The 129421-nt window shown below is 47.9% G+C and overlaps 9 protein-coding genes and 1 long non-coding RNA gene across 10 annotated transcripts; 4 read left to right on the forward strand and 6 right to left on the reverse strand.

Annotated features, from left to right (window-relative positions):
• Positions 1-11483: 11483 nt before the first annotated feature.
• Positions 11484-13282, reverse strand: LOC100837089 (xyloglucan galactosyltransferase KATAMARI1 homolog). Its single transcript, XM_003571794.4, has one exon. The coding sequence runs from the start codon at positions 13173-13175 to the stop codon at positions 11631-11633; it is 1545 nt and encodes a 514-aa protein (XP_003571842.1). The 5' UTR covers positions 13176-13282; the 3' UTR covers positions 11484-11630.
• Positions 13283-16259: 2977 nt separating this feature from the next.
• Positions 16260-18539, reverse strand: LOC100837394 (xyloglucan galactosyltransferase KATAMARI1 homolog). The gene has a single exon (XM_014900638.2). It carries the CDS (start codon positions 18171-18173, stop codon positions 16608-16610), a length of 1566 nt encoding a protein of 521 aa, XP_014756124.1. The 5' UTR covers positions 18174-18539; the 3' UTR covers positions 16260-16607.
• A 14906-nt stretch (positions 18540-33445) lies between these two features.
• Positions 33446-35226, reverse strand: LOC100837697 (xyloglucan galactosyltransferase KATAMARI1 homolog). Its single transcript, XM_003571796.4, has one exon. The coding sequence runs from the start codon at positions 35086-35088 to the stop codon at positions 33631-33633; it is 1458 nt and encodes a 485-aa protein (XP_003571844.1). The 5' UTR covers positions 35089-35226; the 3' UTR covers positions 33446-33630.
• Positions 35227-39188: 3962 nt separating this feature from the next.
• Positions 39189-40893, reverse strand: LOC100838005 (xyloglucan galactosyltransferase KATAMARI1 homolog). Its single transcript, XM_010238302.2, has one exon. It carries the CDS (start codon positions 40726-40728, stop codon positions 39271-39273), a length of 1458 nt encoding a protein of 485 aa, XP_010236604.1. The 5' UTR covers positions 40729-40893; the 3' UTR covers positions 39189-39270.
• Positions 40894-47313: 6420 nt separating this feature from the next.
• LOC100838304 (xyloglucan galactosyltransferase KATAMARI1 homolog) lies at positions 47314-49614 on the reverse strand. Its single transcript, XM_003571798.4, has one exon. The coding sequence runs from the start codon at positions 49236-49238 to the stop codon at positions 47544-47546; it is 1695 nt and encodes a 564-aa protein (XP_003571846.2). The 5' UTR covers positions 49239-49614; the 3' UTR covers positions 47314-47543.
• A 5712-nt stretch (positions 49615-55326) lies between these two features.
• On the forward strand, positions 55327-58870 carry LOC100825429. The gene is made up of 4 exons (XM_003573963.4): positions 55327-55716; positions 57187-57291; positions 57413-57469; positions 58160-58870. Exons 1-4 carry the CDS (start codon positions 55474-55476, stop codon positions 58487-58489), a joined length of 735 nt encoding a protein of 244 aa, XP_003574011.1. The 5' UTR covers positions 55327-55473; the 3' UTR covers positions 58490-58870.
• Positions 58871-66918: 8048 nt separating this feature from the next.
• LOC100838913 lies at positions 66919-79259 on the forward strand. The gene is made up of 13 exons (XM_003571800.4): positions 66919-67334; positions 67676-67847; positions 67921-68138; positions 68809-68872; positions 69744-69816; positions 70538-70615; positions 70803-70960; positions 71131-71299; positions 75142-75601; positions 75724-76101; positions 76581-76784; positions 78387-78520; positions 78705-79259. Exons 1-13 carry the CDS (start codon positions 66960-66962, stop codon positions 78877-78879), a joined length of 2658 nt encoding a protein of 885 aa, XP_003571848.1. The 5' UTR covers positions 66919-66959; the 3' UTR covers positions 78880-79259.
• Positions 79260-82976: 3717 nt separating this feature from the next.
• LOC100825736 (chaperonin CPN60-1, mitochondrial) lies at positions 82977-88863 on the forward strand. The gene is made up of 18 exons (XM_003573964.4): positions 82977-83184; positions 83286-83310; positions 83906-84037; positions 84151-84310; positions 84543-84718; positions 84796-84891; positions 85322-85426; positions 85513-85599; positions 85688-85777; positions 85849-85929; positions 86008-86076; positions 86299-86376; positions 86472-86567; positions 87583-87682; positions 87864-87967; positions 88044-88149; positions 88246-88324; positions 88522-88863. The coding sequence occupies exons 1-18, from the start codon at positions 83147-83149 to the stop codon at positions 88622-88624; spliced, it is 1725 nt and encodes a 574-aa protein (XP_003574012.1). The 5' UTR covers positions 82977-83146; the 3' UTR covers positions 88625-88863.
• A 927-nt stretch (positions 88864-89790) lies between these two features.
• On the forward strand, positions 89791-94023 carry LOC106866319. Its single transcript, XR_001406691.2, has 6 exons — positions 89791-89983; positions 90224-91876; positions 91963-92264; positions 92356-93016; positions 93092-93183; positions 93263-94023. It is a non-coding gene; the product is annotated as an uncharacterized LOC106866319 (long non-coding RNA).
• A 59-nt stretch (positions 94024-94082) lies between these two features.
• Positions 94083-94833, reverse strand: LOC100826052. The gene is made up of 2 exons (XM_003573965.4): positions 94587-94833; positions 94083-94508 (listed from the first exon to the last, which is right to left on the reverse strand). The coding sequence occupies exons 1-2, from the start codon at positions 94674-94676 to the stop codon at positions 94176-94178; spliced, it is 423 nt and encodes a 140-aa protein (XP_003574013.1). The 5' UTR covers positions 94677-94833; the 3' UTR covers positions 94083-94175.
• Between the last annotated feature and the right edge of the window lie 34588 nt (positions 94834-129421).

The raw sequence follows: 129421 nt of genomic DNA on the forward strand, positions 1-129421 counted from the left end.
CGGAAACCGACCGGTAGGGGTATGTCGTTCCACGACCTTAGCAGTATGATCACGGACAACAGATCATCCATATCCCCGAGTATGATTGATCCAATCAACCTTGTACAAAACCGATCTATCTCATAGACCGACCACCAAAACAGCAACTAGATCCAATCTAATGCCTACTGCATATCACATATGCGCGATCAAGGGCCTAATACCAGAAGCTACCGCTCTGATACCACTGAAGGGGCGCGTAGAGATAAACAAAAACTTTTCCTACGCGAACTCCCAAGATCTAGCCGAGGTAGAAGGCCACGAGGATTACCACTAGACGCGCAGTTGCGGATTATTGATGCGGCGCCTTGATGCAGTGCAGTCCCTCGATCCGATCCAGCCGATCCAATCCCGCGATCGTCGAAGTGCTGAACGTACAGCACCTCTGCCGGTATCCACACGTGCGAGGAGGAGCTCCGGCGACGGACTGCTAGATCCGGTGCGACGGTTGAACTGAATCGGGCTAGGGTTCTCAACGCATGAGAGTGGAAAAAACCGTGCCCTTTAGGCATCCCACGCCCCTGCTTATATATCGAGTGGAAGTGGGCTCCAAGCCTTGTGGCCCATCCACCCTGCGAGTCCAACTCGCATTGTCAGCCCAATTCCAGTTCGGGTCCAACCCGACCAAATACTTGCTCCCGCTCTTAAGTGTGTGACCCCACAGGCTCATGGCGACTTGGACACGATTGGAGTCCGACTCACAATCGATCAATCGGTAGCGGCTCCTAGCAGAACGTGCCGACTCCCAAGTACCATCGAGTCATGACGACGTACCTTCCAATGTGACATACGTCTTAGTCCCTTTTTGCCTCACGATATACCTTGTCGAACTATAAGCGATTAATCGTCATCCCTTTAATAGTTCAACTCTCTTCTCGATCTGTGATATACGATTCATCCGACTAACTCTTAGTCGATCGACCCGGTTAACAATTAACCAAGTCGCGCATGGCCATGCTTCCCGAATCATATCACTCGAGAGGGCCCAGAGAATATCTCTCCAGTCGGAGGGGCAAAATCCCATCTTGGTTATCCACATCACACAGCTTGATTCTCAGTCAACCCGAACTCTGTCTTTATAACTGCCCTGTTACGGAACAACGTTTGACAGAACCTAAGTTGGTGATCCACAACTCGGATTGTGCGATAACCTCAGGTCTAAGGATTACATTGATTGAGACATGCAAATGACGACCTACTCGTTGCATCTCAATATGGGTCAGTCCGACTCGCTAAACTCTTTAGCCGAGTCCGTGTAAGCTGGAATGACATCACCATGCCCATGACAAATGGAACCGAGTCATCAGCCAACTTTCACATTAGTCTAGGTTATGTGTCCAGCACAACCTCAATGACTAAGGACAATTTAGTATGAACAACATGAATACATAGTTCCACAATCAAATCACATATTCAATGATACATATCAGATGTTCAAACAAGGACAACTCAATAATATTTATGAATACATTGGGAATTACATCATACATGATTGCCTCTAGGGCATATTCCCAACATGTCTATGGGAAACTGTTGCAGCCCGACATCTTTCTACGCCGGCATCGCGGAGTGCGACTAACGCTAAGCCGGCATACCCGGTGTATGCCGGTGCGGCTAACTTGCTTATGAGTTTGCAGGACAACGATGAACACGTGGGTCTTGGCAGTAGCCGAGATCCCTCAAAGGTCTTATCCTGGCCATGCGGTGCGGTGTAAAGCGAGGCCATCATCACTCCAAGAAAAGCGGTCAGCGCCTGTACGCCGATGCCAGGCGACCACGCAAAAGAAGCACCGAAAGGGAATCTATGACGGAAGCCGGCAGAGGATAGTTGTACCCGCTGCGGTGCTGCATATACGTTGGTTTCACAGAAAATGTTGTGGACAACTGCATATACGTCAAATTTAAAGTCAGTCGTTTCACAATTTTAGTCCTATATGTGGATGACATATTGTTCTCATGTAGCGATAAGGATATGCTATATGAAACCAAGAATTTTATGTCATCTAATTTCGATATGAAAGATCTCGGTGAAGTCTCGTATGTCCTTGGCATTGAGATTCATCGAGATAGGTCTAAATGCACATTGGGACTATCAAAGAAAGCATACTTTGAGAGGGTACTGAAGAAATACAATATGCACAAGTGCTCCTCCTCACTTGCTCATGTAGTCAAGGGTGATAAGTTTGGGACATTTCCATGGCCCAGAAACCAAATTGAGACTGATCAAATGAAGCATCTTCCTTACGCTTCAGCTGTCGGAAGCATTATGTATGCACAAGTATGTACACGCCCTAACTTATCTTACGTTACCGGGATGCTTGGCAGATACCAATCGAATCCAGGACCAGACCACTGGAAGGCCGCAAAGAAAGTCTTGCATTATATGCAAGGTACTAAAAATTACATGCTAACGTATCGGAAATCTGATAACCTGGAAGTTGTTGGTTATTCAGATGCTGATTTTGCCGGGTGTGTGGATAGTAAGAAATCCACGTCAGGTTATATATTCACACTCGTTGGGGGAGCCATATCGTGGAAAAGCTCCAAACAAACTTTGACTGCTTCATCTACGATGCAAGCAGAATTTGTAGCATGTTATGAGGCCACTGGGCAGGCTGTATGGCTAAAGAATTTTATTTCCGGACTTAAAGTGGTAGACAGCATTTCTAAACCACTAGTGTTGTACTGTGATAATGAACCCGCAGTTTTCTATACGAGTAACAACAAGTCAAGTGCTGCTGCCAAGCACATTGACATAAAATATCATGTTGTGAAAGATAGAATCCAGGATCAAACAATTGATGTCAAGCATATCGGCACTACTCACATGCTTCCGGATCCACTAATCAAGGGGTTACCACCCAGTATTTTTCGTGATCATGTTGCCGGCATGGGACTACTGGAAGCCGAATGATCCTGGAAATTTAAGGGACCAATAAAAGGAACAACTCCCAATAAGAAAAAAGTTATCTTTTAAAACAGGCTGCTATACTATAAGTATTGAGTTTCAAAGACATTTTATGGGTCATTGTAACACCTTACTTTGGTATGATATTCCTGTGGAAAGAGACGAATATAAATAAGCCTAACGATCAAGGGGGGAAATGTTGGTTGATCTTGGCTTAGACTGAGTCAGAAGGGATTAGGATAAGGGTGGGGCCCATGAAACAACGTTCGTGGCCTTATCCCAACGAACGATACGCACCCTGATCGGGGGTGCCAAAACCAATCGATGGTTCTGGTCCCCCGTCGTGCAGTGCTATATATAAGAAAGGGAATCGGCAGCAGACGAGGGTGTGACTCTCGTTCTCGTTTTGCCCACGAAATCCCGAAACCCTAAACCCAAAACCGATCTGGGAAAGCACTGTCTACGACGGGAAGACCCGAGCCTTCTGCTCCCGTTCCAGGGCAGTGCAGGTGGCGGCCGGAAGGAAGGAGAAGCTTCACCAGAACTCCTCCGTCGGCTACTTCCCCTACTTCCTCTATGGCGTCGCCACTGCTCCATCTCTCCACCGACTCCACACAATGGCGTCCTCCTCCATCGCACGTATGAATCACCCTAATCTCTCTACTGTTAGTGCTCTAAATATTTACCAGTGCATGTTTAGACCTAGCCTAATGAATCAAGTTCTAACTGATATGGACATGCTAACCATGGATACGACCTTTGGTACCCTCAATTCTATAATATTTGACAAGATTTATAATCAGGTGAATTCAAATAGTAATTGTTTTCATTGTCATACTTATGAAGAGGCGGAGCTACTACTATCTTGTCTCGTTTTATTACGTACGCATCTTGTCGAGCTTTTCAAGTCCAAGGTCAAGATGAGATACGGTGGAGGCGAACGGGAGGGCTAACAAGAATCAAGCATTCATACAGCTGAGAGGGAAGGATTTCAAGTGTACTTTCCAACAAATCAAACGGCACATGATTCGGAGCTTGCTAGAGAAAGATATCACGAATTAAAGTTGAATCTGATTCGGGTCCGAGCTGCCAGGAGACCCGAATTTGTTTTAATCACCCAGGCCGCATCCGGAGTCCAAATCAAGCAAACAAGTACTTGTTGGAAAGGTAATTACAAGACCTTTCCAACGGATCTGTCCCCATCAAGAGATTCGACTCGTGCTGACCGTGACGGACAAAACAAGCTGACGGATCTGTTTTTCTGTTTCCTAAAGAGTTGTAGTTTGTTAGTAAAGTTAGAGATAGAATTGGATTTCGGACTTCTTATTCAAGGTGAACGAAAATATCTCTCCCTCCTCCTTTATATACCCCATGAGCCCCCCTAAGGAGCCTTGGGTTTTGATTAGATAAAGTTTAGCCATCTTTGCTACTTTCGTGTAATCGCGTGTGTCGGTTAGACCACCTGTTTTACCGTCGTCAAGACTCCAAGTTATCGTCTCGTTGAGACATTGGTTTGATATAGTATACTCGCAATTTTAGATTGCATCCGCTATTTATCTTGTTTTTGCTTGTTCTTCGATTTCTTGCAGGAACAAAGACCTTCGTGGTCAGGTTGATCGTGCCCCCGCGTGATCAATAACCCTCTGGAGTTGGTGTATCGATTGCTAAGGCGCTGCCTCCTAGGCCGTAGTCGGATCGTCAACGTCACCTCCTAACCCAAATCGAGAGGTATCAATTTCATCGAAAGATCGGGCCACCCGCACCCGTATCACTAACACTTTGCGTCTTCGTGGCCTTCTTTAGGGATGGTAAGTCGGTGAGGCAAAAACCACTTGCATTCACGTGGGTGGGCCATGATTTCGAGTTCAGGCTGCCGGGAGTGGGTCGACGATTAATGTTTTGATTGGACGAAGTTGGGGTTAGGTTAGGTTGGCCACAGATTTTAGTTTTTTTTTTTTCGTTGTGCACGTACACTGGTGAACTTGTGATGGTTCCAGAGGAGGCGAAAAGAACTCCACGACCAATGTGCTTTCGATATAAAAGTACTTAAAATACTTCAAAATCTCCTTTAAAAAAATTGCACATACTTTTTTTTTTGAAGGGAATGTCTTTTAAAAAATTAAAGGGAAACATTGCACATATCAATACTCTCATCTTCTATTTGTTGGTTCGTTAATCTCCACGAAAACAGAGCACCGGAATTCATTTTTTTAAGCACTAGACTTGTTTTTTACACAAGACTCAAACAAATTTTTTAAAGAAATTTTAGAAGCAACATTTTTATGTGCACTTTTCAGAATTCATCCTTTTAAATCGAACTACTCCGGCTCCACAATGATACGGATGCTGACTTAAGCAAGCGATGATTGTACAAAAAAAAAAGCGCAGACGACGATTACGACCGTAAAGAGTTGAATCAAACCGCAAACTACATACATCTGCATATGCAACACACCACAGATTGGCATGACTGCATAAGCATCACCTACACCGAGCATTCACAGAAAATGAAACTAGATATGCTGCATATGCAACACACTACAGATTGGCATGAGCATCACCTACACCGAGCATTCACCGAAAATGAAACTAGATATGCGAAGAAAATAAGCACACAAAGTATGTACATGTACTTGTTCAGTACAATTGCATGAGACAACAATTCTGTAGCGGTGAATCTGTGATAGTCATACAGTACAAAGATAATGTACTCCGTCTGTTCCTAATTAATTGACGCTGGAAATTTTGCAAAAAAAACCTTGCTATTTCCCGAAATCAACTTTTGCAAAAAAAACTGTGGTTTTTCAAAATCGATGTGCAGTCCACGTTCAATTGAAGATATGCACTACAAGTTGATTTTGTAAATTAATAGGATTTTTTTTTGCAAAATGGCCAGCACCAATTAATTGGGAACGGAGGAAGTACTTGCTAAGTAGTATCACAAGTGTTGCACATCTGTTTTGCAGCTATATTCAGACACAGATTGCAAATTGCATTATCTTTACACTTATAAAGATCTGAGTTGGTGGTCACGAGTTCGCTCTAACAAGACTACCGCTTAAAGGCTACGGAATCATCTAATTGCCAGTCATTTTATACATATCACGATCATTTGACTATGTTTGATTGGTTTTCATGACTTTCAAGCGTAATTGTATTTTTCAAAAATAATATTTTGACATAATTCTTATTTATCATAAATTTTAAAAACATGAGCGACACATATTTAAACCCATGCATAACACAAATTCTTAATTTCGTAGCAGAGCACGGACATTTAGCTAGTTGCATCAAAGATTTAGCTACCCTAAATTCTACGAGTCTATGGAAGTTCATAAATATTATGATTTTTAACCACACCCCTAGGCCCTGGCCTAAGTTTGACATCAAGTAGGTTGGCGGCTCATTGTAAAAACTATCAAGAAATGGATGATTCTGTTCAAGGATCACATGCTGGCCGGGTAAACTCCTTTTGTGCCTAAAGCGACTTTTTTTACCGGAGCCGGTACCTACCAGATTGAATCGACCATTAATATGCACCAAGATTCACGCCAGCTCTATACAGGTTCTGCGAAGGCACGGAGAGTCTCAGAAGCTTTGGCAGGACAAGGGGCCCAGATGGTTGCTTTTTTAAGGAATGGTCGCTGGTTGGGATTGGGCTGGTCTAGTACTACACTAACATGTTTTGATAATTGCAGAAATTATTAGATGGTCCAAACAAATTCAGAATTTGATTAAAAGAATTTAGGGTTTGTTTAAGATGGCGTTTCCCACCTATAGAAAAAGGTTTCAAAAAAAATTGAACAAGTTCAAAATCTTGCCGATCTCTGCTGATACTAGTACGACACTAGCGCATTTTGATAGTTGTAAAAATTATATGATGGTCCAAACGAATTCAGAATTTGATGAAATTTTGAGGATTTGTTTAAGATGGTGTTACCCACCTACAGAAAAATTTACAAAAATTTTGGGGCAAGTTCCGAATGAAACTTTCATTGAAACATTAGTGTCTCAATGAAACTTTCACATATAATTTCAATGGTTGCGGTTTCAACAGCTGTGGTTGGGGAAACTTTCCTTGAAACGCTAATGTTTCAAACGACAAAAGTTGAACTTATTCCTGTATGATTGAAGTTGTATAAGAAAATTTCATTGAGACACCAATGTTTCAATCGGCAATCCTTGCGATACTAATGTTTCAATGAAAGTTTCATTTCGAACATGCTCCAATTTTTTTGAAACTTTCATTAAAACACCAATATTTCAATCGGTATTCCTATGTGATTGAAATTGTATAAGAAAGTTTCATTGAGACACCGGCAATCCTTGCGACACTAATGTTTCAATGAAAGTTTCATTTCGGACTTGCTCCAATTTTTTTGAAACTTTCCTCGAAACACTAATGTTTCAAACGACATTCCTATGTGATTGAATTTATAAGAAAGTTTCATTGAGACACCATTTGTATCGGCATTCTTATCTGACTGAAACTGTATATGAAAGTTTCATTGAGACACCAATGATTCTATGGGCAATCCTCGGAACACTACTATTTCAATGAAAGTTTCATTTTGAATTTGCTCCAAAAAATTTGAAACTTTTTTTGTAGGTCGGAAACACCATCTTAAACCAAACATCAAATTTTCATCAAATTCTGAATCCGTTTGGACCACCAAATAATTTGTATAACTATCAAAACGTGTTAGTGTAGTACTAGTATCGGTAGAGATCGGCCGAGATTTTGAACATGCTCGAAACTTTTTGAAACTTTTTCTGTAGGTGGGAAATACCATCTTAAACAAACTTCAAATTTTTTTCATCAAATTCTGAGTTCGTTTAGACCATCAAATAATTTGTACAAAAATCAAAATGTGTCAGTGTATCGTTGCCTTCCCAACCAGCAACCACGTCCCATCTAGGGGCATGGGACCCACGTCTCGATAGCTAGCTATAGGCAACAAAAAATCTACGGAACCTGAAAACAAGAAAACGAATCTCGAACGAGAGGATGAACGGTTGGCGGACACGGTAAATTAGAATTTTCGCTTTTGTGCCCAGGTCTGACCAATGCTGGCGGCACCCTTTCTCCTGCCGGCTTGAAGAATGATGCCCTTCATCTGGTGGCAGACCCTCCAGAGCTCTTCTCCGTTGATGGCTTGGCTTGAAGCTATTCCAAGCTATACATCTCCAAGAGTGTTGAATGTGTGTCCGGGGAGACTCCAGGTGATATCGTGTGGGCAAAGCTGTGTAAAAGTTGTTGGCAAGTTCTCTAATGCTTTAGCTGCTTCTGATGCTGCCCGTGGCTTTGCGCTAGTTTAGTTCCGGACTTCCTCTACTGTTTTAGCTTTCAGAACTGTAATTACCATCGAAGACTCATGTATTTTTGGCTTCAATAGTAAAGTCTATTTTGAACCTTTTTCTTGTAGAGATCGTCTGCATCAAACCCTCACCTCCAAATTCCTGAACTTGGCACCCTGTACTCTTGCATCCGGTCAATAAACGCTGAAACAGGTTTCTAGGCTGGGATTGCTGATGTGGCATGGTCAAAGCCGGGATCTTTGACTAAACAGTCCCCTTCACCTTAAATTCTTATCGCTAGCCATACATCGTGGTAATTAAAGCTATCTTCTGATTTGGAATTGGATTCGGTTTGACCAGAGAGCGCCATGCAGTGGGTTTGATTGTTTGCTAGTGAGAGGAGCTGCCTGCGTCCACGGAGAAGCTCGGCCCGATGGCCTGAATTGTCTAACGCGCCACCGCCGAATGGACTGCTGGAGCCGAGAAGCTCGTCCGGCGTAAGCGAAGTTGAGGAGCGCCCCGATGGCCCTCCTCCATGCCGTCGCCCGTACTGCGGCCATGCGTGCGCTAGCACGTGCGCAGCGATCTCGCCTCCCGTGCACAGTCCTGCTCGCGCAGAAGAGAAGCGGTGAGCACGAGCGCGTGGGTGGCAAGCGGCACGGAAAATCCGGCGCGCTGACAGCAGCGATGTTCATCTTCCTAGGCGCACCAGCGGCACGGCAACTCCGGCTCTGTCGTGGCATCGATGCATGAGCAGCAGCTCGAGCAGCCGCCTAGACAAGCAGAAGAGCGCGTCGTCGTGGCTTGGATGTGCGCACCCGTTGGCAGAGGTTGGAGTGCTGCGCCTTGACGGTCCATCGCGGCATCGATCTGCGCATTCACTCGCCGAGGCCGGACCGAGGCTGGAGAGCTGCGCCTCGACGGCAACCTCCGCGGCGTCGATCTACGCATCAGGTGGCCGGAACGGCGGAGTTAATTTTGGTGTGTGCTGCAAAGAAACTTTTCAGCTAGACGTCTGGAATTTCGGGGTAGCCGGCGGCTAGCCATCTGCGGACAACCAGATAGATGGTACTGGAGCCGCCATGGCCCAGCATGCCGCCTCGCTCAGTCGCTCGTTGAAGCCGCCCGTCAGCGCCTCCGATTCCCGCGACGTACGCCAGCCTCCACAGAACCATGGAGTTCACCACATGCTCCTTCAATGTCGGAGGTGGCATGTAGGCGGTGCTCACCTATATTAGACCCATGGCCATGTCGGAGACATGAGACCGGGAGAGAAAGGAAGAAAGGAGAAGGAAAAACCGGTGGAAGGAAGTAAACTCGGGGTGGACCCACTCAGCCCACGCGCGTGGCGCAACACGTCATCAATCCCCGTTTGGAAACACTAAGGGTGCGTTTGGTTTAGACGTCGGGGCCGACCAACGCGGGTTCAAACGGTCCAAAACAATTTTTCCAACTATTTGGTTCATGGGCGTGGCTCAACCCGACCGAAAACAGGACCCAAAAAACAGTTCGCGTGAGCCGGCCAAATCGGTCGACTCACGCGGCTCACGCTTCATCCGTCTCTCTCGTCCTTCCGGCCTTCCCGTCTCTCTCTCGCTCGATCAGCAGCGCTAATCCCCATCGCTGCCCCTAGCTGCGCGCTCGCCGCCGAGGACCAGTCTGCCGGAGCTTGTCCCCATCGCCGCTGCGCTCGTCCTCGGAGTTCGTCCCCCTTGCCGCCGCGCTCGTCCCTGGAGCTTTTCGCCGGCGTGCTCGTCCCCTCGATACCGGAGATCTCTGCCACCTGGTCGTCCACCTCACCGCCGGAGCTAGCCGCCGCCGCGCTTGTCCCCATTGCCGCTGCTAGCTGCACCTGTGCTCGCCGCCGAGGACACGTCCTCGGCCGGAGCTCGTCCCAATCGCCGCCGCTAGCTGCACCTGCGCTCGCCGCCGAGGACCCGTCCTCCGCCCGAGCTCGTCCCCATCGCCGCCGCTAGCTGCGCCTGCGCTCGCCGCCGAGGACCCGTCCTCCGCCCGAGCTCGTCCCCAGCGCCGCCGTTGGCTGCGCCTGCGCTCGCCGCAGAAGACACGTCCTCCGCCGGAGCTCGCCACCGCCGCTTGCCCACCTCCATGCCCTGGCCGCCATCTCTCTCATCTCCTCGATCGTGGCCGTCGACGGCGCAGCGGGCCTGGAGTGGGAGCGAGAGCGTGAGGCGGGGAGTGGGAGCAGGAGATCGGCGCGGGAGCTGGAGGTGGATGGGCCGCATGGGGAGATGCCGCGCCGTGCGCTGGACGGCTCGCCGAGGACCAGCCCAACCAGTCCATGGTGGCGGAAGGGGAAGATGGAGAAGACAATTTTTCTTTTTCTTTTTTTCTAACTGAAATTGACCTCCTAGCCAAACATGAAACTGGTTGGTCCCGCCCTCTTCAACCAAACATGAAAACTGAGTGGCTCCACCCCTAAAATCTGGTTGGGGCCAACCCACCCACGCCACTCGCCAACCAAACACATCCTAATTCAATGCCTAATGGCCGGGATTAAGGAGTACAGGGTGCTGAATTCAGATATTTTGAGGTGAGGGTTTGATGTAGACGGTCTCTACAAGCACCAATACCCCAGTTGGTCCTATACATATGACTTGCAATTAGGAAAAGAATAGCAATAACTAAGTGATGGTGCGCAATATCGGTCAGCCATAGACCACCGGTTACTAGATCTAGTCCTCCGCGAAAAGTAAGAAATTCTGCGTATTTGGACCAATTTAAGGTGAAAAAAGGGGTTGCTCCTTCGGCAAAACTAGGATAAAGTTGAGCCAAAAGGTCGCGATTCAAGATAAATTCATGAGGAAGTGGTATCTCTTTAGGATCAACCCCCGCGTCAAGAAATTGGTTAATTGGTAAAGCGAAATAGACTTTACTCATTATTAAACCGGCAGAGGTATTTTTCGAAAAGGGAAAAACGCCCCAGCCTCTGCATCAATCGAGGCACACCGACATATTTTAGAACATACCAAGCCGCTCCGTATGATTTGGGATATTGGATTGAATGGAAAAAATTGAAGAAGATGTGCCGTAAAAATTGTGGAGATGTCAGCGTAGCAGAGCACTGGATTTTAAGACATGTCTAGTAAAATTGCAAACAAAAGTGCATAAATGCCACGTATAAGTTAAGTGAAATAGCACTCCAATTTTTTTGTGTTTTGCAAAATGCGCTGAAAAAGATGTATTTTCCCCATATCTTGCTTGCTACTGTAGGTCATTAAACACAAAGATTTCTCAGTAAACTTAGAAGAAATATATGCTTCTAAAAAACTAAATTAAGTGCATAAATGCCGCGTATAAGTTAAGTGAGAAAACACTTAACCAATACACTCGTTTGTTGGACAAACTAAATCTGTAGCTGGTTTCACATATACGGATCGAACTCGTGCGGACCTACATGGTTCTGCCCATCCTCTAGCAAGTCGTACTTCCAGCTGTCATTCCCGTCGACGCTGTCCACGTACTCCCGGCCCTCCGCCGCGGCACGCCGACGCTTGGCCACCCGGTGGACGACGGCGTCGACGGCCACGTCGAAGGCGTCCTTGAACGACGTATCCTTGGCCGTCGGATCCCTGTACATGACCCTGGGTATGAGCCGGATGACCTCCTCCCGCATCCGCGCCACCTGGGCGGGCGGTATCTTCCTCAGGACATCCTCGATGCTCACGTTCCGCCGTGCCACGTCGGCCTGCGGGATGAACACGGAGTAGCTCCTGTAGTCCCTGGGCAGGTGCCACGTGTACTGGACGTAGGCCGAGAGCGGGTGGAAGTAGACCGGGATGCAGCCGGCGAGGATGGCGTCGAAGGTGGACTTGCGCGTGAAGGAGTCCCCGCACGGCTGGAGGCAGAACCGGGCGCTCTCCAGCAGCGCCATGATCCGGCCCGGCGAGTTGTGGTGCCCCGTGGCGCTGGCGAACGTGGCGCACGTGCTGGAGTCGCTGCACTGCTGGATGATCTGGGCGCGCACGGTCTTCTTGCTCCCCGGGCGCGGCCCGCCGGCGAAGGCCCAGAGCCACTTACGGCCCGCCTGCCGCATGCGGCCCTGCCAGGCGGCCACGTCGGCGTCGGAGGCAGGGTGGAAGTGCGACGGGTACGGGACCCCGAAGTCGTGGCCGACCCACGGGCTGGCCTCGATGCTGAGCACCGTCGTGTTGCGGATGGCTGGGAAGGTGAGGAAGGTAGTGCCCCAGCCGTTGTCGTCCTTGCCGCGGAGGAAGTCCCACGCGACACGCCCGGCCACGAGGAAGTGGTCGCGGCCGCCCATGGCGCGCCACTCGGGCCGGCGAGTGAGCCACTCCACCAGGTCCCGTGCCAGGGCGTCCCGCTCCGGGAGGTCGGTCTTCCAGAGCCGCATCGACGCGTCGAACCCGGCGTAGAACGGGACGAACACGGCGGCCGCGGCGGCCGGGTCGTGTGTTAGGCACTCGTATCGCTTCATCCGGGCGTGGAAGATCATCCCCAGCACGTGCTGGTCCGTGTCGTAGGCTCCCTTCTCCGGCAGGAAGCCGGCGCCGTCCTGGTCTGGCGTGATCGGCGAGCCGAGCCCGTCGTTGGACATGTCGGTGATGGGGGAGTGCTTCTGGTAGGCCGGGACGAGGTCGGCGTTGAACCGGGCCGGCAGGTCGTACATGTAGATGTACCGGCCGGCGCACCGGTCCCGGACGAAGCGGAAGGACGACGGCAGGGAGAAAGCCGACCGCTTGAACAGGACGGTCGACGCCACGTTGCCTTGCGCGGTGGAGTTGAAGTAGAATACCAGGGTCCAGAAGGCGGTGGAGAGCACGGTGAGGTAGAATAGCCGGGACGGCCGGATCAGCAACCCCGCACCGTCGCCCTTATTAGGGTGCTTGCTGTCGCCGTTGTCGCCGGCGGCATACCTCTCGATTGTCGGCACGCTGCAGGGCTTCATCGTCGGTGGTGTTTTGTCACTTCGAGTGTGTGTGCGTGAGCGTGAGCTGACGGATGGAGCCTACGGTACGAGCCAGCTCGTTTTCATAAGAATCAACGGCAATTACGTTAGCGTGTATGATCGCATCCGAGGGTTTAGTACCACTATATGCTAATCTTTCTTTGTCAGGTTGACTTCGACATCCGCCGCCCTTATTAATCTTTTTGCTGTCAAGTTGACTTCATTAATTAGGGTACTCTTCTTGTCAGCAAGTCTTGCGCAGTGACCATTTTAGGATACTTTCTCGTAGATCGATCCTGAGCTGCTTTGGATTCGCGCGTGCATGTGTCCCCGCCTGCCACGATCATTAAATGCCTGTCCTGAAAGTCGTTGAAGACGACTTGACTTGGCGTTTAGATTCGAGCGCAGTAAACGTGCTGTCATCGATTGAACTTGCGCTTACCTGCTGAATCGTGTTGTCTGAATTTATTCTAACATACTATAGAAAAAACACTGAAAAAACGTTGCAATTTTGGTGGCCCAAAACACAGCAACAATATATCCTAGAAAAATCTCAAAGCCCTGATAGCTGGTGGAGAAAAGTATATTTTGCATCAACTTATGGAAAAGTACGGAAATGGTATTTCAAAAAATTTCGGTATACTTTTCATCTCTCAACTATCAAGCCCAGACACCAAAGATCACTCATCTTGTTTGGTGCCAAGGTGGCATGATTTTTCCTCTCGATTTGGCATGTTGGCATTAGATTACTCCCTCTGTCCATGTATATGGGGTGCGAATAGTGTTTTCTCCCGTACCAATGCATGCATTCATTTAGTAATTTTACTGAGATGGGAAGAGTGAAATGCGCTAGGACGAGAGCTGATAGGACTCTGGTCGTTGCTTGTGCGGACAATTCCGGTAAGTTTAGCTTTTGGAAGAGAATGCGCCCGGTACTTCGGAACAGAAGGGAAAAGAATTCACGCCTCCTATATACGGATGGAGGGAGTACTTATTAGTTTCGAGTCCATTTTTGTTTTCCCCTCAAAAACCAAGAAAAGATTCGAGTAGAACCACTTCGGCAGGAGGAAATGAAATAGCGTCTCTTCAACACCTTCTGTCGGCTGTCTAGAGTCAGGTCCAATAAGATAGTTAACCAAACGCCAACATGGCATGCTAATAGGGCAAATCCGGGTGCAAAACCATGACACGTTGGTGCCGAAACCGATTGAAACACACCGCCTCAAACAGTTGAGGGATGAAATATGGAAAAAAGTTCAGTGACCATTTTGCGTACTTTCTGACGAGTTGATGTTTGAACTCCTTATTAGAGAAGGTAGCCCACACTCCCTTGAGGTAATAAAAAGAGAGGCTATTTTCACACGTGCTCAGTCACTTGAGTCGTCACATTTCACGAGCGGGGCTGAATCAAGTTTGAGTTGGTTGGCTCTGTTTGGTTAGTTTCGTCACATACTCGTACTTGAGATCTAATTATTGTGTGAGGCATCCGGGAGAGCAACCTTCGAGTTCTTGCAACGGGATATTGATATAGAAGGAATCCTAATTCCGAGAGAACGAGCCTCTGAAAACACGGCCTTCGAGAGCTTAGAATATGGAGGATTCTAGCACTTCCTCGATCATATCTTCGATTAGTTCCCATGTGTGTATTTTGGATTAAATTAATACTAAAGTTGTCTAATTATACAACAATCCAAAGAGCTAATATGCGTAGGCATATTTCGGTATCTCAACGTTTTGTTGCTCTAAAACAGTTGCACGTTAGGAGGTGGCAACCTAAAACTTTACTCCCTCCGTCCCATCCCTCCGTCCCATGTTAAGTGATTTTCTATTACATGTATCTAAATATTTTTTAGGCATAGATATATTTATATTTAGACAAATTTGAGTCACTTAATATCAGACGGAGGAAGTAGTATTTGGCTTGCTGCTATGGACGTCATGTGCACTGCGGGAGGCAAACCTGATGGTATAACAATCTGTATTCCATGATGCGTTGTTTTCCTGGACGACAAATAAGCGTGCCTGGGGATACGCACACTTTCAGATTCAACACAAGATCGCCTTCATGTGCACGACATCACAATTTTGACTACCTGATTGTCCTCATCGATGCCCTTTAAGTATGTCGACGCTGCAGTGGGCTCCAACTGCCAGTCGGTGGTGTTGTACTTCTTGTTGGGCTTCGGCTTCCTGTTGCCGCCTGCAGCAGTTAGGGTTTCAGAGCCCAGGCTCTCCTCCGCTGAAGCAGAGTCATCCTCTGGCTCTGCTTCAGGCTTCTCCTTTGTCGCGTCCAGGGGCGTGACACTGATCTCGATCAGGAATCCCCAAACCAATCAATCAACCACAACTACGGAGTACAACAAAAGGATCATTTTGAAAACAAATGTAAAAATTGATAATTTAGAACCGAAAAGAAGAGAGGTAAATGCCCATATCAGACATGCTCGTAATTTCCGGTCACCTTGGATCACACTGGTTGCTTCCGGTGATCCCCTGTTTCCATTGCTCGTAATGCGGAGAATGTCTTGAACGGCGGAGAAAGGAAATTAGCAACAAACGAAGCGTGTCGATGTCGACTAATTAAGTACTCCAGCCACAGGACCAGAAATGTGCATGTCCTGCAATGAAAAATTCACAATTATGGCATTGCCAGGTTGAGTGTCACTAAGGAATACTTTCTCCGTCTCATATTAAGTGACTCCAATTTGCTTAAATATGAATGTATCTATTTTCAAAAGACGTCTAGATATTTGTAATATTGCGTCACTTAGGACGTGTACAATAGGGTGACGTCAGCCTTCTCTTAACGATGCATATGATAAAATCTAATGTGTAAGAGAGAGAAACGAAGAAAAGACACAAGCCTTATCTTAATTAAGAGATGATCTCTTCACAAGAATGATAAGGCAAAAATAAGACAAATTTATCATTGTATTAGATTTCACATTTTCTTAGCATTTATTTAGTTAATTTTATTCATCTAAACATTAATTCTAAGATAGAACATTAAGAGATAACTCATTATACAACATGTTTTATTGTTTTTTTTAATTGACGTGGAATGCCTAAGATAAGACAATCTTGTCAATCATTGTACGGCCTTAGTATGAAAGGGTGGGAGTATTCCGTACGAGTATTGTGTCAGAGACCTCTGTTCTTTTTCACAATACATACGCATCATTTTTACCTGGAATCTCACAATTCACGCTTTCCAGGGATCCCACGGTGCACATGTATGCACATCCTATTTGCCGTATGCTCGACACGCACACGGTCGACTCTTGTTTTCGGGAACACACGCGGTACAGATCCGGAACTCGAGCGGCGAAACCAGAAAAGCCGCTCCACTCGCGCGCACATCCAGGAACAGTTGTTTGACTGGATTCGGCCCGGCCCAGCAGGGCGCGGACCTGCCGACGGCAACAATTGCAACTACTCCGTGGTTCCGGCCGTCACCTCGTCCTCGCCGCACCGCCGCTTCGCGACCCGATCGATGATGGCCTCCACGGCGACATCGAAAGCATCATTGAACCCCGCGCGCCCCGCCCTGGGGTCCGCGTACACCACCCTCGGGATGAGCCGGATCACGGCCTCCCGCATCCTCCTCACCTCCTCCGCCGGAATCCTTCCCAACCTCTCCTCGATGCTCACCCTCCCCGCGGCCACGCCAGCGTGCGGGATGAGCACGGAGTACCTCGCGTGGTCCCTCGGGAAGTGCAGCGCGTACTGGGTGTAGGCCGAGTCGCGGTGGAAGAAGACCGGGACGCAGCCGGCGAGCAAGGCGTCGAACGTCGACCGCCGCGTCGCAGTGTCCCCGCGCGGCTGCAGGCAGAAATCCGAGCCCTCGAACACGCGCATCACGCCGCCTGGCGAGTTGCAGTCGGCCGCGCCGTCGCCGTCTTTGCCGCCGCAGTGGAAGAGATTGCAGAGGCTCGACGCGCCGCACTGCCGGATGAGCTCGGCACGGACGGTCTTGTTGCTTCCCGGGCGCGGGGCGCCGGCGAAGGAGAAGAGCCAGCGGCGAGGAATCTCGCGCACCTTCTGCTGCCAGGCGACCACGTCGGCGGCGGCCTCCGGGTGGAAGTAGGTTGGGTAGGGGATCGCGAAATTGTTACGGCTCGACGGGGATTTCTCGAGCACGAAGGCCGTCATGTTCTTGACGGCAGGGTGGGTGAGCAGCTTGGTGCCCCACAGCGCGTCGACATCCGCCTCCCGCCGGAAGTCCCATGTTGTCCGGCCGGCCACCAGGAAGTGGTCGCGGCCACCCATGGCGCGCCACTCGGGCCGATTCACCAGCCAGTCTATGAATTCCAGCTGGAGCTTGTCTCGAATGGAGGTGCTGTGGTTGTAGAGGAACCTCCCGGCGTCGAGGCCGGCGTAGAATGGGACGAAGACGGCTGCGGCGAGGGTGGTGTCGTTGGTCAGGCACTCGTAGCTGCGCTTCATCCGGCTGTGGAAGATGAGATCGAGAGTGAACTGGTCGGTGGCGTACCAGCCGTGGCCGGGGAAGACGCCCCCTTCGTCGCCCAGCGGCTCGCCCATGCCGTCGTTGGCAACGTACGGGCACATGTCCAGCCACGGATGTAGTTCGCCCTTGCCGCAGTGACGGACTAGGTCGTCGTTGAAGCGCGGCGGCATGTCGTACATGTAGATGTACCGCCCGTCGCAGTGGTCCGATTCCGATGCCGGCGCCGCCGCGCTACGGTTGGTCGCCGGCTTCTCGGGTTGAAGGCTTGGGTCGATGGTGCTGGTGCTTGACAGCAAGGGAAGGGACGATGATGATATGGTGACGGGCGGCTTGAACAAGGCGGACGCCATGTTCCCCCGTATGGCGTAGTGCGCGTAGAAGACCAGTGCGCAGAAGGCTGTGGCGAGAACGGTGAGATGGCATACCCGAAACGGCCGGAGCACGGCGCCGCTGCCGTCGGGCTTGTTGGCGGCGTCCACGGGATCGGGATCTTCATGGATCTTAGTCGCGAAGGTGGCGGTCATCTTCATCGGCAGCAATTCGGTGCTCACAGCTTCAAGTCCAGTAGCTCGCAGAGCTGCAGACTTTGCACAAGAAAGAAGGCATTTATGCGGAGTAGTACAGGCCCCTTCTTTTCGACTTTCAGGATGGGCTTTTCGGAGAAGCTGCTCTTCCCCGGTTTTCGGGAGAAGAGAAGCCGGACTAAATTTTTTGCTAGGTTTCCAAATTAGGTTAGGCTAACTAATTTGGAAGCCTAACAAAAATTCACATGCGGCTTCTTCGGAAAGCTGTGTGAGAGCAGCTTCTCGGAGAAACCCATCCTAGAAACTGAAAAAGGGGGCCATACACCTTGGACTGCCCCGGCAACCCAAGCCATTGATTGGCTCGAGGAAATCACATGCGATAATTCAGTAATACTCCCCTGGCTCTATTCCAAATTATAAACGGAATGCTTTCCCAGATACAGGATGTAGAACTCCGTATTAGTTTTGTCCTAAATTAAATCTTCTAAAATTTATAGACAAATCTAACAACATCTACAACATTAAATTAAATTATTTATGTTAAATCTTTCGTGATATATATCGTCATAGTATACATATTTTATATGGTAGGTATTACATGCTTCCTCCTTCTCATTTTAAATATCGTCATAGTATACATATTTTATATGGTAGGTATTACATGCTTCCTCCTTCCCATTTTAAATGTCGTCTTAGAAAAATCTCTAATACCAAGAAAAAGCTAAGAGCATCACTAGGAGACTACTCAAATTTAAGCCCCCAAATCTTCATATAGGGATTCCCTATAAAAGATTCCCTCCTCAAATTTGCATTATTTCCAGCAGACTACCCAAATCTCACCTCTTATAATTCATTCATCCATATTTTATTCATATCTTCCAACCGTTTCTCTCTGTCTCTATTTATATTTCTTCTTCAGTCTTTCTTCTTCATCCATCCTTCTCATACAAGGCACGAAGCTGCTGCTGCTCTTGCCCCGCCGCCGAACATCCCACCCGAGCGCCTCCCATCCCCACAATCACTACTACAAAAAACTCCATCCGTGATCTCCCTCCAGTGGCGGTTAAAACGGACCAAAAAACACACCGTCACTGGAGGCCTCTCGAGGCATCCACGAGCGCCACCAGTGGTGGTGAATATTGTCCCGAAACAAGTCACCGCCACTGGTGGTCCATCACCAGTGGCCGTGTTTGTCACCGCCACTGAAAATGGCCATGGAAACCCTAACAACCACCAGTGGCGGCCGTAAAAAAGACCCGCCACTGGTAGGCCACCCGATACATGATGGTACTACTCAGTCTCAGTGACCTTCCGTGAACCCCTTAAGCACCGCCCGATCGTTCGTTTAGTACTCAATCGGAACGGGGAACGCACTAAGCACTGAGTAGTAACCACCGGTAAGTAGGGCGGCGGAATCCTTTTTATGTTGGTCGGAACTCATGTAAACTAGCGAGGTGGGACTAAAGAGGGGAAACTGGTGGGAAAGCACCAGTGGCGGGCCTCAGGTTACCCGCCACTGCTGAGGCCTCCAGTGGTGGTTTATTTTTCCGCCCGTCGCTGGAGGTCACCAGTGGCCTTTACTATATAAAGTACTGTGCGAGTCCGGAGATGTTCGAGCTCGCGTGTCTGTCTTGGACCAGCTGCGTCTCTGCTCCTCACCGGTGGCGAAGCCCTACCAAAATTGATGGCGGCGGCTCGAAGGTAGCTCTCCCCCCCCCCCATCTCCTTCTTCTTTCTCTCCCTTCTTCCTCCGCTTCTTCTTCTTCAATTTGGCCAAAAAGTCATTAATGGCGCGGTGACCGGTGGTGGCAAATCCGGCCCCGATCTCTCTCTGGCGGCTCTCCCGGGCTGCCCCCGCTGTCTCTGGAGCTCCCCCTCACCCTAGTGAGGGCCCTCCCTCCCGGATCCCTCTCTCTCTCGCTTTAATTTTGCTCCGATGAGCTCCCTCTCTCTGTAGCTCTCTCTCTCTCTGCAGCTCTCTCTCTGGAGTCCATGGCCGTTGCTGCTTATGGGGGAGCTTAGCCCCTGGGGGTTAGCCGTAGGGTTAAGCTTAACCTTAGGACCGGTGTACGTGCATGTTAAGCATATTAAATGTGTGTTGACACCGGCCTTCGTGCCGTGTATTTCTTACGTGATGTGATACCGGCTATCGTGCCGATGTGGGTGGGGGTAATTTGTTTTTGATGCAGGCATCGAATTTCGTAGTGCAAAATGCTATTTAGCAAAGGTCATGCCGAAATTTTCCATTTTTGTCGATCAAGCTGATTCGTTTATTTTTAAAAAAAATTGTGTTGTAGCTCGATGGGCCGTGCTTGGATGTACGAGGACAGGTTACGTGTTGAGTGGATAGAGCGGCTGAAGACTTTTGTCGATGCCGGCGTGGAAGATATGCATAGGAAAGGGGGTGATCAGATGTGTTGTCCCTGTGTGAGATGTCGGAACAGCAAGTTGTACGAGCCAGAGGATGTCGAGATGCACTTGCTCATGCAGGAATTTGTGTCTGGTTATTCAAGGTGGACTTCTCCCGGGGAGGATGGCATTGAAGTCGATGACGGCATTGAGATGGAACACATGGAGTCTGACGACCAGCCTGGTGAAGAAGCATACCGTGACGAGGATCCAGTACAGGACGTTCCAATCGGTAGGATGGTTGAAATGTTCGACGATCAGCATCTGCAGAATCAGTTGGATGACCCCGAGGATGAGAGGGTGTCCCGTAAGTTCGAGAAGCTGAGGAAGGATGCCGAGACACCGTTATATGAAAATGACGGCGTGGATAACAGTGTGGTAGAAGTAACGCTCGAGCTTTTGTGTACAAAGGCAAAATACAACATCGTGGACTCGGGATTCACGGAGATTCTGAGTTACCTACGTACGGTACTTCCTCCGGGCAACAAGTTGCCTAAGAGCACGTACGAGGCGAAGAAAGTTACATGCCCCCTCGAGTTAGAGGTCATCAGATACCATGCTTGTCCGCTGCACTGCATCATATATAAGGGTGACTACAAAGACATGCACAACTGTCCAGTATGCAAAACATCCCGATACAGGAAGAAAGACCCCAATCCTGACGGCGGCGAGGAGGAAGAATTGAAACATGGTGCGCCGGCAAAGACGGTCTGGTATCTCCCATGTGGCACCCGGCTGGAGCGTTGGTTCCAGAATGAGAAGGAGGCCAGGTGGTTCATCTACCACGACGCGACTCAGGCGGATATCGAGGGCGTGTACCGCAACGATGATGGAGTCCTCAAACACCCCGCACATGCGGCTCAATGGAGGACTCTGGGCGACGAATTCCCCGAGTTCGGCGCAGATCCCAGGAACATCAGGTTCGGGATGAGTACGGACAAGATCAATCCGTTCGGAAACTTGAGCAGCAAACACAGCACATGGCCGGTGATCCTGTTCATATACAACCTCCCCCCTGGCTTGTCATGAAGAGGAAGTACATCCACCTATCAATACTCATACAGGGCCCTAAGTAGCCTGGAGCTGATCTGAACGTGTATCTGGAGCTGCTGAAGGATGATCTCAAGGAGCTTTGGGAGAAGGGTCGAAAGGTTTGGGACGCTCATAAGAAGGAGGAGTTCACCCTTCGAGCAGCTCTCCACATGCGTGCATGACTACCCGGCAAACGGGAACTCATCGTGCCAGTCAACACATGGGTACAAAGCATGCACAAAGTGCGGGGACGAGACAGAAGGATTGTTCCTGCCAGAATCAAAAAAGATTTTCTACCTGGGACACCGTAAGTGGCTAGAGATGAAGGACCCGTGGAGGGAGGATAAGAAAAACTTCAACAGGAGGGCAGAGAGGCGGCACAAACCGAGGGAACTGACTGGACACGAAGTATACGAAATTGTCAGGGACCTCGAAGTCGTGGCCGGGAAAGCACAGCCGGCTGCTGGTCCAGATGGCAGCCTTACGTACAAGAGGAGGTCCGTGTTCTGGGACCTGCCTTACTGGAGGTTCTTACAGAGCCGTCACACCATAGACGTCATGCATGTCGAGAAGAACGTGTGCGACAGCCTGTTGGGCTTGATGATGCACCACGCAGACAAGTCAAAAGATGGACCAACGGCACGGAAGGACCTACAGTGGATGTGGATAAGGGAGAAGCTGTGACCGATAGAGGAAGAGGTGTCGCAGGAAAACAAGGATGGTGAACACACGATATATACGCGATGCAAACCTGCGTGTTACAGTCTGAGCAAAGCTGAGCTGCATAGAATGTGCGAGTGTCTCCATGGCATCACAGTTCCATCGAACTACTGATCCAGCATCAAGAAACTTGTTGACATAAAGAGCCACAAGCTGGTTGGCATGAACTCTCATGATTGCCACGTGATTCTCACGCAGCTACTTCCGGTTGCAATAAGAGGCTGCATGGAGCCATGGGTGAGAGAGAAGGTCATGAAGCTCTATGACTTCTTCGACACGATCGGCCAGAAGTCCATCACGGTGGACCGTTGCCTGCAACTGAGGGACGCAATGAAACAGATATTGTGCGAATGTAAGATGTTCTTTCCCCCAACGTTCTTCAACATTATGGTCCATCTGATGGTCCACGTCGCCGATGAGTTCTTGTTGTTAGGGCCATCATTCCTGCACAGCATGTTTGGGCCCGAACTATACAACGGGGTGCTGAAGCGATATGTTCATAACAGAGAGCGTCCCGAAGGAAGCATCATGAAAGGCTATCATGCAGAAGAGTGCGTTGAGTTCTGCACTGATTGGTTGGCGGATCGCAAATCCATAGGGGTCCCCGAATCACGACATAAGGGGAAGCTAGAGGGTGAAGGTGGGCTTGGCCGGAAAGATTTTGATGTGCATTCCCGCCAAAGAATGGACAACTTTATAAGAGCACACACAATGGTGCTGCAACTCACGCCAGAGGTCGAGCCGTTCATCGACATGCACATCGAAGAACTTCGAAATCTCAACCCTAACAGGAATGATGATTGGATCCAGCAAAAAGACAATTCTAAATTCGCCATGTGGCTCAAGGATCTTTGGTATCCGAGGGCTGCGACGAATGAAGATAAGAAGATTGTCGCAGGCAGATGGCGAAAGAGTAAGGTTCCCGGAAACGCAGAAGGGCGTCCAGCAAAGAACAGAGCTCAGAGGAATTAGATGAGAAGATCCGGGTGTTGGCGAGGGAGGAGCTCAAGAAGCTCATGCGGCATGCAAGGGACCAGCGTGACATTGACAACTTCATTGATCACGGTGTTTTCCCGCTGGCGCCCATCCAACCAACCCCACCCACACCGGATCCGTCCCCGCTACCCAATAAGAGCACCTCATGCTCCGGCACCGAGTGCCAGCTTGACCCGCTTGGGCCACCCGACGAGAACCTCACGGTAAGCGTCTTCCCGCGCTACGAAAAATAGTGAAATACCACTATCATGCTCCAATCTATTAATGATGTTGCCATGTTTGTCATGCGCAGAAGGGCGTCAAATGCCGGCTACACATGCCGACGGTGGGGAATCCTCTGGGCGCACGCGGGTTGCTGATGCCGCGTACGGCCGTGGTGCACCACGTGACCCTGCGAGACGACATGGTCAGGTTACAGGTGGACTCCGTGCTCAAGGGCTTCGAGGACGAACCGGCCCCTTATCCTCCGCACGAAGAGGAGACGACCCTAAGGGATTGCGTCAACTCCTACCGCATCTGGCCTAGGAGGTTGGTGGTCCCCACTACGGAGCCTTCTCCGTCTCCATCTCCATCGCCCCTCCTCGGTCCGTCTCCACCCGCCCGGCGCCTGACGTCTCCGTCGCCACTTGGCACCTCACCCGGTCCTTTGGACTACGAGCCCGCGGAACGAGACTTCTCACCTGCGGCAGAGTGCAGCGACGACAATGCAGGCCAAAATCCTCCGCCGCTGCCCAAACCCGAAGCCCTGAAGCCATCCGCACCAAGACCCGTCCCTCGGAGAGCCGCAGCACAATCGGCCTTGTTGGAGCCCCGTCGAAGTGCCCCATCTGGGATGCAGGTCCCCCATAAACCGGACAGTTCCGATTTCCTGAGACGCGGGAAAAACAAGAGGGGGACACACGGCAAGGCAAGCAAGGGCTCCTCCAAGGAGGGGAAAGAGTCGTCTTCTACGGGAAGAAAACCAAAGACCGCGATGCCGATAGAAGGGATTTGGGAAGAGCGACCAAACATTCTAAAGATGCCCACCCACCTCCGTGTTGGAGATAGATTGCCTAATGGATCTTATTTCGTGGACAGACGATTCTCCCAATTTTTGTTGTTCCACCCCGGACAATCGATGGTGTCCCAGGATGACCTGTATCGCCTGCCACGGGAGATGCAAGAGCTTCATGAAAAATACATGAATGTGGCATCATCAGGCGCAGACCTAACAAATTTGGAAATTAGGATTCGAGTGCCAAAGCATTATGGCTTCTTCGACTCCAATACGGGGGAAATCCAGAGGAAAAACGACGTTACCTTCGGCATTGACTTCCTCGACTTGTTTCACCTCTTCAACTGCAAGTGCCTTGACAACGCCATATTAAGACTGTGGTGTGTACACTACACGAGGGAGGCCTATAGGGTGAAGCAATATGGGATGGCCGTTGCCGACCCCTTTCTCTTCAACGCCACTTTACATGGTCCAGACCCATTGTTGGCCGAAAGTAGAAGGTTGGCCATTGAATACCTCACTCAATTCATGTTGAAGCACCAAGACCGCCGTTTTGTATTGATATTGTACCATCTACAGTAAGTTGTTTTCAATTCGCGTGAATACATACATCTTTTTCCGTCGGAAGACTTGCTTGTTATATTATTTGGCTAATACAATGTGCGTCCTTTTGTGAAACAGCGGCCATTGGGTGACAATCGCCATCTGCCTCGATCTTGGAGGGGTCACATATTTTGATCCACTACGACACAAGGAGAATGAACCACAACACGACTTTGAGCCGATCAAATATGTCATCGACGCAGCCTATCGTGACACGGTGAAATGGTACGCGATGCCTAGCTTCAGCCGCAATCGTGACGCTCCCCTCAGGCACACTTTCAGGTTCCTCTGCGAGCAACAGCCTGAAGGATCCGTCTACTATGATTACTACTGTGCGCACACTATTCGGCAGTTCATCAAAGACTTCCAGCTGAAGGGGAAGAAGACCTACGAAGAAGTGAGGAATTGGTTTCTGGCCAACGCTGAGTTAGGGCACAACTCAAAAATTCTCGTGTACGAGATCTAGAAGGACATCGGCGAAATCCTCAACAAGGAGGTCCTCAAATCGAGCGGGGATTACTACGGCGAGGGGATTGTCGCCAAAAGTGGCTAAATTGTGTGGAACACTTCTATTTGTGGCTCATTCTTTGAAACACTTTGTATACATGCATGTGACTTGAATGTTTAACTCGTGTGGAACTTTGTAATATATTTGCTGCTATTCTGTTTCTTTGGTGCTGTATACTGTGCTACTGTATTCCTGCTATGTGTTGTATTCCAGCTATTTTTGTGCTACAGGAATATTTATTTTTATAAATAATTCATTAAATTTTTTTCAGGAAAAAACAGTACCAGTGGCGGTTATACACCACCGCCACTGGAAAAGGTTTCAGTGGCGGTGGCCAAAGACCACCACTGATGTACTCCACGCACTTCTCGGGTGGTGCCGGAGGGATTTACAGTGACGGTTTGTAGGTCCTCGGTGCCGGGTATTTTACCCGCCATTGGTGCTAAAACCTCCAGTGACGCAGAGTTTGTGGCGGGCGTGATCACCGCCACCAACCCCATTTTTTGACCGCCACTGGAGGGCTTTTCTGGAGTAGTGAATCCCCACCGCTGCCGCCCACCCTACCACCCCCAGCGCCGCCTCCCATCCCCACAACCCCCACTGCCGCTGCCAAGCCCCAACGGCCTCACAAGCCCAACCCCAGCGCCGCGGCCACTCTCCCCACCGCAAACCGCGACCCCTCCCACCCCCAACGCCAACCAGAGGAGAGGGGGAAGGGAAGGGACGTACATTGGCGGGAGGGAGCCGATTCCGTTGAGGTTGTTGGATGGGGGCTCCCGATCCGGCGGACGAGTTTGGGGAGCTCCGATGGCGTTTTGGGGAGCGGCTCAGTTTGGGGGCTTCCACGAGGAGGTTGCTGGACCAGTTTTTTCAGCCAGAACACTCAAATATGAGGATAGGGAGTTGGATAGGGTGTCTCCTGGTAATGCTAAAAGCGCTGGAAAATAGGGCTGGAAACTCTTCGGTTCAAGCGTGCAGGCCACAGTTCAACACACGGACACATAGCAAATCAGTTAACGCATGCATGCCATAATTACCCCTCCATATATATAATTATTATTTGCCTTGTATGCAACGAAACACCGGCTGCTTGCGTGTCGTAATTAGCTCACATTTTGTCGCACCAGTGGCACCCGAGGTACAACCGCTGCATGACGCGTGGGCCACCTCGCTTGCTCCCCGGAAGGATCACACCCCGGGCAGCACCGCACAAGCTGCCCGGCAAGTCACCAGCCTGGCAGAGCTAGCCGGGCTGCGGGGGTTGCTTTGGAGGGCAGCAAGAGAAATCCTGCCTGGGTGCTTCCCGGGAAGGTTACTTGCCGGGAAGGGCGTTCCCGGGCGCAGGCACCCGCAACAGGAGCGGGACCAAGTGGGCAGGACAGCTACGCCACGTGGCCACACGGCGGGCTTCCCGTGCGCAGGATTCGTCAGGACAAGGAGTGAAGCACACTCAAGCATTAAATGCCCTGACAGAAAGAAGATTCCCCGTCCAGTCAGCCTACAGTGACTGGCCTGGTGTAGATTTTAGGCACCTAGAGCCCTAGTTGCCGGGCTACCCAACTTGCATGCAAGCCAGCGCAGCGAGGCCGAGCTGCCCTAGCTCTTTGTTTGCCATTTGTCACCCATGCACTGAGGCACCTGTGGTATCCCCTTCGGTATAAAAGGAGGACCCCCGCCAACGGTCAAAGGGTTGGGTCCGGTTCGGTTGTAGAATCGGGTCTTCAGTTCACTACTAGTAATAGCCAGAAGTGGCAAGTAGCACTTAGCCAGAAAGAGAGAGCACCCGGGGACTCCCCCCGGCAACCTGTAAACCCTAGTTCACTGGCTAATAACAAACTCAGAAGCAGGACGTAGGGTTTTACACCTCAGGGTGGCCCGAACCTGGGTAAAAGCGTTCTCGTGTTCATCGTGTCCCTACGCTTTACATCGGCCCCGCCGGCGATCGCCGGAGCGATCCCCGTCGCCCACTGCCGAACCTAAAAGAGGGTGCTCATGCATCCCCGGTGTCTGAGCCCCGTGCTACGACACAATTAATTACTACTCCAGCATGTGGTGAACCAAATCTTCGCCAACGCTAAGACGACACTTAATTTGGGAAAAAAATAAAACCTAAGACGATGTTTAAATTGGGACGGAGGGAGTATTTTTTAGAATTTGTTCAATTTTTTTGAAAAATGACTTGAAGAAAAACTAGAATACATAATAACTTTAAATTTGAGAAAATACTTGCTAAATACATGTATGTCCGTGTGTTGCTATGATGAAGAAAAAACTTAAGATCATTGTTGATATCGAGCCAATTAGAGACAACAAAATGGGACGGACTCTGAGCGTTCTCAGGCCATCACCCCTCTCAGCCGTCCGATCGGTTCGTTTTGCCATCTCCGGCCGTCCAAACGCACTTGGGCCTCGCGGCTGGGCTTCTCCGGTTGGGCTGGACGCTGCTCCGCCAGGAAAATCGATTGCCGCTGGTTAACTGGGCCAGTAAACGGCCCATTTCTCGCGTCGCCTGGCTCCTCGGTCCCTCCTTCGCTTCTCCTCCCGTTATGCCCAAATCTTTGGGCACCGGCACGCGGCCGACGCAGCCCGGCGGCCTCGGTGCCCCAGTCCCCAACGGCCCAACCCCAACCCTCATGCGATGCTGTCACGGAGACGGATAGGCGCACCGCGACGCCGCAAGAGGTGAGCAGGCACTCCCGTACAGAAACTATCGCCTTCAAGATGGTTTTCAATGCTATAGTAAGATGGTTTTCAATGCTATAGTATTGGTACCCCTCGACCTCCAGTTGCCTACGATTTTTTGGTCTCCCGTCTATTTATACTTCTTTTCCATCTTTGCTAATCCCTGCCTTTCCACTTCCCTGCCGGCAGCCATGATTGTTGCCTAGGTAGGATTTTTTTTTTCTATGGATGTCAGCTTAATTTTGTCTTAGTACGGTATCCATTTGTATGCTTATATCTTTCAGATTTTCATACAAGTTATACATCATGTTTAGGCAGGAAAATTACTCTCTGATGCAAGAGGTTTTGTTTTGTCATGTATTGATAAATACAATCCAGCTTTGATGTTATTTTTCTTCTGGAACATGCTAATTCACCTGCTTTGCTGCTGTGTTCCCACAGGGGTCGTTGGGGGAGGGTTCCAGCTGGTTTGGTTGATTGCAGGGAATTAGCTTTATGTCTTGCTTCGATATTACCACAGCGGAGACTGTACAGACGGCTGTGATTCCCTCTTCAGGCGATGGCAAGGCAGGCGGCAGAGGTGTTCTCTCCAAGCATAGACAGAAGCTCAAAAGTTTATTGCCAAATGACCGTAATCGTAAAAGAAAAGCAGATAAGGCATTGCCGCAAAAACTGAGTGAACTTCTTGAAGAGTGGCCATTTTTTTAACAAACTAATTTAATCATCCTTTTGTATGCATCTACTTTTCATTCATATTCTGATTTACATGATGTTTTAGCAGAATCAAGAGAAGGGACTGATCTTAGAAGAAATTCAACAGGCGATGATAAACATATATTGAGTGAAATAGATTCATTCACTCACCAAACCCTTGAGTGTATTCAAGATCAAGAGTGGACTGATTCTAGAAGAAATTCAGCGGACGATGATAAGCACATGTTGAGTGAAACAGATTCATTCACTCACAAAACCTTGAGTGAAACAGACGATGATAAACACATATTGAGTTTTGTAGTTTATTTTCTGCTCCCTCCTTAAAAGGTGCCAATTTTCTACTTATAAGATCCATTTACCCAAGATATTGGCCATGTATTTTTACTGATTTTCAGGTCGACCTGATTCCCCTTCAGGTGTTAAAACTTTGCCATCTTGTGATATCCTGCCTAAGATTGTCCATACTTATTGGTGGAAGATAGTTGAAGGTATGCTTATGAGAATTGTCAGTTGCAGAGAATGCACCTCTCTGTTGTCGATCAGTAAGGAATAATTTTCCTAATAGCAAACTTATGAATTTTTTTTGTTAATCACTGCTTCTTCGTAGAATTACTTCCGTCAAGAATTATGTAATTATGTGAGTCATTGTCCAACCTTATTAAAGGTGGTTCAAAAATCAAGTATATTTCTTTAAAAAAATATAATAATGTACTATTGCACCATATATCAATTTTATGTCACTTGGTAAGTGCTTCTCTATGCATACTACGTCTATGTTTGCTCTTCAGTTGATACTACAAACAGGTTATGAATCCCTCATGATACTATTCCCCATTGTCAACTTTCATGAAATGTAAGTCAGTCAAGGTGGATAATTGATGATGAAGAGGGGAGCATCAGTTGAGGTAAAACACACTGCCTCCCTATCTCTGTCTCAAGAGTCAAGTACCAACTCAAGAAGAGAGACAGTTGAAAACTGCTACACCCTTTTGTAGGACATTATTGGAGATGTACGTACCATCTGCAGATGTGATGGCTTCAAGTTTCATGCTTTTGGAAGAGAAGATATCAATGTAAAATGTTGTAGTTTGGAACTGCATTTGTTTTTGACCGAATTGGAACTGCATTTGTTGGTATTCGCTATGCTGAATGTCTCATATCCACAGGTACGGATGCTTAACTTGGATCTGGTCAGTGGTCACCCATTTCTAATTGAAGTATTGATTGCACGATCTATTCCATATGCAAGTGAAGTTGAACAAAGTGCCGAGAAGATTAAAATAGCTCCGAAAAGAAATATGTAAGGAATCAAATTGACACTGGAATGCCATTGCAGCGGTTTAGTTGCACACATATTGCATATGATGTGCTTATGATACAGTATTTTGTAGATCAGAGTTAGAAATCTGAAGTTACTTGACAGTGAAATATGGTCCATGATACACGAAGGAGAAGCGAAACCGTTTTAATTTGATGTCAATATACTTATGCTGAACAAAACAATATAATTTGGTTCTTATTTTAACATTGTTTTGTCGCATCACATTATTGGCTTCTGTTGGTTCTTATTTTTAACATTGTTTTGTCGCATCACAACAAAAAATAGACTGCTCATCCAATACTTGAGCTCATCTACCATGGGAACACTATATGTCTGCCAAAAGAATGCAATGCTTCCTTTCTTTACCTTAATTTCCATGCCAAACAAGATAAATACTCCGTAGGTATTTTCATGGTCCCTATGCTACTTTCAAAGTCATGTATAGTCGCCTATATACTTCCTCCGTCCCATATTAAGTGTTGTGATGTTGCATGTATCTAAAACTATTTTAGTATATAGATATGTCCATATTTAAACAAATTTGAATCACTTAATATGGGATAGAGGGAGTATTGATCCAAAAAAAAAAATTATTCTCATTTCAAGTGCTTTATCGATCGCTTCAACTTTTATTACATCCAAACTTATCTTTCTCAACTATTCTTAACCAAGGGGACAGCGCGGCAACGCGCGCTACCATGGTCTAGTATGACCCAAATCTGTTTTTTGCCACACCTTTTGTCCGGCTCTATAAAAAAACTCGCTATAATAATGGCGTATTGTTTGGTTGTAGAGCAAAGTGGAATGGAATATAATAGATCCATTCTTATAGGGATGGAATGGATTGGAACCGTTTTACTTCATATTCTAGAAACTTGAACAACGAACCATTGGTTCCACATAGAACAAGTGATACCTACTTTTTTGAAAAATGAGATGGTTAGTCGTTTTGGGAGAATATTCCTTTTTAAGGAACCCTATAGTTCCATTCCACTTCCATATATTCTAGGAACCAAGTACAAGAATCGTGTTTAAATCTGGAACAGTTCATCACATTCGGTCACGTTTTGGCAAGCAAACACTATGTTGCCATTAGATATCATCCTGAGCCATCCCCGCTGAAGGCGACTTTTAAGAAAAAAAATATATGATAAAATGCTCAGTTACAATAAAAAGCACTCCTGCGTGGGGCGAATTCTAGAGGCGAGGTGTTAGGTCTTAGGTGGTGCTATTCCCCCTACGTGGGGCGAATTCTTGAGTTGGAGTGTAATAACTGTGGCGGTTGATTAATATATTTCCATCTTTCAAAAAAACAAAAGGCACTCCTAAAGAAAATGCGCATTGATAAGCAGATGAGCCATATCTGCTCTTTCAACCCATACATTGCTGCGAGACCATAGCAAGAAATTCTTTGGAACAAGTTCATACAAAAAAAATTATATCGCAATGTTCATGTTGTGTGCAATAGATCGAGGAAATTGCAGAAACCGCCTATCATTGAGAGGGTTCTTGCGCAAAACACTCACTATTCGTCTTTTTGCGCAAAAACCTATTACCGTCTAATCCGTTGCACATAAGTCCTAACCCGAGTTTCAGCGCTTTAACGACATTTCTGCCAACATGGCAGCCTAGGCTTACCAACATGGATCGGGTCGGTTTTGTAGACGTGGTTGGCGCCGGCGTGGCAGAGGCGTCAAAGCACGTAGACAATGAACTTCGTTGCCATGTAGGACACGCGGAACATCTTCTTCACCAGCATCGACACGACCTGCGTGCGCGCGCGTGAACTTGAGCCCGGCGTCGGCGCACAGGATGCCATTGAGCGCGGCCAGGGCCTTCTCGCTGGTGCCTTGCCGGCGTCCACTATCAGAAACGTCGTTAACACGCTGAAATTCGGTTAGGACTTATGTGCAATGAACTAGACGAATAGTATGTGTTCTGCGCTAAAAATACGAATAGTGAGTGTTTTGCGCAATGATGCGCAATGATGTGCAATGAACTAGACCAATGATGAACTGTTTCTGCAATTTCCTCTCAATAAGATTTGCAGTACAATGGGGACGAACCATCCTCCATCCTCAAGCAGCAAGTACCCTTTTGGAACTCATCCTCAAGCAGAACGAAAATCTAAGGTACTGCTTCATATAAATGCATACGAGTCTGATGAACATTTTAATGTCAGTGACACCCGACAGACTCATAAAACATTTTAATCAGTTTTTTGTCTGCAACTAGCTAAATACCCATGCAACTAGCTAAATACCCATACGTTGCTATGGATGAAAAATTAGACTACTCGTTAAATTAATTAAAATCACTATTACATGTTAGCGGCACTGTCCATCTTATTCCAATCTTATTGACAAACATTATTCGCATGTCAATCTTTTGCATGTTTGCATTAGAAAGAGATTGGCAGTTGTTTTTTTCACAATATGAGGTTATTTCTTTGCAGGAGGTGACGGACCACCGCCACCAATTAACTTTTTTATAAGAGTAAAGATAAGCCACGTACGAACAACGTTTACGGAGACTAGAATGTTCGGTAGTTCCAAATTCTGAAACTAGAGTCAATATAGTTTAGTTTTTTTAACTGAAACTCTAGTACACGTCAGTACTTGCACATTCGTTACTTCCAAGGAACGCAAGTACGCGAATACTAAAGTTATCTAAAGAATCTGCACCGACAAAGGCCAGTTCCACCCCCGCAAAGCCATCGGAGACATGAGATTCCAGTAGGACCAGGACCATCCAAAGCGAACCAAAAACCGAACCCAAATTAACCAACTAAATTAACCGATAATAATTTCGGTGGCTAAGCCTGATTAACCGAATTTAATTCGGCGATTTCGGTTATTAATCTCGGTTAACCGAATAACCGAATTAGTGATAAATAATCTAAAACATGCGTCGTTACGCACTTATATCTATTTTATTATATATTTTTGTATGAAGTGTTTCTGAACTTTCATGTAACCGAAACAGATCTTCGGTTATGTCAAAGTTTCTTTGTTTGAGACTTCGAGCCATATATGTTGTTCTTTAGGGCCTAATCCGGGATGAGACGGATAGTTTCCGCAGGGTTTTTACCACGTAGCCTAATTTTTGTCCAGCCGAGTTACATGTTGTAACTTCGGATCCTTTTTCTTTTGTGTGGTGTTTTCCCTTGTATTTTGTAAATACTCTTTCCCTCTACTTAATGCCCGTCAAAAAATTGCTGAACACCGAACCATCTTCCATGAGGCATGCCACAGCACACCCCGAGCGTGTCCACCGTAGCGTCGTCATCATCAACAACAGTCCCCTCAGCCGAAGTTTATTTATTTGATATCTTAAATATTAGGACATTTTCCCGTAAACAAACCTGAGATTATGCGGGGGGATAGACAAAGCTAAGACTTCTTGGGTTTGGGTTTAGAAACAATCTGCGCAGAAGTGCCAAAAGCCCGTACCACAAAATTTCACTTCACGCCGGCCAGACCCGTTAATTCGACCAAATCTTGTGCAGCCAGCTCGACCAGCGGACTTCACCGCCCTCCGATTCGCCCGTGCGTGTCTCCGCCACCTTGTCGACGACAGCATCCACGGCGACGTCGAAGGCGTCCTTCACCGTCTCCATCGTGTACCTCGGGTCGGCGTACACCAGCCTAGGCACGAGCCTGACGACCTCCTCCTGCATCCTCCGCACGGCCGCCGGCGGTATCCTCTTGAGCGTCTCCTCGATGCTCACGGTCCCCGCGCGCACGTCGTCCTCCGGTATGTACACCGAGTATCGGGCGTGATCTCTCGGCAGGTGCCACGTGTACTGGAGGTACGCGGACGCCGGGTGGAAGAACACCGGCACGCACCCGGCAACCATGGCATCGAACGCCGACCGCCGCGTGTACGAGTCCCCCGGCGGCTGGAGGCAGAAAACGGAACTCTCGAACAGCCGCATGATGGCGGCAGGGGTATGGCACTGGCTGGCCCCGAAGGCGCAGCCCAGCTGCTGGCACGCGGATGACGCGGCGCCGCACTGGGCGATGATCTGCGACCGGATGGACCGAGGGTCCCCCGGCCGCGGGGCGCCAACGAAGGACATCAGCCAGGGCCGGTCGGCGTTCCTGATCCTGTTCTGCCAGTCCAGGACGTCAGCTGCTGCCCGCGGGTGGAAGTAGGTCGGGTAAGGCACCGCCGCGTCGTTGCCGTGGCCGGGAGCGGACGACTCGACAACGAGGACGGTCATGTTCTTGGTGGCCTCGAGGAGGAGGAGGTTAGTGCCCCAGTTGGAGTTGAGGTTGGTGTCGCGCCGGAAGTCCCACGCCGTCCGCCCGGCCACGAGGAAATGGTCGCGGCCGCCTGCCCTGCGCCACTCAGGCCTGCGCACGAGCCAGCGCGCCAGGTCCCTGGACGCGGCGTCCCGCGTCGCGTCGTCGTAGCCCCAGTGGTGCCGCACGAAGTCGAAACCGGCGTAGAACGGGACGAACACGGCGGCCGCCTTGGAGGAGTCGTTGGTGAGGCACCTGTGCCGCCGCATGCGGCCGTGGAAGATGGCGTCCAGCGCGAACTGGTGGGTGGCGTACCAGCCGCCCGCGGCCGTGAGCCCGACATAATCCCCCTTCGTCTGGCCGGCGCCGATCTCGTCGCCCAGCGGCTGCCCGAGGCCGGCGTTGCTCAGCTGCTCGCACATGTCGGGCCAGCGGCCATCCGTGCTGCCGCAGCCACGGAGGATTTCGGCGTTGAACCGCGGCGGGAGCTCGTGCATGTACACATAACGTCCCCGGCATGGATCGGCGTCGTCGCCACCGCGCCGGTTGTCGTAGCCCGGTGCATACGACACCGTGTGCTCCACTGCCACGCCTGTGAGCACCAGGGACATGCGGAAATAGAGTATGCAGACCCAGAACGCCGCGGCGACGAGGAGGAGGAACCGCCACCGGGGAACGGCGCCGGACTTCTCCATCGATCACCTTGGCGGGGAATGGCACGATGGTGCGTCGATCACTGCTGCGCGTGCTATTTGTGTAAGGTGGCGTCTGGTACTGATCGACGTACGTACGGGGCGTCTACAAGTGGAGGTCTCTCGAGCTGGCTGACTTTCCACATCGAGCTTCTATTAATCGTTTTGCTTTCAAGTTGACTTCATTAGGGGACTGATCTTGTCAGCAAGTATTGCGCAGATCGATCATTAAAGCCTCTCTTGAAAGTCGTAAGACGACTATACATTCGAGCAGAATAAACATGCCATGATCCATTATTAAACATAGAATTTGGCCGGCCACCGATCGGTAGCTTCTGCAAGGGCGGGTGCCGCATTAGCGCCGGTTGAGGGGCAGTTCATGAGGGGGAATCTTGGTCCCGAATGGGTTAGAGGAGGCGGCAGCAGGTTTGGCGGTCGAGCGAGCTATCTTACTGTACTGTGGCGACCCAGCGTCCCAGTACCGGAGGCGCGGCTCCGGCGGCAACGTCGTGTCTCGCAGCCGACGAGGAGACGCCTGATCGCCCGTGCCGTCATCGTCAAGGCGGCAACAAAGAGTCAGGAGAGGCGAAACAGTTAGCAAGGAAAGAGAAGAGAAATGTGCCGGATGGTTCTTTTTTTTGAAAAACTATCTTTGTTGTGTGGTCTGGACCTTCCTGTTAATGGCTTATATTCGGGGGCCTTTTTGCTAAAAGTACAAGTTCGTCAAACGGACGATCGAGATAAAGCCATGTCTCCATTCGGATTAGATTGGACTTTTTTTGCTCTCACCTCTCAACTTTTAGGACTAGTCCACCCTAATTTTCAAGAATTTAGACTAATTAAATTGCTCCCACCTCTCAACTTTTAGAACTAGTTCATCCCAATTTTCAAGAATTTAGACTAATTAAATTGCTCCCACCTCTTACAGTTACATGATGATTCAGTCCTCATCTAAGTGTAACAGCAATGAACTACTTCTTCAATCTTCAGTTATCTCTACATACACCTAGGTAACTGGGTATATTGTATAGTCTTGTCCTATTCATGTTCTTGAATTTTGCATTGGCAGTTGATATAGTTTAATCACGAGGGGCTGAATCACAAGATAGTTTGAAAATAAGTTACAGCTCTGCTAATTAGCATTAGAGCTTTCTCATTCATGGCTTGAAGGAAAAAAGGAAACATGATAACTTTTATTTGGCTAGCGATGTCTACTGACAACAGAATGAAGTTTTGGTGTTAGCTCTCGGTTCGGTATTATGCCTATCTACTATCGTGGTGCCACATTAATTTGAGTAATCCCACGTGGTAGGTACTCTTTTGGTGTATATTTGACTATAAAATATCTGCTTGTTTTATTTCTTAGTTCAAAGGAGTGTTGTTTTATTTCGAGGTAATTGCACCACTAGTCCTAGAACTAGAGTGGTGGGAGCATTTTAGTCACACAACTTGAAAAATGAGCAAATCTAGTCCCTAAACTTGATATGCGGATTGGTTAGAGGTTCAGGCCAATCATACGGTGCCACGTGGTTGTTTTACCCGGTTATGAGTTTTCGCAATAACCCCCTGAGAAGATTGCATCTTACTCCTCGATCCAGCTATCAGGGACATCAGAAAAGAGTCTTTTCTTTTAAAAAAAAAACTTGTTCCACACCCTTTCCTCTTCCGCCCGACTCTGTCGTAACCCTAGAATCGCCGGCGTGCCGAGCTTGTGCGAGAGACGGAGGACTGAGCTTGGGCGAGAGACCAAGCACTTGATGCGTGCACCCGAGCGGCATGATTCGCGGCAGATGAGTGGCGGCCACGATCGAGGCGGAGACGGAGGAGGATTGGGAGGCGGCGGCGACAACAACAGGTGGAGTACAGCGGGTGGCGGCGGTTGGGCCAAGATGACCGGTGAGGCTTACTTCTGGATTGAAAGCTTTGAATTTGTACTTTAAGCTCTCCTCCATTTCTTTGCTGAAATCCATGTCATCTAATGCTGCATCATCTTCTATCTCAATTTTCTCATCTTTCTCATTGTGATCATTGATCTCTTTGTCAACATTGTCAGTAAACAAGTCATCATCTCCACTCATAGCATCAAAATCACTGTCAGAAAAGGTTGAATCAAACTAGGATTTAGTTGCTCATCATCTTCTTCTTCTACTAACTGATCATCTCCTGGCACCTCAACTGACTTGTGAGCTTCTTCAACCAAATTCTGAGGTTCTTCAGCAGCACGATGAGTCTCTTGTTCACCACATTGCTCTTTCCTAGGGTTATCCTGTGGGATCATAACAGCAGGCAACTCTGGTCCTCCTCCACTATAAATCACATCATCTCTGAATCTATTTACCAAATTCTGAGGTTCTTCAGCAGCATTATGAGACTCTTGATCACCACATTGGTCTTCAGTAGCATGATGAGTCTCTTGTCCACCACATTGGTCTTTCCTAGGGTTATCCTGTGGGATCATAACAGCAGGCAACTCTGGTCCTCCTCCACTATAAATCACATCATCTCTGAATCTCTTTATGAAATTCCTGTCATCAATCAAGAGGTTAAGTGACTTCTCATGCTCAGTTGCATTAATCATGTCCACAATATCACAATCTGATTCAATGCATTGCATTGCTCTCTCTTCATGAATATCCATCCCAGGCCTGCACCAATACACATGAAGTGTGCCATCCATTTCATACCCTAGCTGCGTCAAAATTTCCTCAATCCAAAGCAAAGACCATGTTTCTCTGTTGCAGTTGTCGATGAATGCAAATTGAGGGTGCTCATATGTTAGTGTCGACCTAATCTCACAGAATATTCCATCATGCTCAACAATACAGCAGAAAATGTCACCAAATTGATCTACATTAACAAATTACAGAGCAGCAGTTCAATTTTCACAAAAACATCTGAAATCTAAACATTACGGAAGCAACATGTCTTACACGCCATAATCTACCGAACATATGGGCTAAATCAACCATCAAATCGGCACAGCATCTAATCTGAGACATTATATGCAGCGGCTTACCCAAGATCATCAAAGCCGAAAACCCTATCACAAACCCCACCTAAACCACCCCAATAGACAGAGACAGGGCATGAAATCGAAGAACGTACCGTACTCGGCCGATCAACGCCGACGACATCGATGCGGCCCAAGCCGCGGCTCCGGTACGGGCGGAAGAAGGAAGATGAAACGCTCTGTTCGATGGTGGGTGGGTGGAAATGAAAAGACCTAGGTTTTCGGTTTTTTTTTGCAAAAATCACATTGATCAGAACCGGTTTCCCGAGCCGTGAAATGTCTAATCACGAGGGACTTTTTCAGAAAAATGCCGGTCAACCAGCTGGAACCCTCCCGAGCACGCCACGTGTCCAATTCGGACTAATCCGGATTAATGTGCACCCCTAATCAAGTTTAGGGACCAGCTTTACTCATTTTTCAAGTTGTGTGGCTAAAATGCTCCCACCACTCAAGTTTTGGGACTAGCGGTGCAATTACCTCTTTTATTTCACAGTTCGGAGGAGTGCTTGATTCTTTCGGTTCAGGTTGTAGTATCATAAAATGCCAATTTTAGCTTTGTACATTTGATACAGAGGTAATAACATCCGAGGTCCGTATTCAAGAAAAACACTTGAGGTCCAAGTCCAACTACTCGACAGGTCGAAGCATTTTAGTACAACTACTCGTGGATTGGAGTCGGCTAGTCCTAAAACTTGAAATGGTGTGCAAAGTAGTCCAATTTAGTTCAAATTGAACACGTGGCAGCTACGGGAAGTCCCCTCAAGTGTGGAAAATTTCAAAAAAAAAACACTCGTGCTGAAACAATTTTCACGTAGCCACGTAGGTCCACAGTAACGCAGGGACGAGCGCTCGATCTCCTTCTTTGACAAAAAAAACTTATGATCTTTTCGATTTCCCTCAAAAGACCATACATGTTCTGTCTCTCAGAGACAAGTTCTTCGCTCCTCGAAGACGCTGCGGCCGATCACCGCAGACGACGTCGGCGGTGATTTCGTGAGGATGCCGCCCGAGAGCAATGCCTCCGTCAAATGGCATACCCGAGACAACTAAAACTTCTTGGGTTCAGTAACGGACACAGATGCTACGAATAATCTACGCAAAAGTGTCAAAATCCCGTACCATAAAATTTCACTTCACTTCCGTCAAAAAACAAAATTCACTTCACGCCAAACCCATTAATTCGACCAAATCTTGTGTACCCAGCTAGACCAGCGGATTTCACCGCCCTCCGATTGGCCTGTGCGTTCCTCCGCCACCTTGTCGACGACAGCATCCACGGCGACGTCGAAGGCGTCCTTCACCGTCTCCATCGTGTACCTCGGGTCGGCGTACACCAGCCTAGGCACGAGCCTGACGACCTCCTCCTGCATCCTCCGCACGGCCGCCGGTGGAATCCTCTTGAGCGTCTCCTCGATGCTCACAGTCCCCGCGCGTACCTCGTCCTCAGGTATGTACACCGAGTACCGGGTGTGGTCTCTCGGCAGGTGCCACGTGTACTGGAGGTACGCGGACGCCGGGTGGAAGAACACCGGCACGCACCCGGCGACCATGGCGTCGAACGCCGACCGCCGCGTGTACGAGTCCCCCGGCGGCTGGAGGCAGAAAACGGAACTCTCGAACAGCCGCATGATGGCGGCAGGGGTATGGCACTGGCTGGCCCCGAAGGCGCAGCCCAGCTGCTGGCACGCGGATGACGCGGCGCCGCACTGGGCGATGATCTGCGACCGGATAGACCGCTGGTCGCCCGGCCGCGGCGCGCCGACGAAGGACATGAGCCAGGGGCGGTCGGCGTTCCTTAACTTGTGCTGCCAGTCCAGGACGTCGGCGTCTGCCCGCGGGTGGAAGTAGGTCGGGTAAGGCACCGCGATGTCGTTGCCGTGGCCGGGAGCGGACGACTCGACAACGAGGACGGTCATGTTCTTGGCGGCCTCGAGGAGCAGGAGGTTGGTGCCCCAGTTCGTGTTGAGGTTGGTGTCGCGCCGGAAGTCCCACGCCGTCCGCCCGGCCACGAGGAAATGGTCGCGGCCGCCCGCCCTGCGCCACTCGGGCCTGCGCACGAGCCAGCGCGCCAGGTCCCTGGACGCGGCGTCCCGCGCCGCGTCGTCGTAGCCCCAGTGGTGCCGCACGAAGTCGAAGCCGGCGTAGAACGGGACGAACACGGCGGCCGCCTTGGAGGAGTCGTTGGTGAGGCACCTGTGCCGCCGCATGCGGCCGTGGAAGATGGCGTCCAGCGCGAACTGGTGGGTGGCGTACCAGCCGCCCGCGGCCGTGAGCCCGACATCATCCCCCTTCTTCTGGCTCTCGGTGGCGGCGCCCAGCGGCTGCCCGAGGCCGGCGTTGCTCAGCTGCTCGCACATGTCGGGCCAGCGTCCATCCGTGTTGCCGCAGCCACGGAGCATTTCGGCGTTGAACCGCGGCGGGAGCTCGTGCATATACACGTAACGTCCCCGGCAGGGAACGTCGTCGTCGCCACCGGGGCTCTGGTAGCCGTAGCCCGGTGCAGACGACACCGCGTGCTCCATTGCCACGCCTGTAAGCACCAGGGACGTGCGGAAGTAGAGTATCCAGACCCAGAACGCCGCGGCGACGAGGAGGAGGAACCGCGGCCGGCGAATGGCGCCGGACTTCTCCATCGATCACCTTGGCGCGCGGGTAATGTCCTCGCGCTAGCTAGTGCTTAATTCGATCACAGCCGCGGGTGCTCTGTGCGTAGTTGGCGTTTAGTGGTACTGATCGACGCACGGGGCGTCTCCAAGTGGAGCGCTCTGGAGACTGGATCTGGCTGACTTTGGGGCGGCATTACACAACTTTTTTTTTTTTTTTGCATAACGTTGTTGAGTCGCACGTCGTCTTCGCCGTTTGCTTGATTGAATACTAAACCTTGTCAGGCCACCCGCAGAATAGGTGAATAACTAACTCTGCATGTCAGCGCGAAGTGCTCTAGCTTATATGCTCCATCTAGCTCTGCGACGGTAAAATGGGCGGCACGTCGTTAGAATTCAAATCCCGTGAATAATCTTGACCGACACAACATGTTCCCGTGTTCGGTCCAGAGGCGGAGCCACGATTGAAGGGGGAAGCAAACATAGGCAGGAGCAATTGTATAACTGTGATACACCCTCCGTTCGGAATAAGTAATATGGATTTGTATAAGATCTACTGTTTCTGGCACGTAGTTGATTTAAATTTCAGTGCAGAAACCAGTAGTTGATTTAAATTTCCACTCTACGTGCTCTGTACTCTAGATTCACTTGCACCCCGTTTGGATGTAAGAGTTGGGCTTAGAACTGAGGAAGAGGAATCATTATGATTCCAATCAAAGGTTGTTTGGCTGTTTCGGAATTCAATTTTAGAATTCGAAGAGTTATTATGAAGCCTAAGTGGGTTTCCGACGAGTAATGCCTCTTTCGGCTGACATGAAATCTAGAATCCAGATGTATTCGGGGGGATCGGGAGAACTGAGAGGAAAATTGAACTACAATCTCTCCTAATCTCTTCCATTCATCCTTAGATTAGAGACTGGATTCAAACGAACAAGGCCTAAAGCGTCCCGGGCTCAAACCGTAGAAGCTTTGCATTAGTTTTAATACATCTCATGAGCTTAAATGTTTCAACTCTAGCATGAATACAACATTTCATTGCGAGTTGCTATCGACTGCCGCCGGTGAGCTCCTCGCGGCGACTGCCGCCACCGAGCTCCTTCCGGTGACATTGCCGATGAGCTCCCGCTGGCTTAAAAAAATCCCTTAAAAGAAACAAGTCGAGCCAAAGGAAGTAACGTTGTTGTGGCCAATGAGCAGCATGTCCCATAAGCAGGACTGCTAGCATGTGGCCTGCCACGTTAATGTTAGACCAGTTTTACGGTACCCCTATACTGCTTGCAAGGAAAGAGCAGTACATAAATCTCCACCGTTCATTTGTTGAGGTTTCCATTTAAAAAGTTGACAGTAATTTTTTTTTCCTTTTTGTAGATTGTAAATTGAATCGTGAATTCGTGATGGGCTTCAGGCTTCAGCCCATTTGGGGTGACCGATCCCCTATGTGTACCGATCCCCTATGTGTATGCTGGTCGCCCTGGCCGCCGGCCGCAACCGTCGTTGAACTCGTAGGCGGACCTAGCATTCGTGCACCTCGACGGCGAGCACCTTGCCAGCGGCCCCAGCACTCGTGGACCTCGACAGCACACCCGGTCTTCCCAAGCCCTTGTGGATCTCGCCGGCAATCCATCACCGCTGGCCGAATTCATCGTCGACCTTGCTGGAAAGCCCTTGCCGAAGTTGCCTCCGGCCATCTCATTCATGGCCGTCGACAGCTCAGCAGGTTTCAGGCCTGGGCCGTTCGGCCCGTGTGGACATGGGCTAACAAAATTATGGTGTCCCAAAACTACCCTCTGTACTGCTTTACCCGACGCAGCGGTGCACATATACCGTTCGCTTGGTTCAGACAGTATACTGTGACATGGACCGTTGGATCGTGGACAATGGACGGATTGTACTCAATCCAGGGTACCATAGAACAGCTCTAATGTTAGCACATTCTATGTTGTCTCTTGCGTACTCAGTGCTAGGCAGGAGGTAGCGTCCAGTACTTATCAATAGAAAAAAAAAGGATTTGCTACTATTCAGTCGCCTGAGAAATTGATATTTCTCAGTCGATGTCCTGGACCGTCGGATCATACACTGAGATTCGTGCGGGCGTTTATGCAAAATAGACCGAATACATATAGAGCAACAGCTGCATGTATACAGGTAGAGATGACTGGTGCAATGGCAAACACTAGTGCGCTTGGTTGGTCTGGACGTTGGGAGGTGCTAAGTTCAAATCCCACTACTCCTATTTTTTTCAGTTTTTTTCTTCCTTTCGTTTCTTTTTTCTTCCTTTCGTTTTATGTTTCTCTTTCTTATTTATACTTCGCTTCTTCTTTTTTTATCTTTTGATTCTTTTCTTTTCATTATCCCTTGTTTCTATATGGAACACTAATATGTACTTTTTTGTTCCTTTTTCTTCGTTTGCTTCATTTTTTTGTTTCCCTTGAAAATATTAGAGTGACTAGTTAGGGTTAGTTGCAAGCCCATAATTCTATGCGGGTTGCAGCTGTAATTCTCGAGTTGGGCGGATGTTGCGATTGGAAATTTTCCGGTTGGAAAATAGTTTCGACTATAATTTTTCCGGCAACTTTAAAATCACACTTGTAATTTTTTTCATGGGGTTTCAACTGTAATTTTTTTCTTTTATGTTGCACCTGTGAGTTTCCCCCCGAATGAGGTTTTTCAACCGTAACTTTGTAAAAAATTTAGTTGCACAATGATTGCAACTATACTTTTCCCATTTGTATGAAAATTTAAATTGTAATTTTTTGAACTATAAAATAGTTGCAGCTATAATTTTTCAAGTATCATGAAATTCGCACTGTAATTTTCCTAGTTTAAATCGGAATACGCATCGTGAATGAGTTTTGGATTTTGGGGGCCAAATCCAAGCAACGTACCAACACAATAACCGCTTGCATGCAATAGAATTGTTCGGTATTGATTTGGTTGACCGAGAATCTCTCGGGATTGATCTCATCGACTGAGAAATTAAATTTCTCAGTCGACTGAGCATTAGACATTCCCAAAAAAAAGTATATTTTTTGTCTCGTCGAAAAGTACGCAAATGGTCTCGAAATACCACGCTAGATTAGATTATTTCTGTTTCTTTTGGCGGAAACAAATTGACTCGAGGTATAAAACGATAAATGATGTCAACTTGACAGGCTAACATGAAAATTCTTGTTTCAGAACCATGATATGATGGCACTAATACCGCTTTGGATGAGACGAGGGAGCATTGGTGTACGGTTTCAACAATTAGAGGATGAAAAGTATACAAAAAAAAGTTGAGGGACGAAAAATATACTCCCTCCGTCCTGAAATAAGTGACGCGGGGTTCCTAAAAGGGAAAACCGTATGTAAGCTATATTGTGAAATCAGAAATGGGGTAGTTTAGTATTTCCCTCGGTCTTGTTAGCGTGTTTATACAGGTGGGTGCTTATGCTAGGGACCATATAGGTCGAAACTCTGCGTGTAGTTCTCTATTAAGCCTCGCGTAAGATGTGTGAATGAGAACCTTGTAACTGTAGAGAAGTGTTTCTTTCGAGTGGAACTGTCTGGGAAGACGATAAGAAATCACCCATATAAACCTGACTATGCACACTTAGGGAAATAAACTTAGCTACTCCTGAAGCAATATAGTGAAAAAATACGGTGAGCAGTGAGTAGGATTATTACACCACTGCACAAACTGTCGGTAGCCCGGTTGGCCTCACCAACCTTAAAAAAGATCCTGTAAAAGAAAATCAATATATTAATATTTAAATAACCTAACCTTTAAATATTAGTCGAAATAATTTGAATATTAAGTAGCTAATATTTATTTTAGGTATTTGTGGCAAATATAAATCCACGTCACTTATTTCAGGACGGAAGAAGTACTTTTTCTGTTATCAATTTAATTTATTAAGGGCAAACAGCTGTGACGACCCGTGCCATTTAGTGTTTAGTTAATGACACTGGTCCGTGGATTATTGCTTGCCAAAATCAGATTTTGTTAAATAATAAGCCACTTCAGAGATTTGCAGCAGAGAATAGCTAGAGAAGGTCATCATTATTACAATACCATGCCATGCAGGGCTACAAGTTTGAAATAGGTTTCATAGTTCCGACTAAATATTACATCTCTTCACAAGGAGCACTACTAGTCTTATTACGATTGTTGCACTTCTGTTGTGAATAACTTTGAATAAAAGGGATGGATAATATCTACGTGCCTCCACATTCATACATGGAACTTTCTGGATCAACATTCTGCCATCAGCATGATAGAAGTCACCATCACCATGGCGTCTTTCTCTTGACTCATTAGCATTCTCATGCATGCTTTGCTCTAAGAAAGGGGATTTAATAGCAAGAGTGAGTACAAAGTACCCAGCAAGCAATAATAGCAGAATGCAACACCCATGACTATATGTCTCTAATCACCTGAGTATGTAGCCTCAATCAACAAGTTCTACATCAACTCACGCCTTTTCAAAATGTACATTTGTTGTAGAAAAAGTCCAAGTTAATTTAGAAAGCTACTAATCACTCGTATTGTGAGATAGAACCACCAATAGGTTCCCGTAGCCTCCAGTCCAGGAGACAGGCATGATCATGATTTAGTTTAGCACTGCCCAGACTGCATCATTTTACCCACATTAACTTTGATATATTGTCCTCGCGATGACTAGTATACGAGACCAAATAAATCAGAGTTCAAAGCTTTCTTCCCATGGCCGTACATAATACATCCACCTGGTGTATCGCTGAGGCACCCATCCGGCATTAGCGTGAGACTTCCTCAACCAATCCTAATCCTAGATACCCTGGTGGATCATAAAATGACTTGATAGGGTAGTGTTGTTGTTCTCGACAACAATTAGAGTAAGTGGTGCCAATGCTCGATGGCACAAGTGCGTATAAAAGTAGGGTGTGTACGCCGGCCTTATAGCGAAGGTCGACGTACATTTGGACAAGTTGACACATAGATATATTTTGTATAGGTTCGGTCGACCCTGTGGGTACGACTTAGTCCTATGTTAGGAAAGTTTTGAGAGTGTTGTTAACCAAGTGCTTGGGCCGAACGGATCTTCCCAAGACACCTTTAGCGAGAGATTCGTCGGGGCCGTCTCGTAGTTGGACCGAACGCGTCTTTCCAAGTATCGAGATTAGGATACCCTCTGAACTCTAACCAATTCCTTCTCTTTCGAGGCCTCGCTAACCAAAGTTAGCATGGAGCCTCGAAACTAAAGTCCCTTAAAAGGTTTCTTCGAGGCCGGTCGACTTTTAGTTGAAAGCGGATCTCGAGAGCGAACCTTAGAAGAAGCACTCTAGCTCTCTCCCCTTGAATTTATTCAAGTTGAGAGTGAATGATATATGCCCTCATGGGGGTATTTATAGAATCAACACACAAATGAAATGGTGATCCAATTCCATTGACCCAATTCAATTCTAACTTCCTTTGGCCCATTAGGTCTGCTTTGGCTGCTCCATTCTATGGAGGGATCCTGGCCTTTTCCATGCCCGGAAAGCCCACATGGAAACACTCTCGCGGGAAACATAGGGTCTGTTTGGTTTTAGAAATCAAAATTTGGCGAACCAAATAATTGGTCATGATACAGGAAACCCTAGCAGTCGCCGCCATCTTCGAAGAAGTTTAAATCTCCAGCGGTTCCCCTCGTCTCTCATGGCCGATCTGGCGTTGAGAGACGAGGGGAACTATGGATCAACGTCTGGCATCCAGTTTGATACCTTCTTTTGTTAGGTTTTTGTGTTCTTCTTGGTGGCGTGTTGGCGAAGGAGACGTCGTCGTCTAGAAGATTATTGTCATGGCTCCTTCCTCCTCCGAGTGTAGGCATTGCAACCTATGTCATGGAGTCACAGTGATTCTCTCGATACGTCTTTTCATGTGTTTGGTCCTTGTTGATTCATCGAGGGAGAAGCAGTTTTACAACTTGTCGTGCAAGAGGTATAACCTGGCCAAGATGCGTTCAATGATATTAGGTTTTCACCGTTTGAGGTGGGCGGCTCAAGCGACTTTTCAAAACCTCTAGGTTGGTTCAGCTTTTACAAACATGGTATTTTGCAATTTTGTCAACGAATACGTGGAGAAGCATCAAGATGCAAATGGTGGATCAAGAGAAGTTTACTTGAAGAGACTACAATGAAGCTTTTAGTTTTGTTAAATAACTTCGTTATTCGTGTCCGTTCGTGTATCAATCTTTTGTACTTTGTCTCATGAATCAATAAAGCCAGATCGTTGCTCTCAAAAAAAAAATTGGTTTTAGAAACTTGGCAGGTCTTTTTTTTTTTAGAGGAGGCAGGTTTTTTTTTTAGGGAATTTAGAGGAGGCAGGTAAATGAATTAATCGAGGTTTTCAAGTTGACGTTGATCGGCCCGTTATTACCATGCCAACGGGCTGAAATCTGAAGAAGCATCCTAACGGGTCAGGTACTAAAACAAATTGCAGCCCAATAGCTCCAAAAAGAAACAAGCGTTCAAATGCAGTGGGAACTCGGAAGGCAAGAAATCGACTGAAAACTTGACAAATGTTCAGGCTACACGGATGGTTGGCTGTTAACTAAAACAGTGACATTTAGGAACGGAGGGAGTATTCAACATGTGACCGAAATCTAAGAAAGCTTCAGGTAAGTAGGGAAACTTTGTTAATCTCGACGACTCTGATTTTCGATAGACATTGCGTGGATGCTTCTGTGTCTACATCATATTTGATGTTTCAGCCACTTGAAAGACATACAAGATGCTGGAGTACACAAACTAATTCAAAAAGAAAAACAATGAAAATTATCCGAAAATTGCCGCACAAATCTTCAAAAGACACATACTACTCCGAGTACAGCCACGTAGGAGACTTAGTTGTATGCAAACAATGAATCCCATTCATGGGGGTCCTCAACCTTGTGCCCTTCTCCCAACAATGGATACTTCCAGCCAAACTTGCCTAGTTTCTCGTCCTCCGCGCGGCCCTCGACGAGGTCTTTCCTCAACTTGGTCACCTTCTTAATGACGGCCTCGACCGCCACGTCGAACGCGTCCGGCACCGACGATGCCTCGAGCCTGGACGACGTGTCCGCGTAGATCACCGTCGGGATGAGCTCCACGACGGCCGCCCTCATCCTCTCGACGGCGTCCGGCGGGATCTTCCTCAGCGTCTCCTCCACGCTGCTGCTGCTGCTGGCGTTGTTGTTCCCCGCGCCCGCACGCAGCACGTCCTCCTCGGGGATGTACACGGAGTAACGGGCGTGGTCCCTGGGCAGGTGCCACGTGTACTGCACGTACGCCGTGCCCGGGTGGAAGAAGACCGGGATGCAGCCCGCGAGGATGGCGTCGAAGATCGACCTGCGCGTGTACGCGTCGCCGGCGCCGCCCCGCGGGTGGAGGCAGAACGTCGAGCTCTGGTACAGCTTCATGATTCCCGCCGCTGCCGGGGAGGAGTCTTCGTCTCGTACCAGCGAGCAGGCGGAGGACGCCGCGCACTGCTTCACGAGGTGGCTTGATACGGACTTGGGGTCCTCTTCGGTGCCTTGGGGCGCGCCGGAGACGAAGAAGGCGAAGAGGGACTGGCGCTTGAGTTCTCGCAGGCGGTGCTGCCAGAGGAAGACGTGCTCGTCGGTGGTCGGGTGGAAGCCGGTCGGGTACGGGACGGCGGCGTCGTTGAGGTGCCACGGGCTGGCCTCCACGACGAGCGCCGTCATGTTCCGGACGGCGGGCAGGAGGAAGAGCTTGTTCCCCCACCCGCCTCCATCGTCCTGGCTCCGCCGGAAGTCCCACGTGCCGCGGCCGGCCACGAAGAAGTGGTCGCGTCCCCCAAGGGCGCGCCACTCGGGCCGCGCCGTCACGAACTCCACCATGGCCAGCGCCATCTCGTCCCGCGTGGCCACGTGGTAGCGTCCCTTCCCCGGGAGGTGCCGCGCCACGTCGAGGCCGGCGTAGAACGGGACGAAGACGGCGGAGGCGAGGGAGGAGTCGGCGGTCAGGCACTCGTACCGTTTGACCCGGTCGTGGAAGATGATGTCCAGGGCGTGCTCCTCGGTGTCGTACCACCCGCCTGTCTCCTGGCCCTGGAAGAGAACCGTCTCCTCGACGCCGCTGCTCGGCTGCGGCGGGCCGAAGCCGCCGTTGGCCGTGTGCTTGCACTTGCCGGCCTCCGTCCACTCGGACAGCGCCTCGCAGTCCCGGGCCATGTCCGAGTTGAAGTGGGGAGGCAGCTCCTGCACGTACACGTACCGCCCGGCGCACAGGTCTCCCCTGATCCGATCGCCGTTATTGGCAGGCTTCGCCGAGATGGAGGACATCTTGCGAATGCCGTGCAGCGGCGAGGACGAAGACGAACGGCCGTGCTCGACGCCGGTATCGGCATGGCCGTAGTCGTAGCAGTGGATCACCAGCATGGAGACGGTGGTGCACAGGACGAGGAGGCAACAGAGGCGGGGGCAGCTGCTAGTGCTACGGCCCTTGTCAAGCTTGCACGCTGCCTTGCCCGTCCCCGCGTGCATCTCGCCGCCCGACGACGCCGGCAAATCGGCCGCGTGGTGCCTCTTCATCATGCTGTACCGCTTAATTTGGACGCTGGATCGTGATCGAGGCGCGGGCCGGCATGAAAAGAAGAGCCTTTCGCCGGACAAAGCGAAGCTGCTACTAGTAGCAGCTGTGTGTCTCTGCTCGGAGCTCAGTGAGTCAGTCAGTCACTGACAGTGGCACGAAAACGATGGGGATCTCGAGCTAATCTGAGCACACTTCTGCCCATGGGTATTAATTAAATCATGGTTTACTCGCTAATTGAGACTGGGGAAGCAAACCAGAGTGCTTTAACTGAAGGAGCACAAAGCACGTGCACGGGGTTAATTAAATCGGAAGTCAGCTTGGGGCCGTACTGATGGAAATTAGTCTCTGACAAGACAAGTTGATCGCGCCATTTAAACTAACGGATTGGCGAATCGGGACCGGTGATACTCCTCCAGTCATGCATCCAAGAGAGCTACTAGGACGTGAGTGCTGAGATTCTTTCTCTGACTGAACCTTCTTATCATCTTCGTCGCAGACTCACGGTCCTAATTTTGTAATAAGTATTAAGACACCTTAGTTATGCGTGTGATCCGTGTTTATGTTTAGAATAGAACGGATGTGGTCCAGAAGCTGAATGATGCTGTGCCGCGAGCTTAAGATGAATCAAGTCAGACTGACACAGTATTTTCTTGAAACAGAAAAAAAATGATGTCAGACATCTTTAATAAATAGATCAAGTCAGACACAGCGTTACCAGTAACCGGCACGACCACGCATTAATTTGGCCAATGAAACCAAGATATAGATTCTTCGATAATGTTCACTTGATATATAGAGTACATACTAGTAGCAGCAATTTGAATTGTCAAAAAAACAAAAAAGAGAGATACTACTAGCAATTTGTACAGTGGGCTTGTTGTATTTCCAAGCTTTCATCCGGGAGATGGGTTCAAGCGGGCTGAGAAATGGTATGAATATCAAATGAGCTTATTAGGTTTGGTGTCGTAGAAGTAGGCGAGTTGGGAAATGGGTTCGGTTGGGTTGGAAACTTGGAGTTGGGCTGGTTTAGTTGAAATGGGTTGTTCTTTTACCTGTTACCAGCCCTGTGGCGAACCATTCCCCTAAAAAAAATTGGCGTACCCGCTCCCAGATGTCGTGGAGGTCACCTGTAAACGAAGTATTCTCATGATCTCATCTCCTGATTCACACACCAGATCGATCGATTAAGCCCTAGCGTAACTCTAGCCGCCGGAGAAAAACCCACCGTTTTCATCGCCGTTCCCCTTGTCTCTGATAGTCTTTTAGCCATCAGGAGGTGACGCAAACCATGGATTAACATCTGATCATAGTCTTAGTACATTCTGTGAAAAGTTTTGTGTGTCCTTTGCAACGACGGCCTAACGGTGGAGACGACAACATGCGGATTAAAAGACTCCCGTCAACATCCTCGTTCCGGCGTGGCTATCATGGTCTACTTCATGGAGTTTGTGAATTTCACTTCTCGTAATTCGTGAGTTTGGTCATCTTCCTTATCGGTTCGTTTATGATTCAACAGTTTGACAACCTGTCTTGCAAGGGGTGTGTCCCTTGGCCACCACGCACTCAGCGATCTTAAGTCCTCGCCTGTTGGAGCAGGCAGCTCATGTGCCTCAGTAAAACCTACAAGGTTGGTCCATGTTATACAGGTTTGGTCTTCTAATATTTCGTCACCGGAGATTTGGAGAAATATAAAGATGCAAATGTCGCAACTAGAGAATTTGGCTTCAAAGATTATTTATGTAAATTTCGGATGCCCACCCCCCCCCCCCCTAGTCCCTTCGATCTATATTAAGTGTCAGGGATTTACTACAAAGTTAGTACAAGTTTATACTAAATCCCCGACACTTATTGTGAAATGTAGAAAGTAGATAGATAGATAGATAGATAGATAGATAGATAGATGTATTAATTTTCTATTGGTCTAAGGTGTAGCAACAAAACGCCTAAAATTGATTAGACAGACGAGATTAGCATGTGCCACCAAAATGTTAGTGACGTAAACTAACAGCTTATTATTAGGGATGCAACTAGGATCCCATTCAAATGACTTGTTAATATAACATGTATTGAGTTAAATTTACTATACGAGTTTAGAGATTAATTTAGAAGTGAGATAATACGGAGCGTTCGGAAACAGTCCAGCTTCCGGCTTCTCCGAAATTCAATGTGGAGCAATGCCGAACATGCCAACTCCAGGAAGCTACATCCACGAAGCTGGGCCAGGCCTCCTTCGTTGTACAAAAATCGAAGCGAGCATTTTGGCGATTCCCGGATCGGACAAACTAGGGAGCAGTGCAAAATTACGGCCTATTTGCCATTGCTGAGTGGAAAATGTTTCGTTGGGTCTCTTCCTCGTCCTATCGATCAAGTTGACCGGCAGGAGGAACGCCGTTCACCTCCATCTTTGATTCCGTCACCGGGAGGGGCTCCAGGCCACTGTCTCCATCCTCAACTCCGTTTGCCACCCGGACTCCGGTCCGCGGGCAACCATGGCTGCCGCTGCTCCGCACCCCTACCAGCTACACAGATCGACGCTAGCCCCGCCACCAGGCCCGGCCTTGGGGGGTGCAGGCGGTGCCCCCGCATCCCGCCCCAAATCCCAACTGCCCCCTACCCCTAGATATGTATACGACACCTGTCGATTATTCATCGCAAAGCAACACTTGATTCTATCGCTCTTTAAACTTTATGTTGGTCCTCTTCCTAAGATGGCATTCATGGACTCAAGGTTATATATGTTTGGACTTGTATCCAATTATTTAATAATTATTTTTTTTATCTTTAGATCCGAGCCATTAAATCTGGACACCCAGTGATTGACGGTGAAGATTATTTAGCCTACTCGTAGCCCCCCCTCTCGACTCCTCGTGTATATTTCATTATTTCCTGACATTCACGAATACATGAATTTTAATAGTATATCTTGTATTTTAATCTTATGAGTATTGCCCTAATCTGTCCCCACCTTCTTTTTGGTTGTATTGCACTAATGTTTTCTGTTGAAGAATTGCAGGCCTACAAAGGACTCACACCATTGCATTTTATCATAGAATTGTGCGACATGCAAATAACTATTGGTTGTATTTAGAACAGTTACCTAATTAATTTTCATGCTGAGATCATCAATGACGTCATGGCTACAATACGCAACGGGGATCGGACCGTTTTTGTTTTCCTTCACGAATCCTAACTGGGCTGCTTTTCTTTTGGTAACCGATTAGAATTAGAATTGATCTTTATCGCGTCTGCGCGAAGCCGGAAGAGGAAGTTTTTTTTTTCCCTTTTACCTGTCCATCGTGTCTGCGTGAAGCCGTGATTTTACCTGGTCAATTGGGTTTCATCTATTCTCAGCCGTATGATAACTTTGAAACAATGTACATCATAGAATTTCTGTTATTTTAATTAAATATTAGATTAGAAGATTCAGAAGCTTCAGCTGACTTTTATTTTTCTGATTGCTGAGGTTTCCGTTCAAGTCAAGAAAAGGCAAGCGATTACGAGAATCGCATCATCGGAAGTACTCCTACTACCATCCGCCGCATGTTTTACCGGTCCGTGATTAGTTCAGTTCTTTCTTGTCCGGACGGGCGTGATGAGCAGAGCATGAGCTATTGAGCTGGGTAGTACAAGTAGTTGGTAGGAATAGTTTGTGCCCAACGAGAAAATCTTATATTGTGCATCCAAGGGTCGAAGCGCGTTGTTTCCCCACGAAAATATGTGCATGACTAGCTTTGGAGAATCGGAGTTGTAGGCTGTAATTGGCGCCGGCTGGCCATTGCCCATTGGATCGTGGGAGAAGCTGGGGCTGGGACGTTCGACAAGAAAACGAAATCCCTGCGGGAAGGAGCCCTTGCGCACGTGCTTGGGACGCGGGTGGGCGCATGGGCGTTGGGCGCGGGCTGGCGGCCGGGGCATGGGGCCATGGGCGCACTTTACGGCGGGGACGCCGCTCGTTGTCGTCGTTCGATCGGCAACGAGAAAGCCGCCGTTGTCGCGTCGCTGGCATAGCGCCGCCGCCGTAGCTGGCCTGCCATTGTGTGCGACACAGAGCAGGGAGTGCGATACGAGCGTGATGGGCAAGTGCGACTCGAGAGAAATGCTCGGGAATTTGGGAATGCCCGCGCGCGTACTCGCATGCCGGCCCCTCGTCTGCCGTAGGCGAGGCCACCGGGTCGACGCACCACGGGCATCGCCCATGCATGTCACACACCTCACCGTCTCCACCACTCCACGAGTCTAGGGACTTCCTCGCGTTTCCTTCGTGAAATACTGAAATGCCACGCGAGAAACAAAATGATGTCAATACTGGTTTTTACCTATGGGGATGGGTCAAGTTTAATCCCGCGGATTTGTCCATGGGTCAAACAGGCACCCAGCAGGTTTCACGGCTCAAACTCGTTCCAACGCTTCCCCAAAATCTCGTATCCGATTAAACTCCGCGAAAATTTAATAAATAGGCAATATGCCCATATATATAGCCAAATTTAAGCTCATCACACTCAAACCCTATCTATACGGTATATTTCCCCAGTCCCAAACCCAAAGTCTCGTACCCGTCAGCACTTTCCTCATCTCTGTCGAGTTTTTTCTGTCATGATGGTATTGTTTTGTTGTCATGATGATGTCGTTTTTCAAGTAAATTTCACAAAACCATATTTTTTGGGTTAAGATTTCACCGTACCACAATTATCACTAATAGTTTCACTGAACCACTGTTTTTGGGGAAGGTTTCATAGAACCCAAATTTGAAAGATTGGGGCGTCTGACTTTACTATTGTTGATGCCCTAAGAGTTAGGGTCAATTTGGGGTTGCTAAATATTGTTGTGCTAAACTTATTTAATAAACTATTATGAAAAAACACTCTTGATAATAGAAAAAGTTTGCTAGGCAAAAAATTAAAATACAAAAGCTATTTAAAAAGCAGGATATCATAATCCGCTTTAATACCAAACTCAGTCTAAATATCTAACACATGTAATGATGCAACTACGCGTGTACCTACGCAAAACGTTACGCACAAGGAGAGGAAGGTGATTTGCACATGGACCAGCGGTTTCCAAGCCCTCCGCTGGCCCGTCCCACCTCCGATAGCCTTCCTTGGCCTCAGAGGTGCGGAAGATTCCCGCTGCCCGCTGGCGGAAGGACCTCATGTCTATAGTGCTTTGTTTTTTCAGAGTCTTCTTCGAGATGGCGAGGCAGCGATGACATCTTGCAGTCAGAATACGGTCATCCCCACCCTATTCTTGCTCCAGTGTTGCGCCTTGCACCGGCGGAGGGCTTGTGGAGCAGTGTGTCCGGGGAATCCCTGGGGATGCGGCTGCCTTTTCGGATTTCTAACGAATCCCTTGGGTTTCGGTAGGCTTTTGTGTTTGTTTGTGTGGTTTCAGGTCTCGCTCTTCCAATCTACGGTTCTGATGGTTGCTGTTCTGGTGCGCTTGTTCTTTGGGCCTCAGCAGCTTAGCACAATGACTACCCCATCGTGCACTATATCACGGGTTCTCTTTTGGCGAGCTCTGCTCGACTCCGGTGATAGAGAAACAATGAGAAGGGTGCTGTGTTCTGGTATTTGTTACCGTCGCTAGGTTGTACAAGAACCTATTTGCAAATTTTAGGATTTTTTTTACTGCTGCAGATGATTACTAATAAATCGGTCACCCTCTTGAGAAAAAAATGCAACAATGCATCAAGTCATCAACCATCTGACCAAAGCGATGGTTAGCTATCACAGACTTGCGACTTAAGCCCGCTCTGCGGAAGAGCCCAAGAGCCATCCCATCCTGACTTGCGAGTTAAGCTTGTGCCCCAAAAAGATCCATCGCACATCCGCACAGATCGACAACGCCGCACCATGCAAATCCACCGCACATCAGCACAGATCGACAACGCCGCACCATGCAGGTCCTCCACGTGTGCCATTTGACACGCTAGCCGCCACATCGGCGCAGCCGCAGCCCGACGACTCCCAGGGGCTCAGGGTGAGCTGGGCCTGGGCTGCCACTGTTACCATCGAAGCCTCGGTGCGAAAAAAGGGAAAGAAAATTTCGGCCTTATCCGTCCGTCCATCCGTAATAAAGCCCGGACGCGGTCGCTTCCCGACGACGACCTTCCTAAAAGAGCAAAATACTAGACGCCACGGCACGGCGCGGCCCCACGGAGAGCTGAGTAGATCACCACCTCGGCGGCCTCATCGTTCACCACTGTCACTTCCCCGGCAAGAGCCGATCGAGGGACGAGGAATGGCGGAGCGGAAGCGGGCGCGCGTGGAGGCGGAGGCGGAGGAGTGGCAGAGGCGGAAGAGGGGGAGGAGAAGACAGAGGCGGGGCAGGAGGAAGAAGAGGGGCGACCCGGTGGAAGTGCTGGGGGAGGAGGTGATGGGGCTGGTGATGGAGCTCCTGGACGCGCGCAGCGTGGCACGATGCACGGCGGTCTCCCGCGCCTGGTACGGGGTCGCCGCTGACAACCGCCTCTGGGCACCCAAGGTCCGGCCGATTTCCGCCTCTCGCTTTATCTCCCTCTCTTGCCCAGTTGCCCTCCTTCCGTATCTACCGCAGCTTCAATGGCATGCGTGATTCTTTGATCATCTGGGCGCAAGAGAGTTCTGTGTGGTGTGAGCCGCACCTGTTCGACGAATTTCTCGCAAGCGGGTCAGGGACTTCTCCTTGGTTTAGGCTTGTCGCTCGCATGTTCCGATTTCTAAAAGCTCCCAAATCATGTTTCAAGTATTCGTTAGAGATGATCTCGGAGGGAAAAAAAGAAGTCTCGTATGGTACTCCCAAAACGTGGTAGTCTTTTCTGCCCGTGCGGGTGACTGATAACTGATAAGACGGCAGTCTGACGTGTCACGAACACGACAAGCTTTTTTTTAGATCAAATATACGACAAACTTCCTTTGACGTTGATGTTTTTTAAGAGAAACATCGATGGTTGCTGAAAAAAGACCATCACTTGCCTGGATTTTTTTAATCTCAATCACCTAAAATTTAACAGTAATAAGCCGAATATGTTTATATTTGAATGCGTGCAACTTCAGTAAAATGTTTAGATGTTAGCACAATATTTAGTGTTCGCTTAGTTATGTATGGAGTGAATTGGAGATGAGTATGGTCTGACATGTATCCAAATGCCTGAAAACGTGGCTGAAGTTTAAGAAAAAAGTTAAGTAATTCATGAATATACCAGCTCAAATAAATAATGTTCTACCAAGGGCAGCCATGTTCCCCTAATTTTCAAAAATAAATTTTTGAAACAACAATAATAATTAGAAACAATATAAATTTTGGGGAAAAAATTTCATCTTAATTTTGCTTCTGTATTTCAGTGTAACAAATTTATTTATTTTTAATTGGTTTAGATGTTTATGGAATTTTCAGTTTTGATACTAAATACTCCCTCCGTCCCAAAGTAAGTGACGTGGATTTGTATAAGAACCTATACAAATCCAGGACGGAGGGAGTACTTAACTTTAAGTCTCAGAGTTTTGGGAGAATTTTCTGCACTATATGGGTACTGCAAGTTTTAGTTCTTTTTCTTGAATGCTATTCATTTCAGCCTTAGTTATATCGATCGTTCTAAACTCCAAAATATTAAAAGTGTAAACTTTCACAATTTTGTGTTATTTCTAGGTTGCAGTCAATGTTTTCTCTCTAATTGTTCAATATTGCCAATGACAACAAAGGTCACTCAAGTCAACATGTTTACATCACCATGTACCTAAATAACGGATAAATAGATTTGCAAACCTACTTTTGGCACAAGTGACCAAATCTCCACATTAAAATTTGAATTGTGTCTCCTTGCAAAACTGTGGAATGCAATTTCTGAAATGTAAACTAGGTAGACTTCAATGAAGAAGGAGGTCTGAAAAAAAGTGTGGGAAAAAGTACTCTTTTATGTGTAAGCCTTCTTTGGTTGCTGAACACAGCAGGTCATGGCCGTGACTTCTTTTGCAGTGTGCTGAGTTGATGGCGGGAAAGGCACACATTCCTCGTTTGACAACGATCCGCACTGCATCGAAGTTGTCTACCTATTCAATGGCCATCACGGATGGCAAACGGGTGAGTGCCAGCAATTTCTTCTGTTGAGTTGAAGAATCTTTAGACAGAGAGTAAAGGGTATATTCACTTCTTCCTTGTCCTCAAGGCATAATATGTTGTTGTGAATTATTTCCTTGTGCAGAGTCGGATCACAAAAGAGGATCTCTGTGATCATGCTTGGGAATATTCCTTCACTACAGTAAGTTTTTGCTAACTTATCCTTCATGTGCATGTTTTGAGCTATGAGCTTATACGAGTCTGCAAATCTTAATGCTAGTAGCTGCTGCCCCTACCGTACAACTGACTTGCTAGTTTTGAGTTCGACTGGTTGTAGTCAACCACGCTGGGCTGGATGCATGGGATCATGGCAACTTTCAGCGTCTCTAGCTTCTTCAGATGTCTTAGCTTCCAAATGCACTGAGGAAGAGTCGATGCATATATCTCCATGGTTAAAGTTAAGTATATGAAATATGACAAAGTGGTTCATGTATTTTGGCGCGCTGCCATTATGGGACTGTCTGGGGATCTGATGAGTGCATTTGTCTGTAGTTGAAGATCCATAACATATCGTGCTCATGTATTCAAATTTTTACTGCTGTGCACATATCTGACTTGAACTATGTAAATCTGATTGTATATCACTAGATTTTTACTCTTGTATAGCTAGGCTGCTTCTTTTATATATTCAATTCATGTATCATCCTGGAAACGGTTTAACCTTAGGATGATGATGTACTGTTTTTACTTTTTAGTAAGAATTTACAGCGCATTTTACAAATGAAATATATGGAATATGTTGCTTGATTGACAGAGAAAAGTGAGAGCCGTTGCACAATTGATCTTTCCATTCCACACCTAATCATGATCTGTTCTTCTTTTAATCTTGCAGGCAGCACCAGAATACTGGAGGAACCTTGATCCTTCATGGAAGCGTACTGGTCCACCAATGCGGCGGTACTTCCACCATGATGGTTACCACAGCGCAGACCCTCATGATGCGGTTTGGGGTGGCCATGAGTGCGAGTACACGGTCATTACAAGCTTTGTTGGTGATGGACAAATCAGGGATCATTATGTGAGGATCAACCGATGGCCACCAATGAAAGTGTCAAGGAAGGAGGATTGGAGCTGGGAGCTATCCAATAACCTATATCGCTACAACAGCATCCCTGATGCTGACGATAAAGGATGTACAGGTCCTCTGTTCCCAGTCTGGTGAGTTCACTTCGAGGTAGATCAGTGTCTGTGCGCGTGGAATATATGAAGAGGCTGTGTCTAGTAGACTGGTAGCCATGAGCTATGAACGCTTGTGAACGTACCTAATTAACCTTAGGTTTGTGCGCTATATGCACAATATAGTGGTTGCATCGAACCTATGGCGATGATATGTGCCCAGTGCTCTTCCTGGTAATTTGATATATTTTATTAAGTACGTGATCTGTAAAATACCCTAGACTATTGCATATGGTATGATGTATGGACCTCCTGTGATGTAACATATGTAGTGTGCAGTGAATCCGTTAGCTGCTGTTTATCTCTGCTGATATATATGTGTGGTCATATCTTTGTCCCTGTAATTTGTAAATGAGATAACAGAGAATTACTCGGGGCTCTTTGGTTTGCTGTGTTCTGGGAACGCATGAATATGATAGAAATGGTGTGCAGAAGACATGACTGAAGAACGTAGATTTTCCCTCTCGAGTGCGTGCCATTTTCATTAGAGGAAGCGCTAAAAAAAAAAGCGAAAACAAGCCTAAAAGCCAAAAGAAAGATAAAAAAGCAAAGGCCAAAATAGGAAAGACCAAGGTTATATTTGGTACATGCCAATTCTTATTTGGCTGGCGAAAAAAATGGTTAGATGTTACTTGGCCCAAGTTGGCCAAAATTTGGCAGAGTTGATCGTGGGATAGGTGGACAATGGGATAGGTGGACAATATTTCATAGGCTACCAATTTTTCGGTAACAAAAAGGGACGGTTTGGTTTTGAGCCCACAAATGTTCCGTGCGTTTAGTTTGTTATCAAAGCATAACAAGCCAACTTTTTTGTCATTGATCAAAATTTGGTATTTGTTTGGACGCTGACCAACTATTTTACAAGCCAATGTCTCATGGCCAAATTTAGTTTTTTTTTTTGGTCAAAATTGGCCAACTCACGGGATAGCAAAACTATAACTTGGTAGGACAACTTTGGGTTCAAACCAAACATATCCATCATGCCAAAAATTTGGTTGCCAAAATATTGGTTGATATTTTGCTTGCCCATAAGTTGACCAACTTTGGCTAAACAAATGAAGTAGAATTTGTAGTGAGACGTTGGCTTGCCAAAAAATTGGCTTTCATCCAAACAAGAATCAAATTTTGGGCAATGACAAAATAACCGGTAGGCCAGAGTTTGATCACCATCCAAACATACCCTAAATGTAGACCAGATTTGCATTGGCTGCCAAAATTTTGACGGAGCAAATTTGGACACCAACCAAACACGCCTCAAGACAAAACAAAAAGTCTTTTGCCACGACCCAAGGAAGCCAATAAAAAGAAAGCCAGAAACTGAAAAGTTGTACACTAGCCTACGCCAGTGGACAAACTGAAAAGCCAAAGAACGTAGATTTAAGCATTCTATTCTTCTAGGCTGTGTTTGGTTCTAGAACCAGCTAGAATGGAATCGAACGGTTTCATTCTAGTAGGAACGAAATGTAATGGAACGGTTCTATCTTGTTGTTTGGTTAGATTGGAACGGAATGGTTCTGTCCTGTGGGTTTGGGAGATGGAATAAGATGGCACCGATTTAATCACCTGATGGTAAGGTTACCTTTAGGACTAATAAGTATGGGCAATTCTTTACATGAAAATCAACACCATTTTCTAATAAGCATGGACAATTCTTTACATGAAAATTGACAGCATTTCAATTGTATTTTTGCGTGTCAGTTGTATTTTTTCCGTATCACAGTTTCTTTGCACATATACGAATGAGATGGCAATCACAAGTTTACCACTAGAGGAAGCATCATGGCTGGTTGGAGAGGGAAGCTCCTCTCCTATGCTGGCAAGTTTACCCTTATTAAATCTTGCCTAGCCAGCATTTCTGTCTATTTTTTATCTTTCTTTAAATTCCCAAAATGGGCTTTAGCCTTAATAAACACCCAAATGGCCCGCTGCCTTTGGAGTGATGCTGAAGGAGGCAGGAAGCTACACTTAGCAAACTGGTCTATGATGTGCATGAAGGAGTTTGGGGGGCTAGGAATACCTTGCCTCCAGGATGTAAATATGTGCTTGCTCGGTGCCTGGATTAAGAGGTATGTTCAGCAAGATGAGAAGCCGTGGAAAACCATAGTTGACCGCAAGTATTGCACCACCTCACCTAATATCTTCTATAGCAAAGCCATTGGGGGTTCCAGATTCTGGAAAGGGGTCCTCTGGGCTGCTTCTGCTATTAAGGTAGGCTGTAGGTGGGCTGTGGGCAATGGTACCAAAATCCAATTCTGGGAGGGTTTGGTTCCACCCCTTTAGCTGTCCAATTTTAGAAGATTTATGTCATTTGCAATGAAAAACTAGTCAGCCTCAGTGATGTCTGAGATGGCTACACTGTCAAGCTTTCTTTAGGAGAATTTTAGAACAGTGGTATGAATTAGAACAGATTGTTATGAGTACTGCTCTCTCTGAAGAATAAGATACTCTAGTCTGGCAATACAACAGTTCGGGGGTTTACTCTACTAAATCTCTATACTCCATTATCAACTTCAGGGGGATCATGCCGCTTTACATTCCTGCCCTTTGGTCTTTAGTTGTACCCCCAGAATCCATATCTTTATTTGGCTGCTATCACATAACAGAACCATGACGCGCGACAACCTAAAAAAAAGACACATTGAAAAACCTGAAGATTGTGTCTTCTGTACCGAAAAAGAATCAGTTAATCATCTATTTTTTGATTGTGTTGTGGCCAGAGCTCTCTGGCGTGAAGTCTCCATGTTCTTTAATAAAGATTTAGGTTCATCTTATGAATCTATTGCTCGTTACAGGATAGCTAACTCACGGCTTGCAGCTATGAATACTATTTGGATTGCTATTATGTGGTGTCTCTGGACATTTCGTAATGAACTGATTTTTAATCACCGTATCTGGCTCGACTTGAAACAGATTTGGTACCTTATTCTGAGCACGCTTCACAAGTGGTCACTCCTATTCAAGGAGTCGATGCTGGTGGAGACGAACAGGTTCTGCAGTTACCTTTCTAGGCAACTCCGAGAACCAGTCCGGCTGCCGTGGAAATGAACTCGCACTCATTCATCCCTACTACGTCTGAGCTCAGAGCCCTGCTCGAAGATGCTGTTGCTGACGGGTACTCCTCGCGGCCACCCCTAACTGCATTTGTGTGTAGCTAGGCCCCTTTTGGCTCTGTCTTTTCCCCAACTTTGATGTGTTTTTTTTTTGTTTGCGTTGAACTTGGAACTAGACTTTTCTGTACCGAACATCTGGTTTCATTATGCTTAATGGCGTCGAGCCTCCTGTTGTTCTAAAAAAAATGCATCAAATAGAGCAAGTGTTCCAGTAAATTCCATCAACGATTCAAGCACAAGACGTCCCAAAAGAAAAGAAAAAAAATCAAGCACGGGGCACATCCAAAAGCTTCTGCCATCGTCCATGGCGAATCCTGTGGGCGAAGCACTGCTGCCCACCGGCGGCTTCCTCTCCAGCCCCTGCCGCAGCTTGCTGTTCAGGTCCCCGCTGCCGCCCTGCTGGTCTCCTCTCCCTACCGCCAGGGCCGACGCCCCCTGCTCGCCGAAGCACATCGCGACCAGCACCAACAACCACCCACGCGTCGCTGCCAACCACGCTGCCGGCCTACCCTGCCACCGGGTGGATCTCCATCGGTTGTCGCCGGCCTGCTTTGCCTACCTCGCCGGCCTCCTCTCCCCTTGAGGTCCCTCGCTGGCCTCCTCCGTCTTCACGACGGTCGCCCGACGCCGCCGGCCTCCGCTGCTTCGCCATGTTGGCACCCTCCGCCCTATGCCGTTCGTCGCTGGCAGGGACGGGATCTGGATGAGAGGAAGTTCAAGATGTGGGGGCCGGCCGAGATCTGTGGGGATGGACCAGGAGGAGCCTCCATGGATTCGGAGGAGAGAAAATACGAGAGAGGAGGCCGGGGAGGTGAGAATAGAACGAGAGAGAGAGAGCGGCGAGTGAGAGGTAGAGGTGGAACGAGGCCATTCCTACTTTTCTAAGGAACCGGTTGGTTCCGAATATGGAGGGAATATTCCTCTGAGGGAACCACTTCCGTTCCACTTTGGTGTATTTCCTCAACCATTCTACTTTGGTGTATTTTCTCCACCAAACGCAGGAATCCATCCCAAAAATAGAACCATTTCATTATATTGCACTTCATTCTCCGAACCAAACACTACCCTAATCTCCTACTGCCACGAAGAGAGAACTTAAATCACAAGGGCATCACACAAGTGGTTATTTAACTATTACTAACCGAACTTATCAAATAACATTTTCAAATAATATTCCGCAAGTGGTTATTTAACTACTACTAAGAGAACTTATTTACTAGTACTAACATTTTCAAACAGTGGATCGACACTAAGGGTTTTTTTAGCAGGAAGATCCATAGAGAGGTGGTACGGAGAAAAGAAAAACCAGGGATTCATGTGCGATGGTGAGCCCACAGCCTAAGTGCAAGAGGCATTCCAACAAGTGTTTTATTGTTACTTGTGTCTGGTACATTAGGCGCGATGTTTTGTAACTGCATTTCTCATTGTCTCTTCCAACCACATCATTAAAAAAGTCTACATGCGGCCTCAAAAAAAAAGTCTACATGCTACGGTTTAAGTACCAACTGATATGTATTGTTGGAGATGCGTTCGTGATAAGGACATTAGATTGAAGAACACAACACATTGTTTGTGCAAATATTCTTGAAAAAATATCATATTTATTGGCATCTACGATAAAACAGAGATCTAGGGTCACTCTTTTCCCAACTTATATCTATCATTTCTTTTGAAGAAAACGCAAAAGCCTTGTAGCTCGATAATTTCTAGAAGGACAGTTTATTACAAGCCCTATAGAGGACGAACACCCATATTAATAACAGCAGCACCTGACTAAGTATTACTAAACACTGCATGCCGCAACGCTCTAACAGGGACGGAGACAGGGGTGCGAGGGGCTTTAACCCCCTAAGAAATTTCATTTTACTTAATACTCTCTCCGTTCCATAAATATTGGCACGACTTTGAACTAGAACTAGTTCAAAACCATGCCAACCTTTATGGAATGGAGAGAGTAGTTACTAATTAGCTCATTAATAAATTCTTTAAAATAATTGAGGTCACTAATTTAGCCCCTCCTAAGCCCAATTCGCCCCCCTCATGTCGAACTCCTGGCACCGTTTCTAGCTCATAATCCCACCATCCTAGCCCTCATCTGCATCGAGGCCTCGTCTCACGGCGAGAAGGTCATTGATGTCAGGTCACAACAAGCTCATTGATGTCAGGTCACACCAGGGGCGGAGCCAGCTGGGTGGCCAGGTGACGCATTCCCCACACTAACAAGTTGGTCTCATGCACACTAAATACAGAAAATGCCCAAAAAAGCCTATAAAAAAAGCCCAAAGGTCCAGTTGTCCCACCCTAAACAAAAAATCCAACTCCACCACTGGATGACACTCCGTCTTAAGTAGTCTCATTTCACTACTTGTAGATCCACCATGTCACGATAATGATTAACGACGAGGTGCCCTTTCACGAAGCGGGATGAGTGGGTTGATAGCCAATTGCCACCAGTCTACGGAGTTCTTATAACAGGTGAGTGCATGGTCACTTGGATGCACAAAAGTGTGTGGCATAACATATCGGAGAAGGGGTGATCAACAAGAAGTCGGTTCATGGTCTCAGTCGATATGTTGCAAAGGTCAGGGTACGCAACTCGCGTCATGCTGCAGCCTATGCCGCACGTGACGTCTGCCCTTCCATCAACGGTCTTCGCATGTGGGAGTTAGATGAAAAAACTTCACCGGAGGAGGAGACCACAACCTCCATGGATATTTGCCATCTCTTTTGAAATGAAGGGATGACCAATCATTTTTGTTCGCATTTCAGCGTTCCGCACTAATCAAATCAATCAATATTTTTTTCCGCCGGCTGAACGACGCGTTGTTACTAATGAGTACTGACTTAGACTTAGTTTACAATAACTGCGGCACGCTACTTATTGTACTGTTTCTGAAAAAGTAGTTATCTCTTTGGAAGATCCTGACAAAAAATGCATTATCCACACTTGGTTCGTTTGTTTCTTTCTAAGTTTCATAAGTACTGATTTTTAAATATATGTATATTGGTTTATGTTTATGTGAATCAGTATATTTTGGTAAATGAAAAAATACATGTCCATGTGTACTTTGCACAAAAAGTAGGAATAATGTTTATTCATAATTATTTTAGATCATAAAATTCATATTCCGTATCTTAGAGCAACTCTAGCAGATCCCGCTTATCCTGAACCACAAAAACATGGTTTCGGTTAGCTGAATCCGTGTTTTGGGAACAAATCCCTCAAATCAGACCAGAAAACTAGTTCCAAGAGGTTTGCGGGATCTGTTCTGTCCGCGGCCCGCAAAACCGAAAATACGCCTACCGGAAATAGAAATCGACACTTCGTCAGTTCGGTCATTCGACAGTTCACAAAATATTTGCGCGTACGTAGCGCATCGCATGACGGTTGAAATGAAACAATCAAATGGTGTTGCCTTCCGATGGAGCAGAGGTAGTAGCGGCACCAGTAGCGACGGCAGCTGCGGCTTCAGCCACGACAGCTCTAGCTTGGCGGCGACGCCGCATGATGTCCTTCCTCTTCATCTGCCACCACTCTGGGCCGAGTTCATCAAGGCCGCTAGGATTCATCGTCATGACTTTCTTCTCATCCTCCTCCAATTCTTTCGCCGCTTTGGCCTCCTCAATTGCATTCCTCCGGGCATCGATCTTCGTCCTCTCTTGCTCCACTTCTTTCACCGATTGCCACTTCTCCAATTTGTGTGTATGCCTCTTGTCGGCCAATGCAAGTTTGACCTTCAATTTCTTAGCCGCGACATTCTCTTTCGATTTTATCAATTCATCGAATTTGGCTGTCAAACTTGAGGTTTCTCCTTGCTTCTTCAACCTCTCCTTCTCTTTCTTCCTTCCATCCGGCCTACGTGGGTCTCTTCCACCATTCGGTGCATCACTATCATCATCATCCAACTCAATGAAGGCCCCTTTCTTGGGGGGTGTTTTTTCATCCCTCAATCTCCACTTCTCGCTATGCTCTAAAATCTTCCAACAGTGCTGGAGTACGAAAGGCCTCCCCTTTGATGCCGGCATCTGCTTGTACCCCTCTAATGCAATCTGGTCCTGCAAATGCAAATAACAATAAAAAATGTCCAATGCCAAGAATAAAACAACATAGTCATCAATTATGCACCCACTTGGCGGCACATTTCGCACTTGCTCCAAACAACCACTTCATCATATGATGATACTTGTCCTCGATCCTTTGCCAATACTTCTTGACGGTTTGATCATTTCCGGCCACGGCATCAACTCTCTCACCCATGTCACGTCTTCGACATCCGAGTAATTGCTCGCCCGAGCGCATTTTGGTTGGGATCTGTCGAAAACCCCATCTTCTATCTCCTCAACATCATTCTCCTCTCCTCCCTCGGCTCCTCGTCACCCCGGCTCCCTCACCCTCAGCACCCAATCCGGTCTCATAGCCCTCTAAAGCCGCCGAATCGATGTTCACGGCATTCTCATCCAACTAATCGACATACGAAGAATCAAAATCGAAGCTACGAATGGAACGAAGATCGTTTCAGTGATCAAGGAAACACGAATCGGCTACCGAAATCCGCAAGGATGAAAAGGTTTTACCTTGTAGGCGTTGGAGTATACACCGGAGGGGCGTACGATTGCTGTGTCGACGGGTCCTCTTCTCGACGTTGTCTTCTTCCGTTTCTGTGTTTTCGCCGCCAGTGCGGCCGTCGGCGTCGCCGCCGTGCAAGGAACTGAGAGGAGCCGCCGAGACAACCCTCGGGATGACCACCTAGCCCTGCCGCTTCTGTTTGGCCACCGTCAACACCGGATTCGGCAAAGCGGTGGGGAAGGCGCCGGCAGGAGGAAGGCGATGAGGAGGAGCAAATTGGGCATGGGGTGCCACCGGGAATCGGTGTGGGACGGCGCAAGACCCCATCACGAGATCTGGCAGAGGGCAGGGACCGGTGGCGCGGCAGGAAATAGATCTGCGGTGGCGGAAGGGAAGCAGTGGGCGCGAGCTGAAATTTCCCTCCCGCCAAGGTAGCCTGTGCGATGCGGTATGTCCGCGAATCCTATCTCCATCCTGCCTATATGGTGATTTTTGGCTCGCCGATTTGGAATCCGAAAACATTTTTCTGATCAGGGAGTTTTGCGGAACTTATCGGGTCGTTTATTCCTCCACGAACCCACGAACTGGCGGTTTTTATTCGGATTCGGGCTGTTTAGGGTGGTCTTACATCTAAATTACATGAGTGCACGAATTTTTGGACGGAAAGTGTGTACGTGCATGGAATTGCCCCCGTCTCCCTCTGAAACTTGAAAAACCGCCTACCTTATCCAAAACCCTCACTCCAGTCTTCTCCACTAAACGTCTAAACCCCGGCCACGATGGCCACCCCCTCCACCTCCGCCTCCGCCTCCGGGGCCACCACCTCCTCCGTCTTCCCCCTCACAACCACCGTCCGCTTCCACCGCGCCTCCAATTCCCATACGCGCACCTCCGCCCTCGCGGAGCGGCGCCGCTCGCGGCGGAGGCGACTGCCCGAGGGGAGCGGCGGCGACCGCTCGTCGGCCGCCGGGGCGGTGGAGAAGGGCCTGCGCCTGGCCTTCCTGGAGCAGCTCGTGGAGCGCGCGCGCGCCGCCGATGCCGCCGGCGTCGCGGACACCATATACGACATGGTCGCAGCTGGCCTCTCTCCCGGGCCCCGTTCCTTCCACGGGCTCGTCGCCGCACACGCCCTCTCCGGCGATGCCGAAGGCGCTGTAAGTGCACTCCGCTCTTAAATTTTGGTTGGGCACTGCATGCACTGGTCGGAGACTAGAGAAGCCTGCCCGAGTGAGGTGTTTGATGAAATGCGCGCGCCCATTTAGGGTCTATGTGCTTGGTCGGTGTTATTTACCAATTTGTGATCCTATTGGTGTTTGCTTTGGTACGTTTGTTCTGTAGTAAGCACGCAATTGCCAAGTGGACAGGAGGTGCTTTGGTAGTGTTTGCTTTGGCCTCGGTTATGCTGAACTTTCTTGCATTTGTTGGATACATTATATTTTAAATTATATGCATTGATCTTTTCTTTTTTAAATGTAATGTTACATTTTTCATGCAGATGCAATCTCTTAGAAGGGAGCTAAGTTCTGGTGTCCGTCCTTTGCATGAAACTTTTGTGGCTCTGGTTCGTGTCTTTGCCAAGAAAGGTCTTTCTACGAGGGCCATGGAGATTCTTGCTGCTATGGAGAGATATAAGTATGATATTCGCAAGGCTTGGCTAATTCTTGTAGGTACGGAAATTGACTCGTGTTACATGTTCAATCTTTTAATTGAATGGTAATGGTAGTTTCTTTCTGTGAACAGAGGAGCTAGTTAGGAACCATTATTTGGAGGATGCCAATACTGTATTTCTGAAAGGAGCAAAAGGTGGTTTACAAGGAACTGATGAACTTTACGATCTTTTGATTGAAGAAGATTGTAAAGCTGGAGACCACTCCAATGCTCTAACAGTTGCATACCAAATGGAGGCTGCTGGAAGAATGGCAACCACATTCCACTTTAATTGCCTTCTTAGTGTGCAGGTGAAACTATGAACTTGATTTACTCCATGGGTTATTTTCTTCCTTTTATTTGTTTAGTTGACCTGGTAGAGGAATTTATGAAGATATTATTTTCTATCAATATTCCATCCAAGAAAATAAATAAACATACAAACATATCCTAATTAATTTATAGGAATAATATGATTTCTGCACTCACAGTACATCAAGCTTTAATGCTTTATACAGCCTGGTAACATGATTCATGAACATATGGGGTGCAAACTGCCTATGCTTGGACATTCTCTAAATTCTGACACTGAGTTTTACTTACACCATTATCCTGTATACAACTGCTAGACACTGTCAGCCTGTGACATTATCAGCCAATTCAGTTTTAGTATTTCATGGATATTTAGTGCTGGACTATGAACTATCTACAGCTTAGTTGATTCTAGTTGGATTTGGTTTACATGGACATATCTCACATATTTGAGTAAGTTTAAGACTGGGTTTGGTTAGTCTTTTAGTATTATATACTGCTATGCCTGGTGAACTAATCCTTCTGAGTGCTGCTGACATCAGCTTTATAAGCTGCCATTTGATTAGGAATTCTTCAGACAAGATATCGTCAGCTCACGATTGTTTATGTTCATCTTTAGAATCTTTACAAATATAATAAATTTTGTAAACAGAAGTTCACTTTATTCAGGCTACGTGTGGAATCCCTGAAATTGCCTTTTCAACATATGAAAATATGGAATATGGAGGTGAAGGTATGGCCATCATTCACACCAGTTTTGTGCTGTGTTTTTGTTTTTGCATTTTATTCTTTGTGCTTTACTCCTCATTACACTTAACATGCTAAAATATTGCTTTCATGTGTAGTTTGTAGCGGTCCACTTGTATGCATGTGGGTGTGGTACTGATAAGTGAACTAGCTGTTGTTTCTGAAACTATTTTGCGATGGAACTATTGAATGTAATCTATCGATACTTTGAATAGTCAGTACTTACTGAAATGGATTTTAAAGTTGTAGATTATAAGACCGATCTGGGCTTAGTTGTGGTGGAGATTCCTCTGGTGGTTCACCTGTAGCTGCCTAGCTGGGCCATCGATGTTGTGCTGATTCTGTTTGAGAAGTTGTAGAAAAGTTACCAGGTTGGTGAGAGAAACCAAATGTGGTCGAAATACAGAACGACTTGACTCCTAACACAAGGACTCCTCATTAAATACTAACTCGATTCTTAATTCCCTCCAACACTAAACAAAACACAATCCTCCAACTGCGTGTTTTCTCCTGTACCCACGCCATCTGTGAGCCTACCTGTTTCACGTCTCATATGATACCCCAATACAAGTCCACAACGGACGCACAATTATATAATGTGTCATGAAGGTTTGAGTGTTCAATCTTGTTGTAAACTTAGACTGATGAAAGTGCTTGGCCTTTTTCACTGTTCTCTCGAAATGCGTCATCTCCCTGCTACTTACAGTATTCGATGTATCTCAGAGTAGTGAACTTGCTCTTCTCATACAAGGGAAACAGAAATATCCGACTAACTTATGTCATGTGTGCCATCTTAATATTTCTTGATTTGCTCAAACTTAATTAATTTTGATACCGATTTCCCCCTCCCATTGTAGATTACATGAAACCTGATACCGAGTCTTATAATTGGGTTATACAGGCATTTACTAGAGCTTCAGCCCATGACAGGTATTCCTAATATTTACTTCCACATTATTTTTCTGCCATGTGTGTTGCATTTTCTGTTTGTCCTGTTTAAACCTAGTCAGCTTGTCAACATAAATCATGTCTATTTGTATCAAATCCAAAAGTTTGAAACAGATGAGTCCATATAAAAGAAACAAATGGATAGTTATCTCCATGGCACATAATGGTATAAATATCCAAAAGAAACGTGCCATGTTGGCTGGAGCTGAGGGAACATCTAACTTCTCTGCTGTTGATTGTAGTACTATAATTATAGGGTCCACAACAAGTTCCAAGACAGGTCACTAAGTATCTGTGTTAAGACAGGTCCTGTATCTAGGCTTTTGGCTCCCTATTTCGTTTCCCTGCTGCTGTTGTATAGCGCTGAAAGGTGGCAACTGCAACATTTTTATTTTTATTTTGAATGAAAATATGCAAGTCTCATTTGTATTCTCAAAGAAATAGATGTTTTTGTAGCTTTTGCTTCTTCTGTTTTTACTGCCACTATTTTCTTCTCTTTAGCCCCCCTCACCCAGTCCCCACAAAAGAAACACTAGCTATTGGTTGATCTTTAAACTTGGAAATAATCATGATACTCGCAAGTATATTTTTGTGAAAACATGTTACGTTCTGATCCATGTTTGAGTTCTTTTCATGATTTGGCTGCTATTAAGCATTACTCTTTCCTTTGATGTCTTTATTTTATGGTGTGTTTTGTCTGCAGGGCACCCGATGTGGCAGAACTACTCGGGATGATGGTTGAAGATTACAAACGCATTCAGCCTAATGCAAGAACTTACGCGTAAGAACATGCTTTGTAGTTTGTAGCAATACTCACCATTTGAAGTGCTTATGAGTCTCAAAGGATGCAAGTATGCTGTGTCCACATTTGATTTCTGAATACAATGAATCACATTTTTTTCTAGTTTCTAGTTTGCTGACGTGTGTTTTCTTAAAGCAATGAATTGACGATCAGATACTGTTATCAGGTTGCTAGTGGAATGCTTTACAAAGTACTGTATGGTTAATGAAGCAATCAGGCATTTCCGCGCTTTACGAAGAATTCCTGGAGGAACAACAGTTCTGTACAATGAAGGGAATTGTGGTGATCCACTTTCTCTCTATCTACGATCTTTGTGCCTTGACGGTGAGTTTTGAGTTTTCACCTTTCTATGCATTAATTTGAAGCAACGTAGTTCAGCCCTCTGTATTCTGTGGTCAAAGTATTAACAATGTGCATTTTATACTTTTAGGAGCTTTTTCATTATTGTGAACATTTAGTACTTTTCTGAGCAGGTAACTTATTTTTATAACCAGGAAGAGCTGATGAGTTGCTTGATGCATTAGAAGCGATGGCTGATGATAACCAGACTATTGCACCGAGAGCAATGATTTTAAACCGGAAGTACCGCACATTGGTGAGCTCCTGGATAGAACCATTACAAGAAGAAGCTGATGTTGGCTTTGAAATTGATTATGTAGCCAGGTATGACTTCAACGGTTCTTTCTGTAGGGAGACTTTGAGAGGTTTATGTCTTTGCTGTTCAGGATGATCAATTAGTTTTAGTCAATCACTTGTTATGCCAAGTTATCAACTATCTTGATTTTTCTGGTGATGGGACTTGGACATAGTTTTTCTAAAAGCATTTTGTGCATATAGTGCAGGTATTGCTGCCTTATCCCTTAACATGCAACCTTAATTTATTTATGCATGTGCCAAACTCGAATGCTAGTTATTTTGTTCTTCACTTATCCTCAGCCTAACCTCCTTTCCTGTATCATGTCTGCTGTGTTAGCTGGTTAAACTACATCTAAACTACTAGATTTATCATGGATGGTAATGTATCTGTGTCGCCCACTTTCCACCTTGATGACGATATCTTGCTTCTTTGGCTAGATGTTCCTTATACTAAACATCCCTTTCGTGCCTATTGCATTTGTGTTCACTTGCAATATATAGAGTTAAAACTTAAAGCTGCAAATGCAGATGAATGGCGGTATTATGGCAATAAACAGAGCATAGCTTGGAGCTGCTTGATAGAGCTACATACAAACCTGTAGTCTGCCAACCCATGTTCCTTCTACAACCCTCTAGCTACAACTAGCATGGTGTCCCACAAAATTGCGCATGAAACCTGTAGTCGTTTTCACTGAGCTCATAGATTGTTTATACGTGATATTAGATGAGTACATGCAACAACAGTCCAGATCATGAGCTCGCTGCTTGCTTCTACATGATATGATCAGTATGGAGAGTTGAGGTTCGGATCACCAGTCATTGATATTTGATAATTATGCAAAAATAGAGCTCGGTTAGCTTTGTATGAGGTCTGGAGTTTTGACTATATGTCATTGTGAGTCACTAATAATTAGTGTCCACCAGATGAATGCACGGATGATGCACTTATTAAGATCTATTGGTTATGAACTTGTGGTTCATTAATAACAACTAGCAAAAAGCCCCGTGCGTTGCTACGGAAGAACAATTTTTTTTTTTGAAAAAGTCGCTAGCTTAATTTTTCAAAAGTGGTGTCTTTTACATAGCGCGGTCCTAGCACTATGCAACCAATTTTCACCTAAAACCGTTGATGCAAGATATTAATCATCCTCGCCCACACACCATCCTCACCAATACACCAAAATTGACTGGAAGCAATGGTGACACCAAATTATCTACTCCCTCCGTCCAAAGTGCCGAAATATTATACTCCCTCCGTCCCATAACTCAAATTTGTCCAAACATGAACGTATTTATGCCTAAAAAACGTCTAGATACATGCAATAGAAAGTCATTTAATATGGGACGGAGGGAGTATTTATCTAGACTCATTTTAGTACAAAGATACGTCCATTTTTAGACAAATTTGAGTCACTTAATATGGGACGGAGGGAGTATAACATGATATTGAACACCTTAACGATAGTTTAGCTGCTGCATCTCACATGTCACACATACCCATTGCGAACCAATTTAGACATGAAGCAAATCACACATATCTAGACTGCTAGTTGAGGAAGAGTGAGACTGTTGCCGGCATACTCACTCTAGGAGGAATTGCAAAAACGTGTGTGGCGCTTTCCCATCATCCCCTGATCCCGTCGAACTGATCAGCATCTATCAAGAAAAGGAGGTCCAGCGATCCTATTTGGCGACCATGTATGGTTCGGAGAACACAACTTGCTCTGTGGGCCTACACATCTCGACTTTACCACAGTACTCCTTTTACAAGCCCGAAGATTGGGCATCAAGTTCACATCCTTTTACAAGTAGACAACCACTTGATTTGAACGCTCTCTCAAATAAAAAACACCTGATTCGAACAAGCAACCCGCCGCAGGAGATCACGACTACCCAATCCCGGCCCGTCCTGGCCGTGCCCAGCACCATCCTGCCGCTTCCCGTGCTGGCCCCGTCTAGCCTCGCGCCGCCAAGCAGGTAATGCCCGTGTCCGTTACTGCGGGAGGAGCGCCGCCGCGGGACGTCGCCGGTGCGGCTATGAGGGACGCCGTGGGGAGGTCGCTGGCGCGGCTGGGAAGGGTGCCGCCGTGCAAGGGAGTGTCACAGCTTGGAGGTAGCCGACGCGGTGGATAGGAGGAGATGCTGCGGAGGAGGCCAGACGGCGGCGACTACAAGGCGGATGCGGCATGCGGGGGATGGAGGCTACACGGAAGATAGGGCAGCAGATGCAAGGGAAGAGGATTGAGGGGATAGGCGGGAGAGACGACGTACGAAACAAACACGGATGGCTTCAGGATCGGGGCCTCATGGGTACGCGGTGGCATATTAGACGTAATTTCGTTAAAGTGACGTGGTGCGACCGTACCATCACCACCAACTCCAATTTAATATATTGGTATAGATAAGGGTCCACTGGATCAGCGGCCAAATCATCTTTAAGTACAATTATAAAGATTTATCGGTTGTGGTCCATCAATTATAAACGGGTTCACCGGATTAATTGCCGGATGTTTTACCTTTTCTGTGAAGTTTCCCATGTTTCTCTTTTTTGTGTTTGACTGCCATGTGCTTTTAATATATATAATATAATAGACATACCATCTACTCCCTCCGTCCCATAATATGAGGCATGCACGCATATCTAGATTCTCAATTTGATTAATTAAATATGTATATTTTTTAACAAAAAGTACACCATTAGATTTTTTATCGAAATACCTTTCTAATGATATAATTATTTAATTATTTAATTTATATTTAGTTAGCTAAATTGACGATCCAGGGATGCGTGCGTGCCTCATATTATGGGACGGAGGGAGTACTGTGGTCACAGATTAGTGTGGAACTATAAATTTCCCCATATTGCTCCTGCTTGTTTTGTTACACCTTATACCCACTTAGGCCCCGCTTGGGAGCTATGAAAAATTCTCCACCTGTAACTATTTGCAGGTGTATTTTAGTGTGTACCAAAATTACAGGTGAATCAAAACACCTCTGTGTGATCAGTGTTTGGGTGAACACCGTGAGATGCAATACAAGCGGATTGTTCAGCTAGGCCGGGCCGCCGGATCCCCTCGTCCGCCGCCGCCGGCTGCAGTAGACCGCGTGTCGTCGTTCCATTCTCCAGAGCCACCGGATCCCCTCGTCGCCGTAGCAGCCGCCATGTCGATGGATCCCGTCACCGTGGCCGCCGCCGCCGCGCGGTTGATCCCATCACGGCCGCTGGGCCGATCCCGTTACTGCCGCTGCCGCGGATCCCGTCGCCGCCCTCTCCTCAACGCATCGCCTGCTATTGCTGCTCCCTCGTTCCGGTTCCCGTCAACACCCCGATGGATTTCGTCGGAAGGATACTCGGGCCTGAGGTGGTCTGTCATATTTTACCGGTGTAATGGGCTGGAGACGGGTGGAAAATAATACAAAAACGACCATCCAAGCAGGCTTTTCGGTTTGGGTTGTAAAAAAAATAGGCTCCGTAATTTAAACCGGTAAACGAGCCGAAAACCGCCGTCCAAGCGGGGCCTTAGTAATAATTACGTAACGGTCTAGTCCTTTTGTGGGCCAGCATGTTCAGCCCAAGTGTGCCCATGGATTGCACTGTACCTTCGTGTCAGTAGAGTTCACTCTGCATCAGTAACATGAGCATAGCAATGTGAAGTTATGGTTCATGGTACCAATGAGAAATGACAATGAGTGGGAACACAAGCTGTTGGAGTAAAGGTTTAGAACTTCTATAACAAGTATACGTGTTGCTAGTGGAAATCCTTGTGGCTGCAACTCTTCTGTGAGATCTGATACCTGCAACTGCAAGTTTTGTTGGTTTACTTCTTTACCACTGTAATTTGACAATATCTGTTCCATCCTTGTTGCAGATATATTGAAGAAGGTGGTCTTACAGGTGAGCGCAAACGTTGGGTACCTCGCAGAGGGAAAACTCCCTTAGATCCAGATGAATTTGGATTTGCCTATTCAAATCCAATAGAGACATCTTTTAAACTGCGATGTTTTGAGGAATTGAAGTTATATCACCGTAGACTCTTAATTACATTGCGGAATGAAGGCCCTGGTATTTTAGGTGATGTATCTGAAGATGATGTACGAAGAGTTGTCGAAAGATTAAAGAAATTAGTTGTAGGACCAAAAAAGAATGTTGTTAAGCCCAAGGCAGCGAGCAAAATGGTAGTATCTGAGTTGAAAATTGAACTGGAAGCACAAGGGTTGCCTACAGATGGAAATAGACAGGTACTTTACCAACGAGTTCAAAAGGCCAGGAGAATTAATCGTTCGCGTGGTATACCACTTTGGGTTCCTCCTGTGGAAGATGATGAAGAGGTATGAAATGTGGCAGTACTTATGATAATTATTTTGTTTAGCATTATCATGTGGCAGACTAACAATGTTAGCCAATTGTGTTAAATTTCCTATAGAGTTCTTTAATACCACACTCTTGATAGGTAGATGAAGAGTTAGATGAAATGATCTCACGTATCAAGCTAGAAGATGGAAATACAGAGTTCTGGAAACGACGTTTTCTGGGAGAAACTCGAAACCATCTTTGTGAAGAAGATAGCAAAGAAGAAGATCCAGATTTAGATGATGAGTTGGATGATGACGATGACGATGACGACGATGATTCTGCCAAAGAAGCAGATGAGGATGAGATATACGATGAGGAGGTCGCTGAACGAACACAAAATCAAGCTGGTGACGATGAGACTAAGGACAAACCAGCAAAAGGACCCAATCAGCATCTTCAAATGATAGGAGTCCAGCTATTGAAGGATCTAGAGAAGACATCTGTTTCAACAAAGAAACTAAAAAAAATACCTGAGGTATGGAACTAATGTGTCAGTATGTTTTAAAGAATGTACAACTTGTCCTTACATTAAATCCGTAATCTTTTGGTATTTTTGTTTATAACCATCACCTTTAAATCTAGGAAATTTGAGGCTCTCCTGATTGACCTGGTAGCACAGTTCTTTTTATTGTCTATGGGTTTGAAATTTTCCAGTCATCTCAATGATGTTTTCTTTTTTATTTTCAATCCAAATCTGAACAAAAGTAAGTGTGCATCCTTTTTTTTAAATTTGTATTCTCATTTAACTTACTGAGAAAATAAAATAAGGTTTTGGAAGACATACCTGAGTAATCCATAGGCCTTTGTCAATAAATCATAGCAAAACTATGTTTTCTGTTTCCCTCTAATTTTAAAGTTCATGTTAGTAGCCATTGTTAGAAACAAGTTGTGTCCAGTTACGCTGTATATCGATACAAACCAAGATTTATCGTTAAGTATTTTTCCTGTCTGTAGATTGATGATGACGAAGATTGGTTTCCTGAAGATCCAATTGAAGCTTTTAAGGTTATGCGGGAGACAAGAATGTTTGATGTATCGGATATGTATACTACCGCAGATGCCTGGGGATGGACATGGGAGAGAGAGATAAAGAAAAAGATGCCGCGCAAATGGTCCCAAGAATGGGAGGTTGAGTTAGCTATCAAGATAATGAATAAGGTATTCGTAGTTCTCTAGCAGAATTTGTAGAGTTATTTGCCTGGTATGATGTCATGCCCTTGACTCTAACGCTTTCTTTGGTTAAGAATCTTCTGGCCTACAGCGATTTCTTCCCCGTTTTTCTCTCTCCTGCTTTTCCTAGGTGCTCTCGCGTTGCCCAGCTTGCCCACTGCCTCCTCTCCCTCTCTCTCCTCTGTACATCCATTTAGGTCTAGGGTAGTTGCTTTTGAAGCTTTCGGCATGTTTCTGTCAGATGTCCGTTCGCCATCGGTTAGGAGCGCTCGCTGGAGATCCTGGAGAGAGCATCAAAGTCTTGCCTTCCCCACCGGTCGTTCTGTCATGGAATCCATGGGTCTCGCAATCTTAGGTGGACTCCAATCAAGTGTTGCAAGGGCACTTATAATGGTAGCTAAGACAGCTTTGTCTTATAGTATGTTCCACGTCATTTAGAGAAGACGATAAATCATGTTACTAGTATATAATAGGTTATTTCCAAGTGTCATATCTTGCAATTTATGTTTAAGTGAATAAAATTAATAAAATAAATGTGAAGAAAAGGTGAAATCAAGTACAATGGGAGAAAATGTCTTATCCTTCTTGTGAGGAGATCACCCCTTAGTTAAGAGAAGGCTCAAGTCTTTTTCTCATTTCTCTCTCTTCCTCATCAGCAATCATCCTATGTGGCACTGTTAAGAAGGTTGACATCAACCCATTGTACACGCCCTAATTTCTTCTCATCTGTTATCCAAACGGTTTTTTAGGGACCGTTTTCCAAGCAGGTTGGTCAGCATTTCCTTCTTTTGGCGTTGCCCTCTTTCTTTCCTGGCGATCAGTTTCAAAATCGTTTTCATGTGTCGGGAAGGAGCTTCCTCTAGCCAATAGCACCGTCAAGATTCGTCGCTTGCCCTCCTCCACCTTGGAGGCTCACTCAATAGTCTTTGGGGGCACCCTCCTCTTGGCGGCACTGGAGTAGTCAGCCCAGTTCATGGGTGTTCTGATGCTGCTGAAGCAAGTGGTCCTCTGGATCGAATGGCTTTGTCAGCTTCTTATACCTCCGGCGTTCCCCATCAGGGATCAAGCGGAAGCCTCTCGTCCGATGGTTTCCTTTGTCTGCCGGTGGTGGTGGGCGTCAGAGATCACCAACGGCGAGATTGATGTTGGTTGGCAACAAAGCGTGACTTCAGACGCGTATTCATATGTGTGGCATACCATGCTGAGTGGTCGGGCGCATGGAGTTTACTTTGTCTTTCCGGTGTACATGTGTGTAACAAAGGCATGCAAGTGTGGCGTATTTCTGTGGTCGCCTTATCTGTCATGGGATGTAAGTTTCAGTTCATAAGTTTTACTGTGTCGTAATACGAAAGCAGGGTTCTTAAAAAAACATCTACTTTCACGAAGCTTGGGGATCTCTGAAGTTTTGCAGACTACTGGATGATGAACACATGCTCTTTGGGTTACTTGAGTTATCTTAAAATTATGTTCATTGCTTTTTGTTGGTTTTCTAGGTTAGACTGACATGGCATTTTCTTGTTGTTTTGAGCTGGCAAAAGATAAAGATGTCCGTCATTTGAACTGTCGTATGATTGCTTTGTTGACTTTCAGGTAATACAGCTTGGCGGTACTCCAACAATTGGAGATTGTGCCATTATATTGCGCGCTGCAATGAAAGCTCCAGTGCCCTCTACGTTTATGACAATATTGCAAACGACACATAACCTTGGCCATAAGTTTGGGAGGTAAAATGTTAAATGTGTACTCATATTTCTTGTAGATCATTTCATGATAGTGATAGTATTACTGCATTAAATAAGTTAAAATCCACACAACCCATCAAACTGCAGTTCTTGGATAATTTTGTACATGTGGCACTGTGTAAATCTGTATGACTTACCTTCCCTTTTTCTTCTGCACTGTAATCAGCCCGTTGTACGACGAGGTAATCTTGCTTTGCCTCGATCTGGAGGAGATCGATGCAGCCATTGCCGTAGTTGCAGAAATGGAGACAAATGGAATCAAGGTCCTGGACGAGACCTTGGACAGGGTGCTTTCCGCCAAACAGTCCGGGAACTCTGTGCTCCAACCACCAACGGAATAGCAGCCCGTTTGGGCTTTTTTGTACTCAGGAGCTCTATTACACGAAAATGATCCACCTACAAACAATTGATAGGCCTGAGCTTGTCGGTCAATGTTTTGAGGAATTGACGACGATATCGAAGTTGCTGTGTGTGCGGATGGAAGGAAGATCAGCTTACACTTTGGCCTTTCGATCCTATCGATGGCAAATTCGGTTTGGTGACTGTTGCACAGTGTACTTAGAGATGAGAGTCAGTTTTGGTGGACGAAATATGCTCATTTTTGTAACAGGTTCTCGTTGATACTTACTGCTTTATTTACTTGGCATGTTTGGAGCTTAGGAATTTCTCCTAGTTCTACACTTTTACTGCCTTTGTTCCAGAATATAAGATGTTTTAGGTTTGTCCTAAGTCTTCTTAAATTTTGACCAAATTTATAAAACGTACTAATATTTACGATATCAAAATAACTATACACATGAGTTGTAGATGTTGGCAGACTTTAAAAGTTTAACTTAGAACAAAACTAAAACATCTGATGTTAGGTATGGAGGAACTAGAAGTACTAGTATCTAGGATGTGTGAATTCCAGCTGTCAAAAAGAAAAGGATGTATGAATTTCACCATGAACATTTCAATGCATCGCATTTGGTCTGTGGGAATTCCGTGGAAACTTTATGAGGAATAAAAGTTCAGGATTCCTTTGATTCAAAGTATTTTAAAATCATATTTAAAAATTTGGGTTTGTTCAGTCTTGTTTCTTTGGTATGGAGGGCCGAAGCTCATGGAATTTTCATATCAGATAATTTACATTAACTCTTTGAATCGTGAAACTAAAAAATGTCCGACAACTTCCACGAGGTTGATTTCGATGGCAACCTTCTTGCATTGTTGTATGCCTCTTGTGCCTTTTTTTAAAAAAAAATCCTGGACTTTGAACAGCATCAACTTAATTACTTGAACAATTTAACAACGGTCGACTAAAATGTTGTGAACTTTTAGAAAGGGAACTTTTTGAATTTGTGCACCAACATTAGGAAAATTGTAGAAACAAGTTCACTCGAACTTTTAGAAATTTACACCAACTTTCATAACTTAGTAACAAAATTTACAACGACGTCCAACATTTCTAGATAAACTTTCAAAATTTTGAGATGAATTTCTAAATTTTCTATACAAACTTCCAAAAAAAATGGGATTTAAGGTTGGTTCTTTCTCAGCACTGGTTGTGACCTTGTACTCTACTTCTTTATTTAAGAAAACACGTAGGTAGTCCAGGGGAACTAAGAACAACGGTCCAAGAGCAAAGCCCTGATACTCTGAACCCGAAGGTCTTCCTTGAAATGCAGAAACCAAACAACCCACTAGGGAACCAAAATGAACTCATTTCTTTGCTTCTAGATCTGCCAATCCACAATGGTGAAGATTTCCATGAAACAGGGATTGTTGGAGTTCGACCAAGCCTAGGCAAGGCAATGCATGGAAGATTATGATGGATCCCAGGAGAACCCAACGGGGCCCAACATTTCATGCTAAAGGGACTCCCCCAATCCATATTACTTGTCTCAAATTTGCCCAAATATGAATGTATCTATGTTTAAAAAGTGTCTAGATATTAATATTTCGACAAGTAATATGTGTCGTAGGGAGTACATGATCGTTAGGGTCACTAGCTAGAACCCGTATGTCAAAGAATGCAGGATGTGCCACCATCTCTGTTGAAATGCTTCCTATCAATCAAGTCCTTGGTGTTGATGAGATGATCAAGGGACAATAGTCGGCAAAAGCCTTTGAGCTTGGGGACGCACATATTGCTGTACTCCCTCCGATCCATATTAATTGTCGAAATATTACATGTATCTTGATGTTTTTTAGGCATAAATATATCCATATTTTGTCAAATTTGAGACAATTAATACGGTTTTGCTATTTCTTAGGCAACTATTTCTTAGTCGATGATCACAACCTTTTGATTCAATCGTTGAGATTCGTGTAAAATTAATGTAGGTTCGATGGATGAGAAAATCTTCATTGGATGGCTAGGATTGTCGACTGAGAAATAATTATTTCTTAGACGACTGATAAATAGACACTCCCCAATTAATATGGATCGGAGGGAGTACAAGTTTTTTACTATTTGCACCAGGAAAACTTATGAAGAAGCCCTGAAGCTTGATAAATAGCGTTGATGCTTTTCCATATGAACTGCATGCACATTCACGCTATTTACCTTAGTTTCCCGAGTTGGGATTGGGAATGAAACATGATCATGCAGCCATCCAGTGCAAGGATCCCGACGTCTTGACGGGTGCAGTGTTTTTTTTATCGGGTTTGACGTGTGCAGTGTTAATTCAGGGTACATTTCTCCTCTCGTATGGACCTTCACACATTCGCGATGATGGGACGTATATTTCTGTCTCGTAACAGGTAATTGCGCACCCCCTGCCAAGTACCTAGTGGTACTCCAATGGATTTCGTTTTTGAGAGGTACCCTGGTGGAATTGTACTTTCTGTGTGTTGGTTGAAATGTATTACTCCTTCTGTTTCATAATTCTGGTCTTGAATTTGACCAAAAGTGGATGTATCTATTCCTCAAAAGTGTCTAGATACATGTAATATTTCGCATTGTCTTTGAGAGTTTTGAGATTTTTTTTCAAATAATGGATCAATAAACTCTAGGTCTATCAGGGGGATACACACAATCAACGAGAGTCTAGAGTGTATGTGTCAGTTCCTGATGAATTGTTGATGTAAGTAACTTTTCAAATTTGTTTTTTATGTTATTGGTCGACATGGTCGATATGTTTAAATGGTAAAATGAGAAATTGTTACGACTCTTTCCACTTGCAAAAGAAGAACTTGGATAAATTACGATAAAATGCATGCGCTCGTTCAAATATCATCCTTTGTCCAAAAAATTAAGAAAATGATTTTGTCGAGCTCTCAACGGGCGAGGGGTGAGGAGGATAGAGGAGGAAGGAGAGGCACCGGCCTCTGCATCGTGACAACGAGCGGACCACCCGACGGTGAGAGAAGACGAAGGAGCGAAGACTGGAGGCGGGGTCAGGGTTGGGCCGTGACGGCTTTGCTGCTGCGTGACCGCCGGCCGCTCGTCGTGTCCAGCGAGGGGGAATGTCAGCCCGTGCTCGGCCTTAGCGGCGGGAAGGCGGAGCCACTCCACCTTCTACCACGGAGCCTCGTGGCGAGACGAGAGGGAGCGGATCGAGGCGCTCAACGGTAGGCTGGGCGGCCGTGGATCGGGGGCCACCACCACCTCCCACGAGCCAGGCCGGCGGCGGATCAGACCGCCGCCACCTCTCACGGTCCTTATCCATCTCGATGGTGGCGGCGCGCGAGGCAGGGTCGGGGATGGGGGAGCCTGGCGATGGTAGAGATGGTGGTGCGCCGGCCGCGAGGGGGGAGGAAGGAGGCGTGTGGGTGTGGGGGCGCGCCGGCGGTAGGGTTGCAAGTGGGATCCCACTTAAGTCCCACTTTCTAGTGCAATTCTTCAATTTTAGTTCAAATTTTGAGTCAAGATTTTGAACTAGCAAATTCGAAATGAACTAGAAGTGGCGGGGAGGAAGGAGGCGTGCGAATCGGAGAAGACACGGGAGGGAGAGAGAGAAAGAGAGAGAGGAGGGGGGGTGAATGAGTGGCTGTGGACTGCCTGTGGTCTTTTGGATAAGGCTTAGAGGAGGGGAGAGTGAGCACCGGGTGTGAGTAAAAAGTGCGCACCTACGAAACATGTTAGGCGATGTAAAAAAAAAGTCTATACATGTAAAAGATGTTCACTTTATAAATAAAGATTTTCACATTTATTCATAGACTTAAAAATGTCAAAAAAACGATTAACTAAAATAAATAAATAAACAAGTACGTATATAAAACTAAAAAAGGAGCTAAATCTATGCTACTGGGCGGCTCATGGGGTAAATCTCAGTGGGGTGAAAGTTGTGAAATCCTCTGGGCTCTTAGCCCATGTCTACTGACGAACGTCCAAACGCCTAGCCCACTTCAACGCCTACCATCCCTTGCGTCGTCGTGCAAGTGCAACCGCTGCGCCGCGCGGCCCGCGCCCACCAACGGGTAAAACCCTAAACCCTAGTGGATGCTTCTGGAGCCTCCTCGCCTCCTCTCTTCCTCTCCGCTCCCCTCCCTCTAAAATCCGTCCGCCTCTCCCTTCCCCATTCCTTTCCCCCTCCGCAAGAAACATCCCAAGCTCGCCTCATCTCACCTCGCCTACTAAGCTCCGAAGCACCTCGGCCCCGCGAGTCGTCTCGACGCCTCGCCATGTACCGCGCGGCCGTCAGCCTCGCCTCCAAGGCTCGGTTAGTGCTCCCCCCTCCCCGCGCTGCGGCTGTGATCTTGCATCTCTCCTGTTGTTGTTTTGTCGTGTTGCTGCTAACTAGTGGACATGATTTTCCTGCAGGCAAGCCGGGAGCAGCGCTCGTCAGGTGAGCGGATTCTTCGTGCTGGAATTTGTGTTTGCGTGGTAGTTGTAGGTCGATTAGTGCGGGTTGGCGCTCGAGGGCGCGGTTTGGTGGAGATCCATGCGTGTTCGTTGGCCGATTAGTGCGAGATTTGCTGGTGTTCTGTGCAGTGCTCAGTTGAATCCAATCTATGCAGGTTATAATTGCTACGGATCCCGCAGATTTGTTCGTGAACCTAGCTTGATACGGTCCATTTTGATACCTATAGATAATACTAATAAATTAGAAAATGTACTTGGTTGATGATCTACCTGAACTCTGTTGTTTGCTAGTGAAAGATCTACGCTTCCTCGTGGCCACAGTTGCACTTTTGTGTTCGTGGCTGGTTTTGTTTTTTCTGGCGTGTGATTTTGTAGTTTCTGTAGTCTGTATACATGGAAGCCTCAAGTTGCAATGCAGGTTGATTGACATTGTTGTCTTGCCTCTACGGGATCTCTTTTAGTTTTACTTCATTTTTGTAGAACTTCTGGTCTGCATGTAATGGCAGGTGTAGTGACTCACTGGCTCTCAATTTGGTGCTTTCTTCTTGAATTGTTGCCTTGTATGTGATGCTGTGTAGGTTGGAAGCAGGCTTGCCTGGAGCAGGAATTATGCCGCCAAGGACATCAAGTTTGGTGTTGAGGCCCGTGCTTTGATGCTGAGGGGTGTTGAGGAGTTGGCTGATGCAGTCAAAGTCACAATGGGTCCTAAGGTACAGCTATGTCCATTCAAATGCTCAAAATAATTATCTATTTATGGGATTTCTTTTCTTATTCTTTTAAGAATTGTGATATCTCATATTGTCAACTTGTTTGAATTCTACAGGGGCGCACTGTGATTATTGAGCAGAGCTTTGGTGCACCAAAAGTCACAAAGGATGGTGTGACTGTTGCCAAGAGCATTGAATTCAAGGATAGAGTCAAGAATGTCGGTGCAAGCCTTGTGAAGCAGGTTGCTAATGCAACGAATGATACTGCTGGAGATGGTATATCATACTTGTCCTGCTGGATTATTGCGTAGAACCAATCTTTTTTAGACCTGTCTGTTTAATATATCATATTCCTATTTTCAGTAATGCTGCATTTGGTATATAATTCTGCTTGGCCTGATTAGTGTATGTTGGTTCTTTTGTGGTGTCATAATTGTTTCAGTTGCCAGCAATTGTTTGTTTGTTCTATTTCATTGTCAACACTTGTAAATGTTCAACGCAATTTCAGGTACCACATGTGCTACTGTTTTGACAAAAGCAATATTTAGTGAGGGTTGCAAGTCTGTAGCAGCTGGAATGAATGCAATGGATCTGAGGCGTGGAATCTCAATGGCGGTTGATGATGTTGTGACTAACCTGAAGGGCATGGCTAGAATGATCAGCACACCAGAGGAAATAGCGCAGGTAACACTTGAAATGATTAATTTCAAAATTCTTGTTATCCTATCATATAACTAACCTTATTTTATTCTCTTACAAAGGTGGGTACAATATCAGCAAATGGAGAGAGGGAAATTGGTGAGCTTATCGCTAAGGCTATGGAGAAGGTTGGGAAAGAAGGTGTAATTACAATTGCGGTAAGATTTTCTTGACTTATAATTATCAAAGCTAGCTATGCTCGCTTGCCACAAGGTTTGCTTGGCCTATCTATCAAACACTTTTTTTCCAATGGGTAAAACAACTGTCAAACTTTTTTGGTCCATTGCATACAAGCACTAGTTATGTCACCTAATATCACTCACGCAATAATGGATGTGCCCTCAAATCCTCTGCTTAGAGGGAAATAGGAAAAACAAAATGGTCCTGCGGCAATGTGCAAGTTAATTATTCACCTTGGGTTGTGACATGAGAGAAAAAGAAATGTATTGATGGACATTTGTTCTGGTTTATTAGAAAGCACAATTAGTTAACTTTTTATGGTGGTCTGCTTGCTCCACCATGGTGTCTTTTTTCTTTGTGAAAATACCATCGGCTTGTGATATCTTGGGTTGAATTGTTCAAATGCAGGATGGTAACACACTTTATAATGAGCTTGAAGTTGTGGAAGGCATGAAAATTGACAGAGGTTACATCTCTCCTTACTTTATTACCAACCCGAAGACCCAGAAATGTGTAAGTATTGTTTACTTCTGTTGCTACTTATTAGTTTCTAAATTTGATTGTGTTGGTTTTAAGTTATATATGGTTTCATCTTACAGGAAATGGAAGACCCAATGATCTTGATACATGAAAAGAAGATCTCAAACTTGCCTGCATTTGTTAAAGTGTTAGAGTTGGCTCATGCGGTACTTGCCTGTGTTCATCAAACTTCGTCCAGTATTGTTGTCATAGTGGTCTTTGCTGCTCTAATGACCAATGTGCTGCCTTGAACAGAAGCAAAGACCTCTACTGGTCGTTGCAGAAGATCTAGAAAGTGAAGCATTGGGTACGCTGATTCTTAACAAGCTTCGTGTGGGCCTTAAGGTCTGTAAATTCCATCTGTTTTTTATTTGAATTTTGTATGGTCTGTCATCCTCATTGGATATTGTATTCAGCTCTGTGCTATTAAAGCTCCTGGTTTTGGGGAGAACAGGAAAGCAAATCTACAGGACCTTGCTATCCTTACTGGGGGAGAAGTAAGTTTAGAAGTTTCAGAATATTCCACTTCTTGTGAAATTCAGAATTGATGTTGAAATCTGCATCTCATTTTTCAGGTCATAAGTGAAGAGCTTGGAATGAGCCTTGAGAACTTTGATCCTCAGATGTTAGGTACATGCAAGAAGGTACGATCACCAGAAGGCTGAGCTTTTTATCCTTGCAAGTTTTTTGTTAGAACTGTCCAGAAGGTTGAGATTTTTTTATCCTTGCAAGTTTTTAATCAGAACTGTAATTTTCTGTCCTCAAAGCTTTAACAACACCTTACGGAATAGTTCTTATCCTGAGATTTTATCTTGCTGTTTTAATCAAAATCAGTTTTTCATTAATTGAATATCTTTCCAATTCAGGTTACTGTTTCTAAGGATGACACTGTTATTCTTGATGGAGCTGGAGACAAGAAAAACATGGAAGAGAGAGCAGAACAGGTTCATGCAATATCAATTTAATGTCCTGTAACTTGTGAACTACTTTGCACATTTTTATTGTGAATTATGAAACTTGCATGAATATTATGTTACAGATTAGGTCTGCAATTGAGGAAAGCACTTCCGATTATGACAAGGAAAAACTACAGGAGCGGTTGGCAAAGCTTTCTGGAGGCATTGCTGTTCTAAAGGTCAGGTTCATGTTCCCTATGTAGTACTCCCTCCGTCCCATATTAAGTGTCGAAATATTGCATGTATCTAGACGCCTTTTAGGTATAGATACATCCATATTTCGGCAAATTTCAGACGCTTAATATGGGACGGTGGGAGTACTTGTTTTATTTCACAATTACATCTTTTAATAAATGTACTCACCTATTTAATAATATGCTATGCACTAAAAGTGCTAATGTTGTCTGTGGCCTAAGATTTCGCATACTATGTTTATTAAAAACAAGTGAGATGTCTACTGTATGTACTAACGCCTTGCACACCCTATTAGAGTATTAGGGTATGTTTCTGAGCCCAACCTTTCCATGCCAAATATTTGGCTAGCCAAAATAAAATACTTTTTCTTGGGTAAAGGAACAGTTGACTCGATCGATTTCTGTATCTATCTGGTGAAGGTTTTGGTTGCCCATGAGTTGGCAAGAAAAATGAAATAGAGTTGGTAAAATGAATTTGCTTTATGAAAATTTTGGCTATCATCCAAACAAAGACCAGAATTTTGGTTGGCCACCATCCAAAAAACCTGAAAAAATCAATTTGTGTTTCTAAGCTGTGCTAGTTTGTAAATGTCACATCCTATGTTAAAAAGCGACAGAAAACAAGGAAAAATCTGACTTCGAATTTCTTTTTTATGTGAAAGCGTAGCATACAATGAGTTTGACCTTGAAATTACCTACTCCATGCATTGGTAGAGTAGAGCTACATGTAAAGGCAACATAAATAAGATTGCATGAAAAAGTACAATATGCCCCACCTCCCAAAGGAATAAGAGACTGCCTTACCTATATGTGAATGCAAATGCAACAGTATTGCTGTTTATGTTATTTGTTGTCTCTCTGCTTGTTAGTCTAGTAACAATAGGTGATTTCTTTTATTTAGAAACATTTTTTCTCTTGTTAGGACCGGTTTTTCTCAATAGCTTCCTGAAGTTGCTATTGGTGTTCTGACCTTTGTGTTATACTGTGATGTATCCTACAGATTGGAGGAGCCAGCGAAGCTGAAGTTAGTGAGAAGAAAGACAGAGTCACAGATGCACTGAATGCCACGAAAGCTGCTGTCGAAGAGGGTATTGTGCCAGGTATGATAACATGTAAAGTTCTTAGATGGTTCCTTCTGAAGTTTTTTGGCTCTAATTATCCCTATCAAATTCATTTTATATTTTGTTACTTTTGGAATTAGTTCTCCCAGCTTGCTGGTATCTTATCCATTACTTATTTACTATGCATGATAATATGGTCTGCCTTTAATGTTGTATGCAGGAGGTGGTGTTGCACTTCTATATGCGTCAAAGGCTCTGGATAAATTGCAGACTGCAAATTTTGATCAGAAGATTGGTGTGCAAATCATTCAGAATGCTTTGAAGGTTTGGAAGAAAATAATGACGTCCGTCTTTTCCTGATTTCTTTCCCCTGTGTGCTTATTTCCGAAGTACCTTGCAGACACCAGTGTACACGATTGCCTCCAATGCTGGCGTTGAAGGGGCAGTGGTCGTTGGTAAGCTTTTGGAGCAGGATAACACTGATCTTGGATATGATGCAGCTAAGGGTATGATCTCCTTAACCATTTTCTCGCTTGTTACCTTAATAACCAGTCCGAGTCATGTTACTGATTCTGTAAATGTGAAATATTCTTTCTATCTAGGTGAATATGTGGACATGGTGAAGGTTGGCATCATTGATCCACTGAAAGTGATCAGAACTGCCTTGGTAGATGCTGCAAGGTACTAATTTCATTCGGCCATGATATTTTCTTTCGAAATTGTATCCATGATTAAAAATAATCGATGCCATGCACACTGTTTGGTCTATTGGCATAATCTAGAACTCATATCACTCCAGCCAGCCCCATTACCCTCTTTATGTTCTTTTGGCTTTTAATCGTTGTGTTGACAAGCTGGTTTTTTTGTCCTTGTTGCAGTGTTTCATCTCTGATGACCACCACAGAATCCATCATCGTAGAGATCCCGAAAGAGGAGAAAGAGGCACCTGCAATGGGCGGCATGGGTGGAATGGATTACTGAGGAGGCATCAGACCTACGAATCTGGGACATACGGAGTGCTTAGCAATTTTTTTGCGGTGTAGGATCTTATCTTGTCGGACAGTTTTGGTACTGTGAACTTAGTATATCTCTCGGAACTACTGTTTGGGCGAATAAAAAGTTGTTCTGCAAGTAGTTCTTGAGAGCTGAAATTGCTGTCAATCGGAATTGATACTGATGCTGACACATTCAATGTGGTGAAAGATAGCTACATCGCCAAATCTAACTTGTCTGGGCACGAAAACATCTTATGCTCGCATTTCACACAGACCGATCACCACCGACGCACCGTCACAACTGGCTGCATCCCACTCTGCACTCCAGTAATTTTCATCTCGCTGCCTCCTCCAACTCCAGTGTGTCCACCGCCACCGGTGATGCATTCCCTTCTTGGGCCTAAGAGGGCCTAAGAGCATCTCCAGTCGTCCCCCAAATCCCAAAGAGGAAAATACATTGGTGGTCACTGAACCTAGCACAACTAATCACTTTGGTCCTCCAACTTCTGGCACCGCTAATCATTTTGGTCCTCCAACTTGAAAAAACGTCACGGAGAACACTAAACTTGGCTCCGGTTGATCACCCGTGATCATTTGCTCGTACCTCAACAAGGGAAACACGAGACTCCTCTTTTTCTTCTTGTTCCCAATTCACTACTAAGCAAGTTCGAACAAATTGACTAGTCGTGTGATAAATTCTTTGAGTTAACTTGCTATTTTCATGAGAAATCAAATTGACAAGTCGAAGTTGGAGATTATCTTCCTCTTGCAAGACATCTCGCGTGAAAAGTGATGCTAAATTTATCCCTTCGCCCATTTGATATGCGACTGCAGGTCGAACCGAAACAAAATATTTTTCCTTGCTCTTAAGAATGTTTTTCCGTTGAACATAGACCCAATTTTTCCTTTTTTTTATTCCTTAGAAGCTTTTTTTTCTCTTTCTGGTGGTATCAAACTGCCACCCAATATCTTATCTGCCTCTTCAGGAAAATGAATATGTCCGGAAAAGATTTTAAGCTCCGTATGGCCTTTTAGGTCGACACGTGGCGCTGACGTGTCAATCCGGAGGGGGCAAAACGAAAGAATGAGTTTAAGACATTTGTGAAAAACCCCTCGCATTCTTTTTCTCCAACTCGTCGCGGCCCTGCTCTCTATTTGCCCCGCGCGACCCAAAAGCTCTCGGCCCAGTCCAGCACACTCGTCCTCTTCCTCTGTCGCTCCGTCTACCGGCGAACTCGAGGCGAAAGTGGCGGCAAAAGGAGGCAGTCCCGGCGGCCAGAGAGGTGACTGCCGATGGTCATGGAGGCACGACGACGTAAACCCGGCAACCCTCCTCCTTTATATGGTAATTGTCGACCCTTTATCTGGTTCTCTGCTCGGCGGGTTGATGGGGAGGAGTTGGGGTTTTCAAGGGTTTTCAGTTCGATTGAGCCCGGATGATCCGATGAACAAAAATTGGGTTTTCTTTCATGTGGTAGGTTCATTAGGTTAGAATTTCGTTCGGGTTGGTGTACAATGCAGTAGAACTCGATTTTAGGGTTTTGAAAAGGCGGATTTTTCATGTGTTGTGCGTGTTCAAATGCAGGGTCGTGTGATGAACTTTTCAGTGTAGAGATACATCATGATGGAGTTTTCTGTGGTGTTGGAAAGAATCGGATCTATATTGATGACAAGGTGGACTGGTTTGATTTCTGTGAGAGTGACACTCATTGTTATGGGTGCAAGATTTTCTGCAGCAGCTAGGCTATGATGAAGCAGCATAGAGCAAGTTGAGAGCTTATTGGTGTGTGCCAGGGAAAACTGTAGCTGATGGATTAAGAAGTTTGAAAGGAGATTCTGATATGGTAGACATGATAGCTGCTAGTACTGTGGAGAAGAACCTGGTTTTGTTCATTGATCATGTCAATTTCTTAGAGACCAATAGGCATGATGATGTACTGGTAGATGGCATGAGAGATTTGACTGCTGTCATTATTAGTCCAGTAAAGAGGAGCAGAGACAATTTAGATGATGATGATGAGGTCAGGGTTATCAGTCCTGTTAAGAAAAGGAAGCAAAGATATGAAAGCAAAAGCAATGAAGATGAAGAGGAGGTTGAAGCAGGGGAATATGATGACTATGACAGCGAGCTGGATTCAGACTTTGTGGATAGTGACTATGAAATTGGCAAGGATGATGATGATTTGTATGCAGATAATGTAGATGAAGAAGTAGAGGAGTCATACAAGGGAAAGCTGAAGGAGAAGGATAAGGGGAAAGAGAAGGAGAAGGGTAAGGAAAGAGATGTTGACAACTGTGTTAAATCTGAGGATGATGATTTGGAGTTACCTAGAAAAGAGAATGGCAAGGAAAGAGCTGATGCCAAGAATCTTAAGTACAACTTCAGGACATTCAGGGCAGAAACTGACATGGATGCTCCTCAGTTCAAGTTAGGCATGATTTTTTCAGATGTGAAAGAGCTGAGAAAAGCACTTGCTGCCTACACTGTGAGAGAAAGAGTCAAGATCTTGAAACTGAAGAATGACAAGAAGAGGCTAGAAGCAATGTGTGAAGATGATGAGTATCCTTGGTACTTGAAGGCTTCTTTTGATAACATGACATGATGTTTCCTCATCAAGATCTATGATGGTGTCCACACTTGTACAAAAGGATGGAACAACAAAGAATTGACAGCACCTTTCCTTGCAAGGAAGTATTTGGATAGTATAAGAGATGATGAGAAGATGACATTGAAGACATTTGCAAGAAAAGTGACAAGGGAGTACAGCATGTGCCCAAGTAGGATAAAGCTGCAAAGGGCTAGAAGAATTGCACTTGGCATAATATATGGTGATGAACTAGCTCAGTACTTAAAGCTTTGGGACTACGCACAAGAATTGAGGTTTACAAACCCTGGTAGCTGTTTATTTCTTAGTGTAGAAGAGATCACAACACCACCAAGTTTGGTCCCACTTCAGCACTTCAGCACACTATATTTCAATTTAGATGCTTGCAAGAGGGGCTTCTTGAGAGGATGTAGGCCCTTAATCTGTATTGATGGCTGCCATTTGAAAACTAAATTTGGAGGGATATTGTTTACTGCAGTTGGAATTGATCCCAACGACTGTATATTCCCCATTGCAATGGGTGTTGTGGAGGTTGAAGCAACTGCATCTTGGAGATGGTTCCTTGACACATTGAAGAATGATTTGAATATTGTGACACTACTCCATGGACTATTATGAGTGACAAGCAAAAGGTGAGCTCCCTGTTTACTTAGTTCCATTAGTCTAATTGCATAAGCTTAATCAGATTGGTAATGAAATGATTACCTGCTTGTTGTAGGGGTTGATTAATGCTGTCAAAGAGGTGTTTCCAGATTCAGAACACATATTCTGTGTTCGACATCTTTATCAAAATTTCCAACAGCTTCACAAGGGTGAGAAATTAAAGAAAAATCTATGGGCAATTGCAAGATCCACCAACATTCTAGCTTGGGAAAGGAACATGCATCAGCTATATCTAGATAGCACAGAGGCTCATGCTTGGGTTGATGAGCTAGCCCCCAACACTTGGGTGAAAGCATTTTTCTCTGAATACCCAAAGTGTGACATCCTTTTGAACAATACATCTGAAGTTTTCAATAGGTAATTGCATTAGCTATTTCTATGTTTTTTGTTAAATATGTGTACGTTATTCAGTTAACATGTGGTTAAATTAAATTGTCTAATTGTGCAGCTATATCTTGGAAGCAAGAGAGATGCCAATTCTTAGCATGTTGGAGAAAATCAGATCTCAGTTGATGCATAGGATCCAAAGTAAGCAATAAGAGGCTATGAATAAGTGGACAGGGCATATCTGTTCAAAGATCAAGAAAAAATTGGAAAAGAACTTTCAGTTTGCAAGTAATTGCTTTGCCTTGGCAGCAGGAGAAGGGGTTTACCAAGTCACACACAGGGAAAACACTTACGTTGTTGAGCTGAAGTTTGATAGATGTGATTGTAGAAGATGGCAGTTGACTGGCATCCCATGTGGCCATGCAATTGCTTGTTTTAGGGAGGAGAGGATCAAGCCAGAAGATAAACTAGAGAAGATATACTCACTAGAGACTTACATGAGAGCATATGGACATAACATCAAGCCTGTGAGGGATCAGTCACATTGGCAGAAGATGAATGGAGTGACAGTTGCTCCACCATATAAGAAGCATGTTGGCAGGCCACGGAGGTGCAGGAGAAAGGAGCCAAAGGAATTAGAGAAGAGAAAGCTCAGCAAGCATGGTGTGGTAATGCATTGCAGCATATGCCACTCCAGTACCCATAACAAAAAAGGTCACAATAGAGCCATGGGGTTGCCTGCATCTGCACCTGAGGCAGAACCTGAACCTAACATTGGTGATGTAAGTGTTTGTTGTCTCCATTGTCATACAATTAACATTCCACACTTTGTAACACATAATGTGCATATGTTGTAGGATACATAGTTTGAACACTTCGAAGAATATCAAGAGGGTAGAGTGGCTCCTGAAACATGGCTGACTCCATTGTCTACAATTTAAATCAGAGAGTAAGTTATCCGTGTTCAGTAAGAGGTGAAAATATCCCTGTTGCATTTAAATACTAAGTGTTCTACCATTTCTGAACAGATCCCTGTTGTACATGACAACAACCCTGGCCCACTGCCAGAAGAGAGCCAATTTGTTGTTGATCACAGGGAGATGATAGCACCTCCAAGAATGACCACATCAATGACAAGAGGCAGATCCAGAGGAAGAGGAAAGGGAAAGGGCAGGGGCAGGGCAACGGAAGCAAACAATGCTGAAGATCCACCAGCATCAAGTGATACAACAGAAGGTGCAAGGGGGAGAGGAAGAGGAAGAGGAAAGGGAAAGGGCAGGGGCAGGGGCAGGGGCAGGGAAGAAAACAATGCTGAAGATCCACCAGCATCAAATGATACAACAGAAGGTGCAAGGGGGAGAGGAAGAGGAGCAGGAAAGGGAAGGGGAAGATCAGCAGGAGTTCCCCCAACATCAAGTGATACAACAAAAGGTGCAAGGGGGAGAGGAAGAGGAGCAGGAAAGGGAAGGGGCAGATCAGCAGGAAGAAGATCATTTGGCAGGCTGCACAATTTGTTGTTTGGACCTGATCAACCTGAACAAGCTGATGTGATCAACAACACTCAAGGAGCTCCTTTAGAATGAGCATGACCATGCACTTCTCATATTTTGCTTTCATATGTTCACATATGCACTGGGTATGGACCATATATTTTGTGATGTAAGCCCTTTATGCATTGTAAGCTCATATGGTTGGTACTGTCTATTTTGGTACTATTTTCTGTCAGTATGATCTATTTAGATTATGAACATGTTCTATGTTGCTGTCAATATAATCTGTGACTTTGTCAGTATGGTCCATTTTGTGTTGTTGTCAGTATGCTCTATTTAGTTGAGGAAAAGCACTGCATAGATTTCAAAATTGAACAACTAGCTCAGTCAAAATACAACATTAAAATTTGACATTCTTTCCTCATCTGGTTCAGGCCATACATACTTAAGCCTATGCAAACACCATCACAGATATGAATGCAATGACAACAGAGATTACAAGTAGCCTATTCTTCTCATCTAATTCTTCCTTAAGCACTTCAATCTTCTTCTTCAACTCTGCAACTTGTTCATCCATCACTTCAAGCTGAACATCTTGGCCTGCTAGGTCTATCTCAAGTTGCATCTTCTCAGCAGCCATCTTCTCGCAGCAGAAGCAAATAACTTCATCTTCTTGCAATCTATTCACCAAGTACTGGTACTCCAAATCCAAATACTCCATGTGCTCCTTGTTGTCCTGATCAATGCTCTCCTCTTCATACTCATCCAAATCACTTGGGATCCTCTGCGAGCAACCAAACAAAGCCGCATCAAAACCAAACGCAAAATCTACATGCAATACTTCACATAGGATGAACCAAACCTGGGAACTGGCATAGCTTGCTTCGTCATCTCGAAGCCAGGACATCATCGACGCGCCGCCATCGTCGGTGTAGCCACTCCGACCAGACATCGAAGATGGCGGCGGCGGCAGGGTAATAGCGCAGGTGGCTGCTTGGAGTTGCGAAAGATCTCGTCGCCGGCGAAGGTGGGCGCCCACGACCCGCCTGGAGGTAGAGCTAGGGATTTGGAAGAGGAATTGGGGAATTTGACAGGGAAGTGGGCTGCGCGGAGGGGAAAAAGGCCAGCTGGACTGTGGATGAGTGAAAAAAGAATGCGAGGGTTTTTTCGCAAATGTCTTAAACTCATTCTTCCGTTTTGCCCCCTCCGGATTGACATGTCAGCGTCACGTGTCGACCTAACCCGGGGTTAACGACCCGAAATCAGTTTTGGACTGCGGGTGATCAACCAGAGCCAAGTTTAGTGTTCTCCGTGATGTTTTTTCAAGTTGGAGGACCAAAGTGATCAGCGGTGCCAAGTTCAGTGACCGCCAATGTATTTTCCTCAATCCCAAATGGGGCTCCGGAAAACTCACTCTCCTAAATCCAAAACGTAGCCCGCGCGACTCAAGAATTAAGTTGGTGTCCTTAGGCCACACGGCTAAATTTTCCTCCAAAGTTTCGCCGACCTCCCTTTTCCCCCCTTCTTTGGACGCCCTCTCCCTCATTTCTCCAAAGATGCCGCCGCCGCCCCAAAGCCATGGCGCCAAAGAAGTACCTAGCCCCTCGTTACGCGGTGGCCAGCGAGGCAGCCCGAAGAGATCAAGGCTGGAGTGTCCACCTGGGATGAGCGCCGCAGACTGGGCCGCGGATTGCACTCGTCGCCAAGTCGAGAACGCCACCCGCGAAATATGGAGAAGAAGGCCAAGGAGAGGAATGCCGCTTTGGCCCGGCAGAGAGATGTGCAGAGGGCCGCGGTCGCGGCGCAGATGGCCGCGACCATGGCCGGCAGGGCGGCGCCACTACCTTCCTTCGGCCAGTACTGGAGCGGCAGCAGCCAAGAAAGTTCTTCGTCGTCGCTGTCGAGCATGTCACCGGCGTCTCCCCATATGTCCCATGAAAATTATGGGAATGTCACACTGTCGCTCTCGCGATTCGACGATTTTACCTGAATACCTTCGCCGCGTATCCTCTCGGCAGTTTCAACACCAACAGCTTCGCCTCGCCTCCTCTGAGCCGTGGGCCTCTTTCCTACGCTAGCTCTTCGCTGTCGGCCGGCTTCCAGCAGTTCCCCGGCAGCTACAGCCAGGCTGCGCCGAACCCGTTCGACGCAATGTCGCAGGGCGAGTCCATCATGGCCGGCCTAATCAATAACGGCTCCCAGCACGCCCACTACACCTACACCCAAGAAGAAGACGCCTACGCAGGCGAGGAGGCCGATGAGGTCGCCGGCGAGGAAACCTGCGATGGCTGGGCAGCGGAGACCGAGGAGCTCGCCATGGCCGACCCGAAGGGGAAGAACAAGGCGGCAACCGAGGGGAAGAACAAGGCCGGTGGCGGAGGCCGAGGACCCAAGTGGACCTCCAAAGATGACGAGTGCCTCGCCGAAGCTTGGAAGACCGTCAGCATGGATCCCTTCATCGGCGCGAATCAAAACGTCGACACTTAGTGGAAGCAGGTGAAGGCGGCGTATGATGAGCGCCAGCTTATCGATCCGGTGAAAGGGAAACCTTGCCCCTATATGGGTTTTGATGAATGATTACAACATGGTTGATGAACTAATAAGTTACACAGAGTGTTTCAGGTTTTAGTTCCTCAGAAGAGTTGGTTTAACCAGCATCGACAACCCCTAAAAATTGAAGTACATGTACTGGCTTGAAAGTATGAAAAACTCAGTGAAGAACGGTGAAGAACATGAAGCGTAGCTTTCTTCATAGGTCCTTCCGTAGATTTTTCTTCACTTGAGCATAGGAACGCCGTACTATTAATGGGGGTTTGAAGTGTGGAGCTGGTTCAGGTGAAACCTAATCTTCATGTTCAACTTAGGCGAAAACCATTTTCTGTGTGAGTGTTTTTCATCGGAGTGAAGAATGAAGCATTTCAGGCTTCACAGAAACTTCCGCGTGAAGTCTTCACTCTGATTTCAAATGTGTTTGAAAATCTTTGTCGCTTTACGTTTTGACCACATAATCTAACCGTTGTGAGACAAAGAGATAAAGTGTGAGTTGGAGTCTCAGGGATCACTTTATCCAACGGGTCACAACGGCTAGATCGGCCGTGGCCAAGGCTATATAAGATGACCCACCCCGAATGGGTTCGGTGGTGTTCCCCCAGTGAGTTGTTTTGAAGAACACCCGATGAAACCCTTAGAGCTGAACTGAGCGTGAAGAATGGGATCCCCTCTCTAGCCGAGTACTTGAAGCTTGTTACTCTTGGTGATTGGCATCACCTAGACGGCTAGGAGTAAGTGTTGAAGAGCAATCGAAGCTTGTGATTCGCCATCAACCAGTCTGTGAACGTCCGGAGATCACCTCAAGATCTACCACGAGTAACTGGGTGAGACTTAGGTCTTAGCTCAGGAGGATTGGGTGGACTTGTGTGTCCGCGAGTCTTGTGTGACTCAGCCCCCTCAACGGAGACGTAGGATTGTGCCAACAATCCGAACTTCGGAAAATAAATCCCCGTGTCTTCGTGTTCTGGTGATATCGTTCCTCAATCTCATTGTTGAAGTATAATTGTTCTTACTGTTCTTGTCTTCACTGCTATTGCTTTACTTGTTCATCTTTCTTCATTCCGTTGCTACTCTAAAATTGCTAAGTAAAATATCTGTTGTTGAAGCACCGTGACTGTCTTCAGTCTCTAGTCTTCATTATTGAAGAAAGAATTAAAACTGGTCACATTCACCCCCCCCCAGTGACGTACTCGATCTTTCACTTGGTATCAGAGCAAGGTTTCCTTGTTTTGGTTTAACCACCTTAGGAAGAAGTATGTCTAAGGAAGGAAAGTTACCTGTTCTTAGCATTACCAATTATGCCTTTTGGAAAAATTGAATTAAGACTCACATCATATCTACTGACCCTTGTGCTTGGGAAGCAGTCGCACACGGTTTTGTTGTTCCTCAGGGAACCATCTCTGGATATGATGCTATTTCTCTGAAGTATCAAGCGAACGCCAAAGCTTGTGATATCATCTTCTCAACTATCAGTGATGCTGAGTTTAACAAGATCAGTAACCTTGTTGATGCCAAGAAGATTTGGGATGTTCTCGCTGAAGTCCATGAAGGGACAACCACTGTCAAAGATTCTAGAGTCACTCGCCTCATCAGTCAGTTTGACGGACTTGTGCTTGAGCCCAATGAGACTGTTTCTTCACTCTATGATCGCATAAGCACCATTGTGAATGAGCTGAATACTCTTGATGATCGCAATATCACTGACTTGATGCAAAACAGAAGATTTCTTCGAGCTCTTCCCATGGAGTACACCACTGTCTGTGAGTTGATCAAGCATAGGCCAGACTTTAAGGAGTTAACTCCTACCTGGGTGCTTGGAAAAATTGTGTCCTATGAGCTTGATCAAGAAGAAAAGAAGATGATCCATGGTGTTGGATCCAGTTCGAAGAAGAACAACATTGCACTCAAGGCCAATAAATCATCCAAGAAGATGGTCAGCTCCAGTGAAGAATCTGAAGACTCATCTTCTTCTGATGAAGAATCCAACTTCAGTGACGAGCTTGCTCTGTTTGTGAAGAGGTTCAATAAGAAGTTTGGAAACAAACCGAAGCACCAAGGTGAATCCGGCTCCTCCAAGTATCGAAAATCTGCTCATATGACGAAATCTGATATGGCCAAAAGTGCTTGCTTCAACTGTGGCAAGAAATGTCACTTCATTGCTGAATGTCCCGAGAAAGCTGATGAAAACAAGGAGAAGAAGGGATTCAAGAAACATCCTCACAAGAAGAGTCAGGACCATCACAAGAAGAAGGATTGGAATAAGGACTCTGCTCACAAGAAAAAGGGGAAGTATTACTCTAGAGCACATGTTGGTGAATGGAAATCAGATTCTTCATCGTCTGAAGAATCATCTGACTCTGAGTCTGAAGGTGGCGTTGCCGGATTGGCCATAGCTATTTTCATCTGCCAGAAAAAAGACTTCACTGTTTGACTCTGCAGATTCATCTGATGATGCCTCCGGAGACTATCGCAACTCACCATCATGCTTCATGGCAAAATCCTCTAAGGTATCATCTCCTAGTGAAGTTGAAGTGAATTATAGTGATAATGAAGAATCTGAACCCATGACATATGAAAGACATGCTTATCACTGAGATCAAGAAAAACACTAACATGGCTAATGAACTAAAAAGACTCAAGCCTAAGTTTCGGACCATGGAAGAGTCTCATAAGGATCTGAAGAAAGTTCATGCTGAGACTAATCTTAACAATGTTTCGATTAAACTCGAGCATGATAATCTTTAGAAATTTTATGAGGATCTCAAATCTGAGAATCTCGATCTCAATGCTAAGTTAGTCAATTTACCTCAAAACGATGATTCCTCTGAAGTATGTTCTAAATGCAATTTTTCATTGAACAACATTCCTCAAATCACTGCTTCAAATGCTGTGACTCAAACTGATTTCCCTGCTTCAATTGATTCACCTTATCTTGCTTCTAGTTTTACTGCTATTGGTGAATCTTGCACTGCTGTTACTAACCCTTCACCTAGTGACCTTTCACTGGTTGAAGAAAATGCTAAGTTGAAGAAGCAGATTGAGCCTGGTATCCTCAAGTGTCACCAAGGGACTGAAACCTTGAACCAGATTCTTGATCTTCAAAATCCTCGCCGACGCAAGGATGGTATCGGTTTTGAGAGGAAGTACAATGTCAACGGTGATGCTTGGCTCCCTGAGCAATATCCCCCTACAAAATTTGTCCAGGGAAGAGTGAAGTATACTGAGGTTCCTCCATTTGTGGTAAATCTGAATCCCCGCAAGGATGCTTCAAAGCGTCCCAATACTTCACGTGCTTACCCGATATTCCATGTTAATGAATCTTACATTCTGAAGATGGGTAAGGATAATAAAGTGAGAGCTAATTTCACTGGTACCATAATGCGTGGAGAACATGCAAAACCTAAAATTTGGGTGCCAAAATTTGTCATTGCATTTTTCCGTGATGCCTTGTGTTCTTCAAGTTCTACTAACATGCAGGAACCCATAAAGACATGGGTGCCTAAACGAGCCTAACTTTCTTCGTAGGCATATGCATCCGGAGGAAAGGAGTGGGTCATGGACTCCGGATGTACGAATCACATGACCGGTGAGAAGAAAATGTTTAGCTCTTTAGAACTTGGTCCTCAACATCATGAGAACATCACTTTTGGTAACAATGGTAAGGGAAAGGTAATTGGTCTCGGCAAAGTTGCTATTTCTAAGTAAAAAGACATGTCTATCAGTGAAGTACTTCTTGTTGAATCACTTGGATATAATTTTCTATCTGTTGCTCAACATGTGATCATGGACTAATCGTTTGCTTCACAAGACCATATGTGTATGTTACTTCAGAAAAGAATAACTCTTTTGTCTTCAGAGGGCGAAGAAAGGGTAATCTCTATCTTGTAAATTTTGAAGACTCCTCATACACACCCCCTACGTGTCTAATTGAAAAATCTTCACTAGGGTGGCTGTGGGATAGAAGACTCGGTCATGTGGGCATGAAGAATTTGAACAAACTTGTCAAAGGCGACCACATCTGAGGCTTGAAGAAAATTTCTTTTGAAAAAGATCGTTTATGCAGTGCGTGCCAAGCTGGGAAGCAAATCGGAACGTCTCATCCCTTGAAGAACGTCATGTCTATTTCAAGACCTCTCGAGCTGCTTCACATGGGTCTTTTTGGTACTACAACTTACATGAGTATAAGAGGTAACTCATATGGATTTGTGATTGTTAATGATTATTCACGTTTCACTTGGGTGTTCTTTTTGGATGATAAAAGCACAGTAGTTGAGTTCTTCAAGAAGTTTGCACAAAGAGCCTTGTCGTCGCACGGGGCTCCGACACCGGGGGCGTGATGGCACACCCCCTTTTAGGTTCGGCAGGGGCGTCGGGGATCGCTCCGGCGATCGCCGACGTGGCCGATGGCGTACGCAAACTGCAAAGTGATCCACCCAGAATGCATGCAAGCTAGGAACACATGCACACACGTTTTTACCCAGATTTGGGCCACCCGGAGGTGTAAAACCCTACGTCCTGCTTGTCTGAGCTCGTATTATTGCAAAACCGAGTGTTTATAGGTGGCCGAGTGAGTTCCCGGGTACTCTCTCCTTTCTGGCCAAGTGTTCCTTACCCTGTTCTGCTAAAGCTAGAAGCTAACTGTGAGCTAATCGAGCTGAACCCAAAGAACAGCCTATTGGAACCAACTGGGATTCGAACCCTTTGACCGTCGGCGGCGGTCCTCCTTTTATAGCCAAGGGGATACCACAGGTGTCACGGTGCATGCATTACAAGTGGCGAGCAGGGAGACATGGCAAATCCCCCTCGGTGCGCTGGTGAGCGTGCGTGAGCGCCAACTCTGCTGCTAGGGGTCTAGAGCCCTATAAGTAGGTTTGGACAGCCACTTTTACCTGATTAGACGGGTAAATTTCCTCCTGTCGGCTCATTTAATGTGCCGTGCGGCTCACTGCTCGCCCTGGTGAGACTGCACTTTGCGCGCCCAGCACGCACCCACATGGCGCCGTTGCTCCGCCCGCTGGGCCCCACCCTTGTGGCGGGAGTCTATGCCCGGGAACCCATCCTCCCGGCAAGTGGCTTCCCAGGAGGCGCCCAGGCCTGACCGCACCCGGGAACCCCCCTCCCGGCAAGTGGCCTCCCGGGAGGTGTCCAGGCGGGAATATTCCCCGAAGCCCCGCTAGCCCCTCCAGACTGGTAGCTTGCCGAGCTGCTGTTAGCTGCTGCCCGGGATGAGATCCTCCCGGGAACTCGGAGACGAAGCCCACGCGTCGTTCAACGGTGGTACTCCGGGTGCCACTGGTGCGATAGTAGCCCCCGGGCATGGGCCGGCAACACCTGTTCCTGGACGAGCTTTCCCCAGGTCAGTTGCCGGGCTACGCCCCTGACCGACGCGTGGGCCCCGATCCGCCTCGGGCCCGCGTCCCTTCGCTGCCCCTAGTACGACGCCGTTACAGACGGAGTGGTGGGTGCGTGATTTCCGCCCTAACCTCCCCCTTAAACAGGGAAGTTAAGGCCACTCCCCGCATTACTCCTTTTGATTAGGAGTTATCCCCGCGCACCCGTAGGGAACGGAACCGGCCGTTACCAAACGGCCGGGCGCTACAAAGTTTTTACTGTTGCCAAAAGGGGAAAACACTCTGCTCCCCACAGCCTTCGCCTTCAACCTCCTTCACATCTTGCGCCCAAGTGTTCTTGCTAGCTTCCACCCCCGTTCCCCATGGCGCCCCCCACCACCAGGAAGGGAAAAGAGGCGCAGGTCCCGAAGAGAGCGGCGGCCAGCAGGAGCGAGGCGGCAACCAAGGCAACCGCCAACAAAGACCAGAGGAAGCGGGAGATGCGGGCCACACTCGCCTTCTACCGGCCTGGCTACAATAGCGAGGCGCTGGACAAGATCCGGCACGCCGTCGCCTCCAAGTTCAACGAGCACGGGGAGACCCAGATCTTCCCCGCGGGCGCCGAGCAGCAGGACAAGGACTTCCGGGTGTTCGAGCGCTTCATCCTCACCGGGCTGGTGCCGCCGTTCTCGCTGTTCCTCCACGCGCTGATGGAGTCGTACCAGCTGCGGGTGGCGCAGCTCCATCCCACATTGCTCTTCCTCCTCGCCACCTTCCAGTTCCTCTACGAAGCATTTGTAGGGGTGATGCCGTCGGTGGCGCTCTTCAGCCACTACTTCTACCCCCAGATCGATAACGTGAAGGCGATGTCGTTGGGGGTGGTGTTCCGCGCCCGCGACCAGATGAAGTCCGAGTTCATCGTTCGGTCGGGGAAGAAGATCGAGAAGGAGTGGAGGGGAGACTGGTGCTGGGTCCGGGTGGAGGACCCCCAGGAGTTCATCCTCTCGCCCACGGAGTTGCCGGAACCCCACAGCGGCTGGCAGGACAGGTACCACCGTGATGTCGATCTCCTCCCCATCATGGAGAAGATCAAGGCACTGCGGCTGGCAGGGCTCTCCGACGTGGACGTGGCCCGCTCCTTAATCACCCGGTGTATCGCGCCACTCCAACTGCGCTCCCGGCCTCCGTGGATGTACACGGGCGCCGAGGACAGGACACGCCTCTGCCGCGAAGGCGTGGACTTGGAATCCCTCAAGGTGTGGGTGAGAGGGGTCTCCGGCGAGAACCTCCCCGCAACGGGGTTCCTGCCGAGGGTCATCTCCCTCCACACCGGCGTCGCGGGGCTCAACGACATCATTGCCGCCTTCCCACCCTGCAACGAGTGGGGGTTGATGGACGATAACCCCACTCGGGCCCCGCGCGTTCCCCTGCCAGCACCTCGCAAGAAGCAGGTGCTCGAGGAGAGCGGGGGCGAGTCTGAGACTAGCTGGCCCTCCCTCCAGTCCCTGGACGACGAGGCGGGCCAGCCTGCGGCGTCCCAGGAAGTCATCCCTGTGGACGACGATGACGACAGTGATGACGCGCCCCTGATCGTGCGGAGATCAAGGGCGTACGCAGCGGCCGCGGCTGCCTCCACGGGAGTTGCGGCGATTCGCTCCAGCAGCGGTATCCGCTGCTCCGGCGGCGGTATCTTCTCCGGTGTTAAAGTCCGCCCCAGCGGCGGCGGCTAGCCCTGCGGTGGCAGCCGTGCGAGGGACGTCCGCCGGCAGCTCAGTGGTGACCACAGCCGCTGTGGTTTTCGGGGCCATGGCGGCAACCACCCCAGTGGCGGCTCCCAGCCCTGCGATGGAAGCCGCCTCTGGGGTGTCCGTCGGTACCTAGGCGGTGACCACACTCGTGGGGGTTGCCGGAGCCATGGCGGCGACCACCCCGGTGATGGCCGCCAGCGGCCCGGCGACGGCTGCTCCCGCAGCAGCTGCCGGGGCCGCGGCAGCACCCACGCCAGGGGCAACCCCCAGCGCCGCGGTAGCCTCGCCGACCACTCCCGCGACGCCCCGGGTCACGGCAACCCCACGGGCACCCACGGCGCCGCCCGCTCGAGGGGTCTTCCGGGGTTTTGCGCTCCGACGTAACCCCCCTAAGACCGATTCGCCGGCGAGCGCCAGCAAGAGGGGCAGTGGCGACTCCCCGCCCACCGCGCCGAGCAAGAAGGCGCGTGTGGACGCTCGCAGTGCTGCCGACCCCGGGGCCGCTGGGGCTAGTAGCGCCGCCACCGCACCCGCCGGCGACCCAACTCCAACGGAGGTGGCGCCGGCAATAGGTACGGCTCCATCTTGTCTCATTTGCTGCACCTTTCAATTGTTAGTTAATCACACAACTATACCTTTTCCTTCCACAGACTGCACTTCACCCACGGCAAACCTCTCGGAGGCTCCCGTCGGGACGGATGAGGTGGGGGAGGCTTCCCCCGCAAGTCCAACGGCCTTGCCGAGTAACCACCCTGGTCCCCATCCTCTTGTTTCTGGTTATCCTTTTGCTCGCCGATTCTTACACTCTTTGTTGCTGCAGGCCCAAACGCGCCCGCATCGGGAGCGGACGCAACCATGGTTGACCTTGACCCCGATGTCGAGATCATGGGGGCGGCAGAGGAGCCAGCATCGGCTCCCGTACCAAGACCCACCCGGCCGGCCACGGCGGCAGCGGTGACCATCGCTCCCGTCGGGGCGGCGCCTGGCAACGCGCCAGCAGCCGCGGGCGTAGCGGGCGTGGATTCGCCTACCGCCCAGCAGGAGACAGCTCCTACCGGGGGCGCGGCAGCCTCACCAGCCCTGCACTCCCAGGCGCGGGCGCGGGGGAGGTTGCCGGGGAAGGGCGACAGGACGCCCCAGCATGCGCAGACAACCCCCCGCTCAGCCCTACAGTAGCGGCGGGAGCTTCGTCACCATTGGCTGCTTCCCTCGACGCCAACCTCAGCACCCTCGCTGGGGTGGCTTGGAATCCCATCACCTGGGATTCGAGCGTCTTCGAGCGAGGGCACCGGTTCCTGGACGCCGTCAGGGATCAGCAGCAAGCCTTCGTCACCTCTTTCAACGAGGTGAGGGAGCACCATGCCCTTGCTAAAAGTCAACTTGGCGAGGTGCAGGATGCTGTGGAGAAGGAGCGGCAAGAGCTCTCCCGGCTGTGCGAGGAGACGCGCCTCGCCAAAGAGGAGGCGCGCCTTGCCCGAGAGGCCTTGGAGAACGCCGAGGAACCAGTCGTCCCGGAGGCTGAGCTCCACCGGCGACTGGAGGCTCAGCGCGCCGAACTTCAAGGAGCGCTGGACTCGCTGGCGGCGACCCTCGGGGAAGCCAAGAAGGAGCATGTCGGGGTGCTCGCGGCAGGCCAAGCCCGGCTTGACGAGAAGAGCGACCTGATCGCCAACTACCGCGGCGAGATCCAGGGGCTACAGGTCAAGCTGCACAGGTGCAGGTCAAGGCTACCGAGAGCGCGGTGGAGGCAGCGGCCCGGCACGAGATCCAGCTCGGCTCCGCCAAGGACAGGGCGGCCAGGCTGGAGACCGAACTGGCCACCGTTCGGGAGGGACTCGCCAAGGCCGGCAACGACATCGCAGTCAAGACCGCGGAGCTTGCGGCGCTGGAGGGCAATCTCTGCAAGGCCAAGAAGGCCGCGCATGACGCCCGACTCCACCATGGCACGCTGATCGGGCAGCGGCAACTAGAAACCGAGAAGCTGCTCAAGATCGCCCAGGCGCTGCGCGACCTGCTGCCCCGGTTCGAGCTGCAGGCCGCAGCAGTGGACGGCACAGACATCTCCATGCTGATTCTCTTCTTCTCCGACCTGGTGGGGAAGCTTGGGGCGTTAGACGTTTGGATCGCCCAGTATGGCGCCAACGAGGTTGCCAACTGCGCCCGGGAGGTTGTCGGGACAATTCTCTCGAGGATACACCTCCGGGACCTGGAGTTCCCCTTCGAGGCCTTGCTGGACGCCTGGTCAGACAGCGAGGACGAGCCCACCCATATCCAAGCGGTGCGCGAGTTTGTCGACGAGGTGGTCGAGCGGATGCAGCGGAAGCCGGACCCCGAGCCGATCCCGTAGCCCGCGGAGGAGGATGCCGGCAACTAGTTGCCGCAGCCCCCTGCCCGCCCCTGCTGCCTTCCAATGTATCTTCTTTTGTTTGTTTTTTCATGCAAGTGTGGCGCTTGGCGCCATTTAAACAATCACACTCCCATTAGTTCATGTAATCGTCCAGCATTTAGTTAATCAAGCTCTTTAATTTCCTCAATTCTTGTTCTTTGTTCCCGGGGCTGCCTCGCGGGGCAGCTTCCTTAGCCTTTGCGTGTTGTCGGGGACTCGTGTGCCTCACCCTTGACCGGACCAGGGACCCGGGACGGACCCGCGGTGCCGACCTGGGGCCAAGCGGTAGCGGCGAGCCACTCCACTTGCGGGGTAACTACTCCAAGCCATGCCCTCGCGGGACAGACCCGGGCGCCACACGGGGAGCGCACTCCCCCCGCAAGCGTCCTTCTAAAACCCCAGCCACGCGCAGGTTCCGGGGCCACACTTGGCGAAGCAGCGTTCAATTACGTTCAGTTCTTAGCGGGTTTGCCATTTAGGTGTCAGCACTTAGCTTTTCGTTCAATCTTATGCTCGGAGCGTTCGTCGGAGGTGCACTCTTTGCAGACGCCTGATAGAGGGATGGCATGCACTACCACCGTGTCTCTGCGATGCCCCTCGGAGTAGGCTCGATGGGGTGATGCGGCAAGAGCGCGATGGCAGTGCACCCGTCGGCGCTAAGCGCTGATGGTATGCACCACCATCGCGCCTCCGCGGCACCGCCCGCCTTAACAACCCCTTTCTTGGCTTCGCTCTGAGCCGTTCCATGGCCGGGGCGCGCTTTTTATAGGTGCGGGGGAAGGGCTTGCCACCGTGCGCGACGGATCAGCGCAGCACTCGTGGCACCCCTCCCCTTGAAGTGTCTTGCAGTCTTCGCCACTTTGCATGCCAAGTTGTTGTGGCACACGTGGCGGCCCCCTCCTGAGTCAAGAGCCTCGGAGTGCGGTGAGTCCCTCGTGGTGCGGTCATTCTGCACCACCAGGCACTGCTACATGCCGCGACCCGTGGGCAGCCCACGGGTATTACAGTGCGCAAGATTCCACTTTTCCCTGTAGATTAGATTCTTACCAGGCCCGAGGTGCTGCAATTTTTTTTCAAAATTCACGAAAATACAGAAAGCAACACGGGTAATCTCCTGCCTCTCAGCCCCCGGGCACGGAAGGGTTGACGCCAAACTTGGATGTGAGCATTTTATTTCCCAGACGCAGCGCCTGCGCCTGCGTGGTGCACGTTGCGGGGAGCCCGGCAACTACACGCCCTGGGATGCACGTTGCGGGAAACCCGGCAACGGCATGTCCCGCGATGCACGCTGCGGGAAACCCGGCAATGGCATGTCCCACGCCGGAGCGATCCGGCAACGGGTTTTCGTCTTCGAGGCTCCTGCAGCCCCCTGCTCACAACCAAGTATGAAAAGACACTTCCGTGCACCAAAAGCAGGAGACAGAAGAAGGGAGAACACACAAATAAACGAGGCAACTTTGAAATTCAGGAAAGAAACACTTATCTTTATTCACAATAACTAGTGGTTTACACACGGGGGCTGCGCGACTACACTAGTTCGAGAGGTATGCATCGGCGGCATCACCTGAGGGTCGGGCTCCGCCGCTTCACGGGTAGAACTTGCACAAGTGCTCAATATTCCAGCTATTTGGCACCGGCAAGCCATCTTCGGTTTCCAGCTGGACAGCCCCCGGTCTGGTCACCTGCACTACCCGGAAGGGCCCCTCCCATTTCGGAGTCAACTTGTTCCCGGCCTTCGTTCCTTGTATCTGGCGCAGGACAAGGTTTCCGTTCTCGAGCCCCCAGGGAGATCCGTGCTTGAGCTCGAGGGGCTGCACCGCTTCTGCCCTGTAGACAAGGGGAAAGGAGTTTCGCCTGTTGCTCGACTAGGTGTGGTCCTGATTGATTACAACACGGGCTGGAGTTCTTCAACCCAGTGTTTCCCGTGGCCTTTGAGCTTGTCAAAGGTTCTCGTCTTGAGCCCCCGCAGCACTTCTGCGTTGGCTCGCTCCGCCTGTCCGTTACTCCTCGGATGAGCAACGGACGCGAAGTGCAACTTGGTGCCCATACCCTCGCAGTAGGCCTGGAACACTCCGCGTCGGCCAGGGCCGTGGGCCAGTAAAAACCGTGCCGAAACGCCTTGCCAGGCAGCGTCCGGGAGGCCACATGGTGGGAGCATGTGCCTCAGTGTATCTCATGCAGCAGCGCGCGCCCTTTGTCTTGCGGCACGCAGATGAGCTTGACTCCATTTGCACGCCTGCGGTAGAGGTTCCCGTCCACCACGTCGTAGATCTTGGCTTGCCGGGCCACTCGTTCTGCGGCGGCGGCATCTTCCGGGAGGGCCCCCTGCCTACGCATGCCGCTATGTCAGCGGCATGGACCCCTGCTGTTGCGAGGGTTCCTTCGGTCGCCAGAGGGGCGTCCCCAGCGACCGGCTCGGGGGCGACTGAAGGAGCCGCTTGCTTCTGGCAGAACACCCACGCCGGGGGCTTCCGGCGCTCTGCTGCCATCATGGCCAGCTCTTCAGCAGCGAAGTTGTCCTTTCGCTTGACGTGCTCGAACCGCAAACCCTTGAACTTCCGTTCTAGCTTGCGGACTTCCTCCACGTACGGCGCCATCTGCGGGCAGTCGTAGTCCTTGTTCACCTGGTTGATCACGAGCTGGGAGTCCCCGCAAACAATCAGGCGCTTGATGTCGAGGGCGATTGCCGCCCGTAACCCGACGAGCAAGCCCTCGTACTCCGCCGTGTTGTTGGTGGAGTTCAGGAAATCGAGTTGGACAGCGAACCTCAACTAGTCCCCTGTCGGTGACTCGATGACGACCCCGGCGCCAGCTCCTTGGAGACTGACCGTGCCGTCGAAGTAGTTTTCCGGGCAGGCTGGTCTTCGGCTCCTCCTACTCTGCGTTAGTCGACGTCCACTCGGCGACGAAATCAGCCAGAGCCGCACTCTTGATGCTCTTGGAGTTGGTGAAGTGGAGGTCAAACTCCGACAGCTCCATCCTCCATTCGGCCACCCTCCCGGTAGCTTCACGGTTGGTGAGGGCTCGCTCAAGGCAAAACCCCGACACCACCGTGACGCGGTGCGCCTGGAAGTAATGGCGCAGCTTGCGGGACGCAAGGAGAATCCCCAAGAGGAGCTTCTGCACTTGCGGGTACCTCGTGCGCGCGTCGCGTAGCACTGTGCTGACGAAGTACACCGGGTGCTGCACTAATCGCTTACGCGGTGCAGGAGCTGCCGGCTCGGGGGTGGTCCCTGGGTCCGAGGCGGTTGCTGGGGGCCGCTCAACCCCCTGCCCCGCAGCCTTAGTCCCTGGTACATCTTCCTCCCTCTCGGCAACCAACACTGAGCTGACCACCTGGTCAGTCACTGCTAGGTAGAGTAGCAGCGGCTCGCCCGACTTGGGGGCGACGAGGAGGGGCGACGACCTCAGGTATTGTTTGAGTTCCGGAACGCCGCTTCGGCCTCGGGAGTCCAGTCAACCGGACCCTTCTTCTTCATCACCTTGAAGAAAGGCAGGGCGCGTTCGCCCAGCCTTGAGATGAAGCGGCCCAACGCGACAACGCAGCCGTTGAGGCGCTGGACATCCTTCACCTTGCGGGGAGCCTCCATCTTCTCGATGGCTTCTATCTTGCTTGGGTTGGCTTGTATCCCCCTGTGTGAAACCAAGAAACCCGGAAGCTAGCCCGAGTCCACACAGAAGGTGCACTTCTCGGGGTTCAGCTTGAGCTTGATCCCGCGGAGGTTATCAAATGTTTCCCGCAGGTCATCAATCAGCGAGTCCCCGCGCTTCGATTTGATGACGATGTCGTCCATGTAGGCCTCCACGTTGCGGCCTAGCTAGAGTCCCAAACATTCGCGCAGCGTGCGCTTAAGTGTTGAGCCCGTGTTCTCAACCCAAAGAACATGCATGTATAACAATAGCAGCCAACCGGGGTGATGAACACTGTTTTTTCCTCATCTTCGACCACCATCTTAATTTGATGGTAGCCGGAAAAGGCATCTAGAAAACTCAGCAAGTCACAGCCAGCGGTAGAATCAACTATTTGATCGATACGGGGTACAGGGAAGAGATCCTTGAGACATGCACGGTTTAGATCAGAAAAATTTACGCACATGCGAAGCTTATTCCCTGCTTTAGGCACTACTACAGGGTTAGCTAACCAAGTGGGGTACAGAACTTACCTGATAGCCCCGGCAGCCTTGAGCTTGTCCACCTCTTGCTTGATGAAATCTTTGTGCTCTTGTGCTTGCCGCCGAATTTTCTGCTTGACGGGGCGGGCGTCCGAACGCACCGCGAGCTGATGCTCAATCACCTCCCTAGGAACCCCGAGAAGATCCGACGGCTCCCAAGCGAACACGTCGGCATTCTCCCGGAGGAAAGTGAGGACGGCGCTTTCCTATTCGGCGGAAAGGTTCGCACCGACGGTGACGGTGCGTTCCTTGTTGCCGGCTTGGAGGGGCAGCTTCTTCACCTTGGCGGCCTCCTCCCGGAGCTTCTGGCCCTTGCCGGGGCATGAGCTCGAGCCTGCACTTCTCCCGGAAAGCTCTTGCGGGGTAGCGCGGGCCTTCTTCATCGCCGGGCCGTCGCCCGGCGAGCCTTCGTTTCCGGCAACGTCTTCATCGCTGGCATCGGTTGCGGTGGCGGCCCTGACGACCTCGCCGACGCACCAGGCCGCGTCCTTGAGGTCGCACCTGAAGGAGAGAACCCCATACAAGGATGGCATCTTCATCACGCTGTAGGCGCAATGCGTAGCCGCCATGAACTTGATCAGCGCCGGCCGACCAAGGATCCCGTTGTAGGGTAACGGGGTGTGAGCCACGTCGAACACTATGTGCTCAGTACGAAAAGCTTCCCGGGACCCAAAGGTCACCGGCAGCATGATGCGCCCCAGGGGGCGCACGACCCCGGGGTTTACTCCCCGGAACGACTCGGTGGGCTTCAGCTGTTCCACCGGCAGCTGGAGTTTCTCCACCCGCCTGGCGGACAGGAGGTTGAGCCCCACTCCGTTGTCCACCAGCACCTTGGTCACCGTCATGTTGCTGATGATCGGTGAGACGACAAAGGGTATTACCCCTGAACCCAGCTGCCGTGCTGGGTGATCGTCACCGTTGAAGGTGATCGGCACGTGCGACCACCTGAGCGGCTGCTGCGGCTCCATGTCCGGCAACAGCGCGCACACATCCCGGGTTAGGCGCTTTACCGCGGCATGGGATGGGAGAGCATAGGCTCCCCATGGATGCAGGCGACGCCGCGAGGCTCCTGGAAGCCCGGCTCGTCGCCGCCAGTGCAGTCGGACTCGCCCTGCTCCTCAGCGCGAGCCCTGCCGCGCCCTCGGAGAGGGCGTTCCCTGCCCGCGCGGGCCTGGTCGCGTCCCCCTTGGGGTTCGTCCCTGCCAGCGCCGCCGCCGGCAGGCCTCGGCCCCGCTCTGGGGTCGTTCGGGCAATCTCTGGAGAGATGTCCGATGTCGCCGCAGTTGAAGCAGGCACCAGCAGCGCGGCGCTCCTCATGGCGCTGTTTGCGCCACTGCTTGATTTCCTGCAGGATGCGGCAGTCCTGCGCGTCGTGGGTGGAGTTGCTGTGGATGGGGCAGCGGGGCGCGTCGCCCTGCTTGCCATCAGGCCCGCCACCCGGCGAGGCCTTCTTCGCAGGCCTCGCGGCAACAGCCCCCGACTCCGCAGCGTGGTCCTGCTTCCTGCTGCGCTTGTGGGAACCCCTCTTCTGCGAACCCTTGCCAGGGCTCACGGCAGCTTTGGCTGCTAGCTCGGGCGCCAAGCGCCCTTCCTCGACCATGGCACACTTGTGCGCCAGGGCGTACAGATCCTGTGTCGTCTGGATCCGATGCGTGCTTAGTTTCTCGCGCATCTTGGGGTCGCGGACGTTGATGGCGAAGGTGTTGACGATGGCAGCCGCCTCCACCTCCGGGATAGAGTAGGAGAGGTTGCAGAAGCGGTTGACGAAACTCCGCAACGTCTCTCCCGGTTTCTACACAATGGTGTGCAGCTCCGCCATGGTTCCTGGGTGCTTATAACCGCCCTGGAACGCGCTCACAAACTGCTCGCGCAGGTCCGCCCAAGTGGCGATGGGCCCGGCGGGCAGGTTGAGCAGCCATGTTCTTGCCGATCCTTTCAGGACCATCAGGAACTAGTTGGCCCTAACCTTGTCATCGGCGCCGATGGCATGCATCCCTAACGTGTAGGTCAGGAAGAAATCCTTGGGGTTCGCGGTCCCGTCGTATGTGCCGAGCGCTGGCGCTCGGAACTTGCGGGACCACGTCACCCGGCGCAGCTCATGCGTGAACGCGGTGCAGCCGTCCTCGAGGTCCATGGGAGCATCTTCCTGCTCCTGCGGGCATTGGCGCTCTACCTCGCGCCGGCGCCGGCGCTCTAAGTGCGGGCGTAGATCTTCTTGTTCGCGGGCATTCAAGATGCCGCGCGCGTCACCCTGCGTGACCGTGGGTGACGAGTCCGAGGACCCCTCCGGGTCCCCGTCTCCCTGGCCTCCCTGCGGGGGAGGGTTCTCCCCATGTCGTGAGGCGCGGGGCGCGTCTCCGCGCTTCGGGTTCTGCCCGCGGCCGGAGCCTGCCGGGACGCCCTCGCCTTGCGGCCGTTGGGCGGCTAGCGCGAGGAGCGCGTCCAACTCCTCGCCCCATGTCTTGTGCGCCAGCGTGCCCTGCTGCGGTTCGTACCGCACCATGACCCGCGCGGCGATGATGGCTTCCGCCGGGGTTCGTGCGGGAGGCAACCGGTTTCCTGAGGGGCTGCCATCCGCCCTACCACCGGACACACCCGGGTGAGCAGGGTGCGAGCCCCCGGGCGTCGCTCGCGACGCGGTATGCTCCTGGCGTGGCTAACGCTGCGTGTCCTCGGCCTGCGACTCGACTCGCTGGCCGGTGCGGGCAGCACCATGTCCGCTTGCGTGGCTGGCCCCGGCGCTGGGGGCCACCGGCCCCCTCAGCCGGTTGTCAACTGACGGCCGAGGAGGTGGGGGAGGCAGCTCTGATTGCTGCACTCATGAGGGCTCTGGGTTCTCCTGAGCCCCCGACGCGGGTCGTGCGTCGTGCGCCCGCATGTGCGCCGCTGGGGCCCTACGCGGGTCGATCCGAGGGTCACCCGCCCGCTTGGGGGCCATGGCGGCCGGCTCTGTCGGCGTAGAATGCGAAGCCGACGTCGATGCAGACACTGCCGCCGGCGGTCACCGGCGAGCTCTCCTCTCGTGCCCCCTACCTGGCGCGCCAGATGTCGTCGCACGGGGCTCCGACATCGGGGGCGTGTTGGCACACCCCCTTTTAGGTTTGGCAGGGGCGTCGGGGATCGCTCCGGCGATCGCCGGCGTGGCCGATGGCGTACGCAAACTGCAAAGTGATCCACCCAGAATGCATGCAAGCTAGGAACACATGCACACACGTTTTTACCCAGGTTCGGGCCACCCGGTGGTGTAAAACCCTACGTCCTGGTTGTCTGAGCTCGTATTATTGCAAAACCGAGTGTTTACAGGTGGCCGGGTGAGTTCCCGAGTACTCTCTCCTTTCTGGCCAAGTGTTCCTTACCCTGCTCTGCTAAAGCTAGAAGCTAACGGTGAGCTGATCGAGTTGAACCCAAAGAACAGCTTACTGGAACCAACTGGGATTCGAACCATTTGACCGTCGGCGGGGGTTCTCCTTTTATAGCCAAGGGGATACCACAGGTGCCACGGTGCATGCATTACAAGTGGCGAGGAGGGAGACATGGCAACTCCCCCTCAGTGCGCTGGTGAGCGTGCATGAGCGCCAACTCCGCTGCTAGGGGTCTAGAGCCCTATAAGTAGGTTTGGACAGCCACTGTTTACCTGATTAGACAGGTAACTTCCCTCCTGTTGGCTCATTTAATGCGCCGTGCGGCTCACTCCTCGCCCTGGTGAGACTGCACTTTACGCGCCCAGCACGCGCCCACGTGGTGCCGTTGCTCCGCCCGCTGGGCCCCTGTTGGGGAACGCGGTATGCTACGCTAGCACAAAATAAAATTTTCTACCGCTTCCGCCCGGATCAATGCTGTAGATAATGGATCATGAGATTACCACTAGATGCGCAGACCCGTAGCGGAAGTAGAGTCGATGTAGCGCGTCGATGCCGAGTAGTCGAACAGCCTGCTCCTCTTCGCCGATCCCACGAACAGTTCGTCCAAGCGCCGCAGGTGCAGCGCCTCCGAGGTATCCACACGTACAGGGAGGAACTCCGTGCGGCGGACTGCTAGATCCGATCGCAAGGCTTTGGGCGTGGAGGTGCGACGGCCGAGTCTAACTCGCGTCTGAACTGGGGTTCCCCCTAGACGGGTTGGTCTCCTCCACTTATATAGACGTCCCTAGTGGGCTCAACACTTGAGGCCCATTAGGAGTCCAAGCCCGATACGAGTTGGATCCGATCCAACTCGGTTCCCACCCCTTAAGCGTGTGACCCTTCAGGTTCGCGGTCAGTCGGCCATGACTACGAGCTCGGACTGCGGGCCCGAGTAACACCTTACTCGTCCACTGGCACCGACTCAAGTCGATAGTTGGTAGCGGCGCCTAGCAGCACGTGCCAACTCCCGAGTAACCACAAGGTATATTGACGAACCATACAATGTGTCATATGCAACATTCCTTTTGCCTCGCGATATGTGTGTCGAGCTCAAGGCGAGTGCGTGTCATCCTTGTGGATAGCTCGAGTCTCTTCTCGTTCCTGTGATACAGATTCCCGAACAGGTTAACACTTAACCCAAGTCGCATGGCCATGCATTCCGAATCTGATCACTCGAGAGGGCCCAGAGATATCTCTCCGAACAGGAGGGGCAAATCCCATCTTGATCAACCATGACTCGCAGCATGCTTCTCAGCAAACCCGAAAGCTACCTTTATAACCACCCAGTTACGGAGTAGCATTTGGCAACCCCTAAGTAGGCCGATTCACATCCCAAGCTCATACGATGACCTCAGGTCTAGGACTGGCATATACATCGTACTTGAGACTAACAAATGACAATCATCTCGTTGTGTCTCAGTGCGGGTCTGTCCGACTCAACAATCTCATTGTCGAGTCCATGCTATCAGTCGGCAACACCTTGCCCTATGACTTGTGAAACATAGTCATCATACTGATTCACATTGCTAGTCTAGATTATGTGTCCGCATAACCTCAATGACTAGGGACCATTAGAACAACATCATAGAATACATAGTCTCACAAACAAATCACGTATTTATTGATACATATCAGTGATGATGTTCAAGGACAATAACAATAACTCATGAATACATAGGAAATAACATCATCACATGATTGCCTCTAGGGCATATCTCCAACAGTCTCCCACTTGCACTAGAGTCGATCATCCAAGTATCGCATACCCATGGCTCGTGTGTGCGCCTCATGCTTTGGCTGCGGGAGAGGCTTTGTCAACGGATCGGCAATATTGAGATCCGTGTGTACCTTGCATATCTTAACGTCACCTCTCTCCACGAATTCCCGTATGAGATGGTAACGCCTGAGTATGTGTTTGGATTTTTGGTGATGTCGTGGTTCTTTGGCTTGTGCAATAGCACCACTGTTGTCACAGTAGAGGTCCATGGGATTGGACGCGCCCTGAACCACTCCAAGCTCAGAAACAAACTTTTTGATCCAAACGCCTTCTTTCGCGGCTTCCAAAGCCGCGATATACTCAGCTTCTGTTGTAGAGTCGGCCACCGTTTCTTGCTTAGAGCTCTTCCAGCTCACCGCACCTCCGTTCAAGACGAACACGTATCCAGATTGTGATCGATAATCGTCCTTGTCGTTTTGGAAACTAGCATCGGTGTAACCCTTTACAACGAGCTCATCCTCACCACCATAAACCAAAAACATATCCTTAGTCCTTCTCAAGTACTTAAGGATATTCTTCACCGCTGTCCAGTGACTCTCACCGGGTCAGCCTGATACCTGCTCGTAACACTTAGAGCATAGGAAACATCCGGTCGAGTACATAACATGGCGTACATGATGGATCCGACCGCCGAAGCATACGGAATCGCACTCATCCGACTTCGCTCATCAGAAGTCGAAGGACTCTGAGTCTTGCTTAGACTTATACCATGTGACATGGGCAAGAACCCTTTCTTTGCGTCATTCATGTTGAACCTCTTCAACACTTTGTCAACATATGTACTCTGGCTTAAACCAATAAGCCTCCTTGATCTATCTCTATAGATCCTGATTCCCAAAATATAAGCCGCTTCTCCCAAGTCCTTCATTGAAAAACTTTTCTTCAATGAGTCCTTGGCGGCTTCTAGCATCGGAATGTCATTTCCAATCAATAATATGTCATCCACATATAAGATTAGAAATACGACTGAGTTTGCACTAAACTTCTTGTATACACAAGGTTCTTCTTCATTTTTGATGAAGCCAAACCCTTTGACTACTTCATCAAAACGAATGTTCCAGCTCCGAGATGCTTGCTTCAATCCATAGATGGATTTCTGAAGTTTGCATATTTTTCCAGCATTCTTTGGATCGACAAAACCCTCGGGCTGTATCATATACACGTCCTCGGTTAAATTTCCGTTAAGGAAAGCCATTTTGACATCCATTTGCCATATCTCGTAATCGAAATATGCAGCAATAGCTAGAATGATCCGAACTGATTTAAGCATCGCTACCGGCGAGAAAGTCTCGTCGTAGTCAACTCCTTGAACTTGTCGAAAACCCTTTGCGACAAGTCGAGCTTTATGGATTTGAACATTTCCATCCATATCAGTTTTTCTTTTAAATATCCATTTGCACTCGATGGTTTTTACACCCTCTGGCGGATCTACCAAGTTCCAAACTCGGTTTTCATCCATGGACTTTAATTCGGATCTCATGGCCTCAAGCCATAACTCGGACTCAGGACCCACCATCGCTTCTGCATAATTAGTCGGCTCGTCATTATCTAGCAACAACACATTGCGTATATTACGTAGTCTTTCCGACCTTCGTGGATATGGTGCTGTATTGGCCGTGGGTACGACGACTGGCTCAGTCACACGGACATCACCTGTCAAGTTATCCCCTACTGGCTCATCTCGAACTTCTTCGAGTTGCATTGACCTCCCACTTGCCTCTCGACTGAGAAACTCTTTCTCAAGGAAGACACCGTTTCGAGCGACAAACACTTTGCCCTCTGCCCGGTTGTAGAAGTAATATCCTAAGGTTTCCCTTGGATATCCCACGAATATGCACTTGTCTGATTTGGGAGTGAGCTTGTCCGACTGAAGTCGTTTGACAAATGCATCACAGCCCCAAATCTTTAGAAAAGACAAACTGGGACGCTTTCCAGTCCATATCTCATATGGTGTCTTATCTACGGACTTGGATGGTACTCTGTTTAGTGTGAACGCTGCGGTTTCTAGAGCATAACCCCAAAATGACAAGGGAAGATCTGACTGACTCATCATCGACCGAACCATGTCCAACAAGGTCCGGTTCCGCCTTTCCGACACACCATTTCTTTGTGGTGTACCCGGCGGTGTGAGCTGTGGAACAATTCCACAACTCTTCAGATGATCGTCGAACTCGTGACTCAAGTACTCCCCTCCACGATCAGATCGTAGAAGCTTTATTTTCTTGCCACGTTGGTTCTCTACTTCATTCTGGAACTCCTTGAACTTTTCAAAGGTTTCCGACTTATGTTTCATTAAGTAGACATATCCATATCTACTCAAATCATCAGTGAATGTTATGAAGTATTGATAACCTCCTCTAACTGTCGTGCTCATTGGTCCACACACATCAGTATGTATGAGTTCCAACAAGTCGGTTGCCCTCTCGCAACTCTTTGCAAAAGGCGACTTGGTCATCTTGCCTAGTAGACAAGACTCGCATGTCTCGAATGATTCATAATCAAACGAAGTTAAAAGTCCATCTCCATGGAGCATCTTCATGCGTTTGTCACTTATGTGACCCAAACGACAATGCCAAAAATAGGTCTGATTCAGATCGTTGGGCTTGCGCCTCTTGACATTAATGTTATAGACAGATTCTCCTTCAAGATTAAGGATGAATAACCCGTTCGCAACAGGTGCAAAGCCGTAAAACATATCCTTCAAATAAAAAGAACAACCATTGCCCTTAATATTGAATTCATAACCATGACTCAACAACTTTGAGACAGATATAATGTTTCGACTTAAAGCAGGAACATAATAACAATTATCTAATTCCATAATCCAGAAGGTAAATGAAGTTGCATAGTCCCGGCGGCCAACGCTGCAACTCTTGCTTTATTGCCAACCCTTATGTCAACCTCTCCACTTGCGACGCTCCTAGTCCTTGCCAACCCCTGCATCGAGTTGCAAATGTGAACAACCGATCCGGTATCCAATACCCAAGAGCTGTTAGGTGCATCAGCAAGATAAATGTCTATAACACATACAACAACCGTACCTGAAGTAGAAGTCACACTTCCACCCTTCTTTGCCACGTGGGCCTGGTACTTGCTGCAGTTCCTCTTCCAATGACCGGTGCCTTTGCAGAAAAAGCATACGGTCTCTGAGTCCGGTCCAGCCTTAGGCGCAGCAGGGGCAGGGGTCGGGATCACATCCTTAGCCTTTCCCTTCTTTGCCTTCTTCTTAGCCCAAGAATTCTTCTTGAACTTTGCCTTTCCCTGTACCAGCAACACTTGCTTGGTATTTTTCTTGATATCCTCCTCTGATGTTTTAAGCATCCCATGCAATTCAGTGACTTTCTTTTCCATGCCATGCATATGGTAGTTCTGAACGAACTGCGCATAGCTTGGCGGAAGAGATGCCAGAATTGTATCCGTGGCCAACTCTTGGCTCAGCGGAAAGCCCAGCTTCTCCAAGCTTTGCGTGTAACCAACCAACTTGATTACATGTGGGCTCAAGGGTTCGCCTTCTTTCAGCTTAGTCTCCAGGAAGGACCTCCAGACATTAAATCTTTCGGTCCTAGCCTGAGTCTGAAACATGCCTTTGAGAGTCTCGATCATATCGAAAGCCTCAACATTCTCAAACTGCTGCTGCAGTTCGGGCTCCATATAGGCAAGCATCAGACAGCTGATCTCAATCGACTCATCACATGAGCGTTGATAGGCGTTTCTAACAGCAGCAGTGGCATTATCAGCCGGCTCCTCTGGAAGTGGGTTCTCTATGACATGTTCTTTCTTATCGTGCCTGAGAACGATTCTCAGGTTCCGATACCAGTTGGTGAAGTTAGTTCCATTTAGTTTATCTTTCTCAAGAACAGATCTCAAAGCAAAACTGGACAATTGAGGTGGTGCCATTGATCTACAACAGAAAATGCAAAAACACTAAGACAAGTATTCATGAAGAGTAATTCATATTAAACAATTTAATAGAAATATACTCCCACTAAAATCAACATCCCTCCATTGATCATTAGTGATTCAAGATCCAAGATCAACCAATCGTCTAGTGAGCTTTAGCATCACTGCTAGCCGATTGAATCACTCGGTAGGCAACTCTTGCCAATCGTATCTCTATACGACTCTTGTTAGTCGGTAGGCAACACTTGCCCCGGCTCCGACTCCTTTCACCTCGAGGCCCAAAACCGTTTTGATAGCCCCGTCAAGTTAACCAAAGCTTCGCATGTAAGTGTCCGACACGAACATCACCAACGACAAGGAAAAATGGTGATACCCCAATTTCATGAGCTCATCACCAAATGTACTTGTCTTGTGGTGTTGCAGCTATTGGGGAGGTAAATAAACTTGACATTCTTTGAGGAATCATTCTACTCTAACACAATAACATGCATAGGAGTAAACAAAGCAATAACCATCACAGATAATCAAATTAACATGTGAAATAGTATGGCTCTGTTCTTCATGGTGATCTCCATCTCCATGAACCTGTTCATCAAGCCGCCATGGTGCACACGTCCTCCAATTCATACTAAATGACTACACCTAGTATCTAGCAAAGAATTTACATGGAGAATGACATCAAATGCCGACACGCAGGTCGTTATACAATTATAAAGACAGCACCTTGGCTCCAGCCTCGCTGACAAACTCATGACACGCAGGTCATGCAAATATTACACACATGCATCACATACATATGAGCCATACTATTCACATCAATCCTGCAAAAACAAGTTAAGCGTAGAAACCTATTCTACCGAATTGATGTGAACTCGCAACGACAACTAAGGCGCTACGAATAGATAGCACGGCAGTCCCGCTAGCCGGATAGCGGGCGGGGATCGAAGGGCCAGATCCAATCCGAAATTTCCTTCATGGATTTCTATTCCGATTCGATCAATCGCATTGATCTCATGAATTGTATCCGGATTTATGTTTCACTGTCTACTCCGATGGCGGAAATCCGACCGGTAGGAGTATGTTGTGTCACGACCTTCTACATCACGATTATCAGAATCGAATATCCATGATCCCCGAGTACAATCGATCCAATCGATTGAGTACAAAACCGATCTAACACTTAGATCGACCACCAAGATAGCAATAGATCACATCTACTACTAACCGCATAACACTTATGCACGTAATTCGAATCCAAAATAGACAGCATCGGCTCTGATACCACTATTGGGGAACGCGGTATGCTACGCTAGCACAAAATAAAATTTTCTACCGCTTCCGCCCGGATCAATGCTGTAGATAATGGATCACGAGATTACCACTAGACGCGCAGACCCGTAGCGGAAGTAGAGTCGATGTAGCGCGTCGATGCCGAGTAGTCGAACAGCCTGCTCCTCCTCGCCGATCTCACGAACAGTTCGTCCAAGCGCCGCAGGTGCAGCGCCTCCGAGGTATCCACACGTACAGGGAGGAACTCCGTGCGGCGGACTGCTAGATCCGATCGCAAGGCTTTGGGCGTGGAGGTGCGACGGCCGAGTCTAACTCGCGTCTGAACTGGGGTTCCCCCTAGACGGGTTGGTCTCCTCCACTTATATAGACGTCTCTAGTGGGCTCAACACTTGAGGCCCATTAGGAGTCCAAGCCCGATACGAGTTGGATCCGATCCAACTCGGTTCCCACCCCTTAAGCGTGTGACCCTTCAGGTTCGCGGTCAGTCGGCCACGACTACGAGCTCGGACTGCGGGCCCGAGTAACACCTTACTCGTCCACTGGCACCGACTCAAGTCGATAGTTGGTAGCGGCGCCTAGCAGCACGTGCCAACTCCCGAGTAACCACAAGGTATATTGACGAACCATACAATGTGTCATATGCAACATTCCTTTTGCCTCGCGATATGTGTGTCGAGCTCAAGGCGAGTGCGTGTCATCCTTGTGGATAGCTCGAGTCTCTTCTCGTTCCTGTGATACAGATTCCCGAACAGGTTAACACTTAACCCAAGTCGCATGGCCATGCTTTTCGAATCTGATCACTCGAGAGGGCCCAGAGATATCTCTCCGAACAGGAGGGGCAAATCCCATCTTGATCAACCATGACTCGCAGCATGCTTCTCAGCAAACCCGAAAGCTACCTTTATAACCACCCAGTTACGGAGTAGCGTTTGGCAACCCCTAAGTAGGCCGATTCACATCCCAAGCTCATACGATGACTTCAGGTCTAGGACTGGCATATACATCGTACTTGAGACTAACAAATGACAATCATCTCGTTGTGTCTCAGTGCGGGTCTGTCCGACTCAACAATCTCATTGTCGAGTCCATGCTATCAGTCGGCAACACCTTGCCCTATGACTTGTGAAACATAGTCATCATACTGATTCACATTGCTAGTCTAGATTATGTGTCCGCATAACCTCAATGACTAGGGACCATTAGAACAACATCATAGAATACATAGTCTCACAAACAAATCACGTATTTATTGATACATATCAGTGATGATGTTCAAGGACAATAACAATAACTCATGAATACATACGAAATAACATCATCACATGATTGCCTCTAGGGCATATCTCCAACAGCCCCACCCTTGTGGCGGGAGTCTGTGCCCGGGAACCCCTCCTCCCGGCAAGTGGCTTCCCGGGAGGCGCCCAGGCCTGACCGCACCCGGGGGAACCCCCCTCCCGACAAGTGGCTTCCCGGGAGGTGTCCAGGCGGGAATATTCTCCGAAGCCCCGCTAGCCCCTGCAGGCTGGTAGCTTGCCGGGCTGCTGCCCAGGATGAGACCCTTCCGGGAACTCGGAGACGAAGCCCATGCGTCGTGCAACGGTGGTACCCCGGGTGCCACTGGTGCGACAAGCCCATAATGAGTTTGAGGTATCCATCAAGGGCGTGCGAAGTGATAATGGAACAGAATTCAAGAACCTGATGATGGAAGAATTCCTCGATGAGTTCGGCATGAAGCATGAGTTCTCTGCACCTCATGTTCTTCAACAAAATGGGGTGGTGGAGAGGAAGAACCGCACGTTGATTGAAATGGCCCAGGCCATGCTGAACGAGTACAAGACTCCTGACCGTTTCTGGGCTGAAGCCATCAACACCGCTTGTCATGCTTCAAATCGCTTGTATCTTCATCGACTTCTGAAGAAAACTCCATACGAGCTCATCTCCAACCGCAAGTCTGATGTGTCATACTTCAGGGTCTTCGAAAGCAAATGCTACATAGTCAACAAGAAGAATAGATGAGCTAAGTTTGAATCTAAATGTGACGAAGGTTTCTTCTTGGGTTATCCCTCGAATGCACATGCTTATCGAGTCTTCAACAACACTACCAAACTTGTTGAAATTGCTAAGGATGTGCAGTTCGATGAAGCTAACAGCACCCAGGAAGAGCAATAGCCAACGTCTGCAGATATTGAAGAAATTTCAGGAAATATCCAGAAAATGGCCATTGGTGATATTCGTCCAGAAGAAATCAAGCAAAGTGAATCCAGAATCAATAATGAAGAAGGCGCTTCACAAGCTGAAGAACCTAACCAAATCGGAACTCCCCCCCCCCCCCGGCTGAAGAACAAACTGCTGCTTCGAATGAAGCACAATCTAGCACTGCTGGTAGTGAAGTACATCATTCGAAGATGTGCAAAAGAATCCAGAAGGATCATTCTGTCGATCAAATTCTTGGAGACATCAAAAGAGGTACTCAAACTCGCTCACGTGCTTCAAATTTTTGTGAGCACTTCTCTTTTGTGTCTTCAGTTGAGCCAAAGACGACGGATGAAGCATTATCGGATCCGGATTGGATAATGGCTATGCATGAAGAACTGAACAATTTCAAGAGAAATCAAGTCTGGACCCTTGTGGAAAGGCCAAGGCAAAATGTCATCGGCACCAAGTGGGTCTTCAGAAATAAGCAAGATGAAGATGGAATCGTCGTGAGGAACAAAGCACGTCTTGTTGCACAGGGCTTCACTCAGGTTGAAGGTTTGGATTTTGGTGAAACCTATGCCCCTGTTGCATGTCTTGAATCCATTAGAATTCTTCTTGCATATGCTAATCATCATGACATAACTTTATATCAAATGGATGTGAAAAGTGCATTCTTAAATGGTGAAATTGAAGAACTTGTTTATGTTGAACAACCTCCTGGTTTTGAAGATCCAGAACATCCTAATCATGTCTATAATCGTCGTGATAAGGCACTCTACGGCTTGAAGCAAGCACTTCGAGCCTGGTATGAATGCCTCAGAAAGTTCTTAGTCAAAAAGGGTTTCAAAATTGGTAAAATTGATCCAACACTTTTTACAAAGAAAATGAATGATGATCTCTTTGTGTGTCAAATATATGTGGACGATATTGTGTTTGGTTCCAATAATCCTGATTTCAGCGAAGAATTTGGAAAGATAATGACGGAGAAGTTTGAGATGTTTATGATGGGAGAATTGAAGTTTTTCCTCGGTCTTCAAATCAAGCAGAAGAATGGAATCTTCATCTCTCGAACGAAGTACATCAGGGACATGCTGAAGAAATTTAGGATGGAATCTGCTAAGGAAATTGAAACTCCAATGCCCACAAATGGTCATCTAGACCTCAACACAACCGGTAAACCTGTAGATCAAAAGGTTTTTCGTCCATGGTTGGCTCATTGCTTTATCTTTGTGCATAGGCTAGATATCATGTTGAGTGTTTGCATGTGTGCAAGGTTTCAAGCAAATCACCGAGACTGTCATCTCATGGCTGTGAAAAGAATCCTCAGATATTTAGTTCACACCCCATTCTTCGGTCTCTAGTATCCAAAAGGAGCTTCTATTGATCTTGTTGGCTATTCTGACTCAGATTATGCCGATTGCAAGGTTGATAGAAAATCTACTTCCGGCACTTGCCAATTCATCGGAAGGTCCTTAGTGAGTTGGTCTTCAAAGAAGCAGAACTCTATTGCTTTGTCGACGGCTGAAGCAGAATATGTTTCAGCAGGCAGCTGTTGTGCCCAATTTCTTTGGATGAGACAAACTCTCAAAGACTTTGGTATCTCAGTGAATGTCGTTCCTCTTCTATGTGACAATGAGAGTGCCATAAAGATTGCCAACAATCCCGTCGAACATTCTCGCACGAAGCACATTGATATTCGACACCATTTTCTCAGAGATCATGTGTCCAAAGGAGAAATTTGTCTAAACCATGTGAGGACAAATAAACAACTCGCAGATATCTTCACCAAACCACTCGACAAAATCAGATTCTGTGAGCTGAGGAGTGAGTTAAACATCTTGGATTCCCGGAATGTCTCTTGAAGACTTGCATACTTGTGAATACTCTTGCATTCATCTTACTTCACCTGCATTGTCTTCAGTTTCTCTATTCCTCAGTTTGTGTTATCTGTTCTTCGTTTTCGTTTGTCTTCAGTAAGTTTAGAAGCCTGTTGTTTGCCTCTTTCTTACTGCCAGATGAAAATGAAATTTAAACACACCTTAGAACCTATCTATCTTATCTATTTCTTATATGTACACAAAGTCTGTTCATCGTAATTCAGATATCATCGAAATCCTTGTCGGTGATGCAAGAATTTTCATTCTTCAAAAATGAGTTTTGTTTTCGGTAAAACAATCAGTCTTCAAAGTTCTGAAGAATACAACTTTAACGAAATCTCTGTTTTAGCCGTAGTCTTCACGAATCTTTTCGAACGGTAAAATCTTATTCCTAAGGAAATTTAAACCATACGGGAAATCCTAACGGAAATTTTGAGATAAAAAGATACCGGTAAGATCCACCTTTTTCACGTCCCTATATAAGGACAGCTACCCCTCCTCAGAAAAATCACCTCTACCCCAAAATCCACCGCTCTCGCGCCCGGAAGCTCTCGCGATCTCTTCTCTGCGCCGCGAACGCTCGGACGCATTCCTCAAGCCCGGATCTTCAGCGCCGCCGCTGATCTTCGTCGATTCAAGTCAGGAATTCCAGGCAAGCGTCGTTTTTCCCTTCTTAGATCGATTCTGCGTAGCAAACTCATCTAAATATCCCCGTTTGCTGCAGTAGATTGACCGCTCTCGCCGAGTTAGGGCTTTGCGGTTATGGTTTTGGTGATTTCGCTGTTCTTCACGAAGCTCCTCCTAGGTACACTTCAAATCTTCATTAGATGAATCCTCACACCTGTAGATTGCTATGTTTGCGTAGATTGATTTACTCTGTATTTCCGAAGTTCTAGCTAAAACAGATCTAGGTTGAAGCTCTCTAGTAGAATTTCAGTTTAAATATGTGTAGCTGTCCTCGTTGAAGAACTGAGTTGTCATTCTTCACAAACGTAGTCAATTTGCTTCAACTAAAAACTCTTTGTCAAAATCGCTTTGTTGCTGAAAATTTGTGTACTTCTTGCCTATTCTTCGTATCCTCTATTTCACAGGTGTCACCATGTCTGACTCGACCCGCTCCAGCAATGATTCAGAGAGAGAGAGACAGTACCTGTTTGACTCAACGCCTGAGCCCTCACCGCCTGTTTCCCCCAACATTAACATTGAGGACTCAGATGAAGAGGTTGAAGAACCTGTGCCTCTCAAAGTGACACCCTCTTCCGGTGTGCGCCTGAAGTATGCTATCAACTCCCCACGGCCTGCTGAAGTATTGCCCAGTCGTGGAAAGAAAGTGGCGTCGAAGCCCAAGGCAGAGAAGAAAGAGAAAGTCAAGAAGTTTAAGGATGTGCCTGCTCCCACTGCTGAAGAGATCTTCGTTTTCTATTCTTCAGAAAACGATGTGGAAGGGGAGACCAGGATGAAAAGGAAACACCGTCTCCAGCATATCATCCACAAGCACTCCCATGTGCTCGCAGCTAAGATTCGGAGAAGGACCAAAGAAGCGGAGAATGCTAAAGTGTATTTTCCGGCTCCCAAACTGGGAAACTTCAAGATTGCCCGCAACAAAGGCGGACCTTACCGTGAGGAATTCAACAGAAGAGCTCTAAAGATCATTAGAGATATTAACTATGTTGACATCTCAAAGAAGCCTAGTCCAAGAAAGCTTCAGATGCTGAAGACAGTGACGTGTTCCTGTCTGAACCTGTCGTTGAACTGCGAGGTCCTGCAAGAGCATCCAGGCTCAGAGGTTCTTCACTGCCTCCTCCTGTGCCTCGTAACAAGCCCAGTGAAAACATTAAGGGCAAGGCAAATATGCCTAAGAAACGGAAAAGCTCTGAAGACGCAGAGAAACAGTTCAAGAAAGATCTGAAGAAAGCTAAGAGAGCCTCTGCTGTCGGACCCGGTTCCTCATTGAAGGATGCTGCGGATGCTGCCGCAATGGCTTCTGGAGAAATTCCGTATCCTCCTCAAGTCGTTCACATTGATCCAGTTCTTCTTGCTGCATTCAATGATGGAACGCTCCTTGATTCCCTCATGAGCCATGTTGAAGGTCTGATCGTTGCCAAGACTCAGGCTAAAGAATGGGCGCAGAACTGTAGTTTGCGTATTGCCAAGAGATTGGAAGAAGAAGATCGTGCAGAAAAGAAATGTGTAGAGAAGGAGAATGCCGAAGCTGCCTTGAAAGAAAAGGAAGAGAAGAAAGCTGCTGAACTGCAGAAGAAGAAGGCTGAGAAGGAAGGAGAGGAGAAGAAAAGGGCTGACCTCATCACCTTGAAGAAAGAAAAGGAAATTGCATTGAAGACTCAAGCTGAGCTTGAGAAGAAAAAAAAGAAGACTCTGCTCGCTGAGCAGATGAAACAAGCAGCCGAAAGCATGAAGGCTGATAAGGCTAAAAGTGATGCCAGGAAGAAAGCTGCCGAAAAATCGCTTGAAGTACAGGGCGGAAATGAAAAAGTCGATCGGGAGAAGACTGAATATGAGAAGACGAGTGATGCAGCTCGTGAGATCCGTCGTGAGATTGGTCTCAAGGCCAGAAATGATCTAGCTGCCCCCTCTGACACTGAAAAAAGTCAGGATTTACCTCAGGCTGTTCCATCAAAGAAGAACACAATGACTCGCCAGGTGTCTGAGATTGCTGAAGTGAAGAAAACTGCCAAGGAGTTTGGTCTAAGGATCAAAGTTTCTGCTGGAAGAAGTATCTCCACTTCATCATCTGTGGCAGTTCCTCAGAAGAAGAAAGCTATTGACACCCTTTTGTTAGATACATCCAATATCAAGCTTACTTCACTTCTTGAGGAACAGGAACAAGCTGCTTCATCTCCCACAGTTCTGTCTGAGCACACCGCTCAGCAGGAAGAAGGAGATGAGGTGCTGGGGAAGAACCAAGAAGACCTCACCCGTCCTGAAGAACCCCCCACCAGCAGCTCGTTGCCTCGCACTGAATCAGTTGATGCCTCTGCTGAAGAAGGAAGGACTTGTGACTTCGAAACTGAAGCCACTCGTGATTTGAATGTCAATGACGTAGAAACTGATGCAGATGCCCCAGTTCGTATGAAGAAAGCTGAGAAGAAGAGTGTTGCACCATCCGACCCGTCCGAACCGTCCGACCCAAGTTCCTCGAGTGATGAGGAGGAAGAAGAAGAGAAAAAGGAAGAAGAGAAAGAACCCGCACAAGAGTCTGATGATCTGATGGAGATTGATCGTCTGCCAGAAGATCTGCTGAAGACTGCGCCGAAGAAGAAACGATCTGGAATTGTTAAGGATCGTGAAGATAGGAGACTCTCACGGATGCTTGTGAGATCTCAAACTATGTCTAAAGACAACCGTGAGCTGTTGTCTCCCAAGCCCATGATGCCTATATCCTTTGACCGAGAGAAGGTTTACTTCAAAGCCCTGAAGAACGCTGAGTTTCGCCTCGTGAGGCTGAACAACGGGCTGAAATACAAAGAGGAGAGATCAGCTGAATACCGGAGGCTTTGGTCTTATGAGCAGCAAGATTACTATGCGCAAATTCTTCTGCCAAGGACCCACTTCACTAAGATGAAGTATCTCAATGATGATTGGTTCGCCTACAATCGTCAAAGTGGTGTCATGTCTGCAGCAAATGCTCTCAATGATCTGCATCTGCTGTAGTTTGTAGAGATCTGCCAGAACTGGAATGATGAGCTGATTCTTCAGTTCTATGCTACTTTCGGCAGAAAGGTCTGCAAATTTGAAGACAACTCAAAGGGCTACAACATCTACTGGATGACTAATGGTGACAGGCACAGTTGCACCTCCAGGCACTTGAAGGAGTTTCTTGGTCTCGCTGAGTTCGATGGCCAGCCCAAGATCCATGAAGAACAGGCTACCTCAGATGAAAAAATCGCTATTCTTTATGAAGAAGGATTCTCTGTCGCCTTTGGAGGACTGTCTGGGTTAAAGCCTGAAGTGAAGATCCTCAATGATATTCTCTGTTTCACTCTCTCTCCCAAGCAAGGCAGCTCCAGTGAAATTGCCGGTCTTCACCGCAATCTGCTGCTTGCAGTCTACAAGGGTGAGAAGAAAGATTTTGGATATTATATTCTTCAGACCATAACCCATGCCTCAGTCGACCGTGTGCGTGCTCTGTCCTATGCACCTCAGATCATGAAGATAATCTTGCAGTTGTCAAAGAAGCGTTTTGAGTTGGAGCATCAGCACAAGTACTTCTCGCTGAAGCCTCAAGACCCTGAGCCGTATGTGCTTCCTCCTACTTCGGTGTCTGATCGCCCGTCAAAGAAGTCTTCACAGCCCATTCCATCGCAACCGCAGCTGAAGCAAGCACTTCGTCCATCTGATTCTCAATATGAGACCAGCTCCGGCACGGATGGTTCCTTGAAGAATCTTGTTGTGAAGCTCTCCCGCAACATTGACGATCAGCAGGATCTCCTTGAGAAGCAAGCCGCTTTTTTGAAGAATCAGCAAGTACTGCTCAAGAAGCTGGTGTCCCGCGAGGAGAAGACCAGTGGCTTAATTCAAGACTTCCTCACCAAGCACTACCCCGACGTTCTGAAGCCTGAAGACAGCGACGCTACTCCAAGCCAGTAGTCTTCAACCTTTTTGGCGTCTTGATGCCAAAGGGGGAGAAGGAGTCAGGGGGAGGTTTCGCTTTATTTGTTGCAGGGGGAGTTTTGCTTTTATCTGGTTCTTCGTCGTCTTAAAACTTTAGTCCTATCGTTCATGGTTGAAATCTTTTTCTTGGTTGTGTTGAAATACAATTAATATTGCCTCTTGCATGAGGATTCTTCATGCATTTTCCTTCCTCATGCATGCATGTTTACTTCAATACTTGCTGGTGCTGCATCTGTTTACTTCAATTTATGAGCATGTATGAATTCTTATTATTTCTGCTCTAACCTTGCACATGATGCACACCTTTGCTTCTGAAGAATATGAAGATTTCCTCACACTCCTAAAACTCTTTGCACATGCATTCAAACGCAATCTAAATAGTGCATATCTTCAGGGGGAGTCTTCATATAACTCAGAAGCTAAAACCTTCACACTTAA

The sequence above is a fragment of the Brachypodium distachyon genome, chromosome 3 (genome assembly GCF_000005505.3).
Source record: "Brachypodium distachyon strain Bd21 chromosome 3, Brachypodium_distachyon_v3.0, whole genome shotgun sequence".
Lineage (NCBI taxonomy): Eukaryota > Viridiplantae > Streptophyta > Magnoliopsida > Poales > Poaceae > Brachypodium > Brachypodium distachyon.

Coding starts and splice junctions, on each gene's coding strand:
- LOC100826052 (XM_003573965.4), bottom strand. CDS start 94,676: ATGTCTGGTCGGAGTGGCTACACCGACGATGGCGGCGCGTCGATGATG. Junction 94,509..94,586: donor CAAGCTATGCCAGTTCCCAG/GTTTGGTTCATC, acceptor GGTTGCTCGCAG/AGGATCCCAAGTGATTTGGA.
- LOC100837394 (XM_014900638.2), bottom strand. CDS start 18,173: ATGAAGATGACCGCCACCTTCGCGACTAAGATCCATGAAGATCCCGAT.
- LOC100837697 (XM_003571796.4), bottom strand. CDS start 35,088: ATGGAGAAGTCCGGCGCCGTTCCCCGGTGGCGGTTCCTCCTCCTCGTC.
- LOC100838304 (XM_003571798.4), bottom strand. CDS start 49,238: ATGATGAAGAGGCACCACGCGGCCGATTTGCCGGCGTCGTCGGGCGGC.
- LOC100837089 (XM_003571794.4), bottom strand. CDS start 13,175: ATGAAGCCCTGCAGCGTGCCGACAATCGAGAGGTATGCCGCCGGCGAC.
- LOC100838913 (XM_003571800.4), top strand. CDS start 66,960: ATGGCCACCCCCTCCACCTCCGCCTCCGCCTCCGGGGCCACCACCTCC. Junction 68,873..69,743: donor TATGGAATATGGAGGTGAAG/GTATGGCCATCA, acceptor CTCCCATTGTAG/ATTACATGAAACCTGATACC. Junction 78,521..78,704: donor CTTGGCCATAAGTTTGGGAG/GTAAAATGTTAA, acceptor CACTGTAATCAG/CCCGTTGTACGACGAGGTAA.
- LOC100825736 (XM_003573964.4), top strand. CDS start 83,147: ATGTACCGCGCGGCCGTCAGCCTCGCCTCCAAGGCTCG. Junction 84,038..84,150: donor AAGTCACAATGGGTCCTAAG/GTACAGCTATGT, acceptor TGAATTCTACAG/GGGCGCACTGTGATTATTGA. Junction 88,325..88,521: donor GCCTTGGTAGATGCTGCAAG/GTACTAATTTCA, acceptor TCCTTGTTGCAG/TGTTTCATCTCTGATGACCA.
- LOC100825429 (XM_003573963.4), top strand. CDS start 55,474: ATGGCGGAGCGGAAGCGGGCGCGCGTGGAGGCGGAGGCGGAGGAGTGG. Junction 57,292..57,412: donor CCATCACGGATGGCAAACGG/GTGAGTGCCAGC, acceptor TTCCTTGTGCAG/AGTCGGATCACAAAAGAGGA. Junction 57,470..58,159: donor GGGAATATTCCTTCACTACA/GTAAGTTTTTGC, acceptor TTAATCTTGCAG/GCAGCACCAGAATACTGGAG.
- LOC100838005 (XM_010238302.2), bottom strand. CDS start 40,728: ATGGAGAAGTCCGGCGCCATTCGCCGGCCGCGGTTCCTCCTCCTCGTC.